Genomic DNA, 144,179 nt, shown 5'->3' with positions numbered 1-144,179 from the left:
GGACCCGGGCTTTGTAAGTGGTGACTTCCTTGTAAAAAAAACAAACCTTTACTAAAATGAACAAACATGATTCCATTTCTGTTTGATGAAAACCGTCTATTAGTTGGCCAGTTGTGTACAAATCCCAAGAGCGTTAGTAGCTTTATATCATGTCTGAAAGTGACACAATGTCCAATAAGCAGTATTGGAGATGCGCCACTGTACAACTAATACTCTTTACTGATCCAAGTTATGACAACAGGTCCATTGCCAGCACCCTCAAAATGCATTACTAGATTGCCACGAAAAACAGAGACATGCCCAGAGTGATGAAAGCAAAGTTTCCGGCCACGGTTATGGTCTTTGGTGTGGTTTCAAGTGAGGGCCACGTTATGTCACTTCAGATCTTTTGAAGTCGACTTGAAACTCAAAGTACCTGACTGTGCTGAAGAGTGTTATGATCCCTTGGTGCAATCAGGTGACCGCTGGCAGAGCCTGGGTGTGACAGCAGGACTCGGTGCCGGCTCACAAGTCCAAAGAGACTCAGGCTTGGCCTCAGAAGGAGTGCTACGACTTTGCATCTTCTCTCACTGCCCCCCTCCGCCCCCAACCATAACCTGCTGGACTACTTCATTTAGTCATACATCAAAAACATCACCAACATGACCTCCCACAACACCAAAACCAGCCTGATCACTGTCATTCACTGAGTACTCGTGGAAAAGACATGCTCCCAGTTCCAGACCCGTATCAGGGCAGTAATTGCGGCTGAATACGGCTACATTGAAGAGGTCAGTTATACTACATAATCAAATTACTTAAATTGATTTTTTTCAATAAAAGTTTTAAAATTAAGATGTAGTGTTTTCTTTAGGGCGACAATTTTATCGTTCCACCTCGCATACATATATATATATATATATATATATATATATATATATATATATATATATATATATATATATATATATGTATATATATATATATTAGTGGCCTGGCAAGGTCACAGGAGAGACAACAGAAGTAGCAAAACTAAAGCCTGCTAGGACACTATATATATGCAAATATAGGCAAATTTGGGCATATTTTATTGGTTTGAAAATATAGGTTCTGTATTACCAATTGCATAAAATTTTAACCATGTAAAGCCAAATATATGAGCATTTCAATATTCAATTTGGCTACCAGTATATATATATATATATATATATATATATATATAGGGTGAACAGAAAGTCCTTGGACCAATTCAAAAGTGGTTTATTAATAGAAAATTACAAAAATATAAATTAAACATGAATGAAAATTATAAGTTAGGAAACGAAGAATAAATTCAAATTATTTATTTTCAATGTGATGTCCCTTCCTTTCGATTAGACGTTCAATTCTCTGTCTGAAGTTACCAACCGAAGCACGCAGCGTTTCCTGAGGTATTTTAGCCCATTCACTCAGAAGAGATGTCTTCAAAGCATCAACACTTGGATGAGCAAGAGAACAGACCTTTGCCTCCAACAAAGACCACACTGAAAAATCCATGGGATTCAAATCAGACGATGCAGGAGGCCAAATCTCCTTACTCCAGAATATTGGAAAATGACGTTGGCACCAGTCCTGAGTTTTTCTGGAGGTGTGGGATGGTGCTCCATCTTGTTGGAAGGTGAAAGGCTGATCTTTGAAGTGTTTCTTCATCTCTTCAAATGCTGGAACCAAAATATCGTTAATGTAGCGATCTGTGTTGATCTTAACCCCCTGCTCCACGAAAATCAGAGGCGACTTCCAAGATTTGGAGACTGCAGCCCACACCATGAGGGAAGACGGCTTTTGTCGGCGGAAAACTATTCTCACGGAGTCATCAATGTCTGCTGAAGATTTTGCGTAAACTCTGTCGTTCTTATTGTTAACAGTCGCTTCAATTGTGAAGAGTTTTTCATCAGAAAAAACGATCTCTCGCTCTGCCGTGCCAGCCTTCAGTTCTCCAAGAAGAAGCTTTGCTCTTTCAAGTCTTTTGTGCTTTTGGGCAGGTGTGAGGTACTGTCTGTTTCTCATCTTGTAAGGGGACAACTGGAGATTGTTTTTTACGATGGTTCTCATCGAGGTCACGCTCACATTCATGTCTTTAGCCATTTGTCTTGCAGATCTCTTTGGGTTCCTCCTTACCCTCTCTCGGACAGCTTTAATCACCTTCTTTGTTCGAGCAGTGCGAGGTTTTCCACTCCTAGGACGGTCTTCAGATGTACCAAGTTCCTTAAATCTGTTCACAACATGGTACACGGTGGATTTAGCCACTTTCAAGAGCTTAATAATCTGAGTTTGTCCTTCCCACGCAATGAAGCTGAATTATGGCCTCTCGTTTGCTCATTTTTCTGAAAGTTTAAACAAAATTATTTTAATATTTTGTTGAAAATAATTAGATCAATAGTTAGACTAAATACTTACTTTATTCGAAAAGAGAAAAAGTGATTTTAACAATATTTAATTTTAAAACTAAAAATGGTCCAAGGACTTTCTGTTCACCCTGTATATATATATACAGTGATGATCATATTTATTGGCACGGTAAAATAAAAGTTAAATTTTGTCTAATAAATTCTAAAAAAGGGATTAAATTAAAGAAAATAACAAAGTATATTATGTATTTTTTAACTGGCCTTTCCGATGCAGCAATCGGATTTTAGAAAAAATAAATAACAAAGGAACAACAAACATAATTGCAAAAAACCCTTGTTCAAAATTATTGGCACGGCTTTGTTTTTCTTTTAGTATCAGTATAATATCAATCAATTTCCGGTTTACATGCTTTCTGAACTTTTTTATAGCCATATTATGCTTGTTTAACGCTAATTCAGTGAATAATTTTTTTCAGATAATTTTTAGATAGCGATTTATTTAAACTATTATAAGTGACTAAATTATAATTTTCAATCGCCATGGTTAAAACTAAGGAACACAGCGAAGACGTCAGGAAGCTTGTTGTAGCATGCCATACCAATGGGGAGGGCTATGATAAGATTTCAAAGAAGCTAAACCTTCCCAAATCCACTGTTAGAGCCATAATAAACAAGTTCAAATCGCAAGGCCACGTTATGAGTTTAGAGGGTAGAGGGAGAAAAAGGATTCTTTCCCCAAGAGATGAACGGAAAATTGTTCGACAAGTAAAACAAAACCCAAGGATCTCTGTTGGGAAGATTGTTGATGAACAGAGCACCTCTGGAGTGAATGTATCTCGACATACAGTTGGTAGAGTTTTGAAGAGAGCTGGTTTAAAAGCATGTCGTCCGAGAAAGACTCCCTTATTGAAGCCTATGCACCTGAAAGCAAGGCTAGCCTTTGCAAAACGTCATATTGATAAAGATGTTGCATTCTGGAAATGTGTTCTATGGACTGACGAAACGAAAATAGAGTTATTTGGCCATAATAAAGTGTCTTATATTTACAGAAAATCTGGCGAAGCTTTCCTGCCTAAGAACACCATACCCACAGTGAAGCACGGTGGAGGCAGTTTGATGTTTTGGGGATCCTTTGCTGCCTCTGGACCAGGGCGACTTGTTAAGGTCACAGGTAGCATAAAAAAGGAAGATTATGTTAAAATATTGGATGAAAACCTGAAAGACTCTGCTAAAGAGCTCTCACTTGGTCGTCGTTGGTGGTTCATGCAAGATAATGACCCAAAGCATTTGGCTAAACTGACTAAGAAATGGCTTGAGGACAATCATATTAATGTTTTGGAGTGGCCATCACAAAGCCCAGACCTTAATCCAATTGAAAATTTATGTAGAACATTAAAATTGAGGGTAATGCAAAGGAAGCCTAAGAATCTTATTCAATTGGAGGATTATTGTCAGGAAGAGTGGGCTAAAATTACTACTGAAGAGTGCAACAACTTGGTTGTAAACTATGAAAAGCGACTGAGGAAGGTAATCAAGGCCAAAGGCTATACAATTGATTATTAAATAAATCGTGCCAATAATTTTGAACAAGGGTTTTTTGCAATTATGTTTGTTGTTCCTTTGTTATTTATTTTTTCTAAAATCCGATTGCTGCATCGGACAGGCCAGTTAAAAATACATAATATACTTTGTTATTTTCTTTAATTTAATCCCTTTTTTAGAATTTATTAGACAAAATTTAACTTTTATTTTACCGTGCCAATAAATATGATCATCACTGTGTATATATATATATATATATATATATATATATATATATATATATATATATATATATATATATATATATATATACACACCACTTTTTGGGGCAATTTTAGAGCTAGAAAAGAGGCTCTGGACAAGGGACGGTATCCGGCTAGAGACGAAGAGCAGAGTCTACAAAACCATCGTCCTGCTAGCCCTGCTGTACTAAACAGAGACCTACACTCTGTATAGAGAACACATAAGGAGATTGGAAGCCGTCTAACAGAAACACCTGAGAAGGATCATGAAGATCAAATGGAATGACTTTATACCAAACTCAGAAGTTCTCAGAAGAGCAAACCTAGATAGCGTTGGAAGCTACCCTTGCTACTATGCAACTATGATGGACTGGGCACATTACTAGAATGGAAGACAACCGAATTCCTAAGATGATCTTCTACGGGGAACTGGAAAATGGAACCCGCAAGGTAGGAGGTCAGAAGCTTCGCTACAAAGATGTAACAAAGCGGCACCTGAAGGCAATGAACATCGATGTTGAGAGTTGGGCAGAACAAGCCAAAGAAAGGAGTGGTTGGCAGAACAGTCTGCACAAAGGAAAGAAAGAAATAGAGAGAAATATTGGAAAAGCCTTAGAGCTGAGACACTATAGACGACACAACTCTGGCACCCACATATGCAGTGCCTGTGACACAGAAAGAGGAGTATGCCAACACCGAAAGATAAAGCACTGAGGCCCCGACTAGTCATCGTCAAGACTGACGGACTGTATGATGATGACTTTTTTTGGCAATTTTATAAGTTCGAAATCTCGGCAACTATTGATCAGAATTTAACAAATGAAGGTTCGTGGGAAAGCTAATTACCTGAATTGTGTAGTGGGCTATGTGCTCTTTGCCCTTAAGATTGCATATTATTGTTTAAGCAAGTAGGGGATCCAGTTTCTATATTAATTTAACTTAAAATGAGCACCCACTTTATGGCCACCTTGGGTATAAAGTATATGTTGTCATATTCATCTGTTACAATAAATTATTATATTTATTCCTAGGAGCGTCACAATCCAAATTACGTCTAACATTACCGTGGTAGCAAAACTTTTCTCCTTAATTATTATCTCCTCCCACAAACCCCATTATAAATGGAGAGTTATCACCATTTGTCAGAAGTTTGGCCCGAAGATCGTTAGTCTTCTTGCATAGATACATTTCATCTTAGTTTTTTTTTTCATTTTCCGTTCTAAAAATACTAATCGCTCCCTAAAAGTTATTTTCTGCTGCCCTCATTGGTTGCCCGTTTGTGTTTCTGGGAATGCTGGATTATCAGTTTCTGCTATTTAGTGAATGGGTTAAACACGAAACAAGATGGCGTCACTCAGCATATGAACAAACTTATCCTATTCCCATAGTGCTGATTTGTGAGCCCTACAGTTATGCAACCTTCTACGTCAAACCAAGCACGTTATCGCATAGGTAAAGACCTTGTTGTTAATAATACTGTAGAAGATAAAGTCTCATTCCAACATTTAAAACAACTTTTTTATGTCATCCTTGTTAACAATAATAACTGTGGACTACCACTATTAAATCTATAAACAAATCTACTTTAAAACCATAACAGGCGTTAATTATTATGACCTTGCAGTCAGTAAGAATCAAGACAAACACAGTGATGATATAATGAACAAAAAACTGTATTAACAAAAGTATGTTACAGAAGTACACGTCATGATTCTGAGGCCATAGTTGCAATGACTTTTAAATTACATTCAATGTCTCTGGATAAGTCCATTTAGCCCATAAATGGATAATCTCCGACCTTCTTCAAGTGTGTATTCACAATGGCTGTTATTGGTGAAATGTTAAAAAGAATTTTGTAATATTTTTTATATAATAATTTTATATATAGTATGATTAAAGAAAATTGAAAGGTTCTACTGATAGACATTGGTGATAGGAACTGACCAATCAAATGGAGCCACATTTTGCTAGCAACCAATCAGAAACAGGAATCGCTCCATAAAAATATTGGATCTTTTAGAATTCCAACACATATTTTTTTATGTCTACACTTTGTCTGCAAATTTGTAAAGTTCAAAACTTATACAGATCAGCTACACACCGAAAACACCTTTTCATCTTTAGGTCTTGTACAGATTAGCTACCGACCAACAACACTTTTTAATCTCCAGAACTGATACAGATCAGCTACTCGCCAGAAAACTCATTTTCATCTCCAGGACTTACACTGATTAGCTGCCAATCAATAAATCCTTTCTGAAATTAAACCTGGCTTTCAATTCAAAAGAGAATGATTTTGTTCTTTTATTTTCACCAATAACAGCCAAATTGAAGATACACCTTAAGAAGATCGCAGGTTACATCAGCCAAAACATTGTGAGAATAACAACCAAGATGAGAATATTAGTTTGAACAACCCAAATAACACAATCTCGTTTAAAAATTCAAACACGTGACAGTTCATGGGAAACACTGTGGACACAAGTTAACATATGAAAAAATAATGACAATATTAGAAGGCATTTTCAATAATTTTCAGTTATATTACGTTTATCAACATAATGTGTCGTATAAGAGGGTAGGTGTTGATATCCCAAATTTTCGAGAGTAGCATCTCATCCTCAGAGGAGAAAAGAAAAAACAAGCATCTGCAACTGTTCAGCAAGGCTTTTCCTTCCATGTTTTATTTTTTATTTATTTCTTTATTTCCGGAAGTCAGTGTTGCAGTCTGGCTATCAAATCAATTTCCAAGATAGGAATTGTGATGAATTTTAAGTATTGTATGGAATTATTATAGCTTTTTATGCATATGTTTATTTTTTTTTAATTTAAAAGGATTTTGTTTTTAATTTTTATATTTTTGGAACAATTAACATTCATTTATTTCGATAAAGTGTCATGAGAGGCTATCTTTATTTTTATTTTCTGGAAAAAAAAAAGATAATAGCAAATAGTCTAAAAACATTGCCAATAAATAAATAATGTTACAAAACTATTTATTTAACTCTTAAACTACTGGTTACATAACACTGAAATTAAGAGCAATTTGTAATCGTAAACCGAAGGTGGTTTGTAAAATCTTTGTTTGGATGGATGAATAACGTGTACACAAGTATATCACAAGTTGAAATGCAAAAAATTCTTTCTGACATTCTATTTTTTGCAAATATTAATAGCGATCATAGTAATCATCAGCCAGCGCACTTTTGTAGCAATTACTTTCTGGTTCTAGTTATTATTTGCTCCTTATTCTTTTTCGCTTTTTTTTTTTTGTCTCATATATTGTTCCTATTTACTTGCCTCCCCATGAGGGCAGAGTTAGACACAAGGTCGGTTTTTAATGTGGGGAAAATTCAGCTCCCTAAAAATGGACATTCTGGATAGGAACAAAAATAAAAATTGTCTCAGTCATGAAGGAATTTTCCTCCACTGACCGAGGACAGAAAAAGTGAAGTGTAGCACCAGAACAGATACTACACTGTAATTTTGGCCCAAAGGTCAAGAAAAAAAAAAAAAGACAAATTTTTATAATGACACCAAAATCTTGTCACTCTTATTTTTCTACCCTTTTTTCCACTCAGATTTCATATCAGGCTCTTACAAAAATTATAATTTTATACAATACTAGCAGGCTGCCCGGCGTTGCCAGGTCATGAAATACGCATAAATATTATATTTTAATTCATGCAGAAACTGGGGTATGTTTTGTCTAAACAGTTCACTTCTTGTAAGTAAAAAAAAAAAATACTCGAGCTGAGACCGAAACCAAAACCTAAAGACAGTGAGTCAAGTACGATAGCCATTAGCCCAGCTTGATACGTTATTTAACAAGCGTTTTCAAACCTACTTATTCTTAACATAAGGGATTTGTCACATGAACGATTCACGCATGCGCATTCATGGAACAGTTGACAAACAGATAAAAATCCAATGATCCCTAATTACCATTTTTTCAATTTTGATCCCTTAGCAGAACTTATTTTCTGGACGAAAACAGATTAAAATGTATTCCACATATCTGATTACCCTATATACCAAATTTCAAGCCTGTAGATAAAAATTCGTTGAGTATATGGGTTGAGAAGTGTCCTCACAGACAAACATATTCTCACTTTTATACGTATAATAGAATAGATAAATTAAGTTTCTGCATTTTTGAGATGAGGATTGGTTTTCCGTATTGTTTGGATTCTTCGAACTACTGTTCTCATCTTGAGTGTGATTTTCACAACGTTTCGGTCGATGTAACCTCCGACCTTCTTATATAGATGTCCGTGATATGTATATACACATGTATATACACTCTCATACAATGTAACCACTATAATACACACGCATATATGTATATATATATATATATATATATATATATATATATATATATATATATATATATTATTATTATTATTATTATTAATATATATACATATATAATTTAGTAGAAATGGTAATTAATAAAAACTGAAGAAAGTGCTCAATACTGTTGTAGAGCAAATATGCGTTTTATTTTTTATTACCGTATCTTTCTGTTAAGTTACATTATTGTTTAAGCTACCCGGCCGTCTGTAGCTTCCTCAGACTTTTACAGAAATGTTCATTATGATGGGATGAAAGAGTGAATGATGTCAGGGGAGGGGTGTGAGAAGAGCGGAAAAAAGTGGAAGGGAATAAGGGGGAAAGGTAGGAGTGGGTGTTTGGTATGTCGGTAATGTTTTATTTGGAGTTTAAGGAACTTGTGGGGGAGGGTCTGGGAAGTTCATTTCTGGTGTGGCTGCTATCCACATACGTGTGTGAGAGCATGCAGGTGTGTATATATGTCGATGTATGTGTTCACAAGTATTGGTATCTGTATGTGCGCATGCGCCTACATGTATGCGTGGGGGTGCAGGTATGTCTGAATCAATATGCGTATATAGGCCCATGTATACGCCTCCTTGGGGGTATGGGTGTCGATGTGTGTATGTATCTGTGTATGAGTGCATCCATGCTTGCACACACGTACCCAATTTAGCATCTTAAGCAAAATTTGACGTAAGCGAGAGTGGCGTGGGTGTCTATGCATGCATGCACACATATTTGCATGCCAGGGCAGAGATATAGGTGTACATGTGAACGTTTCTTTAAGTATATATGTTTGTACGTGCGCATGTGTGTGCTCGCGCGCGCGGCCGCTAGCTAACCCTCTCCAAACAATTAACAATAATATAATAATAATAAAAACCAAATAAATAAACCGAATCATAGCCCCCCCCCGCCTCCGAACCTAAGTGAACACCCAACAGGTCAAGACATACTTATCAAGAAATCATCTCACCAACGAGACGCCAAAAACTTTAACATTAAGACTCAAATTTTAAAGTAACCTCTCTCCTCCTACCCCCACATATTCCCCTTCCCCCTCCATGTATCTCTATGGCTTTAGCCACACCAGAAATGAACTTCCCAGACCCTACCCCACAAGTTCCTTAAACTACAAAACTAAAACATTACCGACATATCAAGCACCCACTCCCACCTTTCCCCCTTATTCCCATCCTCTTTTTTCCGCTCTTCTCGCACCCCTCCCCTGACATCATTCACTCTTTCATCCCATCATAACAAACATTTCTGTAAAAGTCTGAGGAAGCTACAGACGGCCAAAAAACGGCCGGGTAGCTTAAAACAATAATGTAACTTAACAGAAAGATACGGTAATAAAAAATAAAACGTATATATATATATATATATATTATTATTAATCAATAATTACTATGTGCATGACTTTTATGCATGTAGTAATTATTAATTAATAATTAAAATTTAAATAAAAAAGTAAAAACGTCTTAAGATTTGGGCGAAGAAAAATGTAAACAAAAGGGCAAATAACTCCAATAAGAGAAAACGCTCAAGGAGCGAAATAAAGAAATTATTCGCTAATAAAAAAATAAATAAAAATTCAAGCAATCCTATATATATATATATATATATATATATATATATATATATATATATATATATATATATATATATATAAAATAAAAGTTACAATAAGTTTACCAAGGTAATCAAAATGGTAAACTTAAAATATATTATAAATATTAAAGTAAAATAAACTCAACCAGATGTAAAAAGCTCAATAAAACCGAAAAGGAAATAGAGCTTATAATATGAACAAATGATTAATAAAATATGTTAAAAGACATCTTGAAAAAGAGTTAAAAACATATTTAATTTTAAAAAAGGAAGCACAAGATAAGTGGATAGTCCTTAATCCTTAATATATATATATATATATATACACACTAGTGATGAGATGATTCCAATACTGTTCTCGATTCTGATACAATTACGGATTCCGTACAAAATTTCCGATTCTTTATAAATCTCTAAATATTTAACCATAAAATGGTTATTTCTCCCACCCCCCAATTACTGTAAAAACGCATGTTAAATATGCAGATATTTTCTCAAACGTAAAAACACACTTGTGGGAGTGATCTATAGATTTTAGTTTTACTGGATGTTTAAAATCAATAAATATTTATTATTTTATTTTTACTACCAACAGTGGAAGATTTTGTTTTTAAACAAATCCAATAAGAAAAAACTAATGATTAATGAATTGTATTTGGCATCAGAAATATGCACAATTTTTTTCTGATTGCGATAACGATTCCAATACCCTAAAAGTTCCGATTTTTCCGATTCCGATTAATCGGCCACACACTAATATACACCTACTGCTGTTACATAGTGTTATCATTGAAGTTATCACTAGGGTTATCATAGAGGGGCACCAAATTGACGTTTGGTGTATAACATAAAAGGGGATTTTGCGTGTCATAAAAGAATTCCGTGTGCGTATGATCGTCTAGTTTCATACGCAGTTGTGTGTGTTCATCTCTAATTGTTCATATGCTTTTGTGTGTGTGTGTGTTATATGCATTTTCTTCGACATACCTTACTTCATGTGTCGTCGATGTTGATCCATCTGGAATTCATCTTCTCTTGGAGGGAGACTGGTACCTGTTAGACGAAGATTTATCACTCCAAGACGATGAATTGGTTTTATAGTTTTTTATTCACATTCCAAATGTCAACACAGAATATGGAAGTGAATCTTGCTTGCTTTGAACACGTCAGCGTCCCCCACCCCCAGTGAAGGGGAGGGAACAGCTATTAAGCCGTCCGTCTTCTTCAAAGTCCAAATCCAGTCTCCAGATCTAGCCAACCTGACCACGTCACTCATACGTAATCTGGTCAGCTGACCCTCGGTTCTGGTAAACGTGTCTACACTCCACGTTTACTCACCTCTCTCTCTCTCTCTCTCTCTCTCTCTCTCAATCCATTCTGTAACACTGCTACACAACACAATTTTATTAAATATTAAAAAGTAAAGTAACACGGCTAACAAAGTTAACCAAAATAACACTTTAAAAACAAAGAAACACATAAAATTAATACATAAAAAAAGAGTCTCTATATAAGTGACTAGCCTGGGTGCCCGGCGTTTCCCAGGTGGTCGTAGGTGTGCGTTGAGCAAATTAAAAAAAAAAAAAGTAGTAGTAGGCAGGCAGGCTCGACCCCATAACGCGAAGGCAGAAAAGAAAGTGAAAGAAAATCTGGCGTCTTACCACTGCTCCATGGCATGACCGGAAGTCTAAAGCGTTCAAATTTAACGTAGTCAATCAAAAACAAAAGATAACTTGCAGAAATGACGATTTTAAACCTGCCATGAAAGCAAATTAAACACAAGGTCGGTTTTAATGTGGGGGAAAACTAGCTCCCCCCCCCCAAAAAAAATGGGCATTCTAGCAGTATTCAAATAAATAGTAATTGTCTTAGTATGAAGGCTTTCCCCTACATAGATCAAGGACGAATTACAGAACAGATACTACCCAGCCCAAAGGCCAGGCGTTTGTATTTAAATAGTTTCGCTTTATTTTTACAAAAAAGGTAAACAAACAGCCGAAACAACTTGATCAAAAGATAAAGACGATTTTCATTTGTGAGTCTGAGATATTACGACCTGGGAAGTATACAAAAACTTCTTGCGGAATCAAACCGACGCGATAAGCCCGATGCAAAAAGTCTTTCATAGCCATATACAAACGCTTGCGCCCATTTTGCCTTTTATATATTAGATAATTCGGTACTTCTACAGTTTAAATCCCGTTTTTCCATGAGTCTCACTCGACAACGCCCGGCAGACAACAAAAACCAGCTCAGAAAATGCAGAGTAAACTTATTCACTGAGAAACCAAGTGGCAAAAAATGACGGGAATGAATAAACAACAACAAATTGGAAAAAAAAAAGGAAAGGAGGGAGTTTTATTGCACTTCAAAAAAGGAAAAGGCAGAGTATCATTGCGCTTCAAACAACAAGTCTTTATTCTTGCGACAAGAAGGAAAATGAACAATTCGAGGCTGGATGCTATTATGCAGTTTTGTGTAGTCTTTGCGTTCTGCCAAGAAAACTGGCTGCTAGAAACTGAGATGAGATGTACAAAATGCAATCGAAAGTGTATCCTAATACAACGAAACGTAACTAACAGTTTCGGCTGGAGGTGCAGTAATGGCCAGTGTAGACACTGAACCTCCTTGTGCCATCGCACCTTTTTGCCAGCGATCTCGTCTTCAGATACCAATAATTTTTTAGATTAATATATTTGTGGGCCAACAAAATGGCAGCACAGAACCAACAGCAATATTTGGTCGGCTCACTAAAGTTTTACGAAAAATAGATATATTTTCCCTTTCTCCCTTGACCGACTGCTACAATGTCCACTGCATGCCAAACAGGAGATGATGATGATGATGATGATGATGATGATGATGATGATGATGATGATGATGATGATGATGATGACTCATAAGGGAATGGATATCGGGCAAGAAAGTCTGACTTAATAAAATTTCCAAAACGATCCAATCTCTGTCGATTTTGCGGAGGGAGTTAAGTTCTATGCAGTTCTAAGAGATCCACCCTCCTAAGCTTTGCCTTTTCTCTCTGAGAATAGGGTTAGTTAATTGCTAATCGCCCGAGGCGCCCTTACCGAGGAATGCCGATGAGGAGATAATTAAACAACTTCAGTTTTGTTTTCGTTAATTTGTAAAAAAAATTTTGAAAAACAAACACATTTCTTTGAAACATTCGTTAAAGGAATAATTTTTCTAAGATATCGATAGTTTTCTTGAAAAAAATAAAAATATTCCTTTCATATAATTAAACTTACGGGAAATACTATCTCCTTGCGTTAAAGTTTTGTTTTCAGCGTTTTGAATTTATTTTCTGGCAGTGGTTGCATCAGCTTTTTCTGAAGACATTTCTGGATGTTAGCATTAACTGCCAAAAGATGCCGATGCAGATTTGGGTATGGTTTGGGATCAGGCTGAAGGGGGCTACATTGAATAGATGTCAGCTCAACTCCATAATCAAGTTACCTGAATTGATTTTTTCAATAAAAGTTTTAAAATAAAGCCGTAGTGTTCTTTTCTTTAGTGCGACACTTTTATCATTCCACCTTGTTGTATTTAGAGTTTAACATCAATAAATATTTATTATTTCATCATTGGTCCCTGAACTAGAAAATTTAGTTAAAATATTTGTTGAATTGAAAAAATTAAAAATTGAAAGGATCGCTTTGTGGAATCGAAAATTTAACTCAAAAAGTGATTCTTTTAATTTTTAATTTTCTGTTTCTGGAACAAATGATGAATTTACAATTGTTTTGATTCTGATTAATACTCGCAACACTGATGTAGAATGTAGAAAGTGTAGTATCTGTTTGGTTTCAAGGTTATTCCTCTATGCTTTACCTCACTTTTTTGAGAGAGAAGAATTGGTTTATCAGTAGAGGTGCCCTCATTTGTGAGAAATTGCTGAGGAGACCTGATCAGATTATTTTTGCATGCTAGATCAACAGCAGGTGTGCTAACGGTTATATCTCATGGAATTAGTGAATCTCTTGACAGAGGCTTCCTTTCTATGGCAATTGCTCTTGACATATCAAAGGCCTTTGATAGGGTATGGCATAAAGATCTACTTCATAAAATATCGAGCTATGGTATAGCTGGAAATGTCTTCTCAATTATTAAATCATTTCTCTCTGACAGGTTCATAAGAATAGTGATTGATGAGCAGAAATCAGAAGCTCACACTATTAATGCTGGAGTTCCTCAGGGGTCCATCCTGGGCCCAACTATCTTCCTGATCTACATTAATGATCTTCCAAATAACATCTTAAGATTCATTCATTGACATTTATGCTGACGACCCTACCATCTATGGCAACACATAAAAGGCCATAAATGACCAAGTTCTCTCTGACTCTCTCCTCTGATCTTGAGCACGTGGTACAATAGGGAAAGCGGGGCTGGTTACTTTTAATGCATCTAAAACCAAGCTCCTATCTTTACATCATCAACGCTCTGATCCTCATTTGGCATCAATTGAAATGAATGGCTCTCGTCTTGGGGAGGCTTCATGTTTTGATAAGCTTCTGGGCTTGATCTTTACTCCTGATTTAAAATGGAACACATACATCAAATCTGTTGCCAACGCTGCTGGAAAAATGGTAGGATCTTTCTACTGCTCCAATAGATATCTCACTCCTAATGCAATTCTCTACCTATATAAAAGCCAGATACGGCCAATGATGGAGTACTGTTGCCACATCTGGGCAGGAGCTGCTAGAAACAGATTATCCTGCCTTCACAGACTTCAAAATAGACTTCGTAGCTTAGTGGAGGATGCTCTTTTCTCTTCCCTGCAACCTCTTTCTCACAGAAGAGACGTTGCGAGCCCGTCTCTGCTTTATCATTATTTTCATAGCAAATGCTCGTCTGAGCTTCAATCTATGGTCCCCCCCTCGCTAAACTTTCACGAAAAACACTCGTCTAGCCAAAACCACTATCAATAATTTCCCACACTCTTTATCTGTGCCTAAACCTAAATGTAGATTCCATGAAAAAACTTCTTTTTTAGAACTGCACGCCTGTCTTCCGTTTTCCTGCTTTCCAGCTGACTACAGTTTGATTGTCTTCAAGTCCAACATAAACAAATTCTTGATGAACTGTCCCTCTAAGTAATCCAATTTATAAAATCTCCACTACTTATGATTACTACGCTATAATCCCATTGACTAATGTATACCCATTAACCCTTATCCTCGAGTGGCCTCTGGCTTTGATAAGTGGTGACTCCTTTGTAAAAAAAAAAAAGTTAGATTAGCGTGTTCTCTTTTCTTTTTTTTTTTTTTGAGGGGGAGGGGGTGATAGCATTAAAAATTGAGCCTATGACTCACTTTCCTCTAGTGAGGCGGTTAGGGTTAGGGTTAGGGTTTCCCCTAATGAGGAGGCAAGTATCATGATCATTTTCCCCTCACCTGGTCAAAGGCAGGGTGGTGGGGTTCGGTTTGGCCGTCTGGAAAAATTTCTGTCTATCCATTGGCTGTTTGTTTCTATGTTTTATAGGAGCACCAACTTGACGTAAACCTGTTACTTTTGGAGTCCGAAATGATTTTCGTTGGTTGAAAAAAACTTTGAGTTCACACGCTCCTATGAAAACCAACTTTAGTAGCAAAGAAGAGAGCAAATCAAAATGCAGCGGAGAAAGAAAGAGGGTAGCAATTTAAAAAAAAAAATTTTTATTCAATTTTCACCCCAAACAAGGCACAGTGCCACTTTGAAGTAGAGGGCTACTATCGGGGACATAAGTTGTAGGGGTATTATGAAGGGAGATGAGTAGCAAGATGTCTGTTCACATTACACTTGAACTTCTGCATGTCAGTACAGTTGGGAAAGCAGATTTCCGGAAGGGAGTTCCAAAGCCTTGCAGTTCTGGGGAAGAAACTATTGGAGTAGAAGACTTTCTTACACCAGAGGATTTCTACTGTGAAGGGGTGGGATTTAGCCGCTTGTCAGGTTTGTCAGGGGTATTCACGTCGAGGGGGTACAAGTGCTTGTAGTTTGTCAGAGCATTCACTATTAAAGTACTTGTAGAACAGTCAGAGGGATGCAGCATTTCGTTGATGGGACAGAGGCGGAAACCTAGATGACAGTTCAGGACCTATCAGGTTGGCGACTTTCTTTTGAACCCTGTCAAGGAGTGAGAGACAAGTAGCAGATGCACCAACACAAATGTGACAAGAGTACTCCATACATGGGCGAATGGTGGCCTTATACAGGTACCCGATACTTTCAAGCATAAGTAGTTTTCTAGCACAGTAGAGAGAGCCAACCTTCTTCGCAGCAGCCTTGGCAATTTTTTTTTTTTTTTTTTACATGGAGTTCACCACTTATCAAGGCCCAATGGCCACTCAGGGATAAGGGTTATTGTATGTACAGTAATCAAAGGGATAGTGTAGCAATAGTATTGGAGAATTGGTAAGGTGTCATTACTCAGGGGGGGGCGGTTCATCAGGAATTTGTTTGTGTTGGACTTGAAGACATCCAGGTTGAAGTCGGGAGGGAAACAGGCAAGCGGAACAGAGTTCCACGGGCGTGCAGTTCTAAGAAAGAAGCTTTGTTCATGGTATCTACGTTTTGATTTAGGCACAGATAGTGAGTGGGGAAAATTATTGACGGTGGTTTTAGCTAGTCGGGTGTTTTTTGAGAAAGATTGGCTAGGGGGGGGACCAGAGAATGGAGCTCAGACGAGCACCTGCCATGGAAATAACGATAGAACAATGACAGGCTCGCTACGTCTCTTCTGTGGGAAAGAGGTTGCAGGGTAGAAAAAAAGGGCATTCCCCACCAAGCCACGGAGTCTATTTTGTACTCCGTCAAGGCAGGATAGGCTGTTTTTTGCAGCCCCCGCCCAGATGTGGCAGCAGTACTCCATCTTTGGACGTACTTGGCTCTTATATAGATAGAGAATTGCATCAGTAGTGAGATATCTTCTGGAGCAGTAGAAGGATCCCACCATTTTCCCAGCGACCTTGGCCACAGACTTGATGTATGTGTTCCATTTAAGATCAGGTGTAAAGGTCAAACCCAGGAGCTTATCAAATCCTGGGGCCTCCCTTAGACGAGATCCATCCATTTCAATAGATGCCAGATGGTGATCAGAGCGTTTATGATGTAGAGACAGGAGTTTGGTCTTAGATGCATTAAAGGTAACCAGCCACCTCTTTCCCCACTGTACTACGCGCTCAAGATCAGAGGAGAGAGAATCAGAGAGAACATCATCATTTACGGCCTTTGATGTGTTGCCATAGATGGTCGTATCATCAGCATAGATGTCAACGAAAGATTTTAGTATGTGTTTTGGGAGATCATTGATGTAGATCAGGAAGAGAGTTGGGCCAAGTATGGACCTCTGAGGGACTCCAGCATTAATACTGTGGGCCTCTGATTTCTGCCCATCAACAACTACTCTTATGAGCCTATCTGAGAGAAATGACTTAATGATAGAGAAAACATTTCCAGTTATACCGTAGCTGGAAATCTTGTGTAGTAGGCCTTTGCTCTCGATGTATCTATTCCAGTTCATGTTCCCTGTAAACGTTAGGCCGAGGAGTTTAAAGGAAGTACTTTTGGGTAATGTGTTCTTGGCCATTGATATTAGTTGGTAGAGAAGGTTTCTTGTAATCATTGAAGGAAACAAGTTTAGTCTTAGCAGCATTGAATGTAACCATCCATTTTTGTTCCCATTCCACTACAGATTGGAGGGCATCCTCTAGTGTTTCTACCATTTCCTTGGATATGTGTTCATTTGTTTTCCGCTCATGCCTCATGCATGCAGTGGTGTCATCAGCAAATATACCCATCTCAGAAACAATTTTATCCTAGCACTCGTTGGAATCCCATCTGGATCTCACTACAAATATATTTACCTGCCTATAATTGTAGCAACGTTGGACGCTACGTCAGTTTATAGTGGAGAATCCTCTAACTGGATGGATGCAAAATTTCCCTTGATTTGACCTGTTCATATTTATTAGGGAAGGGACTCTATCAACCAGGTGGGGGGGATAATGCTTGGGAGTGATAGACGTCAATATTTTATTCAGATCTCATCAAAAAAATGCACACGCTAATGCGTAGAACAATGCCCACTACTTAAAAACATAATGGCCACTACTTAAAAACATAAAGAAATTGCATTGCTTAATATCCAGAAAACTACTTGTTTGCAAAAAAATTAAATGCAATATTCGTTTTCAGCATACCTGAAAACCTATTCAAGTCGATAGATAATTGTTAAGGTAGAAAGTAAGTAAAAATTTACCAATTTGGGCTCTTGTTCAGAATTGCCCTTATATTGTCCATGTCCAGTGTAGCTGCAGCCGAGATTGAACTCAAGTTTGTAGTATAATTCAAATCTTGTCAGTAGCTGAATACTTGATGCTTTGCCAGGGCTATCAAGGAAATTTTTATTGTGACGCCATCACTAGATGGGATGCCTACCACGGCTTAAGAGAGTCCCATACACCCTCGAGAGAAGGATAGACTGCGCCAATTTCTCAACCTAGTATTTTTACCTTGCAGAACATACAGCACCTCGCCTTCCCAAATAGTCACCCATCTGGTACTAGCCAGGCTCAACGTTGCTTAACTTCGGTCATCTGACGAGAACCGGTGTGTCAATGTGTTTGTGCCCTATAACTATACGACACAATCACGTTGACACACCAATTCCTGCTGAATCACCGAAGTTAAGCAACGTTTGACCTGGTCAGTACTAAATGAGTGACCATTTGGAACTATCAGATGCTATATGTACTCTCTGCTTATCTCGGCATTGTTTCCAGTTGTCCTGGACTTCTCCTTGCCACCTGATTCAAACACTGCCGATTCAGGAGAGGTGTGGTTGGGATTGCGCAACCCTTGCTTCACAATTACATGCGCAGCTGCCCCTACAGGGGGTATCCTCTGTCTTTCGAGGCCCTTATATTAAAAAGCTAAATTAAACAAAAATCCGTATGCTGTATGTACACCCGTGACGAAATTAAAATATATTCCAAAACTTGATGAAGTAGTTTTATAAGAAACTCAGGTTATGGTTATCCTAAAGTTCCACATGTTTTTGTTTACTTTCGTTTCTTGCAGATCGTTCTGCTTCACGATAAATGTTCTGAGATATTATCCCACATCGGGTTTGTCTTTGGCAGATGAAAGAAAGCAATCAGAAATCACGACAGGCTCACCTTTAAACTCCAACGTAAATTTTATCAAAGTAAAAAGATCCAATTTTGCAATTAACTATACGACACAATCACGTTGACACACCAATTCCTGCTGAATCACCGAAGTTAAGCAACGTTTGACCTGGTCAGTACTAAATGAGTGACCATTTGGAACTATCAGATGCTATATGTACTCTCTGCTTATCTCGGCATTGCCATCTTTAGCTTTCTGCCGAAACAGAGCTGGTAACACCCATAAGGGTAGTAGTTTATCTTTATCTTCACATTTGCACTTTTATCTTTACATCATCAATGCTCTGATCCCCATCTTTTTTTTTTTTTTTTTTGCACATAGGCATAACCACTTATCAAGGCCCAGAGACCACTCGAGGATAAGGGTTAAAGACGTGTTTGCAAAAGATTTAAATGCGATATTCGTTTTCATCATACCTGAAAACCTATTCAAGTCGATAGATCAACAAAGTTAAGCAACGTTGAACCTGGTCAGTACTAAATGGGTGACTATTTGGAACTTTCAGATGCTGTATGTGCTCTCTGCTTATCTTGGCATTGTTTCCAGTCGTCCTAGACTTCTTTTTGCCACTGAAGCAATGCCGATTTAGGAGAGGTGTGGTTGAAGATTGCACAACCCTTGCTTCACAATTACATGCGCAGCTGTCCCTACAGGGGGTATCCTTTGTCTTTCGAGGCCCTTATATTTAAAAGCTAAATCAAACAAAAATCTGTATGATGTATGTACACTCGTGACAAAATGAAAATATATTCCGAAACTTGATGAAGTAGTTTTATTTTTAAATAAAAAAACTCAGGTTATCCTCCAGTTTCACGTGTTTTTGTTTACTTTCGTTTTTTGCAGATCGTTCTGCTTCACGATAAATGTTCTGAGATATTATCCCACACTGGGTTTGTCCTTGGCAGATGAAATAAAGCAATCAGAAATCATGACAGGCTCACCTTTAAACTTCAATGTAAATTTTATTAAAGTAAAAAGATCCAATTGCAAAAAATGTGCCAACTTTAGCTTTCTGTTGAACAGAACTGGTAACACCCATAAGGGTAGTAGTTTATCTTCGCATTTGCAATTTTAATGCATCTAAAACCAAGCAATGCTCTGATCCCCATCTTTTCTTTTTCTTTTTTTTTACATAGGCATAACCACTAATCAAGGTCCAGAGACCACTCAAGGATAAAGGTTAAGAGTGTACAGTAGTCAATTGGACAATATAGTAATCGTTAGTAATGGAAATTAGGTAAATTTGTTAACTTAAGTAGAACGGCTCATTAAGAATTTGTTTACGTTGGACTTGAAGACAACCATATTGTAGTCAGCTGGAAAGCAGGAAAACAGAAGACAATTCCACAGGCGTGCAGTTCTAAAAAAGGAGCTTTGTTCATGGAATCTACGTTTAGATTTAGGCACAAATAAAGAGTGAGGGGAATTATTGATAGTGATTTAAGCTAGACGGGTGCTTCTTGTAAAAGTTTGACAAGGGGTACCATAGATTGAAGCTGTCGAACACTTTCCCTGAAAATAACGATAAAGCAGAGACAAACTTGCAACATCTCTTCTGTCAGATAGAGGTTGCAGCGAAGAGAAAAGGACATCTCCTACGAGACTACAAAGTCTATTTTGAACTCTATCAAGGCAGGATAAGTCCTTTCTAGCAGCTCCTGCCCAGATGTGGCAACAGTATTCCATCCTTGGACGTACCTGGCTCTTATATAGATAAAGAATTGCATCATCAGTGAGATAAAAGGAGAGGGAATCGGAGAGAACTTGGTCGTTTACTGTCTTAGATATGCTACCATAGATGATAGTGTCATCAGCATAAATGTCTACGAATGATGTAAGGATGTGATTTGAAAGATCATTAATGTAGATCAAGAAAAAGAGTTGGGCCCAGGATGGACCCCTGAGGGACTCCAGCATTAATACTGTGAGCTCCTGATTTTTGCCCATCAATTAATACTCTTATGAACCTATCAGAGAGAAATGATTTAATAATTGAGAAGACATTTCCAGCTATACCATAGCTGGAGATCTTGTGAAGTAAACCTTTATGCCATACTCTATCAAAGGCCTTTGATATGTCAAGAGCAATTGACCTAGAAAGGTTGCTTCCATCGAGTGATTTGCTAATCCTATGAGATATAACTGTTAGCACATCTGCTGTAGATCTAGCAGAATGGAAACCATATTGTGTGTCACTAAGAAGGTTATTTTTGCTAAGATGGTTGATTACTTCTCTATTTAACACAGATTCCAGCAACTTACTCATGACACACAGGAGACTTATTGGCCTGTACTGAGAGAGGGATGAGCGATCACCTGAATTCTTAAATACAGGGCATACTGATGAGATTTTCCTTAAGACAACGTTTAAACAGTTTTGTAAGTGTGGGCGCTAGTTCTGGTTGAAGTTTTTTGATTACTATAATTGGGATACTGTCAGGGCCGGTTGCTTTACTGGAATCAAGGTTTTTGATTAGCTTGGCAACATCACATACAGATATTTGTATATCACATAGCGGTTTTTCCGATACAGGAGGAAATATTGGGGGTTGGCGGCCTTGATTGCAAAGGTTAGAATTAGCTGCAAAGTTCTTGGAAAAGAGTTTGGCTTTGTCTGATGTTGACAAGATGACCTCAGGTCCATTGATGATAGTTGAGATAGAACACATGCTTCTATTCAGGATTTCGTATGCTATTTGCCAAAACTGGTGGGAACCAAGCAGCTGCTCAGCTACTTTGGACTTGACGGACTGAGCATACAACTCTCTTGCGCTCTTTATTACTTTCTTACAATGGTTAGTGGCAGTCCTGAAAGCGGCTTTAGTTTCCATACATCTATTACGTTGGAAGCAGTGGAAAAAGTGATTTCTGTGCGCAATGTCAGCAGCATATTCTGGAGAGAATCATGGCTGGCTGTTAGGTTATTGCTGGAACTTTTTCAAGTGTATGAAACGGTCTATACCTATAATTAACCATTCCATCAAGTCTGATACTATAGAGGACACATCCTTTTTAAAAAATGAACGCAGAGGTAGATCTGATATAAATGTACGGAAGCTATCCCAGTCAGCCATAGTGTATCGATATACTGTATGATGGAGAGGTACGTCTCAGGACTCATTACATTTCATTCTTATCTTAATTGATACAACAGAGTGGTCGGAAGATCCAAGAGGAGACAGAACAGAAATTGAATATAGTTCAGGGCAAGTTGTGAGAAAAAGGTCTAGGAGACTCACATACTGGCTGTCATTGTTGAGCACATGGGTGGTTATTGAACAATCTGAGTGAGATCATAAGCAATGGAGAAATCATGATAGAACCTCCCCTCATCATCGGTCTTGTTTAAGTGGGTCAGCCATTCCACATTGTGACCATTGAAGTCTCCACATATGTGAATGTTAGCTGAAGGATGGTCAATTTTCTCAGATATGCTTTTAAAGATAATGACTCCGCTGTTGTGGGGGCGATAGAGAGTAAATATAAATGCAGTAGTGTGAGCTAGTGCAACCCGGAAGCACATATAGGGTAAGTTAGGATCTTCTCTGGAGATGTCCCTACCACACAGAAAGCCATCTTTAATATAGGCACATATTCGATGCCCATGGCGATCTTGGGGGTCAGTATCCTTTAATTACGAACTCATCGAGGGAAATAGTCTGTCCAATGCCAGTTTCACTTAAAAATAAAAGGTCTGGTTTAATCTCCTATAGTTGGAAGGTCAGAACGTAGATGTTGGAGAAGGAGACATGGTAGTGGGGGTCTATGTTGGAAGTTGGAGATCTGAGTTTAATTGTGTATTTTTTCTTGAAACTTGTCATGATGGAGTTTTGGAATTTGTGGACTAGGTCGTCATACTTGCTTAGAGCAAGACAGAGAAGGGAAACTAAGAGAGAAAAAGAAACGAAGAATTTTTTTGCAGAACATGATAAGGTAATGCCATAGCAATTACCCACTAATATGGCATCGAGAGGCCCCACCAGAAGTTACTGCATGGTCAAGAATCCATTCTCCAAATGGCAATACAGCAGCCCCAGTACTTTGCACCTGCTGATAGGACAGCCTCCTTAGTGGTTAATCCAAAGTTCGGGTCCCTATCAGGCTGATAACGTCAGCCCAGATAAAACGTTTACCTACAGCACTCTTACTAGTGACATAGCTACAAGGATAGACATAGAAACAGAAAATTTCTGCCATCTCTGCCGGCTGTTCGCGCAAAATACTGCCAACCTAGAATGCATCTGGCATTTATCTTCAAATATCTTAAATTTCAAATTAAAGCGACAGACTTATACTAAGTAAATATTAATAAGTCCTTACCCCCTGTTTTTTGTTTTGTTTTTTTTAAATGGAGAGTAGACAATGCATTGTGGATGCGTTATCGGCAGTTCACGTTACTCTCGTTTTCTCTTATTTGTCCCTCAGTCCTTATTTCCAATGAGTGATGTTTCTGACAAAGGGTGAAGAAAAAGCTGCTCTCCAGGACGGCAGTACTTCGTGAACAGTAGCCTGAGATGTTGGAAATTTTCTGTTCCTATGTCTATCCTTGTGGCCATATCACTAGTAAGAGTGATGGAGGTAAATGTTTCATCTGGGCTGACATTATCCGTCTGATAGTCAGGGACCCGAACCTTAGATTAACCACTAAGAAGGCCGTCCTATCATCAGGTGCAAAAAGCTGGGCCTGCTGTATTGCTATTTGGTGAATGGACTCTGGACCATGCAGTAGTTTCGAGTGGGGCCTCTCGATGCCATAGTAGTGGGTAATTGTTACGGCTTTACCTTATCATGGCTGCAAAAAAAAAAAAAAATCTTTCTCTCCTTTTCTCTCTTACCTTCCCTCTCTGTCTTACTCTAATCAAGTCTGTCGACCTGTTCCACAAATCCCAATCCTCAACATGAAATACCTCCAGAAAAATAACACGTGCAAACCTAGAACCCCATCCTCCAACATAGAGCCCTACTACCATGTCTCCTTCTCCAACATCAAGGGTCTCCATTCCAACCTTCCAGAGGTTGAAACCCAATTACAGGAGACAAAACCAGACATATTCTTCCTAAGTGAAACTGGCATTAGGCCGACCGCTTCCCTTGACGAATTCATAATTAAAGGATACTCTAACTTAACATCTAAATCTGACCCCCCAAGATCGCCATGGACATGGAATATGCGCCTACATTAAAGACGGCTTCCCGTGTGGTAGAGATATCTCCCGAGAAGACCCTAATTTACCTTATATGTTCTTCCGGGTTGCACTTGCTTACACCACCGCATTCATATTTGCTCTCTATCGCCCCCACAACAGCGGAGTTACTGTCCTTCAGAGCATATCTGAAAAAATTGACCACATCCTGTCTGTTCACCCTTCAGCTAATATCTACATTTGTGGTGACTTCAATGTCCACAATGCGGAATGGCTGACCCACTCTAACAAGACCGATGATGAGGGGAGGTTCTGTCATGATTTTGCCATTGCTTATGACCTCACCCAGATTGTCCACGAACCCACCCGAGTGCCCGATACTTCCGGTTAGTATGCTAGCCTTCTAGACCTTTTTCTCACAACTTCCCCTGAGCTATGTACAAGTTCTGTTCCATCTCCTCTGGGATCCTCCGACCACGCGGTTGTATCAGTTAAGATAAAAATGAAATGCAATAAGTCTGGAGATGTACCTCTCCATCGTACTGTATATTGATACTCTACCACTGACTGAAATAGCTTCCGTACACTTATATCTGATCTACCTCTGCATTCCATGTTTAAAAAGGATGTGTTCTCCATAGTATCAGACCTGACCGAATGGTTAATTGTAGGCATAGACCGATTCATACCATCCAAAAAATTCCAACAAAAACCTAACAGCCAGCCATGGTTCTCCCCAGAATGTGCTGCTGCCATCGCGCACAGAAATCACTTTTTCCATAGCTACCAACGTAATAGATGCACTGAGACTAAAGCTACCTTCAGGACTGCCAGCAACCACTGCAAAAGAGTAATAAAAAATGCAAGAGAGCTATATGCTCAGTCTGTTAAATCCAAAGTAGCTGATCAGCGGCTTGGTTCCCACCAGTTTTGGCAAATATTCCAACCATCATCAATGGACCTGAGGTCATCTCGTCAGCATCAAACAAGGCCAAACTATTTGCTAAGAACTTTGCAGCTAATTCTACTCTATACGACGAAAGCCATCAACTCCCCGTATTTCCTCCTATAACGGACAACATGCTCTGCAACATACAAATATCTGTGCGTGATGTCGCCAAGCTAATCAAGAACCTTGATTCCAGTAAAGCAATTGGCCCTGACAGCATTCCAATCATTGTGCTGAAAAAGCTTCAACTAGAACTTGCCCCCATACTTACAAAACTGTTTAAGCGTTGCCTTAAAGAGAAGTGCTTCCCAACACCTTGGAAAACCTTATCAGTATGCCCTGTATTTAAGAACTCAGGTGATAAGTCCTCTCCCTCTCAGTACAGACCAATAAGTCTCCTGTGTGTCATGGGTCTATATTATATAGAGAAGTAGTCAACCACCTCAGCAGAAATAACCTTCCTAGTGACATGCAATATGGTTTCCGTTCTGCCAGATCTACAGCAGATGTGCTGTTATATCTGATAGGATTAGCGAATCTCTTGACAAAGGCTTCCTCTCTAGGGCAATTGCTCTTGACATATCAAAGGCCTTCGATAAGGTTTGGTATAAGGGCCTACTTCACAAGATTTCCAGCTACGGATAACTGGAAATGTTTTCTCGATTATTAAATCATTTCTCTCCGATAGGCTCATAAGATAGTAGTTGATGGGCAGAAATCAGAGGCCATCAATATTAATGCTGGAGTCCCTCAGGGGTCCATCCTAGGCCCAACTCTCTTCCTGATATACATAAATGATCTCCCAAAACACATACTTAAATCATTCGTTGACATCTATGCTGATGACACGACCATCTATGGCAACACATCAAAGGCCGTAAATGACAAAGTTCTCTCAGATTCTCTCTCCTCTGATCTTGAGCGTGTGGTACAGTGGGGGAGGAGGTGGCTGGTTACTTTTAATGCATTTAAAACCAAGCTCCAATCTTTACATCATCAACGCTCTGATCCCTATCTGGCATCAATTGATATGGGTGGCTCTTGTGTAGGGGAAGCTCCATGTTTTGATAAGCTTCTGGGCTTGACTTTTACCCCTGATCTGAAATGGAATATGTACATCAAGTCAATTGCCAAAATCGCTGGAAATGAAAAAAAGGATCCTTCTACCGCTCCAGAAGATATCTCACCCCTGATGCAATTCTCGATCTATATAAAAGCCAATTACGTCCAAGGATGGAGTACTGCTGCCACATCTGGGCAGGAGCTGCTAAGAACAGCCTATCCTGCCTTGACAGAGTACAAAATAGGCTTCGTGGCCTAGTGGGTGATGTCCTTTTCTCTTCCCTGCAACCTCTCTCCCACAGGAGAGGCGTTGCGAGCCTGTCTTTGTTTTATCATTACTGCCATGGCAGGTGCTCGTCTGAACTCCAATCTCTGGTGCCCCCTCGCCAATCTTTCACGATAAACACCCGCCTAGCTAAAACCACTGTCAAAAATTTTCCCTTTCCTTATCTGTGCCAAAATCAAAACGTAGATTCCATGAACAAAGCTTCTTTCTTAGAAGTTCAAGCCTGTGGAACTCTGTTCCGGTTGCCTGTTTCCCACCTGACTACAACCTGGATGTCTTCAAGTCCAATGTGAACAAATTCTTGATGAACTGCCTCATTAAGTAAGACACTTTATCAAATCTCTAACACTAACGTACTGTACACACAATAACCCTTATCCTGAGTGGCTCCGGGCCTTGATAATTGGTAACTACCTTGTAAAACAAAAACAAAAAATCAATTGAAATGAATGGCTCTCGTCTTGGAGAGGCCTCATGTTTTGACAAGATCCTGGGCTTGACTTTTACTCCTGATCTGAAATGGAACACATGCATCAAATCCATTGCCAAGGCCACTGGAAAAATGGCAGGATCCTTCTATCAATCCAGTAGATATCTCACTGCTGATGCAATTCTCTATCTATATAAGAGCCAGGTATATCCAAGGATGGAGTACTGCTACCACATCTGGGCAGGAGCTGCTAGAAAGGACTTATCCTGCCTTGATAGAGTTCAAAATAGACTTTGTAGCCTCGTAGATGTCCTTTTCTCATCCTTGCAACCTCTATCTCACAGAAGAGATGTTGCGAGTTTGTCTTTGCTTTATCATGAGCTTCAATCTATGCCCCTCCCTCGCCTAACTTTCACAAGAAACACTCGTCTAGCTGAAAACACTATCAATAATTTCCCCGACTCTTTATCTGTGCCTAAACCTAAACGTAGATTCCATGAACAAAGCTTCTTTCTTAGAACTACACGCCTACTGTCTTCTGTTTTCCTGCTTCCCAGCTGACTACAATATGGTTGTCTTCAAGCCCAATGTAAACAAGTTTTTGATGAGCCATTCCACTTGTTAACAAATTTACCGAATTTCCATTACTAACGATTACTATAGTGTCTAATTGAGTACTGTACACTCTTTAATCCTTATCCTCAAGTGGCCTCTGGGCTTGATAAGTGGTGATTCCTATGTAAAAAAAAAAAAAAAGAAGGATTCAAGACTCCATGTGAAGAATAGTTGCAACAAGTCGATGAGTTAAGTGATGCCTTCCAAGGATGAATGCTGCTTGTCCGGTAGTCATCATGGAGTCCACTGTAAATAACCGTCCGAATGGCGGGCAAAGGGTAGGTCAAAATGTAGACCCTAAAATCGTCTCATAAGTAATGATGAAAGTCAATAAATTCGCAGAGCACAATGGTGGGCACAGAATATAACATTTTGCCCTACGTTAGCGCATTAATACCTCTCGATGAGACAAAAGGGTTTGGGGCTCCATGCCTCGGATAAGGATCTTGTTATCACGTCCATTCGACTTGCTGTCTTTTTGAAAACTGGTATGACCTGAAACATAAAAAATAGCACCAAAAATACGACTTGGCAGTTTATAACAACAATCAATCTGATAAGTCCAAACAAAATCGTGGGCGGTCAAGCCGACCAATGAAGAACCTGCTTATTTCTGCAGAATTTCTCAGAATGTCCTAGAATACCAGTTTAAAAATATTCTGCTGTTTTAAAAAACAGTCAAGTTTGTTCGCTTATTTTAAAACTTGTAAACATTAATAAGAAGGGGCATTTCCAGGGCAGTCACTGTGACGCAGAATGATAAGCAGAAAACAAAATTAAACAAAGACACGCGGAACTGAAGGATAACCGAAACTCAAATGTTATGAGTATCCAAGAAATTAGTCTTGCTCGCAATTTTGAAATAATCCCAAAGAAAGCAAGGGAGATAACTCGACAATAATTCATATTTACGAGATTTATGGTGTGATGCTTACGAATTCCCATTAATCCTTTAAACCCCATTTTCTTATCAAAAATAAACTTGATCAATTTACTTGAATTTTGGAATATGATATTGTTTCGTCACAGATACGTACATCATACATATATACATATATATACTTTTTTAATAGAGGGGAATTCTGGACAAATCCTAAATTTCATTTAAAGATTAACAGTGCGCGTACGCGTGCAATAAACATTAAGCGACTCGATGACGTATCAAAAGTCAGCCAATACGAAGTCGCTATTTGGTGACACACCTTTTTTAAATTTTTTTTTAATCTTCGCGGCGCTCGCTGCTGAAAACACGCCATTTAACTCATTTCTCATTCATTCAAGCTTTTCTATTCAGACGACCAAACATCCAAGGAGAAAGTACAATATAGTTGATAATTTTATTATTATCTCTCTCTCTCTCTCTCTCTCTCTCTCTCTCTCTCTCTCTCTCTCTCTCTCTCTCTCTCTCTCTAATGCATAATTAAAAACATAAAGCAAAAAATAAATATATAAAGCAAAACAAAACAAATCTTTCTCGAAAGATCTGAAGATTGCGGAAGCTGACCGGCCAGTGATTTCTCCGCAAAAGCTGAACTCTGCATCTTTTCGAGCGTGTAGAGAGAAAGAGGTAAAAACAATTACAATTTCATTTTTTTATATTTTCATCCTTTTCTTCCCCCCCCCTGCCCCCGATATTTTTCAAAACAAATGAGGTAGGCTTTATTTTGTTAATTAAAATCAAGTTCTGTCCGTCTTTGTTTCGTCAGCTATGTTTACTCGTTTTAAAATATAGCATGTTTTAAAACGAGTAAACAATGTTTACTAAACATAGCTTCAGAATAGTTTAAGAATAACAGAATATTTTAAAACTGGGCGGACGTTGTCGAAAGTGCCCCCTCCCCTCTAAATTCTACAATTTTCACTTTTTTTTTTTTTTTTTTTTTTTTTTTAACTTTTCTTCTGTTAATATCATCAATTACAGACGTAAGTTTCCTATTATATATATAAAAAAAAAAAAAGAAAAATTGGAAAAAAAAAATTTTCAAAACTTTTTACGTAGGGGTTCAGTTTTCAATTATAACGTTGTACTAAATTGAACACGAAATTTGTGACCACGATGAATAGATAGATAGATAGATAGATAGGTACATACATACATAGATGAGAGAGAGGGGGGTAGATACATAGATGAGGGAGGGAGGGAGGAGGGAAGAGCGGGGGGGGGGGGGGGTAAAGAAATCTTCCTTTTTTTTAACCCCTCCGTAATAACCCCTACCTTCCGGTCACATCAGAGAGAGTTGCCATTTTTTTTTCATCGTGGTCATAAATTTCGTGTTCAATTTAGTACGTTATAATTGAAAACTGAACTCCCATGTGAAAAGTTAATGAAAAAAAAATTTTTTTCAATTTTTTTTATAATCTGAAACTTAAGTCTGTAATCAATGATATTAACAGAAAAAAAGTAAATAAAAAAAAGTGAAAATTGTGGAATTTAGAGGGGGGTACTTTCGACAACGCCCGCCTAAAACTGGTAAACATTAATCAGAAATGACTTTTCCAGAGCATTCATCCTGAAGCACAACGATCAGCTCACACAAGAATGTAAACAAAGACGGAGGGAACTTTTTTTTATTTTTTATTTTTTTAAGTAAAAACTTTAGAAAAATGTTGCGTAAATATGATAGTTTTTTTTTTTGTTTTTTTTTTTTTGGTCAATGTGCACTGCAGCCACTGCACTGGTTGTCTAACCTGCTTATTCCGGAAACCAATCTTAACATGGGGAGGTTGAAAATGAAAAAATGCCTTTCTGAATAAACTCCCCCCCCCAACCTCCCTATTAACATAAAGATTAACAGAACGGCTTTCGGAATAATCCCCCCCCCAACCTCCCCATGTTAGGAAAAGCTTTCGGAATAAACAGGTCGAACAACCACAACCAGTGCTCATTGACCTACAGTTTTGTTTTTTGTTTGTTTGTTTGTTTGTTTGTTTGTTTTTTGTTTAAGTACTCATGCAGAATAACGGGTCGAGCTGAAACAATAACGTTATTATTATTTAGAAATCCATTCTTAACATGGAAGTTTTTTTTTTGTTTTTTTTTTTTTGCTTTTTTAGCTCTGTACTTTCACCTAACAATTTAATAATAATAAAAAACTAAAAATTAAATTTAACTTGAAAATCCAATCTAAAAGAATACCATGCTTCGTATTTTGCATGAGTACATTTATTTAATAGCAGGGAAACTCGATGTTGCCCAGACTCGATGTTGCAATGATGATCAACGAATGTTTCACCCTTCCATATTTTTATTCTCATCGAAATCGGTGAAATCACCTATTTTTTCAATCAAATCGATCGATTGCCTGCTCTAGTTGGGGACCCACCACCATCACCGGGAGAAAGCTTCACATGCCTCCGCAATGCCTCTCTGCAGTGTCTACAATACATTGTAGTCTACATTGCACTGTAGAGAACCTACTGTTGATTTTATAAAATTATTTTTATATATAATTGAATTAAAGTTTAAAATGCTAAGAACCCGCTGTTGATTTTATACGCCGGGTCTTTCTGCTTGTGCGGTGATAATGGTTTGAATTCAAGTTTAAATGCAAATGGTGCAATTGTGCTCTAAACAGAAACATCCATTTCAAACGCGCCCCTGTCATGTCATAGAACCTGCTGTTTTTTTTGTTTTTTTTATGCCGGGCCTTTCTTTTATAGAATAGTACAGATATAAGGAGGCCGTATTGTTACAAAAAAAAAAAAAAAAAAAAAGAAGCTGAATATTAAATCGGTAATTTGGTAAATGTGTAGATTAGCGGCGTAAATTTTTTGACAAACAAAAATTCAGAAAAACTATTTATTTTTATATAAAACACATTGTTGGACCCAAAGGCTGAAATAAACCCCGAAAATATTTCATTTTTATTATTTTTTCAACATTTTTTTATTAGACTAAATACACGACAATTGAAGCCGCTGGATTGCTTTTAAAATTTGGCCTTTCTAAGGTTTGACAAATTGGTCTTTTTAAGGCCAAATTTGGCCTTTTTCTACGCTCTTTCATCACAAAAAATATGGCGGCCAAAAACATAGTTCATATATTTTTTACTAGAATATCTTGTTCTTTTTCTTTTTCAGTTTTAACAACTAGTCCTTTACTTTTCCATGTTTAAGCTCAACCATATTACTTTTCATGCTCACATTTTTCTATTCTAATATATGTATGTATGTGTATATATGCATATGTGTATGTATGTATATGTATGTATGCATGTGTACATGTATGTTTATATGTATGTATGTATGTATGTATGTATGTATATATATACACTCCATGTCAAATTATTAACGAGATAACATTTTTTTACCAGTTTTAGAAACTTACCCGTAGTTTCGTATCAAAAGCTTCGAAAAGGTTGGCAATGCATACTGTGAAATTTTTGTACTGTTCCGCACAATTGCCATCGTAATTGCTGAATCCATGGTATTTGAGGTGTGTTAAATTATTAACAAGGCGGTTTGTTTCATCAATAAAATTGGCCATAAAGGGGGTTTTATTAGTTCTGAAAAGCATGCTATTACAGAACAGCTAGCAAAAGGTAAACCTACCATCGAAATATCGAAAATGGTAGGAAGGTAACATCAAACTGTGAAGAAGTTTGTCAAGAACCCTACAAAGGTACATAAGATAGCTGATAAAGATAAATCTAGAGTTGTTTCACGCCGTTCTCTACTCCAAATTAAACGTGAACTTGTTAAGAACCCTGGGCAGACAAGTCGAGAGGTCTTTGACCGAGCCGGATTGAAGAATGTCTCCAAAAGTACTCGATGTCGCCTTCTGAAAGAATGTTAATCCTGTGACAAAGCCTCAATTAAAGCAACATCACATACAAAACTGATTGAAATGGACAGAGGACAACATGAAAACGGATTTTTCCAAAGTTTTGTTCACGGATGAAGTGCGTGTCACTCTTGATGGCCCACTGGCTGGAGCAAAGGATGGGTGCTAGATGGACGACATCGTCATCAGCGTTTAAGGTGCAAACAAGGTGGTGGTGGGTCTGGTGGGATAATGATTTGGGCTGGGATTATCGGAGGTACTTTAGTTGGCCCATGAAGAGTCCCAGAAGGCGTAAAAGTGACATCAAATGCTTACATAGCTTTTCTGAAGGAGCACTTTGAACCATAGCTGAAGAAGCAAAAGTTGATGTTCAGAAGAACCATTATTTTTTATGCAGGATAATGCTCCCTCGCATGCAACAAACAAAAGCATAGTGAATGCCCAGAAAAATATAAACGTGCTATTATAAAAAATGTGATCCGTTGCTGAGCAACGGCGTTGCTCATACAACAAATATTTTACAAACAACTAACAAACATAAAACAAAACGTAATAAACAATAACTTTCCCTATAAAATCGTTGGATAAACGCATAAAACTATTTAAACTCACTCCACAATAAAAACATAAACCCTAACCCTAACAAAAACGACACCATCAAAGTATATAGCTTATAGCTGGAGGGGGTATTGTATTGTGGTTGTATACTTGATTGATGATTATTTTGTGTCATTTATAAGGATGTTAGTCAAGAGGTTTTCGGCATTGAGGGATGCGGCGCATCCCGGATGCGCCGGATGCGGTTAATGCATTTGTGGGGGGGGGGAGTTTATGAGGAAATGCATATGCTCATCCTGCTGGCAAAGAAGGCTGTCATACCATAATCCAATAATTAAAATAAAATAAACCACAATATTGCCATATGGCGCCAATCCTTGCACCCTCTAAGGTCAACACATTCCCTATGACCCCGCCTCTTAATAATTCAAATCAGAATTCCAGCGAATGCACTGACCAGCGCTCCCTCCGCTCCGGCGCTCCGCTCGGCGCTCAGCTGACTAAAGTCAGCGCATTAACGGGTTTCGTTTGTATTCTCTTAAAAATAAAACCTGTTTTTTTCTGATTTCAAAACGAAAGCAGAAAAATAAATTTCATTTTTTATTCTGAGTTTGTCAATTTAAAAAAATTATTTTGAAGTTTTTCAAATTTGATTTCCAAACAATACTATTTTGTTGTTTTTAACGCTTTTAGTACACATGTACTAAAAGCGTTAAAAAACAACAAAATGTACGAAGTACATGCGTTTCTGTTTTCATTGTATTTATAACTTCTTGTACCAACGTAGAATTGTGTTTTTTAGTGGTCAACCCCCCCCCAAAAAAAAGAAAAACAAATATACAACAAATAAAAGTTACTTGTGCAGTGTGCACTTATGCTACCATGCTGAATTAATAACGTTATTATTTAGAAACCCATTCTTAACATGGGGAAGGAAGGGTGTTTTGTTAACTATTCTGTACTTTCACCTAACAATTAAATTAAAAAAAAGATGGTGTAAACTTTAATTTATTTTTAACTCATTGTCAAGACCATTTTTTTCGAATCTGTAAAACAACCCTGTTTTTTTTAACTGAGAATATCTAAGTGATAATAATAATAATAATAATAATAATAATAATAATAATAATAATAATAACAACAACTAACGGGACCTGTGGAAATTCCACAGTGGACGCTTTCATATGTAATATATTGATGTTGGCATTTTTGTGGATGCTCAGCGTAAATGGAGACACCCTGATATTATTGTAGTTCTTTTGTTAAAACTGCAAAAGTATATATCTAAGCTGGCAGTGACGCCCGGCATTGCCTGGTCGTAAAATATGCTTAAATATAATATTTTAATTTATACAGATTTCGTATATATTACCATAAGAGTCGATTTTCGATCCATTCTTATATATTATAAACTTGTGATTTCAAAAATAAAAATATATCTATATGGCTTGTGTGCATCAGCTTGAATCGAAACCGAAACCAAAACTTATGAAGAATTCTTGGTAATTCTTGGTTTACACAGTGATCACCACTTATCAAGGCCCGGAAGCCACTCAGGGATAAGGGTTATTGCAAGTACATTACGTTTTAGTTAAAACAATGTTGTAATAAAACTAATTTATTTAGAAAAAGGAACTGTCATTTAATATATATATATATATATATATATATATATATATATATATATATATATATAGGTTTTATGCTTTTATAAAAATATTTTATGTACAAAAACAGTTTCGTTTCGCTAATAACATGTCGCTTTTTTGGTTAGTAACGTTATGAAGTTCATGGTTTCATAACAGAGATGCATCTTAGCTTTTGTTTACATGTAAATGTTGTAGTAGTAGCAATAATATTTAATTAACGAAAACATCAGCGTCTCTCTCTCTCTCCTTCTCTCTCTCTCAATAAACAATGTAAAAATAAATAAACAATGAAAAAAACTGCTCAATTTTTGTCCCCGCCGGCCGAGAGATTTGTGTTATCGTTTTTTATTACTGAATAACTTAAAATCAATTATTTCTTAACAACTTTTGAAAGATAAAACCCTAAATTTTATAGAATTAAAAACAAATATAGCAGTGAGAATATGCTAATCAAATGCAACCTGGAGCATTCGTAAATGTGTATTCCGAAATTCGATGTCTATTCCAGAATTAAATTTCTACCAATGAAATTTGCCAGAAAGTGTGACACACAAAAGAATACACATTATCGTATTAATATATAGATAATAATTAGGCAGTCCGATAAAGAATTTCATTGTGATGCATTTTGTAAATTTTTACCTTGTTTCCACCTTAACATTTTTCTTTAAAATGACTATCTCCTAAGGTTTTCAGATATGCTGAAAACGAATATCGCATTTAAATTTTCCGCAAATAAGTAGCTTTGCGGATATTAAGCAATGTCATTTCTTACTTTATTGCTGGTGGCCATCTTGGTATGCACATTTGCGCATAGTTTCTTAAGGTTGTGTTCGCGTTTACCAAGATGGCCACCAGTGATAACATAAGAAATGACATTGCTTAATATCTGGAAAACTACTTATTTGCAGAAAATTTAAATGCTATATTCGTTTTCAGCATACCCTAAAACCTATAAAAGTAAGCATTTAAATTTTCCGCAAATAAGTAGCTTTCTGGATATTAAGCAATGTCATTTCTTACTTTATTGCTGGTGGGCATCTTGGTATGCACATTTGCGCATAATTTCTCAAGGTTGTGCTTGCGTTTACCAAGATGGCCACCAGTGATAACATAAGAAATGACATTGCTTAATATCCAGAAAACTACTTATTTGCAGAAAATTTAAATGCGATATTCGTTTTCAGCATACCCTAAAACCTATAGAAGTCAGCATTTAAAATGTTAATATGGAAACAAGGTAAAAAATTACTGTTTTATTTCTTTGTTTACATAGTTGAATTTTCAGTAAAACAACAGAATAGAAATAACAAAAATTACCATCAACTGGTGAATATATAGTTGTTGCTTATCAGGATTCTTGGTACTGTGAAAGTTACATCGAGGATTCATGTAGAGTACGATTTCTGGTTGTATCTCAGAAAATAGGGGTATATCTTGGGCCATTTTTACAAAATTGAAAATTGAACTGGTCCCAAAATGTATAAGTTCTGGTCAACTATGGGAATTTCCATCTTTTACAGAAATCCAAAATCTATATGAAAAATTTTCTTTGATTTATTTCTGAAATTAATTCATATCTTATCAATTTTTTTTTCTTTGAGGGGAGTAGTAAGTACCGGTCATAAATACTCTTTAGGCATTCAATGGCTACACCCAAGATTAAGCTCTCCTTTGGTGAGGAAACAGGAAAATGCCTATTCTCAATAAAGCTATATTTAAATACCACTATAATACTTAGTTTTGTTCATAAATAGACACCCACTATGATAGCATGAATCAGTTTAAAAAAAATTGAAATTTGTACATCTGATTTTATAATTCATGGCTTATGGTAAAGATATACATCAGATTTGACTGCATAATCAGAAAGAGCACACAATTTTACATAAGAGTGCCAAGTTTCATGAGAATAGCTTGAAAAATAAATAAATGGTGGCGAAATTACCGAATTTCTTGAAATGTTCAGGTCCGTAATTTAGCCCACTTTTTCTAAAGAAAAATGTCCAAGGAAAAGCCTAAATTTTGGCGCTTAAAATTCTCATAACTTTTGAACTACTGATAGTATTTGCATAATTCAAACGGTTTTAAGCATCTTTTACATAGCTCTTTTCATAACAATTATCTAAAAAGAATAAAATCAACTTGTAATGCTAATGTATGACCAAACAAAGTAGTCCAGCGGGTTCATGTTGGGGAGAGGTTGGGGGGGGGGCAGTGAGAAAAGAGTACAAAGTCTGAGCACTCCTTCTGAAGTCAAGCCTGTGGAATTGTGCGCCGGTGCCGAGTCCTGTGCCACACCCAGGATCTGGCAGCAGCTACCTGATTACACCAGGGGATAACCATACTTTTCAGCATATCCGGGTACATTTGGGTGTTAACTTTCCCTGATCTCGCTCATTAAACATTGTGTGACTTTATAACATGATAGAAGGCTCCTGTCGCTCTTGGAATTTGTATACAACTAGCCAACTAGTAGATGGTCTGCAACAAACAAAGAAAACCGGTTTTTATCAAACGGAAATGGGATCATGTCGTCTTTTCTAGGGTGACAATTTTATCATTCCATCCTGTATATAAAAGGAACTTTGTGTGTGTGTCTGTGACTTCATTCCCTATGGACGCCAGTACTTTTTTAAATATAACACAAATGTACTTTATGTACTTGGCAGTGTTCTTAGATAGGTTTTGTATCGGAATGTCTTCGATAAGTATCAATAATCAAACAAATCTAATGAAATAAGTGATTTTTGACCAAAGTTAACACCTTATACAGCCTAACATCACAAGTGAATTTGAGAATTTTTATTATACGCACCAGCAGAAAGGCCTGACATATACAATCAATAGTAGGTTCTTTGATATGACAGGGATGCGTTCAAAATGAATATTTCTGTTTAGAGCTGAACCATGATACTTTACTTTTGTACCCTAAACTTTAATTCAAGCCATCATATATAAAAAAATAATAATTTTATAAAATCAGCAGTAGGTTCTCTACAGGGCAATTTAAACTACAATGTATTGTGGACTAAGTCATTGCAGGGAGGAATGTGAAGCTTCCTCTCAGTGCACCAGAGTGGGTCCCCAACTAAAGCAAGCAATTAATCAATTTGATTGAAAAATGGGCGATTTCACCGATTTCGATGACAATAAAATATGGGAGGATGAAACATTCGTTGATCATTATTTAATCTCGGGGAACGTCGTGTCTCCCTGCTAGTAAACTTTAAACTTATTGCTGCTCTATGGGGTGCATTAAAAAATATATATTGCATTTTCTATGTTATTATTAACTCAGTATTAGCATTTACCTCCGTTAAACGTGGTCAAGTATAAAAAAAAAAAAAAAAAAAAAAAAGATCAAAATATTGAAAGAAAACAAAAAAGATAATTGCTTGATATATGGGTCATGGGTCGGACTACATTTAACAGAAGAGACGGAAAATCTATTAAAGGATTATCTCTACTAAGTCGCATCTAAGCACATACAACGTTTTATAGCTTTTGCTTTTACATAGAAAAGGCTTAAGAAACGTCTTTGACATCAGGTCAAACATTACTGTTAACCAAGAGATGTGTCTATCAATCTATCGTCCAGTTGCTCTTCCTCTATAGCCGTAAAACATTGGTAATGTAGGCAGTCGATCATCGGATGTCAAAAGTCCTTCACAATGATTGCCTCCGGCGCATCATGCATTGCAGGCAAACTGACCATGTTTGAAGAGCTGTTCTCTGCCGACGCTGTAATTAATGTAATTAAATACGAAGTCGCCGCTCATTAACAAATAAAAATTCGTACAAACCTCTGATGTTGTGCAGCATGTATAGTCCAGTAGGCAAAAAAAAATTTTTTTTAATTGAACAAACTAAATTTTATGAGTAACAGGAGAGCAGCTGTTTTGTCTGCCATTTTGAAAACAGTGTTAAAACACAAATGAAGATAACTTAATTAAAAGTTGTGAGATTTATGTTGTAATGCCTACGGATTCCCATTAATCATTTTCTTTCTTTTTTTTTTACTAGGGGGTCACTGCTTATCAAGGCCCAAGGGCTACTCGAGGATAATGGTTAATGAATGTTGGGTTGACTGTGAAATAACACCATGGTGATTGGTAATAATGGAACTTGGGTAGGGTTTGATTATTTTAGAGGTCAGTTCAACAAGAACTTGTTTACATTAAATTTGAAAACGACTTTGTTATATTTAATGAAGCCTTTTATGTTTTGCAACATACGCTCGTGAGCAAAAAAAAAAAAAAATGGGCCAAACGAATTTTATATATTTTATTGCACTAAAAGCTATATTGAACAAAGAACAATTGAACAAGGAAACTTAAACGAGACTAATAACACAGAGCAAGACATTTACTTTAATAAATGCTTAGTATGGAATCGCATTCCCTTTTGATTTCTTTAAAAGATCAATCCTTTTAGACATGCTCTCAACCAAAGTGGAACACTGTGAAGAGGAGATGCTATTCCATTCACTTTGCACAGCTTCCTACAGTTTGTCATTGTTTGAAAAAGTTCTTCCAACCTATGCACGAGATATTATAGACCAAATATTCTCGATGAAGTGTAAATCAGGGCTTTGACTTGGCCAAAACATCATATCAATTGAATTATCAGAAAACCATTTTTTTGTGACTTTAGCAGCGTGTGCAGGTGCATTATCATGTTGAAAAATAATGTTCTGGGATATTCCCAGCTTCTGGATACTTGGTAACAGTCCTGTTTCTAATATTTGAATGTATTCCTTTGCATTGATTGACTTCTCACATCTAATAAGTTCCCCAACTCCTGCTGCAGTAAAAGTTCCACATACCATTATCCCTCCATTCCCGTGTTTAACTATAATTTTTATGTAACTTGGCAAAAATCTTTCTCAAGTTCTTTGAATGCACCGTTCGGGAGCATTACTAACAAGACAAAATCTTGATTCATCTGAGCAGAAAACATTCCTGAACCAGTCTGTATCTTTCTTGCCATAACACGAGAAAAATCTCTTTCTGTCATTGATGTTCTTCTTAGATAAAAATGACTTCTTTGCACACCTTTTAGAAGAAAATCCCATTTCTTTCATTCATTTAGATATTGTATATTTAGAAAGAGAATTTTCAGCACCTGTTTTGAATTCTGTGCTATGCTCCAAATAAATTTTCTTTCAATCCTTCAAAACAGTTAATTTAAGCCTGTGGTCATCCTTCAAAGTGGATGCTCTAGGGCGACCAGATCCCGATTTGCTTTTTACCGAATGTTTGACTTTGAACCTTTGACGAATTCAGTTCACTCCAAAAAGAGATGTTTTCACATTTTCTTTTCTTAAAATATCAAAAATCTGCTTGTAAGTCATTTTGGACTGCCTTAATCCTTCAATTAGGAGTTTATATCCTCACCAAGATGCGGTCTTACCATTTTTAGGATTAATTTTTCCATTTATTATTATATGCTATAATAATAATGATGTGCAAAATAGAAATTTTCAGTTAAAATTAACAAAAATTCATGGAAAAATATTGAAAAATCAATGAGCTTCAATGTATTCCTTCCCTCCGCCCCTCCTGCAAAACATTTGCAATAAATACCCGTTTAGCTACAACAGCTTTTGATAATTTCCCTTACTCTCTATCAGTGCCTAAAACTAAATGAAAATTCGATGAGCAAAGTTTTTTTCCCAGAATTGTCCGTTTATGAAGCACAATAATGCAGAGTTGCTTCCTAGCTGACTATAACATGATCGTTTTCAAGTTTAATGTAAACAAGTTCTTGTTGAGCTGTCCTCTTAAATAATCAAACCCTACCCCTTCCATCATTACCAATCACCATGGTGTTGTTTCACAGTTAACCCGACATTCATTGACCATTATCCTCGGATAGCTCTTGGGCCATGATAAGCGGTGACTCCCTAGTAAAAAAATCGATTCATAGGAATTCGTAGGCATTACAACATAAATCTCACAAGTTTGAACTTAGATATCTACATTTGTTTTTTTAGACTGTTTTCAAAAAAGGCAAACAAAACAGCTGCTCTTTTATATTAATTTATTTATTGCGGACTATTATTCTCATCTTTCCTAGATATTATTTCACGACGTTTCAGCCAACTATTCCTCTCGCCTTCGTCAGGTGGTAACCACGACGGATAGGGATAGTTGGCCGAAACGTCGTGAAACTACATCTAAGAAAGATGAGAATAATAGTCCTTAATAAATAAATATAAATAATACTCATCTCAATAATGAATTCCAATTCAAATAAAGCTGCTCTTTTGTTACTCATAAAATTTTTTTTGTTTAATTTAAAAAAAAATTATTTTGGTCTACTGCACAACATCAGAGGTTTGTATCAATTTTTATTTGTTTATGAGTGGCGACTAGTTACTTAATTACAGCGTTGATGGAGAACAGCTGTTCAAACATGGTCAGCCTGGCAAAAATGCAAGATGCATCGGTGGCAGTCATTGTAAAGTACTTTTGACATCCGATGATCGGCTGCTTACATTACCGATGTTTCACGGTTACAGAGGAGGAGCGACTGAGCTTCAATTTATCGTCACCCATCGCCAAACTTTCACAAGAAACACTCGTCTAACTGAAAACACTATCAATAATTCCCCCCACTCTTTATCTGTACCTAAACCTAAACGTAGATTCCATGAACAAAGCTTCTTTCTTAGAACTGCACACCTGTAGAACTCTGTTCCGTTTTCCTGCTTTCCAGCTGACTACAATCTGATTGTCTTCAAGTTCAACGTAAACAAGTTCTTGATGAGCCATTCCACTTAAGTTAACAAATTTACCGAATTTCCATTACTAACGATTACTATATTGTCCAATTGACTACTGTACACTCTTAACCCTTATCCTCGAGTGATCTCTGGGCCTTGTAAGTGGTGATGCCTATGTAAAAAAAAAAAAAAAGAAAGATTGATAGACACGCCTCTTGGTTTTCAGTAATGTTTGACCTGATGTCACAGACGTTTCTTAAGCCTTTTCTATATAAAAGCAAAAGCTATTAAACCTTGTATGTGCTTAGATTGTTTTCAAGATGGCAGACCAAAAGCTGCTCTTGTTATTCATAAGATTTAATTTACTGATTTAAAAATGAAACTACTTGATACGTTTATGTGATTTTTGGAATATGATACTTTTGTTTCGTCACAGATACATACATCATACAGACGTTTATTTATTTTTGTTTTTTAATACAGAGAAAATTCTCTACAAGAATCAAATATTTTCCTAGTTTTTGTGTGCGTTTGACTCAAGTTTTAAAGTTATATAAAAAAGAAAGATCTTTCTCGTTAACTACACAGGTATGTGGGACTATAACATGGTCGTTTTCAAATCTAATGTAAATAAGTTCTTGTTGAGCCATCCTCTTATATATGCTCTCACATATATATATATGCTCTCATATATATATATATATATATATATATATATATATATATATGCTCTCATATATATATATATGCTCTCATATATATATATATATATACTAGCAGGGCTACCCGGTGTTGCTCGGGACCGTATGAACAATGAAAAAACAAAAGCAGATATTGAACATATGTTTTATTCTTAGGGGAGAGGAATCTTTCATCTCTATGTATTATTTGTTTTATCTACCCTAGGACTGGTATTGTTCATGTTTTATACCTAGTATAGGTAATTTACAGCATGTATATGAAATTGTTTTACCTTAGGGAGAAGAGAACAGGTAATATACAACATAATGTGTCTATATTACATCCCTGGCAACGCCTAGAAACCAGCTAGAACATGTATTTCAGTCAGTCTATATTACATCCTGGGCTGTGCCGGGAAACCAGCTAATCTCTATTTAGTGACTTGACCACCAAAATACCTCCCTTTCTTTTGAACTTATTAGATATAGGTATCTAGAAATGTGTGTGAAATTTTGTTGAACCAGGCTTTTTATTCTAGCTGGCAGTGTTTCATTTGCATATGAGGTAATGAGAAACCTTGTTACGCCACGAGACCCATCAACATATAATAAGACCGAGTAGCCATTATTTTTGTTTAATTTTCTTTAATCTATTTTTTTTTTTTTTTTTTTTTGACTACTGGACTATAAATGCTGCAAAAACCTAATATAGATAAGTTCTTGTTGAGCCGTCCTCTTAAATAAACGGTGACACCTTTGTAAACAAAAAGTCTATATTCAATGATGGGATCGTCACTGGTACACCATTTTGTGCAACAGTGTTCAGGATCGCCATGTATTAACATTGGTTATGATCACAGACTCTTATTAACCGTTATCCTTGAGTGGCCCTTGGACTTGATAAACGGGGATCTCTTTGTAAACAAAAGGTAGTATTCAATGATGAGATCGTGACTGGTATGCCATTTTGTGTGATATTGCACAGGATCACCATGTATAGGCTGCTATAGATGTGATGCAGAATTTCCACCACGCATACAATAAAATTTTATAAACTCTGGCATCAACTGTGACAAAAGTTCTGAATATTCGCTTCTGTGTTCTAAAGAAATAAAAAGTCGGTATTCAATGATGAGATTGTAACTGGTACACCATTTTGTGCAATGCGCTCAGAATCACCGACTCTCATTAACTGTTATCCTCGAGTGGCCCTTGAGCTTGATAAGCAGTGACCCCCCCCCCATACTAAATAAACTGACACCGACACCGTAATTTGACCCACCTGTTACTTTCACTATATTTTATCAGCTCAAAATAATACATCACGCCACAACGTAGGACGTGTGCACAGATCCTTTTCCTCAAAACAAACTTTCTCGTTCTTCAAGCAGCTTGCTTTTAAGCAGCCTAAGACCAGTGAGAAAGTGCATTGGTTTTACCACCACTAAGGATAAAATCAACTGGGTGTCGCCATTTTCTTTCTCATTCTTCAACAGCTGAAATTTTCCCCACTCTTTATCTGTGCCTAAACCGAAACGTAGATTCCATGAACAAAGCTTCTTTCTCAGAACTGCACGCCTTTGGCTCTCTCTTTTGTTAGTCTGTTTTCCACTCCAGCTGACTACAATTTGGTTGTCTTCAAGTCCAATGTAAACAAATTCTTGATGAACCGTCCCATTAAATAATCCAATTTACCAAATTTCTACTAACGATTACTATGAAATTATCCCATTGATTACCGTACACTCAATAAACTTTATCCTCGAGTGGCATACGGGCCTTGATCAGTGGTGACCCCCTTTGTAAAAAAATAAAAAAATCCTACAAGAGACACAGACATGTGGATGTTTTTGAGGCAAGTAATTTTTTTACTGATTATGATTTTCTCTACAGCTTCTTGTCCAGAATTCCCCCCTATATTAAAAAAACGAAGATAAAAGAAAAAGCTGTATGATGCACATACCCATGGTGAAACGAGAACATTATATTCCAAAAATCATATAAATTGATGAAGTAGTTTGTTTTTTTTTTTAATTAAGAAAATCATTTTTAAATAATTACTGGGAATTCATAGGCACTACAACATAAATCTCGCAAGTTTAAATTATTGAGTTATCTCCCTTTGTTTTTTTTTTTGTTTTTTTAGATTGTTTCCAAAATAGAGGACAAAACGGACGTTCTTCTCTTAATCATAAAATGTTGTTTTATCGACGCAATGTTGCATCCCTGTGCCTGTTTTACAAGTATTTTGATGGAATTTGCTCTGAGGAACTGACTGCACTTGTACCCCCTTGACGTACATACCCTCGACAAACCTGTTTAGCAAAAAATTCAACTTCATTCACCATAGATGCTCCTAAACAACGGGAAGTCTTCTACTCTAATAGCTTCTTCCCTCAAACTGCTAAACTTTGGAATTCCCTCCCTGTTACTTACTTCCCTAACTGTACTGACATGAAAAAGTTTAAATGTAATGTTAACCGACATTTCACTCGTTTCCCCTAAAGATGGACCCACATAGTAGCCCTTTACATCCAGGTGGCAATATGCCTTGTTTGTGGTGAACATGATGAAAAAAAATCATCATAATCATCATCGTCATCATGATCATAATAATCATGATCATCATGATTATTATGATCCATGCTTCTGTTCAGTCTTAAGAGACAATGGATACTCCATGTCAGGGTAGCTGCACATGTAATTATGAGGCAAGGGTTGCGCAATCAACAACCACACTTCGCCTGAATCGTCAATGCTTGAGTCCAGTGGCAAGTAGAAGTGCTAGACAACTGAAAACAATGCTAAGATAAGCGGAGAGCACATACACCTCCTGGAATTCACAAATGGTCACCCATTTTAATACTGACCAGGCTTGATGTTGCTTAACTCCGGTGATCTAACAGGAACTTGTGTGTCAACTAATAATACTAAAATCATTAAATAAGTATCGTGATCGAAATGAAAATTGTCGATCTAGCGGGAACGAGTGTGTCAGCATGAATTGAGGCCTTTTAAAGATAATGATAATGATCATGATCGTCATAATTATCATGATCGTCATCACCATCATCATAATAATAATCATAATAATAATCAAAATAATCATCATAATAATCATCATAATAATTATCATAATAATCATAGTAACAATAATAATAATCACAATAATAATCATAATAATAATCATAATAATAATTATCATAATAATAATAATCATAATAATAATAATAATCATAATAATCATCAGAGTAATAATCATAATAATAATAATCATAATAATAATCATAATAATGATAATAATAATAATCATAATAATAATCATCATAATAATAATAATAATCATAATAATAATAATCATAATAATAATAATCATAATAATAATCATCATAATAATAATAATCATAATAATAATAATAATCATAATAATAATTATCATAATAATAATCATCATAATAATCATGATAATAATAATAATAATAATAATAATAATAATTATCATAATAATTATCATAATAATCATAATAATAATCATAATAATTATTATCATAATATTAATAATCATAATAATAATAATCATAATAATAATAATCATCATAATATTAATAATCATCATAATAATAATCATAATAATAATAATATTCATAATAATAATCATAATAATAATCATAATAATAGTCATAATAATAATCATAATAATAATCATAATAATAGTCATAATAATAATCATAATAATAATCATAATCATCAAAATGATAAAATTCATCATCATAATAATCATCATAATAATAATCATAATAATAATCATGATCATCAAAATAAAATTCATCATCATAATAATCATCATCATAATAATCATCATCATAATAATCATCATCATCATAGTTATCATAATAATAATCATAATTATTATCATCATCATCGGTTTAACATCTGTTTTACATGCTTTTAGAAATAGATTTTTCAAACTAACCTATCTCTATACACTTTATTTTGATTTCTATCAAATCCAGGCTTTTCATTTCCTCCCATGTTTTCTTTGGCATCCACATGCAAACTGACTTGGTATCTCACTTGTTGTACGCTTCTCATCCATTCTTTCAACATAAGCAACAAACCTCCTTTTCTGTACACATCTCCCTATACTGTCCCAATTTAATCTTTCTCTAATGCCATCAGTAGTGTTGGGACGATTAATCGGAAGCAGAAATCAGGAGTTTTGGTAGTATCGGAATCAGAAAAATTATTCCCTATTTTCCGATGCCAAAACGATTCCTTTAATCATGTTTTTATCTGATTTTGTTTTAAACAAAGCTTGTAGCAGTAATGAAATAACAAATATTTATTGATTTTTTAACTAAAATTTGTAGATCAACCCTCCCCCATCACCAACACCATATGTGTATTTTTACGTTTAGGAAAATATCTGCACATTTAACATGTGTTTTTACAGTAATCAGGGGGGGGGGAAATAGCAACTCTATAGTTAAATATTTTGAGATTTATAAAGAATTAGAATCGGAATCAGTTATCTCCACTTAAATAGACCATTTCGCAGTTTACAATCCCATCTCACTTAAATAATAAGTCAATGCTATAGTAAAGACAAACTCGGTAAAAAAAAAAGAAATTATGCTAATTTATTTAGAGGATATGAAAACTTTATTTCAAAATCATTTCCACCGTGTTATAAATCCAGACTTATTGCATGTCCAATTATTGCATATATTTAAAAAAAAAAAAACATATAAATAATTAGATTTATTGAGTTAAACCTGAAACTCTACCACTCGTTAATTTATTGATGGTTTTCCTTCACGGCGGTTAAACTTATTTCAACAAATCCTTACGGTGAATATGACTTAAATTCTTTCCCAAAGCTGTACTCACAACTGCACATTTCCTTTTCAGTTTTTCCGCTTTTCACCTTGTACGTTATATATGCTATTATTTTACGTTATATATGCTATTATTTTATTTCCATCATATTTGTTAATTGTTAACATTAATATCTCTGAAAACGATACACATGCAAAGAAATATTGTCGCGCCGCCAAATGGAAAACTTTTCACTAAGTGACCCCCCTCCCCCTAAATCAGCCTACCCACTCCCTACTGAATAGATAGCATCTTGGTACCACAAATGCCATTCGACCGTGCGGGGCCAAGGGAAACGACCACTGTGATTTTAGCCTCAAGTGTCCAAGAAAAAAACCCAAAGCTAAGTAAAATCCTTAACTGTTTCGCATGAAATTAAAGCAAATATTCTTTACATTTCCAGGCGTATTGTAACCGATAATTTTTCTCCACTTGAATAGACCATTTCGCAGTTTACAATCCCATCTCACTTAAATAATAAGTCAATGCTATAGTAAAGACAAACTCGGTAAAAAAAAAAAGAAATTATGCTAATTTATTTAGAGGATATGAAAACTTTATTTGAGTACGATACTTAATATAATCAGCCATCGAAAGGCAATTTTTTTTTTTTTTTAAGAAAAAAAATAAAATAACGTTAATAAGATATCAGTGACTCCCCCCCCCCTTCCTTGTACACTGCCATTTCCTTTCCGGACACCTGTTCCGAACCCATGCTCTTGATCCATCATTTCATCAAAATACGAAGATGGGGCCTCCTATGTCTTACACAACAATTTATCAGTCTGTACAATTGTCTATAAACAGATATCATCAAAAATTAGATAAGCTGTTTTAAATTTCCTCTCTTGACAAAATTGCCAATCGAAATACAAACGGATTTACCTTTACGATAGAGGATAGAACTGAAGCAGTATACTTAATATGTACAATACCTGCGTACTAAACTAAACCACCTTTGCTACCTATATATAATCGCCTATACTGAATCCTCATCAGTTCACAACTCTCTGTGTCCCCAGACTCTTAATTTCTCAAATCTTATATCACCAAGACATCCTTCTGAATAGATACAAGAATTCTCCTGAGCAGCTCAACATCCAGTGATCATATATCTAATCCTCATGAAATTGCTTATATCACTCTGAATATTACCTTAAATTTTCATTCTATCCCTAAGCTAAGTAGAACACCTTATAATACTCTATTCAACTACTTTTAAAATACGATACACCCAGTTGCAATATTAGAAGTGCTTCGTCCCTGACCTAGACTACGGACTTGTACAGCAAACAATGAAACTATTGTATCTAAAATTCCTCTCAAAACTGCAAAATACTGCTGGTTGTATACAAAGTACCTCCTGTAGATACTTTACCTCCAAGATGACTGCCTTGTCTGTTTTGCATGACAAACCTTTTTATTTTTTACTTAAATTCTCTTTCCCCTGATCACTTACAAATCAAACTGCTCTATTTCTCAAGTTGCCACTAAACCTAATCCGTTTCATGTAACTTAGAGGGGTCCTTGCTCTCCGCCCTTGACCCTAACAGACTCGTAAATCGATACCCACGAACACCCAAAATTTCCTAGGCATGCTCCTGATTATAACTCCTAACCCATAACCAAGCTTCTAAGTAAATACTTACTAGCCATAGTCACTGGCGTAGCTAGTGGGGGAGGGGCGGGGGGCGCCCCGGGCGGCACACCTGAGGGGGCGGCATTTTGAGAGGGTAAAAATAGAAAGTAGAAAAAATAAATAAAAATAAACAAAAGTTAACAAAAAATATGAAATTTTATACCAAAAAGGTTGTAAAAAATCGGAATTTTGGGGGGTATCGGAATCAGAAAAAATGTGTCCCTATTTTCTGAGCGTCAGTGGGGGGCGGCATTTTGAGATGGTAAAAGGGGAAAATCGAAAAAAATGCTAACAAAAAATCTGAAATTTTATATCGAAAAGGTTGTAAAAAATGGGAACTTTTGTAGTTATTGGAATCGCAAAAAGGTGTCCCTATTTTGCGAGCGGCATATGTCAGGGGGCGGCATTTTGAGAGAGTAAAAATAGAAAGTAAAAAAAATAAATAAAAATAAACAAAATCTAACAAAAAATCTGACATTTTATACTGAAAAAGTTGTAAAAAATCGGAAATTTTTGAGGTATCAGAATCAGAAAAATGTGTCTCTTATTTACGAGCAGCACATGTCGGGCGGCATTTTGAGAGGATAAAAATAGAAAATAGAAAAAATATATAAAAGCTAACAAAAAATCTGAAATTTTATACCGAAAGTTTGTAAAAATCTGAAGTATTGGAGGTATCGGAATCGGAAAAATGTGTCCCTATTTTACGATTCCAAAACCGATTCTTTTAAATTTTTAATTTAATTTTTCATGATTGGTACTAATTATAGATATTTATTATTTTTAAATTATCACTAAAACTAAAATGAGAATAACCTCAAAATACGATGTAAATTTATTTTATTTGTAAAACAATTTTTTTAAATTGCATAAATTCTCTATGTAACCTTTCAAAGAAAGCAGTTGCTTTACATGTTCAGAAAAATGTTGAAAAATTAAACAGCAACAGTCTTTGCAGCCCGTAAGATTTGCCCCCCCCCGCATTTGATAATCTATTAACCTTCAAAATTCCAAAAGCCCTCAAAATATTTATTTTCATGGAACTAATGTTAGACTGCAGCTATTAGTCCTAGATTTTCATCGTATTGCAGTACTCGTCAAAGAAGACCAAAGATTTTTCAAAACAATTATATAATTTTCTTCGGATTAATGTTCACACAATTCCTTTCAGATTAATGTTTACATACTTATTATTATTGAAAAGAAATTGTTAAATTAAATTAACTGACTATGTAATTGTATACGTAGCCAGTTAATTTAACAATTTCTTTTCAATAATAATTGAATATTATTATAATAATAATTGAAATTTCTTTTCAATAATAATATATGATTTGGGTGCCATGAGCTAGAATCAAAATCGAAACACAACTCTCCACCCTCATTCCCTAGCCTCTGAACCACTAATAAAATAAAGACTGCATATGCAAATAAAAGAAACCAAATATTTTTTCAAAACAAAAACTTATAATTCAAATTATAAAAAAATGTTAAATTAAATGAATTAGCTACACAAGCAAATATAATAATAAATTTAAATGAGAACATTTGAAAACCTGAAAATGTTATGAAATGATAAAATCATTTTTATTTACTTTTTTGTCGTTGTTGTTAAAGTCCGAATTTTCGCCAAATAACATGGATGTATCAAGGAGAGAATAGTCAGATATAGTTTTCTTTTCTTTGTCTTCATAATGTTATTATTAAGAGGTCGAGCCCTCCGAAGAGAAAAAGCGTCTTATATTGGTGCTTTTTTAAATCCGTGTATGTAATCGCTCGGTCTTCAGAAATTTGTTGTTGTTGTTAATAACGTTTCAACTCTTTTAAAAATAGTTTTAATATATTTTAAATAAATGTATTTATGAATGGCAAATAAGGCTATAAATTTATTTTTTGTGAGAGAACTGTCGCAAGGCATCAAGTCGGTTGAAAATTTACAAACAGATTTTTCGCGCCTTTTTTTTGGCAAAGTTATCAATGGCTATCAAAATTCACTTCCCCGACAAGTTCCCTCTCTATTGAGAGGATTGCCAAGTCTGCAAGTCTTGTCTGGCTCATTGCTGATCTAAGGTAGTTTTTTATGAGCTTCAGTTTTGAGAAAGAGCGCTCACAGCTAGCAACGCTAATAGCTCTGGTGAGGAAAATTCTCAGCAAGATCACAATATTAGGGACGGAATCCCCAAGTTGGTATCTTTGTATAAAGTTCAAAAGTTCAAGAGGTCCATCGATTTTGTCTTTTTCTGAAGCTTTTACAACATACTGTAACCTCTTCCTTTCAGTAAAGAATAAGGTTAAGATTTTTTTGTTATTGGCGTTTGTTCCGTGATAAGCGTTTGTTTACATTTTTTATATATTTTTATACATTCGCTACCTTAGCTATAAGCTCTTTATTATTCATATTATTATATGAATGAATCGCCCTAACTTTTTGGACGCATTTAATTTAATTTAATTATTTTTTTACGTGCATAAAATAAAATAAACTAAAATAACTTTTATGCACGTAAAAACATAATTAAATTAAATTACATACATATATATATATATATATATGTGTGTGTGTGTGTATAATAGTCATTCACACACAGGACTGTTTCGCTGTTTACAGCTCATCGGTGCGGCTAGACTTTAGTAACTACTTCCAGCTAGGAACGAAATCCGACCATCTGAGAGAGCGAGGGAGAAATATTTTAACAACAATTAGCAGCCTTTGGGCTGATATCATAGTGTAGTATCTGTTCTAATGATACATTTCTCCTTTTCTGTCGTCGGTCAGTATGGGGAAATCGTTCATGACTGAGAATTTTTTTTTTGTTCCTATCCAGAGTGCCCGTTTCTGTGGAGGTGGATTTTCCCCACATTAAAAACCGGCCTTGTGTCTAACTCTGCCCTCGTGGAGAGGCAAGTAAATGGGAACAATCGGCAGTCGTTGCCAAACCGACCTCAGCTCTAATTGTACACAAGATTTAATTTTAAAGAAGACCATTGCTATATTCGCTTACGCCCATTTGCCATTTTCGGCTCTCATTATGCTCAACATTATGGGAGCATTATAATAAATACGTATTTATTTTATAACTATATATGTGCATATACACATATTTATACATACATATACATATATACATACATATATACATATATACACACATACACATATATAAATACGCATATATACATACATATATATATATATATATATATATATACATATATGTATATATATATACACATATATAATATAAATATATACATACATATATACATACATGTAGATACATACATATGCATATATATATATAAACAAATATATATATAATATATCCTTCAAGATTGAGGCAATTTTTTTGTTTTAATCTAGGTTGAACTTTCTCTACATTAAAAACCGATCTTGAAATGAATTAAAGCAATTTATTCTCAATTAATGGAAATTTTGAAAACTCCAAACGCAATTGTAAATTATTACTTGATAAATAGTTTAACAGTTTGGAGTTTTCAAAATTTCCATTAATTGAGAATAAATTGCTTTAATTCATTTTAATCACTAAGTTTAAAAAATGCAAGCATTAATTATTTCTGGAGATATACTCAGTGACCGGCTGACCTAACAGGATAGGGCCAAGCCCAGGCTTCGGCCAAGTACCAAAAAAACAAAATGACCTCAGAAAGATTTCATACTTAAAGGGGAACTTTCATATAAATTTTTATCGAATAGGTGCGAAAAGAAAGTGGATATTTGGGTGTATATACACCGACATCAAAGAGGAAATAGCATTAGATGCAAAAGTTTGAATTCATTAATTTTATTACTGTCCAATTCATGAGGCTAAGACTTTGAAAGTATCAAACGTTTGTTTTTGTAGCATACTTTTTATAACTCCTTGTAAACTTTACAATTGCTAGCTGAGGGATGGACAAAATCACCTCGGGCAACCCCCACCATCTACTTAAAACAAAAGGAAAACAAATAAAATCTCAAATGAATAAAAAATATTAAAAATCAGTTTTCATATTTTAATTTTAATTTAATTGAATTTAGGAAAATTAGATACCGTAGAACTAATTTTCGCAAGGTATGAAAATTAAGCAACTACAGAATAAATGTTAAATAATAAAAGACCAGTTTTCCTACCTAGCAAAAATGGACGAATTTTCCACGCGACTTTTCCATGGACGAATTTTCCGGACACCCAAATGCCCGGGGGGGGGGCAATTTTACTACCGCCCCGGGCGGCAAAAGGTCTAGCTACGCCACTGGCCATAGTCCTATACACAGACTTAAAGTAATCTATAATGAACAGCAACCATTAATATCTCTTTGTTAAGAGATAGTATTGCAATAATCATTACACAAACTAAACCGGTACTCATTGAAATAAAAACTTCCGGATATTAAGAAAAAGGCGAAGTCATTCTCCTTCGTTGTAGTCTAAAGGCAACTTATTCAAATTGTCTAAAATTCCATGCATTCGTATACAATACTACTTATCCATCCATCTATATTTAACTATACTTACAGAATATGCAATAACCTATATCTATCAGGTGTAACTGTACTCCATATCAAATGTTCTCTTGTATCTATACTGAGCCTATCTTATCTTTCAGTCTTACTAAATATTCGGTTTGGGCACCAAATCTGAATTTCTAATAGCAAGTAAATCATACCCTAACACTTTATCCTAATCCTAAACCTACTAAACCATATCTAACCATATATTCCTAAACTTACAAAACTATATCTAACCATACATTAACTCGTCTCTCTCAATCCAATACTGTAGCAAATTTAGCTGCTTCCACTGCATGAATTTTTACCTATACCCTCTCCCAGTAAAAATGAAAATGGAAGCATAGTAATGCCCTTTTTTAACCACGTTTGAGGAGTGAAAATTTTCTGTAGAAGTTAACCTAAATGCCCGTTTTTTTCAGGAGATATTAACCTAAATAACCAATAAATATTAACTACCCATGCGGGGTCGCAGAAATACCTGGATTAGGACCCAGGCGCGGGGCGAACCCCCTCGGAGCTGATGGACCCGTAGGTCTTCCCAGGTCATCCGTCTAGGAGAAGGAAAACTCTGAAACTAAACCTAGGGGAGGGAGGCCTCTTCAGTCCTGGATGACAACCTTCCTAGAGCTGGTGACTCAAACAAATCACCGGTTGGCAAACCTAAACTGCTTAAGGAGGAGATAGGCTCTGTCTATCGCCCGGCTTTCATACTCCTTCTTTGCCTATTGGCCAGACGTAGAGGTACTATCACAGGGACTCGTCTGAATCACCCAGTGGTTGACCTTGTTTCCTGACTAGGGCAATGAACGCCGCTTTTCCCCGCTCCCGCCACATCCCATCCCCCTAAACTGGACACAGTGGGGTGCTTCAGTGCCATATATGTCGGTGCAGTTGGACTGGGCTGGCTTTGCCTAATGGATTGAGGGTACCGGATTGACAGTTCCTGGCTGCTGTTTCCGACTGATAGTACAGGAGCCCTAACTCTTCGGTAGCGCTTAGAGCGGCTGCTCCATCAACAGTTGTAAAATATCGGGATGTTTGTAGTGCCATGTCGTGCATGGAAAGGGACCCTGCACTCATTCCCGGTGGGCTTTCCTGAGGCCACAATCCTGTGGGTGAGGACAGCTGATGGTCTACTTGTATTGCATGTCTGGTATTCTGCACAACTACTTGTCCAGCACCCCCTCACTCACTCACCCTAACTGAAACTTTTAAATAAAATAACATGAAATGACAGCTCAAGCAAAAGTTACGTTTAAACCAGGACCAAACTCAAAGAAAACCAACCTGCCTCCTCCCTTGAGGCTTGCATTTACTAATATCCGCGGGCTTAGAACTAACTTAGAAGATGTTGAGTCATTTCTCCTTGTAAACACCCCGGATATCCTAGCATTAAGTGAAACTAACCTTCACTCCTCTATTCCCTCTAACCACTTTAACATGCCTGGTTATCTCCCACTCTACCGTAAGACATATGCATGGACTTGGAGTCTATATTTGTAACACCCTCCCCCTGACTAGAGAAATAAAACTAGAATCAGAGGACCAGGCCTTTATGTGCTTCAGACTAAATATGCAACACAATATTAGCTACTTGTATTTTCTCTACCGCTCTCCCTCAAACCAAGACTGTACCCTAATAAACAAAGTCTCAGACAGCATAGATATAGCACTCTCCCTCGATACTAGCACACAAATACATGTATTTGGTGACTTCAATGTCCACCACAGTAACTGGCTAGGATTCTCTAATCACACAGACGTAGCTGGTAGCGCAACACATAACTTCTCTATATCCCATTCCCTATCTCAGTTGGTTACATTTCCGACACGTTTTCCCAGACCAGCAAGATCAATATGCCTCACTTCTAGATCTCTTTCTGACAACGGTTCCCAATGACTGTACAACAAATGCCCACTGCCCACTCGGGAATGCTGATCACGCTGTGATAATGGTAGAAATCAGCCTAAATTCTCGCCCTAAAACTGAAGACCCACTACTCAAAACAACGAGGTATTACAAAAAGGCTGATTGGGAAGCCATCAGGGAGATCATCAGAGATGCCCCATGGCAAAATATCTTTACTCTTCCAGCGGAACAGGGTGCAAATGAGACCACTGAATGGTTTAAAACTGCAATTGAAGCACATGTTCCCGCACGGAAATTCTATAGCAAGCCCCACTCTCCCCAATGGTTTACTTCTGCTTGTGCAGCTGCCATTTGTCAAAGGCAGCATGCGTTCCGCAGATTCAACCGACATAAGTCCAGCTCAAATAAACAGAAGTTTATAGAAGCTAGAAATAATTGTAAGAGAGTGATAGAGACAGCTAAGACAGATTACTCTGAAACCACCAGAAAACGCATCGAAGCACAGAAATTAGGAACCCGGGATTTTTGGAAAATCTACAACAGCATAGTAAATAATGGACAGTCAACTATTCCCCCACTATCAAACAATCATGAGGTTGCTTGCACGGCAACTGACAAGGCTAATCTGCTTGCCAGTCAGTTTGCCTCAAACTCCACACTGAACTCGGTACACCACTCACTTCCTGATTTTCCTCTGCGAACAGACGCCACACTAGACGATTTGAAAATCACCCCTTCTCAGGTACATGCTATTATAAAAAACCTAGACACCTCAAAAGCATGTGGACCAGATCTCATCCCGGCTGTGCTATTAAAAAAATGCTCTGCCGAGGTTGCTCCAGTTCTGTCCAAACTTTACAATAAATGCCTTAACGAATCTTGTTTTCCCGACTGCTGGAAAACCGCCTCTGTGGTACCAGTCTTCAAGAATTCTGGTGAAAGAACTGACCCACTAAATTATCGCCCCATTAGCCTCCTCCCGCTTTTCGCCAAAATATTTGATTCCTTAGTTAATCCAGCCCTAGTCCAGCACCTAACAGCTGCTAAACTCCTGACTGAAAAACAATATGGATTCAGGCAAGCCCGTTCAACAGCAGATATCTTAACTGTAGTTTCTGAACGTATATACCGTTCATTGGATAAAACAGGGGAGGGTAGAACGGTGGCCCTCGATATATCTAAGGCTTTTGACAGGTCTTCTAAGGAAAATTAGATCATATGGAATCACTGGAAGAATTCATAATGTAATTAAATCCTTCTCAAGTAATAGAAAAATCAAAGTTGTACTCGACGGGCGTACATCCAAACAATATGACATAAATGCGGGAGTACCTCAGGGGTCTATCCTTGGACCTCTATTATTCCTGATATTCATAAACGACCTCCCTGATAAAATTGTTTCGGAGATGGGTATATTTGCCGATGACACCACTCTCTATAACAGATATGAGGGGAAAACAAATGAACACATATCCAAGGAAATGGCAGAAACACTAGAGGATGACCTCCAATCCGTAGTGCAATGGGGACAAAAATGGTTGGTCACATTCAATGCTGCTAAGACTAAGCTTGTTACCTTCAATAATTACAAGAAACCTTCTCTACCACCAATAGCAATGGCCAAGAACACATTACCTGAAAGTACTTCTTTTAAACTCCTCGGCCTAACGTTTACAGGGAATATGAACTGGAATAGATACATTGAGAGCATTGCCAAGGCTGCTGCAAGGAAGGTTGGCTCCCTCTACCGTGCTAGAAAACTACTTACGCCTGACAGTATCCTATACCTCTATAAGGCAACCATTCGCCCATGTATGGAGTACTGTTGTCACATCTGGGCTGGAGCATTTGCTGCTTGTCTCTCGCTCCTGGACAGGGTTCAAAAGAGAGTCGCCAACCTGATAGGTCCTGAACTGTCATCTAGGCTTCAGCCTCTGTCCCATCGACGAGATGTTGCATCCCTCTGCCTGTTCTACAAATACTTTAATGATGAATGCTCTGACGAACTGAAAACACTTGTACCTCCCCGACGTAACTACCCCCGACAAACCCGACAAGCCACTAAGTCTCATCCCTTTACAGTAGAGATCCCTAGGGGCAAGAAAGCCTTTTACTCCAATAGTTTCTTCCCCAGAACTGCGGGTCTTTGGAACTCCCTTCTGGGATTCTGCTTTCCCAACTGCAATGATATGCAGAAGTTCAAGTGTAATGTTAACAAACATCTTTCTACTCATCTCCCTTCATAATGACCCCGCTAATTAAGTCCCTGATAGTAGCCCCCTGCTTCAAAGTGGCACTGTGCCTTGTTTGGGGTGAAAATTGAATAAAAAAAAAAAATTTTTTTAAAAAAAAGGTAATTTATCAGAATCAGTAAAAGTATTGAATCGTCCCATCACTAGTCATCTAGTGATCTAAGCTTGTCTTGAAAACTCTCACTACATTCCGTGAGCAAATCTTCTTTCTTAGAACTGCACGCCTATGGAATTGTCTTCTGTTTTCCTGTTTTCCAGCTGACTACAATATGGTTGTCTCCAAGTCTAACGTAAACAATTTTTTGATGAGCCGTTCCATATAAGTTAACAAATTTACCGAATTTCCATTACTAACGATTACTATATTGTCCAATTTCTACTATACACTCTTTAACCCTTATACTCGAGTGGCCTCTTGGCCTTGGTATGTGGTGATGCTTATGTAAAAAAAAAAAATATATATCCATCATATCATGACTATATCATTTCTCTGGATTCGCACAGGCTCGGAAAGGGCCTTGAAATTTTGAGCTTTTTCTTGAAAAGGCCTTATTTCTATTATTACCTTACAAATTTAGAAAATATCTTGGAAAAAGGCTTGAAAATTCTCTCCTCAATGTCCAGTAAAAATTTTTGTGTCGGAATATTAAAAATAAAATCGAAATGAATACTATTAAAATGTTTTTTTAAAATATTAATATACTATTAAGATATTTTTTACGGCTCTATCAACTACGCCATGGGCCCATTGAATCTCTACAGTTCCAGGTGAGAATTGTCTGAAGACAGTGGTTTCAATCCTACCCAAAAGCCGGCCAGACACTTACTTGGCCCAAAACGTGGTGAAACAACAACTACGGAAGGCAGTAATTACAGTGGATGTAATTAGAAGATTCGGAGTTCCTATCCCATCACGGTTACCACCTGACGAAGGCCAGAGGAATAGTTGGCCGAAACGTTGTGAAAAAAACTAATAAATGATGAGGATAATAGTCCGCAATAAATAAAAAATTGATTTTTTCTGTTGATATCTGAATGAATAAATGAAACTATATTAGGGGTCAAAACGGGAGGAGCGATGGGGCAATAAAACCAAAGAAAAAAATATGATTTTACAGGTATATAGCATTGATCGTCATTTAAAACACGCGATGCGACATACAAATATCTGTGCATGATGTTGCCAAGCTAATCAAACACCTCGATTCCATGTAAAGCAACTTGCCCTAACAGCATTCCAATTATTGTGCTCAAAAAGCTTCAACCAGAACTAGCTCCATACTTACAAAGCTGTTTAAGCGTTGTCTTAAGGAGAATTGCTTCCCAACACCGTGAAATCTTCCTCAGTATGTCCCGTAGTTAAAAATTCAGATGATCGGTCATCTCCCTCTCCATGAAACAACTAAAATAAGATGAGGATAATAATCCACAATAAAAATAAAAATTAAGAAATAATCAACTTCAAATTGAGAATTAATATAATACAAATAAATTAAAAATATATTTTTACTTCAAAGGAAGATAAAATAATATAGACGTTTCTCAGAAATTTATTTAAGATATTATATTATCTAAGTTAATTATAGAGGGAAGTAGTCCTTGTATTTCAGATACAAAGTTAGTGCAAGTCTCCGGGGAAATACTATTAATTGCCTTTGAGATAATCACTTATAATTTTCTGAGGCGGAATTCTTTAGTAGTTAAAGATGCCTGGCCATCACCTCTTCAAATCCAAACAATTGAGTCTGCCATACATTTTTTTAGGTCAGCTTAAATGACTGGCCAAACCGTTTCAATGGAATTTAACATCGGACTATAGGGGACAAGTCTCATAATTTGGTGTTGCCTAAGTTTATCCTTCTCCACCTCTTCAATTGAAGTGTAGCAACGAGTGTTATCTATATATATATATATATATAAAAGCGAAAATGTATGTATATATGTATGTATGTATGTATGTGTGTCCGCTACAAACTTTCGACAGAGAGAACAAAAATTCCTTCGCCCGAAAAATATCGAAAAATTGGCCAAAAACGTTAATTTTTTCACCCTGAAATCGACAATTTTCTATAGGGGGCGGGGGTCAACAAAAACCGTCCTCTTGTGACGACGATTGTTTCTAAACATGCGTCAGATGACATCATGACCTGATTTAGTTTAAATAGTTGAAGAACTAACTAAATTTCATGTACGTTGTGTTAGCTCAGTTGGTTAACGCGTTGATTCATTATCTAAATGTTTTGGGTTCGAATCGTGGTGTGAGATTTTTTTTTTTTCTTTTTTTTTAAATTTAAATATTGAAGCAGGGTTATTTAAGCTATTTTTCATGAAACGTTCGTTTTTCTGTTTGTTTTTTACTTCGCTTATTCTTAGGTTTTCATTAACACCCCCGACCGACCACACACACCCAAAAACACCCGGGTACCCACCGATTTTTTTAAATTTTAATATCGAAACAGGCTTATTTAAGCCGTTTTTCACGTGTTTTTTTTTGTTTTAACGTTTGCTTTTCTGTTTTCTTTTTTGTTTTTTCGATTTTTACATTTAACATCGTTCGTTTGCCTTACGTTAGTTTTCTTTGTGTTTTTTTTTCGATGTTTTGATTACACCCCCCTCCCACGGGTATCCCCCCGCTTAAGTTTTAACGTTCGTTTTCCTGTTTTCTTTTTTGTTTTTGTTTTTCAGATTTTTACATTTTTAACATCGTTCCTTTGCCTTACGTTAGTCTTTTTTGTGTTTTTTGTTTTGATTCCCCCCCCCCCCGCTTTATTTTTCAGATAAGTTTTAACGTTCGTTTTTCTGTTTTCTTTCTTTACTTCGTTTATTTTTAGGTTTTCATTAACAACCACACACACCTACAAACACTCGGGCAATGCCGGGTACCCCCCCCCCCCCGCTAAGCAGTGTTTTTTAACGTTTTAGGTAGACATACATACATACATGGAGGTATGTATGTATGTCTACCTAAAACTTTCGATAGAGGCAACAGATTTTCACGAGATTAGTTTCATTTTGAAGATCGACCCTTAGGACAACAAATATCGAAAAATTGGCTAAAAACATTAATTCCTTCACTCTCAACTGGGCACTTTTGTAGAGGGAGAGGTCGCTTTTTTCGAAAGTCATCCCCTCTTTTTGATTGACTAACCCTAATCACTCTGGTTTGGTAATGGGCGCAACAGCAAAGACGTCACATTTTTTTTCACGTCCTTTTCCTCCTTCGCGGTATGGGTTCGAGCCTGTCTGCTTACTACCACTTTTTTTTTCTTTTTTTTTTTTTCTTTTTTTTTTGCTCAACACATACCTCCAAACACCCGTGCAATGCCAGACACCCAGACTAATCAAAAATAAGACAATTCCTCTTTCATAAAGTTCATTCGCCTTTCTAAGGCACTCTCTGGTGCATTCTTTTGTATCCTCTTTTCTGAAAGAACCTCTTCTAATTTCATGATGATCCATTATTACTAATATGTCCAATAACTTCCCCTGGATCCGTCTGCAACTGTAGTGTACCTTTTGCCTTTTTTGTTTATTTGGTCAATCAAAATGGACTCTTTCAAGTGTTGCAAAAAATCGGCTGTCCCCCGCACCTGCTTGTATTGGTCTCATCCTTCTACAAGAGCACGCAAAACACAAGTCTACTTCAACGCCCATTACCTCTGAGGCTTTCCCAATCGGCAGTGGAGTTAGGCAAGACTGTCTCCTCACACTTACAATTTTCAGTATCTTCTTCTCCATGCTGCCTTCAAGAACTGCAGTGATGATGTCTACATCCACACCAGGTCGGATGGCAGGCTTTTTAATATGACCCATTTCTGTGCTAAGACTAAAGTAATATATCCAAAAATTACAAAAATTCATCAAGTAGAAAGTTATTCATACTTAGAAGTAATTTTTATGGAAAATTGGGTAAAATTGTATTTTTCTTGTATGTTATAAAGTAGATGGTGAAGACTTTATACACAGGGGACATAACTCGAAACGTAAATTTTAAATTACATTTCAATAGCAACCAACATTTTAACCTCATAGCGATATATTTTATTTCACTACAAACGCAATAATAGTTGTCCTACCAGATGAATTTTCGTAATTGTTGGATATATTGCTATTTTCGACATGACAATTAAGTACGTAATATTGTTTTTGCTTAAAACAGCATATTAAAAAAAAAAAAAATTATCTGTCGACTCTATCCTAACAAGCACCGTAAAACAGACCTCTAACGATAAAGTTGAACCAAATCTTATATCGATTTTTTTTTTTTTTTAACCATGCAAGTAACTTTTCTTGCGTTTGGTAACAGTTATTTGTTCCATATTTTTCATATTTTTTCGCTGTTAACTATAATGCATCTTTGCCAAAATTTCAATTTAAAAAATCAGTTGTCATTTTTACTTTTTTGATAAAATGATTTCCAAAACTTTTATTCGGCGTAGGACTTAAATAATTTTCGTAAAATGTACCCGTAAAAGAAATTCGTCGATTTTTTTTTTTTTTTTTTTTTTTAAGGATTTGTTAGTTATCTCCCTTGAATTAGATTTATTTAATTTTGAGCTGCTCCGCGTGCTCTGCGCCGCTGCTGCGGCTATATTCCCGTGAAATAATTATGGAAATTTGATAATACACATTTTATTGAAATTTTATATAAAACCAATTTTACGTTATATAATAATTAATAATCATACTTCGGCCCTTTTTTTTTATATATGTTTTTTTTTTTTTTTAATTTTTAAATAAGGTAAAATCTATGGAAGCATGACTGGATTATTATTTTTGATTGATTAATTTTTTTATTTTTATTAAACATTTTACATAGGAATGCTAACACCTATACATTGGATATACTACATATAAATCCAGTGTTCTAATTGACTTCTATCAAGCAACGCCAGCCAGAAATTTCTAAAAATATCGATATAATAAACAGCCTCTACATCTAAAAGTAGTCGACGTTGGTGTCCCATATTTCTGTCTATATTTATCTTTGAAGGACACATTTTCATTGGTTGAGATGTTAAGTTAGCCCATCCGGTGTACGATTAAAACGGCCTTTCAAATAATCGGCCGGGGAGAATAGATTTAATATAAGTTTGATTTAAGCTGTTAAAATTATGATTTAATCTGTACTAATTATATTTAAATTACATTTTATTTCACTTTTTCTTAAAATATATAATTAAAGAATCACTGAGTGATAATTTTTTTACTGGAACGAATAAACACGTGTACATAGTACGTGTGATCATATATGCGTATCCCCACCCACCGGCCACCCACCTACGAAATAAATACTTAACTTCATTGATTTTTGGAGTGTACACGGGCTTATATATTCACGTTCCGCCTGTTTAGAAAAACACAACTCTTAAAACTTTTCCTTTGGGACTTTCATAAAATAAGCGGGGTTACTAAGTGAAATTTAAACTGACTAAGCAGAAAATAAGGTAAGATAATGTATTTTTTTTTTTTTTAACTTGAGAATTTTAAGTTTAAAAAGATTGAGTTATGAATGTTGCGTCGATATCACGCCATGAAAACATGGTCTTTACTTTATTTTTACCGGCACAAATGATCTCTGTCGTGATATTCGTTTTTATATACAGGTTCTAGCATTGAGTTTGGAGACCATCAAAACGTTTCGTTCTTTTGCGGGAGGCCATCTTCCCAGGCGTAACCTCCACCTTTTGGAGAGGTGGGATAGATTTTACTTGTCGCACCCTCACAGGTGCCGACGTGAGAATTTGATGAACGGGCAACGAAGCAAAAGGCGTCAGATAAAAAAGTAATTCTAAATAAAATAAATCGGTAAATATTTCATAAAGTAATATATTTTTTCTAATACTAAAGGTCCAACACCGTAAAACATTTTATGGTGCTTATGTATTTTTGATACCGCGCTATTTTTAAATAGTTTTTTCAGGTTAAATTCAAGTTTTATTATCTTTTTTTTATTATTATTAAATTGTTAGTTGGAAGCACAGAGAATAGTTACAAAACACCCTCCCCTCTCCATGTTAAGAATGATGTTTGAAATAATATTATTTCAGCGCGGTACCAAAAATATAAGTACCCATTTTATTTATCATTTTATGCAAAACAATAATCAAGTATAAGAATTTTTTTTTTTTTTTATCGAACGCTGTTTGCTGCTGACTTCGAGTCGCCTGTTCTTCTGATTCATCAAACATGGCTAATTTTATACTTGTTCAGAATAAGCTCCCTCTTTTTGGGGGGTGCAATGTATTCCCCATTTTGAATGACATAAGGTCGTGTTTCATCTCGATATGAAGACTGCTCGGTGAAGGTACAGAAGTTAACAAAGGCCTTTCGCCTTAAGAATGGGTTTCTAAAGTTATTTCGAACCCCATTCTGAAAGTGAGAAGGTATACCTTCACCGGCAGTATGTTTTCTTTTATGCGTGTCATTTCTTTAAATTGCGAAGCAAAAACGAACGTGTTTCGACAGCGAAAAAACAGTTGTATATACTTCTAGTGTCACAAATTCTCTTTTCAAACTATGTTCCTGATGTATTTATCTCCTCACGAGGGCAGTTAAACAGTTGTTGTTGTTGTTCAATGTGGAGGAAAATACAGCTTCCCAAACGAGACATTCCGGATTGAGACAAACATCAAAATTCCCTCAGGCTTTCATTCAATGACGATTATTCGATTTGTAAATAAAAAATTTTTTTTTTAAATTCAGTTTAAGATGCCATAACAACAAAGTAAAAATATTCAGAAAGATTTAATTTAAATATCGACTTGGTGCTGATGATGATGGCAATTAAAAGTAAAGAAAATACAGAAAATTCTGTATTATGTACGTATTCGTTACAGAATGAAGATGTCATGTTCCAAAAATTACGTGAATCGATAAAGTAGTTTTATTTAAAACTTAAGAAAATTAAAATTTACGATTTTTAGCGATTTTACTACTAAACTAACTGCATTGAACGTAAAAGGCTTATTTTTGACTTTTCAACTTCGATTTAAGTTGTCTCCCACTTTTTTTTTATTTTATCGAATTTAATCATGGCCAACGAAAACACTACGACTCGCTTAGTCAGAAAATTTGATGGACCTGAACGAGAATCACCCCCCCCCCATATTAGTGTCCAAATCCACTGAAAAAATTGCAAAAAAAACGAAAGCCGTTCTTAAAATGGGTAGGTTGAGGGTGTTTATTCCGAAAGCCGTTCTTAACATGGGGAGGTAGGGAGTGTTTATTCCGAAAGCCGTTCTTAACATGGGGAGGTAGGGAGTGTTTATTCCGAAAGCCGTTCTTAACATGGGGAGGTTGGGGAGCCGTTCTGTGGGGGGGGGGTCTCATTCAGGTCCGCCATTTGATTTGCTTGAATAAATAAATAATAATGTGAGATTTCTCTCACAAGAATTTTACCCCTGGCAGAATGGAAGAAAACCAAACAGAAATTACAACAAGATTCCCTTAAGACTTCAACGTAAATTTTATTAAAGCAAAAAGGTCCATATTGCAAAAGATGCGTCATCTTCAGCTATCTGCCACTTTGGAATAATAGTTCGTCTTCGATAAAGGCTGGGTAGAATTCCCGCTGAAGTAGTGCGCAGGTTGGATATGTTGAGCCGGACTTTTAAGTCCGGCTGCTAGCTGGGCATACACGAGGAGTCCTTGTAGAATCTGTCTAATGGCAGATAAATGACTGGTCAAACAGTAGACCTTAATTTCGTCTTTATAGACATCAAATTGTAGCACATGCATGCATGCAAATATAATTTGCGCTACTTAAGGGCATTGATATTGCAATGATAAAGTTCCGCTCCATATTTGGGCATTAAAACGTCTCGAACCAGCAAAGTATTTTTTGCTGCCTCGATTCGAGTGAGAAATCCACGTGTCCAACTCTACGTCTTTCTGAATTCTGATCTGAAAAGGGAATTTAGCGCCGAGAACATTCTCGGCAGTTATAACATGCAATTTGATTGGTTAAAATAAATCCGTGGGCGGAGAAACCGTCCAATAAAAAGCTTTCTTATTTCTGCAGAATTTCTTACAATAATTAATAATAATCAAATTACGTGATTTTTTAAAAATATTTCATCTTCGTTCCGTGATTGGCACGTACAAGCTTTTCTGTATTTTCTTTACTTTTAATTGCCGCCATAAGTGCCACTCTGAATAAGCACCATCGATTCTTTTTTTTTTTTTTTTTTTAAATACGAATTTAGTCATTATTTTGATAACTTTTTTAGGAAAAAGTTTTTCAATGGAAGAAAAAAAGAACTCTAATCACTGATTGAGAGATCCAATTTTAAAACGTGGTATATTTTTTTTATTTGTTTCTTTTTTTTATTTTTTCTGAAAAAAAACTTTCTTTGGTAATTTTTGTTTTACAAAGGAGTCCTCACTTATTAAGGCCCGGGGGCCACTCGAGGATAAGGATTAATGAGTGTACAGTAGTCGATGAGAAAATATAGTAATTGTTAGTAGTAGAAATTTAGTAAATTGGATAACTTAAGGGGAAAAGCTCATCAAGAATTTATGTTGGACTTGAAGATGACCATATTGTAGTCAGTTGGAAAGTAGGACAACGGAACAGAGTTCCACAGACATACAGTTTTAAGAAAGCTTTATTTATGGAATCTACGTTTAGGTTTAGGCACAGATAAAGAGTGGCGGGAAATTATTGATAATGGTTTCAGCTAGATGAGTGTTTTTCATGAAAGTCAGGTCCGGAGGGAACCATAAATTGAAGCTCAGACAAGCACTTGCTGTGCAAATATTGAAGTAGAGACAGGCTCACAACGTCTATTCTGTGTGAAAGAAGTTGCACGGAAGAGAAAAGGCCATCCCATACTAGGCTACGAAATCTATTTTGAATTCTGTCAAGGAGGATAAGTTGCTTCTAGCAACTCCTGGCCAGAAGTGGCAACAGTACTACATCCTTGGATGTACTTGGCTCTTATACAAGTAAAGAATTGCATCAGCAGTGAGATATCTACTTGAGCAGATTAGGAGTAAAGGTTAAACCCAGAAGCTTGTCAAAATATGAAGCCTCCTCCTGACGAGAGCCATTCATTTCAATTCATGCCAGACGGGAATCAGAGCATTGATGACAGAAACTTGGTTTTAGATGCATTTAAATTAACCAGATACCTCTTTCCCCATTGTACTAGGTGCTCAAGATCAGAGCAGAGAAAATCAGAGAAAACTTGGTCATTTATGGCCTTTGAAGTGTTTTCTTAGATAGTAGTGTCGTCAGTAAAAATGTCTACAAATGATCTTAGGATATGATTTGGGAGATCATTGATGTAGATCAGGAAGAGAATTGGGTCCAGGATGGACTCCTTAACATAAATATTTTTTTTTTTTTTTTTTTTTTTTTCAAACGCATTAAAATTAAATCAACGCTTCTATAACAGGACTCACACCCCTAACATTAAGACATTTCTTTATATTTGATAAAACATGGTCATGCATTATTGAAATGTGTGTAAATTTTGAGAAAAACTATTTTTTGTCTGCCTTGCTATGCACTCTCCCCATGTCCCAACCGAAAATCATAAAAGTAATTCTGTCCTAGTAATGCCCGATTTTGACGTCTTAAAAACAATTTTAACTGGCTAAAGACCAATGAAAGAACAGCCTGTAAAAAATCCAATCATTTGAGGCTCCTAGCGCCGCTCTGTGACTTTTAGTTTCAGAGGAAATAGTGTGAAAATATGAAGACAGATTGACACGCAGACAGACACACATATAGCCATTTGTATATTAGATATATGTATATAATGTGTGTATCGGTTAGTTTCCTAGATGTAAATCCAATGAAGCTTGCGTGATAATTAAAAAGTGCTCAATGCAAGACAGAACTGGTATATAGTCTGTTTATTATACAAATATTATTGGCTACATATGTGCATACATGTTTCAGTGGAATTTCTTTTTTGGTCTGATGAAGTGTTAGCCTTGAATTGTGATTCTACTGAAACATGTCATCATCATCATCACACAGTCCGTCAGTCTTGACAATGACTAGTCGGGGCCTCAGTGCTTTATCCTTTGGTGTTGACATAGTCCTCTTTCTGTGTGAAACATCCGGTCACAAGCACTGCATAGGTGGGTGCCAGGGTTGTGTCGTCTATAGTGTCTCAGCTCTAAGACTTCTCCAATCTTTCTCTCTATTTCTTTCTTTCCTTTGTGGGGACTGTTCCGCCGACCACTCCTTTCTTTGGCTTGTTCCTCCCAACTCTCGACATTGAGGTTCATTGCCGCTTTGTTATATCTTTGTAGCGAAGCTTCTGACCTCCTACCTTGCGGGTTCCATTTTCCAGTTCCCCGTAGAAGATCATCTTAGGAATTCGGTTGTCTTCCATTCTAGTAATGTGCCTGGTCCATCGTAGTTGCATAGTAGCAAGGGTAGCTTCCACGCTATCTAGGTTTGCTCTCCTGAGAACTTCCGTGTTTGGTATAAAGTCACTCCATTTGATCTTCATGATCCTTCTCAGGTGTCTCTGTTGAACGGCTTCCAATCTCCTTACGTGTTCTCTATACAGAGTGTAGGTCTCTGCTGAGTACAGCAGGGCTGGCAGGACGATGGTTTTGTAGACTCTGCACTTCGTTTCTAGCCGGATACCAGCTCTTGTCCAGAGCCTCTTTTCTAGCTTGCCAAAGGAGGCACATGCGCTTTAAATTCGGCAGCTTATTTCTTTGTCAGCATGGTTATCAGTGCTCAGAGTGCTTCCAAGGTATTTGAAGTTTTCAACAACTTTTAGCACTTTGCCGTTGGTTGTTATTATAGGCTTTTGCAGGTCGTTGTTACCTGGTGAGGGCTGATACATCACTTCAGTCTTCCCTATGTTGATTTGTAGGCCTATCTTCTTGGCTGTTTGAGAGAAAGCATCAACTATCCTTTGCATCTGAGCTTGATTGTGAGCTATCAGAGCAGTGTCATCTGCGAACAATAGTTCTGTTATCAGCTCCTTCCTTGTCTTAGTCTTGGCCTTCAGTCTTGCAAGGTTGAACAGTTTCCCATCAGAGCGTATGTGGATGAAGACACCTTCTTCGATGCTTTTATAAAGCAGAAATAGGGTGAACAGTGTTGGGGCCAGTACGCACCCTTGTTTGGTGCCGTGGTTTACTTCCAAGATTTCGCTTTCTAGATTCTCTACTACAACTCTCCCTTTTGTTCCTTCGTGAAATTGTTTGATAATTTCCACAAAGTGATCGTGGCATCCAAACACTTTAAGGACCTTCCACAACATTTTTCGATCAACTGTATCAAATGCTTTACGGAAGTCTACAAAGACTATGTATAGCTCCCGATACTGTTCAATGGCTTTCTTCCATAAGCTGAAGATCATATCTATTTTAGATCTTTCATGTCTGAATCCACACTGTGATTCGGTTAGGACCCTTTCCGCCAGTCTGGCTAGCCGTGCTTGCACCACTTTAGCCATTATTTTTTTACTGAAACATGTATGCATATGTGTACCAATAATGTTTGTATATTAAACAGACATATATCATTATATAAAAGGAACTTTGTGTGAGGTCATTCCTTAAATTTCCATTTAGCATTTGTGCATTACTGTTATTTTAGACAATCATGTTTTCATTTTTTAAGATCCCCTTTTTTTAAAGTTTTTTTAGCTAAAAAAAGTTAAAAAAAAAACAACTACACTAAAGTAATATAATAATACAAAATAAAACAGTAATTATCTGAACATTTCTTGAATTAATAAAATTAAGAAAGGTTCGTTTTCTAAAAAAAGTTATATGCGTTCCAATACTGACTGTTCAAAACTATAAGTTTTAAGTCATACATTTTCATATAATAACAACTGTTATTCATTTCAGAATTCTCTAAATGAGAGAGAATATTGAACAAAATTTTGAAAGTTAAAATAAACTTGAAAGCAGTTTCAGAACGTTTAAAGTATATAGGTGGTAGTAAATTAAAATTTAATGGTAATAGTTATTTGTTGTAAATTTTTATTTTTTTTATTTCTTGGCTGTAAATTATTGCAAGATTACGAAATCATTCTAAAATGTGCAAGCGACAAGTGGGCAAATATTTTTTTTTAAATGTGAATAAAAAAACTGATCTCTACATCAAAAATTTTTTTAAAAAGTTAACCTCATGAAACGTTTCATTTTCAAACTCTTTAAATGGAACAAATCGGTTAATATAAGAGCTTTCCTGATTACTACAACATAGTCGTCTTCAAGTCCAATGTTTTTACAATCATTTTTTTTTTTTTTTCATTACAGATAATCAAATCAAACTTGTGTATTGGAGTTTTTATGGGATTACGTGTGGTTTCACAATTTTGCTACTCTGACTTAGGATTAAAGATAAAAGAAATTTGGTTAACTCTTAGCGAAATACAAGAGATTTCTTGGCATTCCAGCTAAAATCAAAGTGTAGTATCTGTTCTTCAGATGCTACACTTCAATTTCTTGTTCTGTCGGTGGAGAAATCCTTCACGACTGAGACAATTTTTATTCTTGTTCCTTTCTCCATGTTAAATAAACGACCCTAGGGTCTAACTCTGCCCTTGTAGGGAGACAAAGTAAATAGGAACCCTTAGCAAAATATTTGCAAACTAATGAAATTAAAACTATATTAAATTATGAGGGACTGTTTTTGGTTCAGTACTGTTTGTCGTTTTTGATTTTAAAAAAGTAAATAAATAACATAATGGAAGCAATCATTAAGTAGACTTTAATAATCAAGTTTTTTTTTCCTTTCATTCCTAACTATCTCTGATATCCCAGTACAAAGATTTTTGTCTGGATTTTGTTGTATACTACCAATTTGCTGATAAATTTCTCCTTGGGATGTCAAAAAAATGTGACCAAACAGCAAAGTCTCCTTTTACAAACAGGCTCCGTGATCCTGATGATGTTGCATCTTGCACAGATGGTGCAGTTTACAATTTGGTCAGTGAAACGGGTGTGTAGGAGGTAGTAGTTCTTGTTCAGAATTCCTCCTACATTAAACAAAATAAAGAAAAATTTGTATGATGAAACAAAAATTTCATATTCCAAAAATCACGTAAATTTCATAACACTGCACCAGCGATTTCAACTGTCGGAACTCAAATTGGTTAGCAACTGATCCAGATGATCATACTGTTTCTTATCTGACTGATTTTTGTATTGGCTTTGGTTTAACTCAAATTGTAAAGATTGCGACGAGATTCCCTGACGGTTCAACTGGACGTCCATCTTTATTAGATATTATTTTAACATCTATGCCTGACATATTGGACCCTCCTGTGGGTATGTCAGACCATGCAATTGTTTTCTTTTGATTTAAATGACGCTATGAGTTCAACTGAAATTCCTGGTATACTAGAACAGATTGCCTTTACCTCTATTGCCAATTGGTCTCTGATTCAGGGCTCTCCCTTGTGAGTGAAACGGTTGCATTTGCGAGTGATTTTTTTTCAAAGTTGCGACTAGAAATAATGAAACCCTTATCTTTTGGCGATTGTATTTCTTTCACCAACAATCTTCCAAAGCTCACTACTGAATGAAAAATATCTTTTCAACTTTGTTTGTTTTATATAAAAAAGTTTAATTATTTAAACAATAAAACAATATACTCCCTTTTTTTTTTTTTTTTTTTTTTTTTTAATGAAGGCTGTTTAAAAAAAATATCTGAAGTGATCAGAATGTTTATACCTTCAAATATCAACATAAAATTTGTTGTATATTTAGAATTACACTTATTAAAAAAAATCTTTGATGTACATACTCATCACAGAACAAAGATGTCATATTCTAAAAATCATGTGGGTTTGACTAGTAACTTTTCTATTTGGCTAGTAAATGAAAATATTTAGTTCTCAAAGGTCAACTAAAGAGAAGTTTGTCTGTAGAGCCCTGTGATTGATTCAGCAATCAGTACTCTGCCTTGGGTTATATTTTACGAATATAACGATCCTGATATTGTTTGCATCATAATTCAGAAGACGAACGATTACCAGTTAGTAAGGCTTTATTCATTTTGAAATGCTGAAATAGAAGAATGAAAAATTGCTAAGATTTTACACAAAGTAACAATGCTAATATGGTTCACCCGAGTGGAAAGAGTTCAGGGAGGGATTATGAAATGATATACAAAGGTTCAAGTTCAAGCATCTTTGTTTCTTAAATTATTGGGTAAGATATATTGTTGTCTAAGGATGAGTTATGATAGATTCTTATCGAGCGTTGTATCAGCCTGTGAGGTTTCGCAAGGTTTTTCGGATACACCAAATTCAAATGAGGTATCCATTTGTCAAGATGTTGTCTCCAATGATACAGCAGTTATTAATATTAGGTGCTACATTTTGTGGTTTTGGGACAAGTTGATGCAGTGACACTGTTTTCTCCCTTCCAGTTGGCAGTCATATGGGTTTATTGAGGGTTGCATTCTAGCAATTCACCGTTGTCGACAAAGGGTTCATACTTAGACGATCGTATGTTATGTTTCATCAGGATCGAACCTGAATTCAAAAGCCAATTGGGAAGAGAAGTACCAGATGTTGATCTTCGATTATACTGGAATATTCGCTTGTGAGGTGTAGTGTTAGTGGCAGTACACAATAATGAACGAATGGAATACAAGGCATCGCACGAAACTGATTCCCAATGAGAAATCAGCAGTCTTCGTAACTTCAATGCTAGCGATATTATTTTCCACAATGGGGCATTTTGTTGTTCTATCCGGCCATTTCTCTGTGAGGTATAGGTGGTTGTGCGGCTCATTGCTATTCCCTTTCTATGCAAAAAATCTGTTAGTTCTGTTGAAAGAAATGATGAACCTTTGCCAGAATGAATAAAGGAAGGCGTGCCAAACAGCGAAAATATGACAGAAACAAGTTATGATTGTGAGGAAATATCTTGACAAGGAAAGGCAAAGAGGAAGCGTGAATATTCGTCAATAATTGTTAAGAGATATTTGTTTTGACTATTAGATGGCAAGATATCTTAAAGTTAAAACTTAAGCATTCAAATGGTTGTGTCACTTTGACAAGCTTACTGTTAACTCTACCTAGTTGTGTCCCTTGAACACTCTTCACAACAGAGAGTTAACTTCCCTACCGGCGATGGTGTAAACGGGACTTTTGGAAAAATATGGCGCGACCTGTACGCACGTGTTGTTGCACGTTATCTGTGTTTATTTGCTTCTACATTGGTAGCAGAGCGTATCAAAACTAACAAACAAAAAAACATGGCCTCCAAATACATTCCCCTACCAACGTTAAACACGGAAAAATATAATTCCTGGAAGAAAGAAATGCGCATATGGGAACTAGCCACTACTTTAGATGAAAGAAAACGGGCCCTCGTCGTGCTTTTGTCCTTGGAAGGAAAAGCGAGAGAGGCGCTGCTTGAATTGGATATCACTTTACTCAATGCCGAAAACGGAATGGAGATAGTATATCAAAAGTTGGACACTCTCTTTTTAGAAGACGCAAACCAGGCAGCATTTAGGGCGTACGAGGCATTCGAAAGTCACCAAAGGAAGAGCGGCATGGCAATAGATACATTTCTAATTGAATTTGAACGCCACATTGCCAAATTGAAAGAATTTAACATAATTCTTCCCGAGCCGGTCCTAGCGTTCAGAGCTCTCAAAAGCGCCAACCTCACCCCCGAAAACGAACGCTTAATAAAAGCCACCGTTCAAGAACTAACACTCGGAGAAATGTCTAAACAATTAAAAAAAATTCTTAATGACTTTGAAACTCATTCACCGCCGAAAACTCCTCCGGTTGCTATGAAAACCGAATCTGACATTATTTTCACCACTGACGAAACTGAAAGCACCTACTACACCAGTAGTCGTGGTTGAGGCCGCCGCCACGGTGATAAAACAGCCAGTCTCACCAGTCGTGGGGCTGGCAGATGGGGTAGGGGTCGCAACCAAAATTCAACCCACTACAACAACAACAACAACAACATCAAAAGAAATTCAAACCACAAGGTTGAAAGCGACAGCAGCAGCAGCGGTGTTTGTTTCAAGTGTGGGTGTAAATACCACTGGATTCGCGACTGTCCGTATGATGAAATTGACAAGACCGACAAAGGAGGCCACTTGCTCGTTTCCAACATTGTCCTCATGAACGAGCGTGAAGAATATGGCAGCACCAGCACGTTTTTGGGAGAAACGCTCGGATCCGCTGTCTTGGATAGTGGTGCGTCTGGGACAGTTTGTGGAAGAAAATGGTTCGAGTGTTTTCTAGAAACCCTGCCAGAAGAACAAAAAATAAAAGTTCGAGATGGAAGGAAAAGCTACAAATTTGGTGATGGGAACACCATTAAATCTACTCACACAGCAACTTTACCATGTGTCATTGCTGGCATTGAAGTCAGTATTATCACTGACGTGGTGGACGCTGAAATACCGCTTTTACTGAGCAAAAAGTCAATGAAAAGAGTCTGCACAAGCCTCAATTTCGAGAACGACAGTGTCACCATGTTTGGAAAAAAAATCCCACTGCAATGTACTTCTTCAGGGCACTACCACATTCCCATAACAAGACCTACACCAGACCGAGGTAAGTTCAAACATATTTTGTTTACCAAAGAAATTTCCAACAAAAATAGGCAAGAAAAAATAAAACTTCATAGACAATTTAGTCACCCTAGCGGTAAAAAGCTGTGACTTAGTCAGGAGCACCGGAATGAAAGACAAGCAATTCATTAAGATACTTCAGGAAATTCCCAATTCTTGTGAAATTTGCATGAGATACAAAAGGGTTGAACCCAGACCTGTCGTGGGGTTTTCACTGGGAACATATTTTAATGAGAGCATTGCCATGGACATAAAAGAAATTAATGGTAACAAAGTATTACACCTTATTGATCATGGTACTAGGTATAGTGTTGCAGCTAAAATTCCAGGTAAAGAGAGCTCCGATATTATTAATACTATTTTAAAAAATTGGATTACTTATTTTGGTACCCCTGGATTTATTCTCACTGACAATGGCAGAGAATTCAACAACCAGGCGTTTAGGGACATGGCACAAAATATGAATATCGTCGTTCGTACCACTGCTGCTGAAAGCCCATGGAGTAATGGGCTAAATGAAAGGCACAATGGGATTTTAGGGGAAATGGTGAAGAAAACCCTAGAAGAAACAAATTGCAGTTTCGAGGTGGCTCTCGCGTGAGCAGTAAGTGCCAAAAATACACTTCAAAGTGTCCCTGGATATAGTCCCAACCAACTCGTTTTTGGCAGAAATCCCAACCTACCTGGTTTTCTTAATGACAAACTCCCTGCACTAGAAGGTGTCTCTACCAGTGAAATTGTGGCAAATAATCTTAACGCTATGCATGCTGCCAGGAAACACTTCATAGCGAGTGAATCTTCAGAAAAGCTTAGACAAGCTCTCCGCCACCAAGTTAGAACAGGTATCACCCAATCCTATAAAAATGGAGATGCTGTTCTTTACAAAAGGAACTTGTGTGATAGGTGGCTTGGCCCTGGGACAGTCATAGGGTGTGAAAACAAACAGGTGCTTGTCAAGCATGGCAGCACCTATGTTAGAGTACATCCGTCTCGTTTAACTTTCTACCCCGAAACATACCAGACTCACAATGAGGGCAACAACGAGGAATTGAGCACCCAACAAGAGTCTGAAGGATCTCCAAGAGTGTCAAACTTCGAAGAGAACATTTTAGAAGAAAATTTAGAAATGGCAGACAACACTGAACAACGCCCTACTATGGAGACTCAAGACATAACCAATAAATGCGACACCACCACCAGGAAAGTCAAACTTCCCAAACCTGGACAAATCATAAAATGCAAGCTTGCCAACGACACAGAATCGGACTGGAAGAAGCTAAATGTCATAAGTAGAGCAGGCAAAGCCACTGGCAGAGATAAACATTTGATGAATGTAGTTATGGAACAGGGTGAAGCATTTTGGTTGGACTTTGAACATGGAGTTTCCAATTGGCAAGCTGATGAGACTGAAGAAAATGAAGAGCACCATGATTCCTGCACTGAGGAAGAAGTAATGATCACCTCTGCTGACGATAGCCTGGAACTAGAGGAAGCTAAACAAAAGGAACTTCAGAGCTGGGATAAAAATAAAGTCTATGTTCAAGTACCGGATCAGGGCCAACCAAAAATCTCCACCAGATGGATTTACACAAGCAAAAATTCCAAAACATTCAAGGCCAGACTTGTCGCCCGAGGTTTTCAGGATAAAGATGCTGAGAATCTAAGAAATGATTCTCCCACATGCTCCAAAGAAGGTTTACGTGTAGCATTAGCTATAATGGCATCCAACCATTGGGTATGTAAATCCATGGATATCAAAACAGCATTTCTGCAAAGCAAGAAGTTGGAAAGACAGGTTTATCTGAATCCTCCCAAAGAAGCTAATGTACCCCAAGGCTATATTTGGAAACTCTCCAAATGTGTATATGGCCTGACCGATGCCTCTAGGTCCTGGTATCTCACACTCAGGGAGGAATTGATGAAGTCAGGAGCTATAGCTTCAAAATATGATCAGGCTATATTTACATGGCATTTCGAAAACAAATTGCAAGGGATAATTGCTATCCATGTGGATGATTTTTGCTTTGCAGGGTCAGAGATTTTTCATAGAAAAGTTATTGACAAAATCCATCAAATATTTGCAGTTAAATCTGAAGAAACTGCAGAGTTTCAGTACATAGGATTAGACATTAAACAGAATAGGGAAAATATTAAACTTGGACAGAATGAGTACGTAAAGAAATTGAAATATATCCCAGTGGAAAATGGCAGGAATATTAATGACAAAATATCCACAGCGGAAATTTCTGAAATCAGGCAAGTTATCGGCCAACTTAACTGGCTGGCTACCCAGACCAGACCTGATCTCAGCTACGATGTCAGTGCATTAAGCTCCATCCTCAAACAAAGTAATGTGGAATGTATAAAACATGCCAATAGAGTAGTAAAGAAAGCCAAGAAAGAAAAATCCCAGGTAAATATTCCTGACTTAGGAGATCTCAGTCATCTCAAGATTGTTGCCTACAGTGATGCCTCATTCGCCAACCTGACAGACGGAGGATCTCAAGGTGGTTACATAATCTTTTTAGTTGGCAATAACCACAAATATACACCAATAACCTGGCAGTCCAAGCGCATTAGAAGAGTGGTCAAAAGCACACTGGCTGCTGAAACCCTAGCCATGGTTGACATGTCGGAGGCCTGTCTGTTTTATAGGAAACTACTATTAGAAATACTGCAATTGAAGGATGAACCCGAAAATATAAAAATAATCTGCAAAACTGACAATTCCTGTCTTTTTGACTCTGTGCATTCATCCACCCAAATACTAGATAAAAGGCTTCGTATTGAGATGGCTATTTTGAGAGAAATGCTGGAAAGAAAAGAAATAGCAGAGTTCTCTTGGATACCCACCAATGGACAGGTAGCTGATTGCTTAACCAAGAAGGGAGTCCCTTCATCTAAGATACTTGAGCTCGTATCTGAACCCAAAGAAACGGATATTTAAAAATAATTTTTTTTTTCTTTTCTTTTTTTTTCAGTGGTCATCTAGAAGACAAGAAAAAGGGGGAAGTATTGTTAACTCTACCCAGTTGTGTTCCTTGAACACTCTTCACAACAGAGAGTTAACTTCCCTACCGGCGACGGTGTAAACGGGACTTTTGGAAAAATATGGCGCGACCTGTACGCACGTGTTGAATAAACCCTCCTCAACCCTACTCCCGTTATCTGTGTTTATTTGCTTCTACACTTACAATTACTGAGATGAAAAAGAAATTGCAGTTTTAATTCTACACAGACGGAACAGTTCCCAATAGTTCAAACATCCTTGATGGAGTAAGGGAGATTAAATGATGCCTGGATAACACAATAAAACATGGAGGTCTCATAGACTGGTTGAATTATTCAAGGAGCAAACCGCTCTAGAAAGTGGGTTTGTGGCTGCATTATCTTTTCCTGGACGGTATATTACGTCAAATCTGAGGCTGATAATTTGGTTCTCCAGCATTCTACCTTCTCGTTCATTATTTTGCTTGAGTGTTTCAGGTCATACATGAAAGCTACGGAGCGTTGGTCTGTAATGAGTTTAAAGGCGGAACCGATGAGGTAGGGATGCCAGTTACGTTTACGCACTGCTTCGATGATGACATGTGCTTCCTTTTTGACTGAAGAGTAATGTTGTTCGCTGACTGAAAGATCTGGGAAAGGAAAGCAATTAGGTGGCCATTCTGATTGAGAGTGGCAGCCAGAGCAATGTCCGAAGCATAGGTATGTTGAGATCAATTGCCTTAAGTAAAGCATGTTCGAGTTCTTCTTTGGGGGTGGTGAAATCCACTAAGCAGGATTCAGGTAGAGAGAAGACTTGGTTTTGTGTTAGCCATCAAAATTTATCCGAACAACGAGGAATCCATTTAGCATAATATGAAAACATTCCGACAACCTGCTGTTGTGATTTAGTATCTTGTGGTGGAGGTAGATATCTCAAAGCATGGGAGCGTTCAGGATCTGGTTTTACAACGCCAAACGACACTTCATATCTGAAGAGGGCAACTCTCTGTTTGCATAATGCTCTTGTTTTCATTGAAACTTATGCCGTAGTTCCTGGCAACATCTAAGAAATGATTGTTTTCATCATGTTCCATCATATTACTGCTGCATATAGTGACGTTATCAACATACGCGAAAATATTGGCATCCTATAAGCGTGAAGCAACTGTCTCGCTTGCCATTTTAAAAAATATCTCGAAGCTGGGAAGATAATAATTTAAACCTGCATGATTTGTGCATATAATCATGTTTATCATCTGCTCTCATTTGTGGAGTATTTCATTTCAGTCTACAAATAATGTCTTTCTTTTTTTTTACAAAAGAGTTACCACATATCAAGGCGCAAAGCCCACTCAAGGATAAGGGTTAATGTAAAGCGTGGTAATTGTTAATGGTGTAAGTTGGGAACAACTAGATTATTAAAGGGGACAGTTCAACAAGAACTTGTTTACATTAGACTTGAAGGCTACCATACTGTAGTCAGCCAGGGAGCAGGCCAATGAAACAACGGTTCTGAAAAAGAAGCTGTGTTAATGGAATCTGCATTTAGATTTAGGCACAGGCAGAGAGTGTGAGGGGGGGATTGTTAATAGTGGTTGTAGTTAGTCGAGTATTTTTTTTTGCAAAAGTTTGGCAGAGTGGGACGATAGATTGGAGTTCAGACGAGCACTTGTCATGAAAATAATGATAGAACAGAGCCAGGCTCGCAACATCTGGTCATCAAGAGGGAATACACACTATTTTGAGGGCTTCCTCTGAATGCGTTTTGCACATGCTGTTCTATCCATCACTGATGTGAGTTTCCATTATCTGAATTGCATTTAATTCAAATTAGCTGTTCAGTATAATTAAAACCGGAATGTTTAATGACTTAGCATCTCCATGTTGTTTAATGACTATCATCTGACATCTTTGTTGCGTAAAAACGTTTTTTTTTTTTTTTCTTTCCTTCAGATACAATGAATTATATCTAAATATCTTTTTATATACTAGCAAGGCTACCTGGTGTTGCCCGGGGAAATTCTCTCTTTTTCTCTCTCTCTCTCTCCCCCCCCTCTCTCCCCCCTCTCTCTCCCCCTCCCCCTCTCTCTCCCCCTCCCTCTCTCTCTCCCCCTCCCTCTCTCCCCCCTCCCTCCTGGTTTCCCTCTTTCCTATTTCTTCTCTACCCAGCCCATTCCACTCTCTGGACATGTACATACATACACACAATTTTATAGATTAATTGAGAAATAAGTTGGTGTAAAAAAAAAAATGAATAAATAAAATAAGATTTAAAAAACAAAATTCCCTGAAAACATATCGGTTATTTCCCTTTAGTTATTACAAACAACACTCCTCCTCTGGCACAATCTGTACTAGTTTAAGGTGAAATAATATTTTGTTCTAAATTTTAGATATTATTCATCCTGGGCAACACTGATCAAGAAAATATCAATTTTGTGGATGTTTGTTTTGTAGTTTTAGAGCTTTAACTTAATATACAAACATTTACACACAGAAAAAAGTGACATACAGGCGGGTAGATACATAGACAAGGCCATCAAGCCAGATATTGTAATATGGAACAAGCCCGAAAGAAATGCGCTCATTATCGATGTCACAGTCCCAAATGATTTGGGCCTTAATAGAGCTGAATGGGAAAAGATAACAAAATATCAGGACCTAAAAAATGATCTAAAAACGACGTGTTCTCTGAAAGAAATAAACATTATACCGATTGACATAGGAGCAACTGGCTTAATAAAAAAGAATCTTCAGGAATACTTAGAAGCAATCCCTTGAAGACCAAGCTATAATGAAATACAAATAGCAGCCATAAAGGGAACAGCATCTATTCTTAAAAGAGCCCTTGGATATAAATTTAAATCGTAACAGAATCAAGTGTTAGCTCCAGGGACGAGCCTCTTGATCTCTTAAAACTTAAGTAAAATAAAAAAAAATAAAATGATGTTCCTCTTTTCTATGATAGCATAAGCAAAATATTTTAATTTAAAAAAAGAATTTTTTTTTTTTTTCTCTAATTGAGAAGTCAATGAGAAATACTAGTGATGGGACGATCCCAAATCCCAATAGGTTTCCTGTTTCTGATACAATTACTGATTCCGATTCTTTTTAAATTTCTAAATATTTCATAGTTTTCTTTTTTTCTTTTTTTTCTTTTTTGTGTATGTATATATATAATTTACTATAAGAATTAAATACCTACAGACACTAGTGTTTCATCCTTTCGGGAATCTTCAATGTAGATTCGAATCTGGCAATACAAGTCATCTCTGGCTTGATTAGCAAGGACCGTATCCATTCGGCTACTGTTAACTGCGTGAAATAACATTGAAATTAAACATTTTATTTTTAAATGTTTTTTACGTCAGTCAGAGTGATCTAATCATTATATGACGATCTATGCATATATATAGACACACACACTCTCCTACATCCTATACCATTGAACCGATCATGATCAAGCCTGACATGATGATGGTCTTTGACCTAGGGAGAGTGCACACTATTTTTCAAAGTCAAATATAAGGTTGGGACTTTACTGTACACTTGAACCTTAGTAGAGTGCTTAATTATAACGAAAATATAAAAAAATAAGAGCATCATATTTATGTAACACAAATGTGTTACAGAAGATCAGAAAAACATTGATACCATCGGTTTCAAATCCAAAACAAAGAGGACCAATATCTGGTTTCCTATGTCACTCTCTCTTTAAAGTTCAATATGTGTGAGAGACTGTTTCTGGGGAGACAGATATAAAAAGAAGCTGGGGAATCAGATATAGACGACCAGTTTTATTGGTCTCCTTTGTTTTGGATTTGAAACCAATGATACTGGTGTTTTTCTGATCTTCTGTAACACGCACGCACGCACATATATATCTATAATATAAAAGGCAATATATGTCTGCGTTTGTATGTCTGCCAAAAACTTTTGACACACGCAACGGATCCTGACAAGATCATTATAGTTTTGAAGCTCGACGTCTCTGACGACAAATATCGAAAAATTGGCTTAAAGCATTAATTCCTTCACCCTCAACTGGGCAGTTTTCTATAAGTAGAGGTTGCTTTTTTCATCGACATTTTCACAAGTCATCGTCTCCTTTCGATTGACTACCCTTAATTTCGATGCTCACAACTTCCAGTTTCGCGATAGACGCATCAGCTAAGACATTATGTTTTGCCACTTTCTTTTCCTCCTGCAGGGTTTAAGCCTGCCTTTTTTTTTTTTCTTTTCTTCTCTCCACCCAGGCACCTACTGTTGTTTTGATTCCCCCCAATCCCCGGCTACTGCCACTTTTTTTTTTCTTCATACCTCTGTTGTTTCGGGGTCTCTTACTACACCACCTCGACACACCTGGGCAACGCCATGTACCCCCGCTAGTATCTATATATATATATATATATTTATATATATATATATATATATATATATATATGAAGGCAAAATGTGTGTGACCATTTCGTGTATGTCTGGCAAAGGCTTTTCTCGCACACGGTCCCAAGTTCGTTACTATCGCTTAAAACTGTTTATATACCCCCTAACGCGGGTCGTCTCTAGATTTATTTACGTCAACTTTTATGAGATTCGCGCTATTTCGCTCTGTTCCCTGTTTGTCCTGCATTTTAGTATAAATACAATGAAAAACGTTGTGTTCTCGGCTTTCGCGCTGCTTTCCCCCCTTTCCCACCATCATCTGGGGTGAAGTGAAAACTAAAAATAACGATTCCGCGATGACCTCATTTAGCATCTTCCTATCAATTAAACCTCTTTTACTAGCTTTATAAGCCTTAACTTAACACGCTAAACAATTACTCTCACTCGTGGTCGAGACCGTTAAGTAGTTGGCATTGGTTTCCACCTCCGCGTCAAGGCTTCCGAGTTCAATCCCTCTTCCCGACCAAAACTATTTTTTTTTTTTCTTTTACACCTTTAAACACTCGGGCAGCATTTTTTTTTATTACTTCGCTTACTCTTTAGTTTACCCCTCCCCCATACTTTATTTATGCCATTTTTTTTCCGTTTTGGTTTTGGGTTTTTTTTTTTTTTTTTACATCGTCTTTTTTATAATATTTAAGAAGGGTTATTAATTACCCCCCCCCCATACACACACCTACAAACACCCGGGCAATGCCGGGTACCCCCCTCCCCGCTAGTATAAATATAAAAGCGAAAATGTGTGTATGTATGCATGTTTGTATGTGTGTTTGTGTGTCTGCTAAAAACTTTCGACAGACACGACAAAAATTCACAAACTCGGTATCATATTGAAGCCCCATCCTTCGCATGAAAAATATCGAAAAATTGGCCAAAAACGTTCAGTTTTTTCACCCCGAAATCAACAATTTTCGACAGGGGGAGGGGGTCAACAAAAACGATCCTCTCGTGACAACGACCGGTTCTACACATGCGTCAGATGACGTCATGACCTGATTTACTTTAAATAGTTGAAGAACTGACTAAATTTCATGTAAGCTCAGTTAGTTAGCTCGTTGGTTCGTTATCTAAACGTTTTGGGTTCGAATGCGAGATGTCTTTTTTTTTTTTTTTTTCGAATTTTTAAATTTAAATATTGAACCAGTGTTATTAAAGCCATTTTTCACGTAACGTTCGTTTTTCAGTGTTTTTTTTTTTTTTTTTTTTTTTTTTTTTACTTCGCTTATTCTTAGGTTTTCATTAACCCCCTCAACCGACGACACACACCCAAAAACACCCGGGTACCCACCGATTTTTTTTTCAAAATTTTAATATCGAAACAGACTTATTTAAGCCATTTTTCACATGTTTTTTTTTGTTTTTTTTAACGTTCATTTTTCTGTTTTCTTTTTTGTTTTTTCGATTCTTACATTTAACATCGTTCGTTTGCCTTACGTTAGTGCTTTTTTTTTTTTTTTTTTTTCGATGTTTTGATTCACCCCCACCGCCCAGGTACGTTTTTCTGTTTTCTTTTTTTTTACTTCGCTTATTCTTAGGTTTTCATTAACAACCACACACACCTACAAACACTCGGCCAACGCCAGGTACCCCCCCCCCCCGCTAAGCAGGTTTTTTTTTTTTTTTTCTTATTCTTAGGTTTTCGTTAACACCCCCACCCCCCGATCGACCACACACATCCAAAAACACCCAGGCAAGCCGGGTACCCCTTGCTAGTATATATATATATTCCTGCCCTCTGACGAAAAGGAGAGTATTTCTTCGAAACTCCGCGGATTAAGGACTATCCACTTATCTTGTTCTTCCTTTTTTAAAATTAAATATGTTTTTAACTCTTTTTCAAGATGTCTTTTAACATGTTTTATTAATCATTTGTTCATATATATAAAAGCGAAAATGTGTGTGTGTGTGTACACTTTTTGTGTATGTCCAGAAAAGGCTTTTTTGGGGGCATGCTCGTTCTGGTCACTCTTTAAAACTTTTTAAATCATAATATCTATGAGTCATGAATGGGGGTCGCGTCTATCTTTAATTTTCCCGACTTTTCCACGCTATTTTTGAGATTTTTTTCGATCGCCGCACCTTTTTCATTTTTCAGTATAAAAAAGTGAAACTGTGAAAACGAATTTGTGTTCTCGGCCTTAGACGTTCAGAAAGCAAATAAGGTTTGATCAATGCTGGGGAAACCCCCCCCCCCGTCATATCAGACAATTGCTATTCATTTGGCAGGGCAAACAAACAAATACGCAGAAATTGGCTTGCAGCGCCAAACTTAAGTCGCGTGATGTTTGACCTTATTATATTCTTGCACCTGTCAATTTCACTTTATAAACGTTAAATTAAAACATTTTTCACTTCCTCTCCCCTCGTGGTCGAGCAGGTTAGATGTCAGGTTTTTTCCCTTTCTTTTCCACCTTTGCGTCAAGGCTGCGGGTTAGAGCCTACCTTCCTACCAAAACTTTTTTTTCTTTTACACTTCCAAACACCCGACCAACGTTTTTTAAACAGGGTTGTTTTGATCTAACTCCCCCCCCCCAACACACACACACACCTCCAAACACACGGGCAACGCCGTGCATCCCTGCTAGTCTAATATATAAACAGCAAAATGTGTGTGCTTGTATGTCTTGCAAAAACTTTTAACACGCGACGGATCCTCACGAGATCAGTCTCGTTTTGATGCTTGATCTTTCAGACAACAAATATTAAAAACTTGGCCAAAATCATTCATTCCTTCACCTTCAACTGGGCAGTTTTCTACAAGGAAGGGTCGGTTTTTTTCATCAGCATTTTCGCAAGTCATCTTCCGATTAACTACGCTTGATTTCAACGTTCTCAACTTCCACTTGTGCCATGGACGCATCGACCAAGACATTACGTGTTTTTTTTTTCCTCCTTCGTGTTATGGGTTCCTGCGTTTTCCTCCTTCGTGTTATGGGTTCCTGCGTTACAAGTACGGCTGCCTGCCTACTACCACTTTTTTTTTAAACAACACCTCTCTCCACCCAAACTGCCTACTGCTTTTTTTTTTTTTATTTCCTCCTACCATTACTACCACTTTTTTATCCCCCCCCCCCTCAGGTTTCCTTAGTACACTTCCACCCACCTGGGCAATGCCGGGTACCCCCATTATTCTAACATATAAAAAGGAAAATGTGTGTTAGTTTGTGCATGTGTGTTTGTGTATGTTTGTATGTGACAAATTTGGTATCGTTAGAAAGATCGATCTCTCAGATGAAAAATATCTAAAAATAGGCCAAAAAGATTAATTCTGTGCTCGTCAACTGAGCCGCTTTTTGCAAGGAGGGGTCAGTTTTTGCATCAACATTTTTGCAAGTTATACGTCTACCATTCTCAACGTACGTTTATAAAATATAAGTTCAAAGGCCCGTCACATCATAAGTTGCTGTGGCTGAAACAGCTAACACATTTGTTTTTTTTTTTCACCTCCTTTTCTTTTGTGTTACAAGTTTGATCCTGCTTACTGTGGTTATTTATTTATTTATTTTTATTTTTTATTTTTTTGCTTTCACTTGCATGAGTACTTGTTATTTTGATTGAAGAAAAGTTGGGGGGGGGTAGTTGTTCAATAGCCTTAGTATACCACCTCTCTCCACCTGTGTGTGTGTGTGTTCGTATGTCTGCTAAAAACTTTTGTCAGCCACATCTAATCGGGTCAAAACCGGTACCATGTGAAAGAGAAATGCCTCGGATGCATAATATTCTGTGGTGATCAACTGGACCATTTCTTGCAGGGAGAGTCAGTGCTGATCGTGGCCATGACAGCTAGGACGTTAGCTTTTTTCCCTGCTTTTTCTTTTTTGTGTTTCAGGTTCAAACCCAGCTGCTGTGGCTCATTTTTATTTTTCTTGGTCACACGGGCACTCGCTGTTGTTTTTATTCATCTATTTGTGGGGACGGGACGTATCCCTTTTGGCAAAACATCTGTGGAGGTTTTTATTTATTTTTATGAGGGTATCAATGAAAGTGCTCAATATCCTTAGTATAGCAAATTTCATGTTGAGCCGGGCAACACTGGGTATCCATGCTAGTCTATCAAATAAATCTCAAGCGTGTGTGTGTTGGTATGGCTGCTACAAACTTTTGTCATTCATATTGCACTGGCATGAACGTGGCATCGTTAGAAAGAGCGATCTCTCAGACAAAAAATATCGAAAAACACTGAGTGACCCCCCCACTAGTGTTCTATTATATAAATCTTAGCTGTGTGTGTGTGTGTGTGTGTGTGTGTCCGCTAAAAGTTTTTGTCATCCGTATCGGACAGGCATGAACCAGGTACCATCAGAAAGAACGATCTAACAAACACATAATACTGAAAAATTAGAAAATGTCGTTTTGTTTTTTTTTGGGGGGGGGGGAGTTTCGATGTTGTCTGTTAATCACACGTGTGCTAACAGTCGATTCGTTGTTTCATTTTAAAAAGCTAAATTTGCGACGTCATGACATTTGTGTCATTGTGATCTGATCGATAACATGTTCACTTACGAACTTAACTATTGCAAGTTCCATTCACCATACGGCATTTTTTCCCCCCTTCCCTCTTTGAAAATTCTCAACTTTCTTACGCACACTCATCATGCAGCATTTTTTTCTCTTGTAAGGATAAGATGACACCCAAGTCCAGGCACCCCTCTGCTAGTGCTAAATAAATCTGAAAACTTAACATTGGAAAATTAATGTTAAAATTCGATTCGATTACATGATAGCTAAAAGAAAAACAATCAGTGGAAGAACGAAGCTGGCTTCTAAAAATAGTGTGGGAACCCCAGTCAGCATTTCCCTGTAGGGACGCCTCAAACAATTGGTAATAAACCAACCCATTTCCGAAGGAAGAAAAACCCTAGGAGAGTGGATCTTCTAGGACTATCCATGATCTAATATCTTCGTCTGACAGATAATGGCCACCAAAATATGTCCTAAAATGGAGTGCTGTTGCCACATCTAAGCAGGAGCTGCTCGAAGCACCCTATCCTGACTTGACAAAGTTTAAAACCTAATAGGGGATGCACTTTTCTCCTTCTTGCAACCTTTTTTCTCTACAGAAAAAAACATGGCAAGCATGTCTCTGCTCTGTTGTTGTTTTCATGGCAAGTGCTTGTCTGAGCTTCAGTTTACGCCCCCCACCCCCATTAAAAAACAAAACAAAAAGAAAACGCTTGTCTAGCTACGACCATTATCAACAATTTCCCTTACTCTCTATCTGTGCCTAAATGTAAGTTCCATAAAGAAAGCTTTCTTTCCACTGGTCTGCCTTCCAGCTGATTACAAAGTGATTGTCTTCAAGTCTAATGTAAACAAGTTTTTGTTGAGCTGTCCTCTTAAATGATCAAATTCTACCCAATTTCCACTATTAACAATCGCTGCGCTGTAGTCTTGGCGATCATCATACACTCATTAATCATTAACCCTTGTCCTCGAGTGGCATTCGGGCCTTGATAAATGGTGACTCCTTTGCAAAAATGAAGAAAAATGGTTCATTCTCCTGCCAAACGTATGGGACAAGAATACAGTTTTGGTGATTAAATTTACCATGAAACTAAAGTGCGAAGATCAACTTTTTAAAGTTTCGGAATTATTGAGATGCTCATTAAAACAAAGGAAAATTAATTGAGATGCTCATTAAAACAAAGGAAAATTAATTGAGATGCTCATTAAAACAAAGGAAAATTAATTGAGATGCTCATTAAAACGAAGGAAAATTAATTGAGACTCGAGACAAAACAAGAAAGTGAACAAAATAATCATAATTGTTTCCACATCAAAACATTTCTCATTTTTCGTTTAATCATTTCTTGAATCTAAAACTGCTTCATTGTATCACGTTTCTGATTTTTTTATATTAGGATTGATTGCTTGGATTCTTCCGATGACTGTTCTGATCTTGAATGTTATTTTCACAATGTTTCGGTTGATGTAACCTCCAACCTTCTTCAGTCATGGCTGACGGAATAAGAGCATGCTAACCCTTGTGGATTAAATAAAAGGTTTTGTTGAAAATTCGGTGCAGATTCCGGAGTTCAACAAGATACACTTAAAGAAAGTTACATCAGCTGAAACGTTGGGAAAATAAAACTCAAGATGAGAACAGTAGTTTGAAGAATCTAAATAATACGAATAATCAGTCCTCATCTCAAAAATTCAGAAACTTAAAGGGGCTTATTTTAACACATAGTAGAATCGATCACCAAATAATACAAAGCCCTCACAATTATTTATTTTTATAAAGCTTGATCTGAAAGTATATAGAGCCTTTTTATATGTGCATGTATGGCAGACTCACGTTGACGCATCAGATCACTGAAGTTAAGCAATGTTGAGCCTGGTCAGTGGTAGAATCGGTGATCATTTGAGAATTCCAGCTGCTGTACATATTCTCTGCTTATCTTGGCATTGTTTCTAGTCGTCTACCATACCTCCTTGCCACTGGACTCGAGCAGTGCGAATTTAGAAGTGTGGTTGGAGGCTTGCACAACCCTTGACCCACAATTACATGCGCAGCTAACTTTACAGGGGGTATCCATTGTCTCTTGACACTGAACAGAGGCATCGATCCTTGAGTCCAGTGGCAAGGAGATGTACTTTGTTTTTTTTTTTTGTTTTTGTTTTTTTTTTTTGTGAGAGTATCAATGAAAGTGCTCAATATCCTTAGTATAGAAGCTGTGTCCAAACTGAACTTCATGTTGACCCGGGCAACGCTGGGTATCCATGCTAGTCTATCAAATAAATCTCAAACGTCTATATGTGTATGTTGGTATGGCTGCTACAAACTTTTGTCATTCATATTGTACTGACATGAACGTGGCATTGTTAGAAAGAGCAATCTCTCGGACAAAAACTATCGAAAAACACTGGAAACAATGCAGAGATAAGCGGAGAGCGTATACAGCACATGGAATTCCCAAATGGTCACCAATTTTAATACTGACTAGGCTCAATGTTTAATTTCGGTGATCAAACGGGAACCGGTGTGTCAACGTGATTATGCCGTAAATCCCCAAATCATTAGTGTATTAATACAGATTTTAATGTTTAGTTCTTTTCACATATGCATGATGTCTTGTGAGGTATTTTTTCTTTTATCTGTATTTTTTTTTTTTCTTAATTTAAAAAATAAAAAAACTTTTTTTCTTTTTTTCTTTTTTTTTTTATTTTTTACATACATGAAATCAGTTAAATTTTTTCAAATCTACAACCAAGAAAAATACATAAATTTCATATTTTTTTCAGTTTGAATATCTCTATTCTTTTGTAGAACTTCAAAATGGAAGGTTCCGATGTGAAAGTCGAGTCTCCCAATGTAAAATACCATGACGATTACATTGAGGCCGTGTATAACTACACAACCACAAGAGTGAGAAAAGATGGAAATGCACTGATAGCTCAACCTGTAAGTAAAAATGACAATAGAGTGAGGGGGGGGTAAATTACTTGGACTGAATGAACTGAATGTAGATTTTTCTTTTTATGCATTCAATTTTAGCATAGTAATATTAAGAATAATGCTAATAATATCAGTTTGCTCAAGCTTTTTTTTATGCAAAAAATTATGGTGAGAATGTTAAAAAAAAAAAATTCTTTCTCTTTTCTTTGTCTCTTTTCTTTGTCTCTTTTCTTTGTCTCTTTTCTTTGTCTCTTTTCTTTGTCTCTTTTCTTTGTCTCTTTTCTTTGTCTCTTTTCTTTGTCTCTTTTCTTTTTTTCTTTGTCTTTTTCTTTTCTGTTCTTTTTTCTTTCTCTTTTCCGTTCTTTTTTCTTTCTCTTTTCCGTTCTTTTTTCTTTCTCTTTTCCGTTCTTTTTTCTTTCTCTTTTCCGTTCTTTTTTCTTTCTCTTTTCCCTTTCTTTTTTCTTTCTCTTTTCCCTTTTTTCTTTCTCTTTTCCCTTTTTTCTTTCTCTTTTCCCTTTTTTCTTTCTCTTTTCCCTTTTTTCTTTCTCTTTTCCCTTTTTTCTGTCTCTTTTCCCTTTTTTCTTTCTCTTTTCCCTTTTTTCTTTCTCTTTTCCCTTTTTTCTTTCTCTTTTCCCTTTTTTCTTTCTTTCTCTTTTCCCTTTCTTTTTTCTTTCTCTTTTCCCTTTCTTTTTTCTTTCTCTTTTCCCTTTCTTTTTTCTTTCTCTTTTCCCTTTCTTTTTTCTTTCTCTTTTCCCTTTCTTTTTTCTTTCTCTTTTTTCTTTCCCTTTCTTTTTTCTTTCTCTTTTTTCTTTCCCTTTCTTTTCCTTTCTCTTTTTTCTTTCCCTTTCTTTTCCTTTCTCTTTTTTCTTTCCCTTTCTTTTCCTTTCTCTTTTTCTTTCCCTTTCTTTTCCTTTCTCTTTTTTCTTTCCCTTTCTTTTCCTTTCTCTTTTTTCTTTCCCTTTCTTTTTCTTTCTCTTTTTTCTTTCCCTTTTCCTTTCTCTTTTTTTTCTTTCCCTTTTCCTTTCTCTTTTTTTTCTTTCCCTTTTCCTTTCTCTTTTTTCTTTCCCTTTTCCTTGCTCTTTTTTCTTTTTCTTTTCCTTTCTCTTTTTTCTTTTCCTTGCTCTTTTTTCTTTTCCTTTCTCTTTTTTCTTTTCCTTTCTCTTTTTTCTTTTCCTTTCTCTTTTTTCTTTTCCTTCCCTTTTTCTTCCCTTTTTCCCTTCTCTCTTTTCTCTTTTTCCTTTCTCTCTTTTCTCTTTTTCCTTTCTCTCTTTTCTATTTTTCCTTTCTCTCTTTTCTCTTTTTCCTTTCTCTTCTCTTTTTCCTTTCTCTCTTTTCTCTTTTTCCTTTCTCTCTTTTCTCTTTTTCCTTTCTCTCATTTCTCTTTTTCCTTTCCCTTATCACTTTTCACTTTACTCTTTTTAACTTTTTTCTCTTTTTGTCTCTTTTTTCTCCTTTTTCTCTTTTTCTCTCTTTTTTCTCCTTTTTCTCTTTTTCTCTCTCTTCTCCTTTTTTCTCTTTTTTTTCTTTTTTCTCTTCTCTTTTTTCTCTTTTTTTTCTCCTCTTTTCTCCTTTTTTTTCTCTTTTTTCTCCTTTTTTCTCCTTTTTCCTCTTCTCTTTTTTCTCCTTTTTTCTCTTTTTTTTCTCCTTTTTTCTCTTCTCTTTTTTCTCCTTTTTTCTCTTTTTTTTCTCCTTTTTTTTTCTTATTTCTCCTTTTTTTCTCTTTTTTTTCTCTTCTCTTTTTTCTCTTCTCTTTTTTCTTTTTTTTCTCTTCTCTTTTTTCTCTTCTCTTTTCTTTTTTCTCTTCTCTTTTTTCTCTTTTTTCTCTTCTCTTTTTTCTCTTTTTTCTCTTCTCTTATTTCTCCTTTTTTCTCTTCTCTTATTTCTCCTTTCTCTTCTCTTTTTTTCTCTTTTTTTCTCTTCTCTTTTTTCTCTATTTTTTATTTTTTTTCTCTTCTCTTTTTTTCTCTTCTCTTTTTTTCTCTTTTTTTCTCTCTTTTTTTCTCTTTTCTTTTTCTCTTTTCTTTTTTCTCTTTTTTTCTTTTTCTCTTTTCTTTTTTCTCTTCTATTTTTTTCTTTTTCTCTTTTTTTTTCTCTTTTTTTTTCTCTTTTTTTTTCTCTTTTTTTCTCTTTCTTTTTATTTTTTTCTCCTTTTTTCTTTCCCTTTATTTTATTTTTTTATTTTATATTCATATTTTTTCTGACATTGAATTATAACATAATAACAATAAGAATAATGCTAGTAATACAGGTTTGCTCAAGCTTTTTTTTATTTAATTTTTTGTGCAAAAGAATTATGGTGAAAATGTAAAAAAAAAAAAAAAATCCTTTTTTTCCTTTTATTTTCTTAGTTCTTTTTTTTTTTTTTTTTTTTTTTTTTTTTTAAGCCTTTAACTAAAAATCTAAAATATACAAAAAGTTGCCCATTAATATAAGGAATAGCTTCATATATATTTTTTTTTCTGGCCTTGAATTATAGCATAATAATGATAGTAAGACTAATGCTAATAATACAGGTTTGCTCAAAAAAGAGAAAACTTTATCATTCTGAATGAATCTCCAACGCCTACTACCAAATGTTCTGGCATTATTGAACTCTGTAAACAGCCAGTAAATAAATTTGCATACATTTTGAACATTTTATTTTGTTCATGGCATTTTCATTCATTGAAGAAATTAGTGCTTACTAGCAGTTCAGCCCAGCTTTGCTGAGGCCCTATGTACTGTTCGTAACTTTATGTGCATATATATATATATATTAAAAAGTTTGTCCAGGTAGCCTACATCTAAAATTTCAAGTATTTAGATACAAAATTGGTGGAGGAGTTTAGTAGAGTCTGCAAAGGTCAACTCTTTCAACTTGTTGGCAAATAAATTTTTGCCCAAAAATAGATTAAAAGCTTGCTGCATATCTGAATACCCTTTATGTAAAATTTCAAATGTTTAGACCCAAAATTGGCTGAATAGTTTGCTAGAGACCGCAGAGGTCAAATCTTTTTAACTTTGACCCCTTGACAGCCAAATTTTCAACCAAAAACTGATTAAAAAGCTTGCCCCATGTCTGAATACACTTTATGTAAAATATTAAATGTTTAGACCAAAAATTGGCCTAGTAATTTGGTAGAGACTGCAGAGGTCATTTTTTTTTTTTTTTTTTTACTTTAACCCCAATTTTGACCCCTTAACATTTATTGATGTGGGCTCAAATTAAATTTAAAAAGTTTGATCCATGTCCAAGTAACCTACATGTAAAATTTCAAGTGTTTAGACCTAAAATTGGCGGAGGAGTTTGGTAGAGTTTTCAAATGTCAAATCATTGAACTTTGATCCCTTGACAGCCAAATTTCTGTCTGAAAACAGATTAAAAAAATTTTTTTCACAAATCTCTAGTCTGTAAGATTGAAAATTGACAGAGTAGTTTGGTAGGGAAATGTACAGACACAAACAGACAATTTCACTTTTATTGATATACTAGCATTTCAGCCCGGCGTTGCCCGGGTGTTTGGATGTGTCTGTTAAATAAAAGAAAAAAAAAAAAAAATGTGAAAGTAGGAAGGCAGGCTCGAACCTGTAACGCGAAGGAGGAAAAGAACGGGGTAAAAACCTAACATCTATGCTGTTACGACCACCACCAAACCGGAAGTGACATTTTTTAAAATTAAGGCTAGACAATCTAAAGGAGAGGATAACGTTCATAAATATCGGCAAAAAAAGTGACCCCCCCCTGTAGAAAAGTGCCTAGTTGAAGGGGAAGATATTAATGTTTTTAGCCAATTTTTCGATATTTGTCGTATGAAAGGTCGAACTTCAAAACGATACTGATCTTGGTAAAATCTGTCGCCTCTATTGAAAGTTTTAGGCAGACATACAGATATACATACATACATTTATATATTGGTAACCAAAAATTTTCGACCCAAACCGATGAAAAAGCTTGCCCTATCTTTGAATACCCTTTATGTAAAATTTCAAATATTTAGACCAGAAATTGTCGGAGTAATTTGGAAGAAACTGCAGAGGTCAATTTTTTTTTTTAACTTTGACTCCTTTTTTGACCTTAACATTTATTCTTTTGGGCTCAAATAAAGTTAAGTTAGATCCATGTCCGAGGAACCTATATCTAAAATTTCACGTGTTTAGACCCAAAATTGTAGGAGGAGTTTGGTAGAGTTCTCAAGGGTCAAATCGTTGAACTTTGACCCCTTAATCGCCAAATTTCTGTCCGAAAACCAATCCCATCGATTTTTCCCAAATTCCAGTATGCTGTATATCAAATTTCGAATCTGTAGGCGTAAAATTGACAGTTATTACATAGGGAAATGCACACAGACACTTTCACTTATATATATATATATATAGATAGATAGATTTTAAGTGTTGGTTTGTCTACAAATTAATCAAGAATGAACAGTATAATTTGGATTATATTTTTTTTGGTTGTGCTTCCCAAATGCAGAATGTACGAGAGAAGACACAGTGTTTGGTCTTGATAGTAGACCTTCTATTGTTTCAAAAGCAAATATTAAATCATTAATTAGTGTACAGCATCTATTCCAGACCATGTATGCGAAACTCCCAGCACAACGCTTCTAAGTCACAAATAAAAAGGAACTGACGCCTGATTTACTCTCTCTTTTTTTTAACATTAAAGTTGTCACTAAATGTGCTGTTAATTTGAACATTTTATTTATTCATGCAGGGCTCTACATTGCGAGTGAAACAATCGCATTTGCGAGTGATTTTTCAAAGTGGCGACTAGAAATAATGAAAGGCTTATCTTTTGGAGATTGTATTTCTTTCACTGGCAGTTTTCCAAAGCTCACTACTGAGTGAAAAATATATTTTCATTTTTTTTTTTTTTTTTTTTTTTTTTTTTTAATGAATAAAGTTAAATTATTTGAACAATAACAGTTTAATAGAACAATGTACTTTTCTTTTTTTTTTTTTTTTAACGAAGCCTGTTTAAAAAAACATCTGAAGAAATCAGAATGTTTATACCTTTTAAGTATCAACATAAAATTTTTTGTATATTTAGAATTACACTTATTTGAAGATATACAGAAAAATCTTATGATGTACACACTCGTCACAGAACGATGATGTCATATTCCAAAACTCATGTGGGTTTGGCTAGTAAACGAAAATATTTAGTTGTCAAAGGTTAACTAAAGATAAATTTGTCCGTAGAGCCCTGTGATGTCACTTTTGTTCATCGAAGAAATTAGTGCTTATCTTAAGTGTTGATGTGTCTCAAATAAATCAAGAATAAACAGTATAATTTGGATTATATTTTTTCGGTCACACTTCATCAATGCAGAATGTTGGAAAGCAAACTCAGTGTTTGATCTGGATAGCACATTGTAGGAGTATTTTGAGGCACACGATAGTGAAAATACATCCAATACTATTGGATCCCTTATCAAGTATGCATTTATTTTGCTCTTGTTTAAGCACCCAAAGCAAATTCGCTGTGCCAACCATGTTGATATTATATCTACAGGAAAATTGTCTTCCATTAAGAGGATTGCTGTTAATGACCAGTCAGCAATTCCTCTTCCAGGAATACAATCAATGCACAGCATGAAAAACCTCAATTGTTTTTTTTTTGTTTTTTTTTGTCGTTTTTATTTTTAAATAAAATAAATATGTATTAGTTTGAAGCCAAAACAATGCATTATTACAAAATAAACAGATATTTATTTTCTTTGAAATCTATATTGAAATTTATAAATATATTTCAAAGATACGCTTCATCATCAGTATGTCTTTTTCTTTCCTTTCTCCTTTCTTTTTTTCTTTTTTCTTTCTTTTTTTCTTTTATCTTTCTTTCTTTTTTCTTTTTTTTTCTTTTTTCTTTCTTTCTTTTTTCTTTTTTTTTCTTTTTTCTTTCTTTTTTTCTTTCTTTTTTTCTTTTTTCTTTCTTTTTTCTTTCTTTTTTCTTTCTTTTTTCTTTTTTCTTTCCCTTTTCTTTCCCTTTTTTCTTTCCCTTTTCTTTCCCTTTTTTCTTTCCCTTTTTTCCCTTTTTTTCTTTCTTTTTTTTCTTTCCTTTTTTTCTTTCCTTTTTTTCTTTCCTTTTTTTCTTTGCCTTTTTTTCTTTGCCTTTTTTTCTTTGCCTTTTTTCTTTGCCTTTTTTTCTTTGCCTTTTTTTCTTTGCCTTTTTTTCTTTGCCTTTTTTTCTTTGCCTTTTTTTCTTTGCCTTTTTTTCTTTGCCTTTTTTTCTTTGCCTTTTTTTCTTTGCCTTTTTTTCTTTGCCTTTTTTTCTTTGCCTTTTTTTTTCTTTTCCTTTTTTTTCTTTGCCTTTTTTTTTCTTTGCCTTTTTTTTCTTTGCCTTTTTTTTTCTTTGCCTTTTTTTTTCTTTGCCTTTTTTTTCTTTGCCTTTTTTTTTCTTTTCCTTTTTTTTTTCTTTGCCTTTTTTTTCTTTTCCTTTTTTTTCTTTTCCTTTTTTTTTTCTTTTCCTTTTTTTTTTCTTTTCCTTTTTTTTTTCTTTTCCTTTTTTTTTTCTTTTCCTTTTTTTTTTCTTTTCCTTTTTTTTTTCTTTTCCTTTTTTTTTCTTTTCCTTTTTTTTTCTTTTCCTTTTTTTTTCTTTTCCTTTTTTTTTCTTTTCCTTTTTTTTTCTTTTCCTTTTTTTTTCTTTTCCTTTTTTTTTCTTTTCCTTTTTTTTTCTTTTCCTTTTTTTTCTTTTCCTTTTTTTTCTTTTCCTTTTTTTTCTTTTCCTTTTCTTTTCTTTTCCTTTTCTTTTCTTTTCCTTTTCTTTTCTTTTCCTTTTTTTTTTTCTTTTCCTTTTCTTTTCTTTTCCTTTTTTTTTCTTTTCCTTTTTTTTTCTTTTCCTTTTTTTTTCTTTTCCTTTTTTTTTCTTTTCCTTTTTTTTTTCTTTTCCTTTTTTTTTTCTTTTCCTTTTTTTTTTCTTTTCCTTTTTTTTTTCTTTTCCTTTTTTTTTCTTTTTCCTTTTTTTAATGTTGCTGGAGCATAGAATCAGAAGTCCGTTTGTTGTTGCAAAAAAAAAAAAAAGAAAGACATATTGATGATGAAGTGTATCTTCAAAATATATTTATAAATTTCAATATAAATTTCAAACAAAATAAATATGTTTATTTTGTAATAATGCGTTTTGGCTTCAAACATATCTAATATGTATTTATTTTATTCAAACTTAACCAGCGTTTCTATCAAGGAACACAAACCCTAACTCAGATATTGATTTTTGTTTGAAATTTCTAAATATATTTTGAAGATACACTTCATCATCAGTATGTCTTTCTTTTTTCTTTTCTTTTTTTGCCATGTTGTTATTGGTGCATAGAATCAGTAGAAGTCCGTTTGTTGTTGAAAAAAAAAAAAGAAAGATAGACATACTGATGATGAAATGTATCTTCGAAATATATTTATAAATTTCAAACAAAATGTTTATTTTGTAATGCATTGTTTTGGCTTCAAACGTATATAATACATATTTATTTTAGTCAAACTCAATCAACGCTTCTATCAAGGAACACAGCCCTAACGTTTTATTTTTTTATTTTTTGCAAGCATCAAAATTGACATGCATTTGATGTACTCTGTCTGTGGTTTGATTAGATTGCTTCAAATGATCTATCCAAGATTGAAGTGGAAAGGAGAGATCGATTTGATGACCCTGGGGTTGAGGACTTCACTGATGAAGAAACTGACTCTGATTCTGAAATGTATGAATCAGACAAGGGATTTCATTCTGGTGATGTAATTTGGGCCAAATATGAGAAGATATGGTATCCAGCAAAGGTCGCTTCACCCAGTGACATTCCTATTGAACTTAAGAACAAATTATTCAAGGCATGTGTTCTGGCACGTCGAGAATAAACACAGCCTTGTCCAAGGGCATTTCATTGACCATCTCCCACGGAACCATGTTGATGAAAAAAAGGTTATTTGTTATTGTTGACATGTATGTCAGATACAATAAAGCAGTTTTGGATTGAAGAAATGAGAAATGTTCTGATGTTGAAACCAATTATTTTGTTTGTTTTCTTGTTTTGTCTTGTGTGCTAAATGATTTTCTTCAAAATAGCTAAAATATTCAACTTCAGGACATTATTTTGCATGTATTTGAATTTTGAATTCGCCATTCAATTTTGGTTCATGACCTTTCAAAATTGTCACCATTTACAAAGTACCTTCGAAATACCTAAAATATTCAACTTTTAGGACTTTATTTTATACCGGGATGTCAACATTTTAATTCTCCATTAAATTTGGGTCCAGAAACATTTCTAATATACATCTCACCTGTCTTTAAATGTATGTATGTTTGCATGTCTGCCTAAAACTTTTGACAAAGGCGACTGATATCTGCATCATTTTGAAGCTCGACCCTTTCAACGACAAATATCGAAAAAATTGGCTAAAAACATCAATTCCTTCACCCTCAACTAAGCACTTTTCTACAAAGAGGGGTCACTTTTTTCACTGATATTTTCGAAAGTCATCTGCTCCTTTTGATTGACTAGCTTTAATTTAAACCTTCGCCACTTCCAGTTTGATGGATGCAACGGCAAAGACATCTTTTTTTTTTTTTTTTTTTTTTTTTCCCACATTCTTTTCCTCCTTCACGGTACAATTTCAAGTCTGCCTGCCTACCACCACATTTTTTTTTTTTTCTTTTTCTCAACACACACCTCCAAACACCCAGGCAACGCCAGGCACCCAGGCTAGTGTATAATAAAGGATATATCATGACCGTTCAAAATTACCAAATTTTGTCACAAAATATGACCAGGACCTTAGCCCGCATCATACATCATAGGTATACAGCATTATCGCGTTGACATAGCGGCTCCCGTTAGATCACTGAAATTAAACAATGCTATGCTTGGTCAGTACTAAACGGGTGACTATTTGGGAATACAAGGTGCTATATGTGATCTCCGCTTATCTCTGCACTATTTTCAGTCATCCTAGACTTCTCTCTGCCACTGGAATCAAGCCATACTAAATCAGGAGAGGTGTCGTTAGAATTGCACAACACTTGCTTCACAATTACCTGTGCAGCTACCCTTATAAAAAGTATCATTATCTCTCAAGACTTAACGCAGGCCGTGATATATGACAGGTGCACTAATACTAATGTTTTAGATTCTTTTTTTTTTTTTTTTTTTTTGTACATGTTTTGAGGTCAACAAGGAAACCTTAATTCCATGAAGAGGGTCAATGTTGGCAAGACACCTTTTTAATCGAAGGTTATTTTCTCTTTGCAGTTATCTACTGAATATACATTTCAAACTCAGACGAAGCTACCTCGGCTTGGTTTGATGCTTGTCGGCATGGGCGGAAACAATGGGTCCACCTTGATAGCCTCGATCCTTGCGAATAAACATGCCATGCAGTGGCACACAAAGACTGGCAAAATGCAGGCCAATTACTATGGTTCTATCACGCAATCTAGTACCGTGTACCTTGGTAGTACTGACAGTGGAGAAGAGGTTTTCATCCCCATGCAGCAACTCTTACCCATGGTGCACCCAAACGACTTGATCATTGATGGTAAGTGAATTTAAAAATTATTTTAAAAAATGAAAAAAAAAAAATATTTCCATCCTTTTGACTGTACTAGGGGGGGGGGCGATAGTCTGTTGTGCATGATGTTGCTTTCCATGGTTATGTGTTAGGATGCCATTATCTTCATTGAAAATGCCTCTTGGCGTAAAACTAAAAATCAGCACTTGTTTGTGCATTTGTCTCGCATTTCTAGAATTTTTGGAAAATTTTATCACATTATTGCTGACTGAAAGGGCTACCCATTGTTGCCCAGGGCAAAAATGATATATTTCTATTAAAACTTCTATCTCTCTACCTCTCTTTATACATATTTCAATCTTTCTTGCTTTCTCCCTCCGTAATCTCCTGTTCATCCTTTTGATTGTACTGGGGGGGGGGGGCGATAGTATGTTGTGCATGGTGTTCCTTTCCATGGTTATGTGTTAGGATGTCATTATCTTCATTGAAAATACCACTTTACATAAAACTAAAAATCAACACTTGTTTGTGAAGTTGTCTCGTATTTCTAGAATTATTTTTCAAAAGTTAGATCACAAATAACGACTCAAAGCAGAAAGGATTTTACGTTGTTTACTTTTATTGCTGACTTATTTCTATTAAAACTTCTCTCTCTCTACCTCTCTTTATCCATTTCTCTCCCAACCTCTTCATCCTTTGCCTGGCCCATTCCTCTCTATTTGGATACACACACGCACATAACTCTCCTTTATGTAGATTTCTTAAGGAATTAGTCGGCATAAGAGAATTAACTCCTGGATAAAAAAGTTTAGTTAACTTCTCTTTAGTAAATGAAATTACTGAAAAACTAAGTCCTAATAAAATCTGAGTCAGTTGAACGAATAGTCTCATTTATAAAATTTAGTATATTTGTCTGTCTCCAGTTTTTGGTTCTCCGCCTCAACAAAGAAGCTAGTAATTCACTCCCCTTTGTCTGTTTGTTTGCTTGCACTTTTCTCAATAATCACGCCTTGGATTTTTAAAAATATTTTGCACAAACATTAGTCAGGGTGAAAGTAAATTTTTGCCAGAACTGATTTTCCGGGATAACTCTGGTTACCCCCTTAGAGGCCATTATAGGGGTAAACTTACCCCCAAATCATTTGTCCGTTCGTTTGTTCACACTTTTCTCAATAACAACTCCTTTAATTTTTTTTTATTATTATTATTTTAATTTTGCATAAGCATTAGTCATGGTGCAACTAAATTTTTCACTCATGAAGGAGAACCCTGCATGCTCGGCTTGTTCAAACTGTATCTCCTCCGATACAGAAGGTTGCAGAGCAGAGTGAGGCGTATCAAATGATTGCATTTTTTGTGGATCTTTTTTTATGAGTCTTTAACCAGTTAAAATAGTTGCTATGAGGTCAAATTTAAAAGAAATTAAAACTTTTACGCATGCACAAACATATTTGTATGTTAATGTTAGTTTATTTTCTACCTATTTCTCATCCAACTGATGATGGCTCATATGGTAACATCTCAAGCTGTAACACAATAAACTTTGCGGTTTTGGCTTCGATTCTAGCCGATGGCATCCAATTCATTTTTTTTTTTTTTTTTTTTAAATTACGACTATATATTGGGTACAATATAATAGGAAATAATCGATAGGAATTGGCTCTATAATAATATATACAAAATCTGGATAAATTAAAATGTTATATTCAAGCATATTTTACGACCGGACAATGCCCACCCCCCTCCAGGCAGGTTTTTTTTTTTTTTTTTTTTAAATAAATTTTAGATATTATTCATTTTCTGCAACACTGATCAAGAATATACTTTGTAGGCTTTTGTTTAATAGTTTTTTACTTTTAGTTATACATATACACACAGACAACTTTCCTTTATATAATAGACTAGGAGAGTTACTCAGCATTGCTGAGTAACTCTCCTAGTCTATTATATAACATATTTCATACATATTACATAACATATTTCTATTAAACATTCTATCTTCTTTTATCCGTCTCTCTATCTTTTTCTCTTTCAGACTCCATCTCCTCACTCCACCCCTTTTCTCTTCCACCCAGCCTTATCAAAATGTTTCCATTTTCGACATTTCAACCAACCAAACCCAATGTTTGTGTCATACCTTCACTACAGAGTTTCAAATATCACTGTCAAAAGAAGCTCAGCCTTGAATTCCAACAGTGACCAACAACTTGCATTCCAATCCTATATTTGAATACTTCCATAGAAAATGCAGTTCGTAGTGTGGCAGTGATTAGGTGATTAATTGCCTTAAAAATTGGTACAAACCTGATTTTGTGCAGCTTGTAGTGTCCGGTGGCATGCAACAAGAAAAAAGGAAAAAAAAATAATAGCTTCTGTTTTTATTCATATGCTGGCAATCTCATGACATAACAAGTGAACCATGCATGGTCCCCCATGAGTGTACAGTGAACGAGGCATAAAAAACAATGACTAAGTTCAGCATTTGCCTCACCCCTCCTCCCATTTAACCCCCAAAGTCCTCAGAGGACATCAAATCTTGGTGAAAATGAACAGTGCAGTTTTAGGCTTTAACATATGTAAATTTGAGTTAAGTACCCAGATCAAATTCGCTGTGCCAACCATGTTGATATTATATCTACAGGAAAATTTTCTTTATTTAAGAGGATTGCTGTTAATGACCAGTCAGCAATTCCTCTTCCAGGAATACAATCAATGCATAGTATGAAAAACCTCAATTGCTTTTTTTTTTTTTTTTTTTTTTTTTTTTTTTTAATAAAATAAATATGTATTAGTTTGAAACCAAAACAACGCATTATTACAAAATAAATATATTTATTATGTTTGAAATTTGTATTGAAATTTCTAAATATATTTCGAAGATACACTTCATCATCAGTATGTCTTTCTTTTCTTTTTCTATGTTATTGGTGCATAGAATCAGAAGTCCGTTTGTTGTTGAAAAAAAAGAAAAGACATACTGATGAAGTGTATCTTTGAAATATATTTATAATTTTTTTTTACATGGGGGTCACCACTTATCAAGGCCTGGAGGCCACTCCGGGATAAGGGTTATTGCATGTACAGTAATCAATGAGATAGTATTGTAATAATCATTAGTATTGGAGATTTGATAGTGTGTCTTACTTAAGAGGGCAGTTTGTCAGGAATTTGTTTATGTTGGACTTGAAGACATCCAAGTTGTAGTCAGGTGGGAAACAGGCAAATGGAAGAGAGTTCCACAGTCGTGAACTTCTGAGAAAGAAGCTCTGCTCATGGAATCTACGTTTGGATTTAGGCACAGATAAAGAGTGGGGAAAATTATTGACAATAGTTTCAGCCAGACTGGTGTTTCTTGTGAAAGATTGGTGAGGGGGAGGGGGGGCGAGAGATTGGAGCTCAGACGAGCACTTGCCATGGGAATAATGATAAAACAAAGACAGGCTCGCAACGTCTCTTCTGTGGGAGAGAGGCTGCAGGGAAGAGAAAAGGGCATCCCCCACTAAACCACAAAGTCTATTTTGTACTCTGTCAAGGCAAGATAGGCTGTTTTTAGCAGCTCCTGCCCAGATGTGGCAGCAGTACTCCATCCTTGGGTGTACCTGGCTTTTATATAGGTAGAGAATTGCATCAGTAGTGAGATATCTTCTGGAGCAGTAGAAGGATCCCACCATTTTCCCAGTGTCCTTGGCAACAGACCTGATGTATGTGTTCCATTTCAGATCAGGAGTAAAGGTCAAACCCAGAATCTTGTCAAAACATGGAGCCTCCCCAAGAAGAGAGCCATCCATTTCAATTGATGCCAGATGGGGATCAGTGTTGATGATGTAAAGATAGAAGCTTGGTTTTGGATGCATTGAAAGTGACCAGCCACCTCTTCCCCCACTGTACCACATGCTCAAGATCAGAGGAGAGAGAATTAGAGAGAACTTTGTCATTTACGGCCTTTGATGTGTTGCCATAGATGGTCATGTCATCAGCATAGATGTCAACGAATGAATTATGTGTTTTGGGAGATCATTGATGTAGATCAGGAAGAGAGTTGGGCCCAGGATGGACCCGTGGGGGACTCCAGCATTAATACTGTGGGCCTCTGATTTCTGCCCATCAACCACTACTCTTATGAACCTATCAGAGAGAAATGATTTAATGATTGAGAAAACATTTCCAGTGATACCGTAGCTGGAAATCTTGTGAAGTAGGCCATTATGCCATATTTCAAACAAAATGTTTATTTTGTAATAATGCGTTGTTTTGGCTTCAAACGTATATAATAAATATTTATTTTAATCAAACTCAACCAGCGCTTCTACCAAGGAACACAAACCCTAACGTAGTCTTTTTTGTTTGTTTTTATTTATTTTTTTTTTTTTTTTTTTTTTTTTTTTTTTTTGCAAGCATCAAAATTAACATGCACTTGATGTACTCTGTCTTAGATTGCTTTGGCAGTGTGCCAACACTTGATTCTATGGATGATTTCTCCAACATTGAAGTGGGAAGGAGAGAACGAGTTGATGATCCTGGGGTTGAGGACTTCACTGATGAAGAAACTGACTCCGATTCTAAAATGTATGAATCAGACAAAGGATTTCATTCTGGTGATGTAATTTGGGCCAAATATGTGACAATTACGATATATTTTTGACTGTTGTCAATTAACCCTTATCCTCAAGTTGCCTCCAGTCCTTGATAAGTGGTTATTCCTTTGTAAAAAAAAATTTAAAGAAAACCAAACGTTTAATTTAATTGTTCAAGGATCTTTGTAAGAGAATCTTGGTTGAAAGAGCATTTTGTTTTAGTCTATCATTCCCATATTTAAAAGAGCATTGTCTTTGGTCTGTCGCACCCATGTTTGAAAGAGCATTGTCTTTGGTCTGTCGCACCCATGTTTGAAAGAGCATTGTCTTTGCCCTGTCACGCCCATGTGTTTGAAAGGGCATTGTCTTTGGCCTGTCGCACCCATGTTTGAAAGGGCATTTTCTTTGGCCTATTACGCCCATGTTTGAAATGGTATGGGGGGGGGGTCATGCTTGCATTTGAATAGTATTCTTAGGTGCATACTCAAATTTATAATTGTTTCCAACTGTACTGCACCTTTAGCTGACAGCCTTTGTCCAAACACATATGCTGTGATTCTTCATCATTTTTGTTTAATTAGTTATGTACTTGTGGTCGCCAAGCATTAAGCCATGGTTCTCAGTTTACATAATAAAGACAATGCAGACATTGGATGTGTGTGTGTTGTTAGGGTCTTGTTGCTTATGTCTCTAAATAAATCCCTAAATAAATCTCGACTCTCAATTTAAGCTAAGACTGCTGTCTCTTGTCCTTCACCCTAAGCATATTCCACTATTGGCTGTCCCTGTGGTAGTTATCATTTTGCTAACAGCCAATATCTAGATTTTTTTTTTTTGCCAGAAACTAGGAATTTTTGTTTTTGTAAAAATCCCCCCCTCCCGGGTTCTCTATTTTCACCTCCCACTCTCTACCACAGCTATTAACAGCTAATTGTTATGGCCTTACTGATCTGTGGAATGTAATGGCCATTTTTTAATGTCTATTTTAATGTCTTATTTTAATGTCAAAATTTTCTTAATGTCATTTTTATTTAATGTTTTTTTTCCCCTTTTAATATTCTTTTAATGTCTTTTTTATTTTTAATGGTTTTTTAATCTCATTTCTTTATAGCTGATCTCTCTTGGTGGTCCTAGGGGGGGGGGTGACATTCCATACTGTGACATTTTATATAGGTCCTCTCCATCTGTTGTCTATCAGTCTGTCAATCTTTAAGTTCAAAGTAGCATTTTCCTCGGTCTGTCATGCTTAAGTTTAAAACAACATTTTTAATAGCCTAGATTGAATGAAAGTATGTTAAGAATATCACAGGAATGTCAGTTCGATTTTTTAACAGTATTTCGTTTTTTTTTTTTGTTTTGTTTTTTTATCTAAACATGGATTTATATTTAAATTATTATAGCCTTCCATTAATGAAAGTTCTCTGATTTTTTGGTTGAAATATACTTTTGGATAATTCCAAAGGCTTACTTTATTTTTTCATTATTTGGCTGTACTTTCTTTTCTTTTTTGATACTTGTGCAAATTTTGAACTGGATGTATCAGTCTGCTCAGCTTTAACCAGCACATGACGTCGACCACTTGGATTTGTTTGTAATCTGACGTAAGACTGCAAGCAATGAGCAGACATTTGGATAAATATTGGAAAAAAAAAAAAAAAAAAACAGTCACATGGAAAGCATGGAGATTAACAACATTGAATTTATTAATGTTAAAAAGAATGCATTTTGCTATTTAGATGCAATTCCAGGAATGCAGTGGAATTATCCATTGTAGTTAGAAATAACTATAAAAAATATTAGATCAGAGGAATAATGAACAATTAAGGAAGGTTCTTTGTGTTACCAGAAAAACGTGTTGGAGTCATATGTAATGTCCACATGAATTCTGTTCACATTCTGACATCACAAAGAAATATACATTCGATATATACTATATACAGTTAAGTTAGGGTTCGAAATCAGTTGGAGTCGAGAGTTAGAAGAGTTGGCAGTTGAGGAGAGAGAGAGTTAGCCTAAGCCCCTTTCGGAAGGAGGCAGAAAGGAGAAGACAGAATGTAGAAATCTAACAGACATCGAATTCCCACCATTCGCATCACCAGCTGGAATAGATGTCTTCATGTTATTTGTAAGCCTTTGTCTTTGTCGTTATTTCAACTTTTTTTTTTTTTTTTTTTTTTTTACATAGGCATTACCACATTATCAAGGCCCAGAGGCCACTCAAGGATAAGGGTTAAAGAGTGTACTGTAGAAATTGGTCAATATAGTAATAATTAGTAATGAAAATTTGGTAAATTTGATAACTTATATGGAACGGCTCATCAAGAACTTATTAACTTTAGACTTGAACACAACCATATTGTAGTCAGCCGGAAAGCAGGAAAACGGAAGACAATTCCACAGGCGTGCAGTTCTAAGAAAGAAGCTTTGTTCATGGAATCAACGTTTAGGTTTAGGTACAGATAAAGAGTGGGGGAAATTATTGATAGTGTTTACAGCTAGACGAGTGTTTCTTGTGAAAGTTTGGCGAGGGGGGGGCCATAGATTGAAGCTCAGTTGAACACTTTCCATGAAAATAACGATACATCAGAGACAAACTCGCAACATCTCTTCTGTGAGATAGAGGTTGCAGGGAGGAGAAAAGGACATCTCCTACGAGGCTACGAAGTCTATTTTGAACTCTATCAAACTCTATCAAACTGCAAGGTAATGTGTTTTTGCCTTCGTCTTGTAAAAGAACTTTACCATAAATCCCTTCCAAAGTGTTAACTGTATTCCCTCACCAATAATGAATTCCCATCCATGTTCAAAGAACAATCCCATGTGCATCTCTTCACATTTTTCAGTCTCCTATTATTAAATATTGTTGTTGTCAATGTGTACTCCATTATAAACGACGTCTCATCTTCCCATTATGAACTTCCCCAAGTAATTATCTCCTCATCGTCGCTGTGTAACTCTTTATATAAACGTCACGTCCCCGTTATACTACATAGAGAGAGGCTCTATAAATGAAAGGTGTGGCTGGAGGTGCACAAACCTAAGACCAAATAAGACGCATAATTTGTTTTGAAAAAAAACTTGTTTACTAAACATGAGCAAAAATTAAAGCAAAAAAATACAAAAAGATGATTATAGTAAACCCTCCTCCCATCCACCGGCAAAAAAAATGTTTACCACAAAACATTAAATGAATAATAAAACAGAATTACATAAGGTCGTTTTGTTTTTTTACAAGTTTCATTTTTCTGTTTCGTACCGGCCCTGTCGGTGGGGCATTAGAATACACCGACTGCCCCCCTGCAGAGGGTAAAAGTCCCTCAATGGGGGTCCTGGATATGACCTTAAACTATATCCAGTGGTGAGGCTCCAGCTTGTGGGCTTTGGGGAGTTTGGAGCCACCCTTTAATTACCATTGCTCCCAGGTCCACTCTGACCCGGAGTGGTAGTACCTGTTAGGGTTCCAACTATGGGTTAAATAGAAACCGACTTGAAAACCACAAATATATTCTATTAAAAATTTTTTCTTCGAAATCTTTGGATTCGGCATTAAATAACCCGAAAAGGGTTGATATGCCGTAAAACAACCAACCAACCAATCTGTTTCGTACCGTTAAGATTTGATCAATAGCAACGCTATGCATAATCAAATGATTGATATCATGTTCTGGGCAAAGCCGAATGGACCCTTAGATACATCCGGTTACATAATCTGCACAAGTACTTTTTCTTTTTTCTACCTCTCGTGCTTTATCTTTCTCTTTTCTGTTTTTCTCTTTTCCTCTTCTCCTCTCCATTTTGTTAGATGATTTTTATCTACACATCATCATCATCATGAATCGCATTTACAAATTGGTGCAGATTGCCAACCCACGCGAGTTATTTTTCACCATTCCTTCCGATCCAGAGCAAGTTGGTTGATGGGCACCTAACTGTTGAGATGTCCGATCAAAAACATTTTCTCTTCACCTTCTCCTTGGCTTTCAACTGCCTCTTTTGCCTTCTAACATACCCTCAAAGCATAACTTTGACAAGTCTGTGGTTGATCGTTTGACATAGCCAAAAAGTTTAAGGGGTTTACTTTTGATTTTATCAAATAGAGGGGGTACGGAAGTAGTTTGACAAAGGGTGGATATTTTTTTTTTTTGATCAAGCGATGTCCTATAATGAAACGCATTACACGATTTTGAAACACCTCAATACGATTGGCTAGTTGTTTAGTCTGTGATACAATCAAGGCCATATAAAACTACTGGGAGGACATGAATTTAATAAACTTTTAGCTTAACCTTTATCGGCTCTCTTTGTGATTTTAAGAATGAGGACTGTGTTTTTGGAAAGCCACCAAACCCAGCCCGATTCTGTGTTTCAGTTTCGTCTTGTGATCACTGAAGAAAGTCAGTTTATGCCCTAAATAAATGTATTAGTTGACCTTTTTTAATGGGTTTACTGCGAACAGTCATGTTTAGATTAAACTGTGATTTAACTGTAGACATACATTGTTTTCTCTGGGTTTATTTCTAATCCTAACTCTTTTGCATTCTTTACTAATACGTTTACAAAAACTTGGAGTTTGTGTGCATTCATTAACAAGAGTGATGTCCTCAGCATATGAGAGGTTGAAGAGGATTTGTCCACCTATAGAAAAACTGCTTTGGCAAGTCTCTTCTGTCTTTAGTGTAACAGCAGCTCGTGCAACAACGAACACGATTGCTAAAAGCCTATATCCTTACTTGACAGCCACTTAAAATTTTGAAATTCTGAGTTGAAATTAATTGGAGTGGTTTACAAAAATGTCAAAAATAAATAATCCAACTGTAACTTGTATAAAAAAAAATGTTTTGTTTGGTTCCTTTGTTCTATGGCATATCAAGCCTTTTTGCATTATTTAATGTTCAATCCAGTAATTTGGCCAAAAGTTTTTGTGTTTCAAGCTTACATCTTCAAATATTTATTCATGCAGTTTGATTGTTTGGGAGAAAAAAATTTTTGTTTTTGATCTTGTTTTTGCAGGACATGATTGAGTTTTGCAAAGCAAGTAGAAAAAACATTAACATCAGTTATTTTTATTATTGGCATGAATTATTGAGATGAGTAATTTGTATATTTATTTATTTGAGGACTTTTATTCTCGTCTTCATAGTTGTTGTTTCAAAATATTTCGGCCAACTATTCCTCTAGCCTTCAGGGCCCGTGGTGCAATGGATAGAGAGAGGCTTTGAATCTCTACGGCTCCAGGTGAGCATTTGTCTGAAGATAGCAGTTTCAATCCTGGCCAGAGGACTAGTTGGCCAAAATGTGAGACAACTATTGAAAGATAGTAATTATTGAGGATACAGTTAAGAGACTGCATTCCTATTCCATTGCAGTTAACCACCTAAAGAAGGCCATAGGATGAGTTGGCCGAAACGTGAAAATGAGGATAAGTCTGCAGATAAATAAATATATAACATTAATATTTTTTTTCTTTTTTTGTTAGGAAGTCAGTATCTTCAGACAGCCTGATCTGCTAGTACCAGATATATTAAACGAGATGCCATGTTTGCTTAGTGTTTGGCAATAGTAATCAAATACTCCGCAAATAGGAATGTAATCAGCCAATCAAAGCACTATAAGAAATAAGTTCCTAAACTGAAGGAGCTATCTGTATTTACTGAAGGGCAGTCACAGAATATGGAAACGGAACAATGCCATACTGAGCTGAAAACTGTATACAATGGAGAAGCCCCAGTGATTAATGTGAAAGTGGTAGTAGATTTTTTTGAGTGAGTAAAAGTTATGCCAACTTTCTCTAAGTATAACTTTTGTGAGAGTCAGGTTGGCTGGAATTAATATAGGAAAATCTGAAATCGAATGTTAGTGACTGCTGATTTCTGGAAAACCTGCATCAGTTATTAGAAGATATGATTGAAATTATATGCACTGCTTGTGTCTATAGTGACTGAAATTAGAGATGAAAAATCAACTTAATTTTATTATCTATAGTAGATATGGTTTTATTAGTTATATCATTAACACCTCGTCTAAGTTGTCTTTAGTTGTGTTTTGCACTGTCTTTCCACACACACACATTGATTTTAGTTTTTATTGATTACTAGGAGGCTGCCCGGCATGGTTTGGTCATAAAATATGCTTCAATATATTTTAATTTATGTAGATTTCTTATTATTGAGCCAATTCTCTATATTGTACCCAACATATAGTAGTGGTTTCAATGGTTTAAATAAATTAATGACTTGCATGCCGTCAGTTAGAATCAAAACCAAAACATTTAGCTCTCCAATACTGTTCATTACCATATGACCTAATAGATATACAAAAACTCTAAAAATTAAGTTTGACGTAAAAATGTATATTTTATGCATGCATAGAGAAGCACTTTAAGTCAACTTACGCCTGCCAAGTCCCAATTTTTCAATTTTGATCCATTACTATTTTTACTGGCTAAAACCCAAATCGAATTTGTTCCACAGGTACAAATCTCTATATATCAAATTTTAGGTCTGTAGACCAAAAATTGACAGTAGTTTGGTAAAGACCATTCCACACTGGTACAGACAACTTATATATATCTTTATTAGAATAGCAAAATTATAAAATGATGAGAAAGAAGTGAACCATAATTGGATGTTATAAAACAAATAAGTCGTTTTCTTTTTTTTTCTTAAATCACGAAATGTAATAAAACCCAAAGCGCTTCGGGTTTTATTACATTTCGTGATTTATTTTTTTTTAATCGACTTATTTATTTTATAACATCCAAATATTGTTCATTTTTATTGGGGGGGGGGGGTATTATATTTCATGATTTTTTTTTTTTTTTTTTTTTTTTTTTTTTTTTTTATCGACTTATTTATCTTTATTGTGAGAGTTCTTTAACTTCCTCGGGTGTTTCAAGCCATTAGTGACTGGTCACCAGCTTGTCCCCTCTCGACTGCCTCTCCCAAACTCTGACTCTTGAATAACTAAAACCCAAGTGTACCAAAGCATCTCCTTTCTCATGACATAACACGTATCACTCATGACCATCACATGATGTCTGTCACATATTCTTGTTTATCTATCAACGTATCAATACTAAAATTCTTGACTTGCTTCTAAATTCCACTCTATCAAATTAACATTCCAACGTTAACAATCTATTTTACAAACATACGTTCAGGTCACTCAGCGTTGTCCTGGAACCAACAATGCAACATATATAGATTTTATTTATTTTGTCAGGTTGGGACATATCCTCTGCAAACATGGCTGAAGCAATGGAGCGGGCACAGGTACTTGACTATAACCTACAAGAACAGCTTCGTCCTTACCTCACAGGTATCCGACCCCGGCCCTCCATCTACATACCAGATTTTATAGCGGCAAACCAAGAGGATCGCGCAAATAATGTCCTCACTGGCACAAAACAGATGATGCTAGAACAAGTGAGACGAGATATTCGAGATTTTAAAGAGTCCAGCGGAGTCGACAAAATCATAGTCCTGTGGACGGCAAATACGGAAAGGTTTTCAGATGTCCAAGCTGGACTCAACGACACTTCCGAAACTTTGCTGAACAGTATCCGGAATAACGAATCTGAAGTCTCTCCATCTACATTGTTTGCTGTTGCCAGTATTCTCGAGGGGGTAAGTATATAAAGCTTTGGACAGATATCTTCAATTTCATTAACCAGCTGGTGTTAAGGAGTGTGTTAGTGATGAGACACAAATATGAAGAAATAAATGGATGAAAACGATTTCTTAGAAATCCATAATAATAAATGATTGATTAACAATTTATTATGAAATGAGGAGGGTTTTTTGTCCTCTGTTTGTCATATTCGCATTTCCATCGATGTAACCTCCGACCTTCTTCAAGTGTATCTTGTCAAACTCAGGAATGTTTCTGTCAAATTTGGGAATCTGGACAGAATTTCAAACAGAATCCTTTTGTTTACTTTACGGGAGGCAGGGGGGGGGTAGCATGCTTTCGTTCCATCAACCATGACTGGATAGAAGTCCTAAGTAATTCATATTTGTATTTTTTAGTCACCCACATTGAGAATTGAACCTTCAACCTTCAGGAGAATATTAGTTTTATAATTAATTTTTTTTAAATATCCTGGCTACTGCACCACAGTTCCGTTCGAAATTTCACCCAGATTCCCGAGTTTGACAGAAACCTTCCCAAGTTCGATAGAAATAGTTTGATGAGATACACCTGAAGGTCGAAGGTTACATCAACCGAAATCTTGTGAAAATGGCACTCAAGATGAGAACAGTAATCCGAATAATTCAATTAATACAGATAATCAATCCTCGTCTAAAAAATTCAGAAACCTCTGTTGTGATGTTTATTTTGAACGTTCTTCCATTATAATCAGAGGCAGACAAATCCTACACCAATCTCTCACCAAGGGCAGATAAATCTTCCTTCAAAATGTCTTTTGGTAAGAGATATTTTGGTGCACAACAGTTTTCTTGCTTTAAACCTAGAAATATTAAAATATTATGGGTGGCTTATTTATCCATTTAACACAATCAATCGAAATGTCTTCATGGAAATTGTTGTGAAGTGGGATGTATATGCGAGACACAAATATTAAATAAATGGATGAAAGCGATTCTACAGAGATCAACAGTATAAAATGACTTTCCAATCAAAGGAATTACTATGATGATGGATTAATCATCTGGAGCTTAGCAAAGCTTAGCAAAGCTCCAGATGATTAATCCATCATTTGCTATGATTGGTCAATTTATTTGTGCACTGTCATAGAAACATTTTTTTTCTGCTGTAAATAAAAAAAAAAATACTCAATAAAATTAAGTGATTTTTTTTTTTTTTTTTTTTTTTTTTTTTTTTTTTTGAGATCTTCAGTCCAAAACGGATACGTACAATTTAACTTTTTTCGATATTTTCATTTTTTAATGTTTTGATTAAACTGTACAAATACCAATTTTAGGATACAAGAGTTATCTCCCTTCAAACAAAGACTTATTAAAGACTAGTGTACACTTGTGGTGTGGTCCTTGGCCTAGGTAGAAACATTTTGGGACGACTATAATGTCAAGAACCACTTCAACATTTAATATGAATTGGGTATAAAAATTATTTTATAGTGAAGGAAGAAAAAACAAGGCCGATAGCCATTAGTCGCGTGCTCTAATATAATGAATGAATGCGTGAATGTAGGATTGACATGAAATTCTTAAAGATAAACTAAAATGACCGAAAAATGGGCTGAATGACTTAAATAAATAAAAAGTAAATGACTTTAATGAACTTAAGGATGAATTGAATGATCTTAAGAATGACTTGAATGCTTAAAAAATAACTGGAATCCTTCAAAAACAACTTGAATGATCTGGAGAATGACTTGAATGGCTTTGAGACTGACTGGTTGTAAAGTGGGTGATCATTTTACATTAAATTAATACAGAAAAGTGATCCCCCACTTTATATCACTAAGTTACAAACATAAGTACAGCATGTAGTAAGAACAGATACTACACTTTTGGCCAAGAAAAGCTTAAAAAGCTAAGAACAGCATCTATTAACAACAGACCTTTGATCTTAACCAAAAAGGCCAAGCACAAAAGTGTTACGGACAGACCGACCGACAGTGACTTATAGAGTCGCTTGCACGCGACTAAAAATGTATGGAGAGAGAGAGAGAGAGGCATGCATATAAAATGGAAATAAATGAAACATTTTAAAGAATAGAAGAGTCACCAGTTAGCACTTGTTAATAAAACAAAGTTCATTAATGAAAAAGGTGAAAAAACAAAATTTTATAACAGAACATTTTTATGCAAGAGATAAGAATGTTTTTTGGTTTCTTTGCTTTTTTAATTAGTAAATGTTCTTAGTGCGAATGCATATTTGGTGAAGAAGGTTGGTCACAAGACTTAAAAGTGTATAGTCCAATATGTTAATGTGTGTGTGTGAGTAGTTTTTGGCAGCGTGACATTGTGTGTTTGTGTATGTTGGGTTACCTTGTTCTTGTTAGTGTGTGCACAGGTGTAACAGTTTGTTTCTGTTCGTCTGATTGTCACTGATATGCAAGAATGTGTGGGTGATATGAAACGAGCTGGTATGCAAGTCATTGAATCCTTTCTAATGCATAATGCAACTAGCATCCTGCCTCCACTGGCCAAAGGCACGGGATGGGGAGTGGGGTCTGTTCTAGGTCTTTTTGTGCGGTCAGCTGTTGAAGTCTTTGCTGATTTATTGACCTGTCTTTCTAGGAGTTTCTGAGTTTGCACACACTTATTTTCACAAAAATTTGTTACTTTTTGGGGTTTGAGACAATTTCATTTGTTAAAAATACTTAACACATTCCTGTAAAACTTGCTTTTGGAAGTGATGAAGAAAGCCAATTCCAGTGAAATGGAGTAAGATAGAGAGTAGCAATTAGAACCATTTGTTCTTTAGCATTTATTTAAATCGCTTCACGATTGATTCGTTATAAACCTTCTGCCAAAACTGACAAGGGGAAAAAAATTATGCTTCTAAATATTTTTGTTTACTAGCCAAATAGAAAAGTTACTAGCCAAACACATGATTTTTTAAATATGACCTCTTCGTTCTATGACGAGTATATGCATCATAAAAATTTTGCTGTATTTTTTTTTTTTTTTTTTTTTTTTTTTTTAAGTGTAATTCTAAATATGCACCAAATTTTATGTTGAAACTTGAAAATATAAACATTCAAGTTTCTTCAGATTTTTTTTTTTTTTTTTTTTTTAACAGTTAAGTGGCGATATACCTTGTTAGGGATGAATGTGAATTAAAAAAAAGTTCTATTAAGCCTTTTTTTTTTTTTTTTTTTTTTTTTTTTTACAAGGGAGTCACCACTTATCAATGTCCGGAAGCCACTCGGGGATAAGGGTGAATGTGTGTACAGTAATCAATGGGATAGTATCGTAGTAATCATCAGTATGGGAGATTTGATACAGTGTCTTACTTAAGGGGGCGGTTCATCAGGAATTTGTTTATGTTGAACTTGAAGACATCCAGGTTGTAGTCAGGTGGGAAACAGGCAAATGGAACAGAGTTCCACAGGCATGCACTTCTAAGAAAGAAGCTTTGTTCATCGAATCTACGTTTGGATTTAGGCACAGATAAAGAGTGGGGAAAATATTTGACAGTGGTTTCAGCTAGACGGGTGTTTATCATGAAGTCATTTGACTTTTATCGTTTTATTTAAAAAAAAAAAAAAAAATCAAGACATTTTTTTGTTCAGTAATGAGCTTTGGAAGATTATTGTTTAAAAAAAGTCACCAAACGATAAGAATTTTATTATTTCTAGTCGCCACATGAAAAAAAAATCACTCTAAAATGCGACCGTTTCACTTACAATATAAAGTCCTGAAAAAAAAAAAAAAACATTTCAAACTGAAAAGAAAAAATTTATAATTGAAGGAATTACTGTAAAGGAAAATGAAATTGTCTGTTGCTAAGCCAATTTCAGTAGCATCCCCTATTCTGAATTTCCCTGTTAATTATGTTATTTGGTCTGTGCAGAGACAGATAACCTTGCCTTGATCTTTCTCACCAAAAGCAAATAAATCTAATTTTAAAATGTCTCTTGGCAAGGAAGACAATTTGGTACTTTAATAGGGTACTTGTATAGTTTAATCAAGATATTAAAAAATGAAAATATCGAAAAAAAAAAGTTGAAATTGTACGTATTCGTTATGGAATGTAGTTCTCTGAAAAAAAAATTTTCACTTAATTTCATCAAATAGTTTTTGTTTTTTGTTTTTTTGCTTTTTACAACAAAAAAATAATTTATGATACCGAGCAAAGGTTTGATTTTTAGGAAGAAAACCTAGTATTAAAAGTGGGGAGGGAGTGTCGGCGCTTTAAACTGAATTATCTCCCTGTGGCGTGTTTTAAAAAAATCAAAATGTCTACCTTCAACGCACTATCATAAAAACGTGTTTTTTCCGCTGTAAAAAAAAAACAAAAAAACTACTCAATAAAATTAAGTGAAATTTTTTTTTTTTTTTTTTTTTTGGAGATCTTCAGTTCAAAATGTATACGTACAAAATAACCTTTTTTTCGATATCTTCATTTTTTAATGTCTTGATTAAACTGTACAAGTGCCTTCAATAGGGGGATCAAATATGGTTGTTAAGAAATGAAAAAACAAAATGCAACAGACTTTTGAGGAAAAAATAAATATCAGTCACAGAAAATTATAGAAATTCATCTGGAAATTTTTGTTTTTAGAAGAAAAAAATTCAACTTTTAGCCATACACTGAATATTACAAATATGATCATGAAGTGATTTGCCAAAGCGGTTTTTCTGTAGGTGGACAAATTCTCTCCAATCTCTCCTACACTGATGACATTGCACTTGTTAATGAATCCACACATAAACTTAAAGGTTTTGTTAATATATTAGCAAAGATTGCAAAGGAGATGAGACTAGAAATAAACCTAGACAAAACAGAATGTATGTCTACAGCTAAATCACAGTTTAATCTAAACATTACTATTCACAGTAAACCCATCAAACAGGTCAACCATTTCATTTATTTAGGGCATAAACCGACTTTCTCCAGTAATCACGAGACAACATTGAAACACAGAATCAGGCTGAGTTGAGCGGCTTTTCAAAAACGCAGCACCATTCTAAAATCAAAAAATGTACCAATAACAGTTAAAGTAAATGTTATGTCTTCCCAGTAGTTTTATATAACCTTGATTGTATCGCATGGACTAAACAGCTAGCGGTCCTGGATATGACCTTAAACTATATCTGATGGTGAGGCCCCAGCTTGTGAACTTTGGGGAGTGTGGAGCCACCCTTTAATTGCCATTGCTCCCAGGTCCACTCTGACCCAGAGTGGTAGTACCTGTTAGGGTCACAATTATGGGTTAAATAGAAACTGACTTGAAAAAAAAAAATCCATTAAAAGATTTTTTTCTTCAAAATCACTGGATTCGGCATTAAATAACCTGAAAAGGGTTGATATGCTGTAAAATAAAAACAACCAACCAAATAAACAACTAGCCAATTGCATTGAGGTGTTTCAGAATCACATAATGCTTTTCATTATGGGATATCGCCTGATCGAAAAATCGTCAAACTACTTTACCCATTCTTTTTGATGAAATCAAAAGTAAAATCCTTCAACTTTTTGGCCATGTCAAATGATTAACCTGTCAAAGTTATGCTTTGAGGGTATGTTAGACGGTAAGAAGTAGAGGAAAGCCAAAGAGAAGGTGGAGAGAGAATGTTTTTAATTGGACATCTCTCAACAGTTGGTCATCCATCAACCAACTTGCCTTGGGTCGGAAGGAACGGGGAAAAATTAGTCATGTGAGTTTGTAATTCACACCAAGCGGAAGATGTGACTCATGATGATCATGATATACAAGGGAGATAATTCCTTTTTTTATTTGACCCCTTCTCAAAGGAAATGATTCATTTTTTTTTTTTTTTTTTTTAATTTTATGACAATTTCCCTTGACTTTTATAATAATGCATCAAACTTGGAGCAGTTTGTCTTTGTGGTTTATTCTATTAATTTCATTCAATTTCAGTTTGGAACTGGCCTCAGGCCTTCAATATTGACTATCTCTCAATTTTAGGCTTCAAAAGACTCATTTTGTAATTCAAGGTAATGAAAAAGCTGACATGGCTGCCAAGAACTCACTAAAACTTAATATAAGTAATATGAAAATTCCACTCTCAGACTACAAACAACTAAGTAATAATTTCATTATGAAGAAATGGCAACAATGGAATAACTGTCAAAATAACAAACATTTCAAAATCAAACGTAAACTAAAAGAATGACTGCCAGAAAATCATGCAAGGAGGAAGTGGTTTTGTCCCGCATTCACATAGGACACACATGCACATGACCCACTCCTGCTAAAAAAAAAACCTGCAGAATGTTTGGCATGCCAAGAACCCCTTTACGGTAAAACACTGACTACCTTTCCTTATCTCCAAGAATATTTTTTACCTCTTAGTGATTTTGGCCTTTTGTTAGTGGTTGCTATTTGACCGCCCAGAAATTAATTTTTCTATATTTATATATGTATATATGTGTATGTATATATGTGTGTGTGAGTGTATATATATATATATATATATATATATATATATATATATATATATATATATATAATGTATGTGTTTTATTATTCCAAATTCCAGGATGTTCATTTCTTTCAGCATGTTAAAATGTTCAATTTTTGACAGCAACTGTTTCATAGCACAGAAACAATTATAATTGTCAACTTTTTAATATATATATATATATATATATATATATATATATATATATATATATATATATATATATATATATATATACGCACACTAGAATCAGATTTAATAACCACAAATTTAACATCAAACATCCTACTTTAAAATCGCTAAACATTTCAACCAAGTATATGAACATGCACTCACTGCCACTGGCCATGATTGCCATAGTTGTTGCTTGATCCACTAAGACCAGCAACAAAAGGAGTTATCTCTCCCAAACAAAACCCACAATTTCAATTTATAAACAACTAATGCTTGTTATTGATAGTACAATGGGTACTTGCCTCTCTAAGGTTGAATGGCAGACTTGCAAAATGAGTTTCGTTTGACCAGACCAAAACACAAGTCTCATTAACACGGTCATTCAGCTAAAAGCCTCAAGAACTCAACCTGTCCAAAGAAGCAAAACCAACTCAACTGTTTGGCAACTCTCAGAAAAATCAACTGCCGCTCTCAAACATTCAGCTCCAACTCCCACTCTTGCACCTTCTCTTCCTCTGGAGGAATGGCTATGATTGTCTCCTCTTTCCATCTCCTAGAATCTTTTCACCCCTGATTAATTCTGAACTTTTGTCAGCAGTCACAATTCAATCACTCGGAGGTTAACCAGAAGATAACGTCCACATGATCTCTATTCATACAGATTAATCTGGATTCCATCTTGGAAAATTACTTTTTCTCACAAAGGCCAATCCCAGCATGACTCTCCTAATTTATTTATTCAAACAAAAGAAATATATCTTGGATGATCAGACTCTGTGTCTCTCTCTTCTCTTGGCCAAACATTTGTCTATTGTTATTTATCACAGTAGCCCTTTACACTTGAGTGACAATTTGCAATTTTTTAGTTTGGAGGTAAAAAAAAAATTTTTATTTTTTTTTATTTTATTTTCTTTTTTTTAATAAAATACTTACTGAGAAAACAGAATTAACTTACCTGCTCATTTAGAATGCTTGCTGGCAAAGCTCATCAAAAAGAAATCGTCGAGCAGATTTAGATAACTGAAAATGGAATTATCAAAGACAAAAAGATGCGTGTTGATATTGGTGATCTAAACAAATGCATTTTAGGTGAAAAGATTATTACGTACTTACCTATCATGGCAAAATTAGTATAAATTCCTAAAATTACAAAAACTGACGCAGTAGAAAAATAATTTTGTAATTTATTTATCGAATTTTAATGGATGTTTATGTTTACGAGATCAAGGGGGAGGTAACTGCAGTTGATAAGTTCTGGACAAGAATCGTTTTTTTTTTTCTTGTTTGTAAAGTAGACTTGTTTTCAAGTCAGTGTGAAATTGGTACGAAAACATAGCATAGAAAGAAAGAATCAAATTCTTTTAAAAAAAACAAAAAAACAAAGGGTTTTTATTATTTCATTATTTCTAGTCGCCACGTGAAAAAAAATCATTCTACAATGTGACTGCTTCACTCACAACATAAGGCCCTGAAAATAATAACAGAAAGCATAAAGTTTGACAGCATAGAAAAAAGAAGAGTTGAAAGTTCTTTAGGTGTCGTAGGTCTGTCAGCAAGTATATTCAGGTGAAAATCGTCTATGTTGGAACGTCCTGTAGACAAGAACAGGGAGAGACAGAAAAGATGTCTTTTTTCAATGCTTGCCAGATTCTTTCTGCTGACCAAAGGAGCTAAAAGAAAATTCCTTAGGGGACAGATGGAATCAATGCAGCCTGCAAGCTGATTGGTCAGTGTGTGGTTAAATTGTTTAGCATGGACATTAAGAAAATGGTTATAGTTAGCGAATGTATTTCATAATTTTTGGCATGTCTGTTGTCGGAAAATCAGTTCCTTAACTTTTATTGTTCTTCGGTATTTCTGTTGTGAAACAATTTATTGAAATAAAATATAAGAAAAGGCCATTATTGAAAAATATACAATAAAAATTAACAAAATTTGTCTTTATTTGCACTTTTAATAACAAAATTAAAAATGTTTCTATTTTATTTGAACTTTTATAAATATGTTTATGAAATTATAAAATACATTTGGGGGGGGGTATAAAATTTAAAAACAAGTTTGTTTTTTTTATTTGAATTTGTAATAAATATAGGTTCATGAAAGTATAAAAATGAAATTATTAAAAGCAAAATTTCAAACAAAAAAACTGATTTGCCTTGTAACCTAACCGCTTCTGGTAGCCATGGAAGTAACAGAGTATTTTATTTTATTTAGGATTGCTACACCACCCCCTGCTTAGAAAAAATTATTTCTATTTTTAAGTCAAGGTGTATCACGTGACCTATATTCTTACGGTAATACCAATGCTAGATTTAAACAAATACATGATGGATGGTAAGTAATTGTTTGAATAACCAAAATATTCCATTGGCTTCTTTCCAGTGTACATACATCAACGGCTCCCCACAAAACACGTTTGTTCCTGGAGTCATTGAATTGGCAGAAAAAAAGAAAGTTTTCATTGGTGGAGATGATTTCAAATCTGGCCAAACGAAAGTGAAATCGGTTTTGGTTGATTTTCTCGTCAGTGCCGGAATCAAGCCAGTATCTGTGGTTAGTTATAACCATTTGGGTAACAATGATGGCAAAAATCTCTCAGCACCCAAGACATTCCGTTCCAAAGAGGTAAGATTTGTAAAGTATTGCTACTATGTAAGTAAATGACTAGACAAAATCAAACCATAAATCTCTCTCTTTTTTTTTCTTTTTTCCTTTTCTATTTCCCTATTCTATTTTCGTTTTTCCCTATTCTATTTCCCTTTTTTCCTATTCTATTTCCCTTTTTTCCTATTCTATTTCCCTTTTTTCCTATTCTGTTTTCCTTTATTCCTATTCTGTTTTCCTTTATTCCTATTCTGTTTTCCTTTATTCCTATTCCGTTTTCCTTTATTCCTATTCCGTTTTCCTTTATTCCTATTCCGTTTTCCTTTATTCCTATTCCGTTTTCCTTTATTCCTATTCCGTTTTCCTTTATTCCTATTCCGTTTTCCTTTATTCCTATTCCGTTTTCCTTTATTCCTATTCCCTTTCCCATTTTCCTTTTTCCATTTTCCTTTTTCCATTTTCCTTTTTCCCTTTTCCTTTTTCCCTTTTCTATTTTCCTTTTTCCCTTTTCTATTTTCCTTTTTCCCTTTTCTATTTTCCTTTTTCCCTTTTCTATTTTCCTTTTTCCCTTTTCTATTTTCCTTTTTCCCTTTTCTATTTTCCTTTTTCCCTTTTCTATTTTCCTTTTTCCCTTTTCTATTTTCCTTTTTCCCTTTTCCTTTTTCCCTTTTCCTTTTTCCCTTTTCTATTTTCCCTTTTCTATTTTCCCTTTTCTATTTTCCCTTTTCTATTTTCCCTTTTCTATTTTCCTTTTTCCCTTTTTCTTTTTCCCTTTTTCCATTTTCCAGTTTCCCTTTTTCCATTTTCCCTTTTCCTTTTTCCCTTTTCTATTTTCCTTTTTCCCTTTTCCTTTTTCTATTTTCCCCTTTTCTATTTTTCCCTTTTCTATTTTTCCCTTTTTCCATTTTCCCCTTTTCCCTTTTCTATTTTTCCCTTTTCCATTTTCCCCTTTTCCCTTTTCTATTTTTCCCTTTTCTATTTTCCCCTTTTCCCTTTTCTATTTTCCCCTTTTCTATTTTCCCCTTTTCCCTTTTCCATTTCCTCTGTTCCTTTTCCTCTTTGTTCCTTTTCCTCTTTGTTCCTTTTTGATCTCATTAAAAACTGTCCCACAGAAAATGTTAACTGCTGAATAGCTATTGCTTACAATCCCCGCATGTGCATTAAGCTTTTTCGTATAAAAAAAAGAAGCCAACAGACTCGCAGTAAATAAAACACTGTCCCGCACTCAAAGTTCATGTCATTAACTCGTCAAAAACGGGCACCTGCCAGGTCGCACGTTTTTTTTTGTTTTTTTTTTTCACAATTTACTATTTTCCAACTGCGCATCAAGGCTTCGTTGTTGTTGTTTTTTTTTGTTTGTTTTTTTTTTGTTTTTTTTTTAAACAACCAACTATTTTTCTTTTCATTTACCAAAAAACACACACACCTAGAAACACCCGGGCAACACTGGGTACTCCCCGCTAGTCTTAAATAATTCAATTATAAAGGAAGGTAACTACCATTTTTGGAAAATGATACTCAAATAGAAAAATAAAGAAAACTTTTATTGTTCAAACCCCTGCCCACTCTTTTTGCTGATGAGGAAACTTTGTTTTATAAAGTCAAATGATAAAATTATTATTCAAGACTGTCTCAATAAAAATATTGTTTCCGAAACGATCGTAAAATTTATTGATTTTGTTTGTTCTTCCTTGTGAAACCGATTTTTAATTTCTAATTTTAATCATAAATTATCAACCATTTTACTATATATATATATATATATATATATATATATATATATATATATATAGTGGTAATAAGTTATGAAAATATATATGGCAATTAAGCTTAATTGCCATATATATTTTCAGAAGTTACTACCTAGCTCTACCTATGTATTAAACACTGTTGAACTAAATACTGAAAAATTTACGCATAAAATTATATGTTCATATATTAATTTATGTAATTAAATAAAGTAATCATTCATTCATTCATATATATATATATATATATATATATATATATATATATATATATATATACACACACACACTCACACATGTATATATATATATATATATATAGACACACACACACACTCACATATATATATATATATATATATATATATATATATATATATATATATACTGTCAAGAATTGTATAAGTCAACTGAATTAAAGGAATAAGTTATAAGATGGTCAACATCATGAATTTTGGAATATAACTTTTTGTCATTTGTGTGTGTGTGTGTTTATTTTACAACCTCAAAATATAAACTTAGCCCATCACAATTGTTTCTGCAGACAGGAATTCTGTCTCTTTCTTCAGATGGTAAAAATCAAAATGAGAAAGGAAGAGGATATGATTTTTTGGAGGACACAAGTGGATATTAGGAAAACAAGAGAAATACAGAAAGTGAGAGAGAGAGAAAAAAAAATATAATTATCAAAAAAAAAAAAAAATTATATAAAGAAGAGATAGATATGTGCCATGGCAAAATCAGTTGAATTAAAAACCAAAATGAGATGGGTGTGGGTTAACATATATAAAATTAGTTTAAATGTGTCAACAAGGCAGATGTTGTTTGAGATGGGAGTGGTTTATATAAAGTGAACATTTTTTCAGAAATATTTATCACTGCCGCAAAAAATCATATCCTCTTTCCTTCTCATTTTGACTTTTACCATCTGAAGAAACAGACAGCATTTCTCTGCCTGCGGAGACAATTGTAGTGGAATAAGTTTATATTTTGAGGTTGTAAAATAAAAAAAATAAATAAAAAATTTTCTGCTCTACTAACATATTGAGCACTTTTTCTGTTTTTTACCACTTATACCTCTAAGTAATATAAATATATATATATATATATATATATATATATATTTGTTGATTTATTTATTTATAAGCGATTCTGTGGTATTTTTTCTTTTCACTTCTTGAATGCTTTAAACGGAGAAGTTATCTGCCCTTTGTTTATATTCTAGTCGCCGCCACATTTTTGGGACGTATTATTTGTAATTAATTTATTATTTAAAAATTTATTTAAATGTTTTTACATGCATAAAATGAAGTTATCTATAGACATGCACATTTGAAATTTTGAAACCTGCATGTCTATAGATAACTTACTTTTATGCACAAAAATATTTAAATAAATTTTTAAATAATAAAATATATGCATATATATGTATATGTGAGGGTAGCTCCAAAAGTAAATTTTTTTTTTTTTTTTTTTTTACTAAAAAATATGAAGAACTACAAAGATGAGCGATACCATTAAAACGAGTGACCTTTTGTGCGCCAGAATTTATTTTTCTACATCGTCACCACCATTCTAAATGCACTTTTTCCAGAAATTTAGTGACGCCTCTCTGCTTCTGATGCACGTTCATGACGATGGTTACTTTCTTAAGAGTGTCACACTGAATATCTACAACAGAAAGATGAAACTTTCAGGTCATGAAAGCACACGTTCAATCATCATAACAATGCAAATTTCCCCTCTGATCCATTCAGGTGGAACAAAAAAAATAGGAAGTATTACTTTTGGAACATCCTTTGTATAAGTAAATTTATGATTTATGTATTAAATAAGTTAATGAAAATTAATCTGACTGGATTGAAACTCTTGAGTCAATCTCACAGTCTGTGCCAGTATTCATTGTGCTACCCAAGCCCCCAATTTAAAGAATGTATTGATTGATGCTTATATGTGCTTTTCCTTTTTTTATTTTTTTTATTTTATTTATTTTTTTTTTTTTTTTACAGATCTCAAAGAGTAACGTGATTGACGACATGGTGAAAGCCAATCGGCTTCTCTACAAGGAAAATGAGCACCCTGATCACATGGTCGTCATTAAGTATGTGCCTTACGTTGGGGACAGCAAGAGAGCTATGGATGAGTACACATCGGAGATCATGATGGGCGGACACAACACTATGGTCATCCATAACACCTGCGAAGACTCACTGTTAGCAACACCACTCATGATTGACCTTGTCGTCCTGGCTGAGCTGTGTCAAAGAATCAAATTTAAGGTTGGCGCCGACCAGAGTTATCAAGGCTTCAATTCTGTATTGTCGATTCTCAGCTATCTCTGTAAAGCCCCCCTCGTTCCTAATAACACGCCGTTGGTCAACTCTCTTTTCCGACAGAGGGCATGTATTGAAAACATCTTCCGGGCGTGTATCGGCCTTTCTCCACTCAACCACATGATGTTGGAATATAAACACCAGAACATTAATCTTTCACAGAATAATGGTCTAATATCTGTGTTTTCCAAGAAAGAGGCAATCGACTCCAAGAATGTGATAAAAACTAGCAATGGAGTTCAGGGTAGTAGTGATAGTGAAGGGGAAAAATAAGAATATAGAAGAGGTGGGGGGAGGAGGGGCGCAGGGGGATGGTTGGAGGGGGTTTGTATTTTACATTTATCAGAGTAGTACTGATAGTGAAGAGGAGAAATAAGAATATAGAAAAGATGAGGGGGGGGGGGTAAGCGTAAGGAGGTGGTTGGAAGGGGGTATTTTACATTTACAAGATTCATTAGAAATTTATTTTATTTAAGATTCGATATGTAAGCAAGATGAATAACAAAGCAAGTGTAGATTGAAAGCAGGTGAAAAGAATGGAATTAGCCTGACACTGTATCTGACCTCGCCGAAATCCTGTGCCTTTCCGAATGCAAGGAAAATACATTCTCATATTGATCAAGAAAAAAATTTTCTATTTAGAAAAATATATGATAGAAATAAAATATGATATGATAGAAATAAAATACAATATTAAAATAAATAAAATAATAGAAAAAAATTTAAGATAATAATAAAATGAAAACATTTTAAATAAATAGAATAAAAAATATGGTAAAACAATTTTTTAATAAAATAATTAAATAAAGATGAAGAAAATAAAGCAATTTTAATGAAACAATTAACTGAAATAATTGAATAAAAAATAAATTAATAAAAAAAGATGGAGATTCCTAGAACAATAGAAAAGTCAACAACCTTTTTGCCGAATGCAAGAAACCACATTTTCACATTGATCAAAACAAATTTTCAATATAGAAAAATATAATATTTAAAAAAAAAAATGGAATAATAGGATAAAAAAAATTAACAAGTTTATAAATTGAAAATATTTTAAATAAATTGAGAATATGTTAAATAAAATGAAAATGTTAAATAAAATGAAAATATTTTAAATAAGATAGAATAAACATAAATAAAACAATTTTAATAAAATAAAAATAATTAAATAAAATCATTGATTAAAAAAAATTAATTAAAAATAACATGGAGATTCCTAGAAATCTCCTTTTTAATTAATTTTTTTTTTCAATTAAGTACGCAAGTCTTTTATATTACAACATCTTTGAATTTTCCTTTTTAGAAAAGAAAATTTAATTAAATAAAATAATAATAAAATTTAAAATAATGGGATAAAATAAATTAAAATGGAGATTCCTCTGACCATATATAAGTCAATAACCTTTTTTTTATACTGCATCGTTTTTGATTATTACGGTCTTTTCCTTTTAGATTACATAGAAACCAAAGATTTGCATTTTGCCTTTTTTTTTTTTTTATCTAAAACTCACCAGAAAGATTCATATAAAACTTGTTTCAAAAGCATAAATTCAACGGAAACTTTTACATTTCATGCAGTGATGAATTTATCGTCCATAACTGTTTACTGATTATATCAGCGATGGGGTATTTCTCCACTTTTTAGTGGAATTTTTTGTTAGATCCAGAAAAAAAGCTGACAGCTGCCAAATCAATATTTTTCTTTGCTGTTTAGCTGGATTTTATTTTGTTCTCTTTCTTCCTCTTGATTTATCTTTCTTTCCCTTTTCTTTTTTTTTCTTTCTTTTTTTCTTGCCTTGCTCTGCCTTTTTTTCTCCTCTTAGGACAATTCTCTCTGAAAACTGAAAATGTTAATTTTACCATGAAGGCTAAAGCTTCCAAGAAATTCATAAAAAGGGTAGGGAAGTTAGACGACTCTTGTTTCATGAACAAAAGATTTCCTGCACGCATGTACACTCAGTGTTTTTCTCTTAATTTTTATTTTCGAAGTTGAAACTAATTGAAGTTGTTCAGGAGAAATCTTGTTTTTTTTTTTTGTTTTTGTTTTTTTTTTGCACTGCTCTCTCCATATGCGTGCATACACAGGGGAACAGGCTGTGGCTCCCAATGTAGGGCAATTCATCTCAATTTCAGCCTTTTTGTCGCATCCCTGTTATATTATTAACTTACCAACAATTTTTCTCTTTTTTAAATGAATCCATGATATTTAGTACAAGTATATACTCTACAATGTTTACTTTCTTGAGGGTAAGTAATAGTCAGATGAAAAAAAAGGGAAAAAAAATTTTTTTTCTCTTTCCTTCCTTATTTCTGGCCCCAAAAATACTTATCAGATTATATTGTTTTTTGGGGATTTTTTTTTTATAGATATCTTTGAAAAAATACCTGTACCTGCACCCAGGAGGTTTTGTTTTTGGTTGAGTGTTAATTTATAAAAATATTCTTTAAATCAAATTTCAGTGAAAATTACCATGAGTCACTACAATAAATCTATTGTTTTAGTCTAAAAATAAAAAAGGCCTCATCAGGCGACAATAAACCTTTGGCCTTGCTCAAGGCCAGTCATTTAATGGAAATGAAAACTGAATATCTGAAACGGAAAAAAAGTTTTGCAGGCCGTTTTTTGAAAATTATGCGTCTAGACATGCGTGATTTTTTTAAGGAGGGGGAAACTGGTTTAATCAGTTATAACAAAGGTACCTTTCGTTACTTAAATTATATCAGAATGCCTACATACATTAGGTGTCATGAAATGAAGAAATATTAAGTATTTTAATATATTCATAAATAAAATGCAGTTTAAATTTCTAGGGATATTAAGTTCAATATATCGTAGACTTGCAACACTGGAAAATTCATAATTACAAAAGGCCGTTAACTATATAACGGTGAAAAATAAGCAAGAAACAGTAACTTAAATTATTAAATAGAAAACGGGGATTGTCATCTGTTTACCATGGTGCTGTTTCGGAAGTTTAAAAATGAGAGAGCTGGCTCTCCAGTGGCAAATAATTTCCCAATAGCAAAATGTAGACATAATTCAGTTACTATTTTACTAATATAAAGTGATATATGTGTATGTATGTATGTATATATATATATATATATATAACTACTTCATTTACTCACATAAAATTAATATACGAAAGTATAGATTTATGCGTAAAATTTAAGTATTTACTTCAAAAGTGCTCAATACGTAGGTAGAACTAGTTAGTAATTTATAAAATATATATGGCGATTAAGCTACACTGAATATTCGGCGTTTCATCCACTCTAGGACTCCTCAGGCTTATACATAGGTATTTTTTGTTTCACTTGAAATTCAATATTTTTTTGTTTGTATAATATAGAAACACCATTATTATTATTATCTCTGAAGAGTCCTAGAGTGGATGAAACGCCAAATATTCAGTGTAGCTTAATCGCCATATATATTTTATAATATATATATATATATATATATATATATATATATATAATAAATGAACTAGAAAAAATTTTTATTAATAAAGTAAAACTATCGAGAGAAAACGCTCTGAGGAGCAATTCATAAATTAAAGATACAAAATAAAGTTACATATAATTATTATATTATCAGATCAATAAGGATGAGTCAGAAAAAAAAATGGAAAAAAAATGGAAAATAACTCCTTTAGGCCATCACATTTTAAAGCTAAATGCTTCCCATAAGGAGAAAAGCTGACATTACACAAGGATAAGTGTAAAAAAAGATAAAACCGACTTAAGAACAATTAGATTAGATATGAAAAAAAGTAGGGGATAAAATAATGGGGATTAATAAAGAAATACTGAAAAGTAGGAATAGGCGAGGAATATAAGGAAATGGAGAAAAACATAAGAAGGAAACAAAAAATATAAAGAGTTTAAGTCGAGGCAAGAAAGAAAAAAAATCCTAAGCTTTATCAACAGAACTTATTTCCCCTGTCAATTTTTTTTTTCCTTTTTTAGCATAATATAGTGATTTTTCTTCCTTTTAACAAATTTCTTTTATCATTAAGTTATTTTTCTACCTTACTGTTTTTCATAATTTTTTGATATGTCTCTATTTGAGACCTGACAATTACATAGGTACCTTTTGTTTCACTTGAAATTCAATATTTTTTTATTTGTATAATATAGAAACACCATTATTATTATTATCTCTGGCCAGAATGGTCGTTATTTTCTTTTAGTCAAATTTGTTACTTTGTTTGTATACAGCCTATCATCCATATCACTTGATCAATAGTCACCAAAGTTGGTCAAAATATCAGTCATGATTTAACTCCACATTAATTTAAGTGTGTATTACCTAGGTCAAAGATCACAGAAAAGGTTAAAGTCACTCTTTTGGCAATGACTCCTCTTATGTTATTTGAAAAGTTTGATCAAGGACAAAATTTTGACAGAATTTCAACTTCAGATTTTTTTAGACATGACTGGTTAAAAGTCTAAAGTAATTTGTAATCGTATTCTTAGTATCGCCCATGTTCAAGATTGAACCTTTAGCCTCAACAGAACTTTCACTTAGAACTGATTATTACTTAGCACTTTTCTCTCTTGAGCCACGAGTCCTTGAGAAAAATGAAGATTGAAAGGAAGTTCCATTGTCTGGAGCATTCTGAGAATAATATCTAAGATGAGAACTTTAATCTGAATAATCCAAATACAAATTATCAATCCTTATCTAAAAAATTCCAGAACTCAAAAATAGTTATTTATTTTTTTATTATTTATTGGAATCCTTTGGGATAAGTAATTTGTATATTTATTTTTTTATTTTGCACACTTGTTATCCTCGTCTTCGTAGTTATTGTTGTTTCAGCATGTTTCGACCAAGTTAATCACTTGAAGAAGGCCAGAGTACAGGAATACTTTGCTGAAACGTGTTGAAACAACAACTATGAAGATGAGGATAACAGTCCACAGAATAAATAAATAAATGAATATTAAAAATAGTTATTTGAATTTTCATTAACTAACTTTATGAAACTTTCAAATCAAAGTTATTTTTAAAGAAAATAAATATATACATAACTTTTTTCTACAGATCTAAAGTTAATTTGAAAAATAAATGCGTTTACGTTTTTAATGATGTCAGATACTGTGTTGTGCTAAATTTGTTCTTTTTATCTGCTAGCATACACTTGATTGTGTAGGATCTAACAGAAATGGTGAGGAAAGGCGATTTGGGAAAAATCAATACTCATAATAAAAACTATTAAATATTTCAGTAATGGCTGATTGTAGCTAAAATTTTGATACGTAATTGTTTCAACGTATTCTTGTTAATCCAAGAGGTTAGCAAACTGTTATATATAAAGGAAAATTGTTTGTCTGTGTGTCCAATAAGTCAAAGCTTGCATAAAACATATCCACAATGCTGATATATTAATTTCCAGCATTTCCTTTGGCCAAATTTTTTTTTTTTTTTTTTTTTTTTTTTTTTTTTGCAATATTCATTCTTTTAATGGAAAATATTTTTGTGTATGTCTATAGATTAATTCTTATAATCTCAGAATAATAGGAATAAGGAAATGAGCCTATTAAAAGTGAAAGAAATTCATTCCTTTCAGTTTATTAAGATTAAGCCCCATTTCTTTGTACTAAGTAAGTTCAATATATCGTAGATTTACAAACGGGGATCACCATCTGTTTACCATGGTGCTGTTTCGGAAGTTTAAAATATAAATAATTTAAATAACATAAATTTGTATACATTATGAAAGTGACACATAGCTTTGATCCCCTGGAGGGGCATAGGCCATCCACAACTTTGTAGCGAGGAGTTCTTTTTTCGGGGTGAGGGTGCTGGTCCCACGCCAAACCTTCCCAGAAGGTACATACAGCACCTAGACTTCCCAAATAGTCACCCATATGGTACTGGCCAGGCTCAACATTGCTTAACTTTGGTGATTCGGCGAGAACCGGGTGTGTCAACGTGATTGTGCCGTACATTATGAAAGTGAGCCAGACACATGACTACTTTGATTATTGGGAATAGAGGTCATATCAATTTTTAATTTTGTTATGGAGGTTTTGTAACTATGGAAGTAACATTATTATCAACTAAATTTTTTTTTTTTTTTTTTTTTTTTTTCTCATGATTATAAAAAAAAATTGGAAGAATTTTTTAGAAGAGCTTGTGAAATGAACATTGACTCCATAACCTGTCTAATCATTTTGAACTTCTTTATTAAACACTGACCACGTAAAATCTATAACATAACCTGTGATAAAGCCACAAAGAATTTTGCTACATTTTAAGAGCATAATATAGCATTTTATTTCTTTCTCTCTATATACATTTCTAAACATTACACACACATATAAAGTTTTATATATAATTATTTACTATAATCATTAAATACCTAGGGACACTAGTGTTTCATCTTTTCGGGAATCATCAGTGCAGGGTGTCACGATTAACACCAGTCGACCGATTCAAACCCGGCAATGAAGCCATTTCTGACTCCATCAGCAAGGACCAAAACCATCTTTAACCGCAAGAAATAGTGTTGAAATTTAGGTTGAGCATATTGGGAAGTGATATACAAATTACCATTAGTATATGAAACGATGCTTTTTGTAAACAAATTCAGCTTAGGTATTTGGACAATGTCAAAACATTGTTAATTCACTGCCCGCATAGCAGCAGCAGTATAGCACAACGGTTAGGAGCTCCGACTGTCGTTTGGGCAATCGGGTTTCGATCCTGGCTTGAGGTAGTTGCTCGTCTAGCCGCACTGATGAGCTGTGAAACAGCGAAACAGTACTGTATGTGGATAATTATATAAAACTATTTGTTTCATTTTACTTCAGTTGAAGTTCTCAGAAATCAATGGGCTCCACTTCCTGAGTTTAACACTTGATCTCTATACAAGATACGTAGATATTCAAATAATCATTAAAGCTTTACTTTATCTCTCACAGAAGAGTTAGTAAAGAAGTTGAGAACATAATTCCCCCCCCCCCCCCAATTAGCCATTTAAATATGTTATAGTATATATTTCTTGTGGTCTCTTGGTCTTACCGGATTCCAGGACACAAATTCATCTGGTCTGGTGGAGTATGCAGTTTTGTGCTGTTACTTGCGGTAACATCACTTGGTGAAGGCACCTATTCTTTGTAAAAGCCAGTGTGGATCAGCCATACCAAGGAAATCTTATTTGAGCCGCGAATATTCTGTGATTTTGAATATTTAGTCGGGGTTTACTTGTAGAGGAAAAGTATCCTCATGACAGCGTGTCTTGACAAACCCCTGTTCAGAGAGACTTTAGACGCTCAAGGATAGTGTCTAGTAGGCATTCAAGTTCTTTTCTCTAGTTATTCAAGATAATCTATATGTGTGATATTCGTGTGTTTCTGTTGGGATCATAAGGTGAAATCGCCGTATGGCAGGACCTAAGCAAAATTTTATATATTACATATTAAAAATTAGTAACAAAATACAGAACAGTATATAATACACATGTATATAATTAAATAACATTATAAATAACACCGTAAGGCAGGGCAAATGCCTTAACTAGAGTCCAAGAAAACATTGTATTTCACATCGTAACCTGAAAAAAACGTATCCCAGAGCCACCATATCCTGGGCTTTTACTCTGTGTGTGTGTGTGTGTGTGTGTGTGTGTGTGTGTGTGTGTGATGTTTGTTTGTGTGTTTCTTATAGAAATAAAAGTTAGAGAATCTACAAAAAAAAATTTTAAGTTCGTGTAAAAAATATATATATATATATATATATATATATACATACATGCCAAATATATGTGCTCCCGCCATTAAGTGACTATTGGGAACAGAAACCTCTTCAAACTTCGAATACGTAATTCTGATTTTAATAAAATTTACTCCATATATATTAAACAATCATGTTCACAGTTTTCCAACATTTCAGCTTATTCTGATAACATGAAAAAGCTTTACAGAGTGAGGGCGGTAAAAATAAAGTTAAAGTAATTATAATTATTATTATTAATAATAATTATAATAATATAAAAAAAGGCATAATAAAAAAAAATATATATATAGTGATCTCCATTTGATCCTGAGTAACATCAGGTCTTCCTGCTAGTATTCAATAGCTTGGTGGAATTGGAATATTATATAACTTTGATTATATATAATTTGCCAGTTTTTAAAATTACTCCATTAATATTAATGTCATTACATAATGGACATAGTTTTTACTGCCTGTCCGGATAATTCTAAAAAGCAAATGTAAGTGAATTCAATTTATTTTCTCATTGGAGCAAAGTTTCTGGATATATATCACCTTAAAATAAGCAATTTATGCTTAAAAAGAATTAACTCTTTTTTTCTTTATTATCTCCCATGAGATAAGCTATAGTTTGGTAAACAGAGTTATGTCCCTTGGATTTCACCAACTGATATTTTGTGATAACATTCAATGCACATGTCACAGTAACTTTAATTAATTGCATTCTTATCATAATGTAATTAAGTTTTGAATATATTATTGAACAGTTGAATGCATTCGCAAATAGATACGCTAAAGATAACTGTTACACAAATGGTCCCAATTTTTTGCTTAGTGCTTTTTGTTCTTTTCATTTTGATCGCGAACCTGTCTGCGGAGATCGAGGTTCAAAACCTGCATCCTCCTGTATAACATTGTAACGTGAACCTCAGGATAATGTTTTACCTTTTTGAAGAAGAAAAAAAAATGATGACGTTTACTTTTTTGTCTTCTTTTTTTTTTACATGGAGGTCACCACTTATCAAGGCCTGGAAGCCACTCGGGGCTAAGGGTTATTGCCTGTACAGTGGTCAGTTGGATAGTATCGTAGTAATCGTTAGTATTGGAGATTTGATAAAGTGTCTTAAGGGGGCGGTTCATCAGGAATTTGTTTATGTTGAACTTGAAGACATTCAAGTTTTAGGTGGGAAACAGGCAAACGGAAGAGAGTTCCACTGGCGTGCACTTCTAAGAATGAAGCTTTGTTCATGGAATCTACGTTTGGATTTAGGCATAGATAAAGAGTGGGGAAAATTACTGACGGTGGTTTCAGTTAGATGGGTGTTTATCATGAAAGATTAGCGAGGAAGGGGGACCAGAGATTGGAGCTCAGACGAGCACTTGCCATGGAAATAACGATAAAACAAAGACAGGCTCGCAAATTATGATTGTTCAATATATTTTTAAGATTAGTGAGAAAAAAATGTTACTGTTCTTGATAATAGCAAGAAGAAAGTTAACGTCACTGGCTGGTGTGGGAATCACATTAAATTGTAATCCTTATCCATTTTCTAGCATTCTGCTTTACATGCCATCATTTTTTTATTTTTATAAAGACTTTCTTAAAAGGATTTGGAATATTCCCTCCTGATGTGTTATTCATCTTAGGGTCAGTTGTTTAGTCTGTGACTCAAGACTCACTGATTTTTTTTTTTTCGAGGTGTCAATTTGATATTATGTGAAAAATGAATATTGTAACAGTTTTCATAATTTTAACTCCCTTAGATGTGACATAACCAAAAATTTTATTTCCCTTAGATCTGACACGATAAAATGTTTTACCTCCCTTAGATCTGACATAAAAATTTTACCTCCCTTAGATCTGACATGGTAAAATTTTTTACCTCCCTTAGATCTGACATGATAAAAATTTTAACCTTTCTTAGATCTGATATAAAAAATTTTTTTACCTCCCTTAGATCTGACATGATAAAAAATTTTACCTTTCTTAGATCTGACATGATAAAAAAATTTTTACCTCCCTTAGATCTGACATGATAAAAAAAATTTTACCTCCCTTAGATCTGACATGATAAAAATTTTTACCTCCATTAGATCTGACATGATAAAAAAAATTTTACCTCCCTTAGATCTGACATGATAAAAAATTTTACCTCCATTAGATCTGACATGATAAAAAATTTTACCTTTCTTAGATCTGACATGATAAAAAAATTTTTACCTCCCTTAGATCTGACATGATAAAAAAAATTTTACCTCCCTTAGATCTGACATGATAAAAATTTTTACCTCCCTTAGATCTGACATGATAAAAAAAAATTTACCTCCCTTAGATCTGACATGATAAAAAATTTTACCTCCATTAGATCTGACATGATAAAAATTTGTACCTTTCTTAGATCTGATATAAAAAAATTTTACCTGACATGATTAAACTTTCCATAGTTGAAGCAAAATAAATCGTTTTCGATTTTTTTTCATTATCGCTCATGTTTTCGTTCATGTTTCTGAAAAATGATGTAAATCGTAAACCTATGATGTCATATAAACCTATAATTATTTTGTGATGCTAATGTTATATGCTATTTATAAGAAATCCGAATAGCTCAGTTGGTAGAACCTTGAACTGAAGATCTCAAAGTTTTGGTTGTGATTTCCAGTCATGTCATCTGCTATTTGTGGGTAATTTATTATAATACAATATTTTCTATTTCTAAAAGTGAAGATCTCTGATATTTTCAAATGAGACAAATTCTGCAATGTTAATGTTTGCAATTTTATATTTGTAATTTTATTGTCCTATTTTTCTATGCATATGCAATATAGTTTTGTTAGTATTAACAGTAATTCAAATGATTTCAAATTTAAAAAATTACAAAAAATATTGATTATTGTTTATTAGGTTATCAGTGAGGTAATTTAAATGGAAGCTATTAATTTTAAATTACAATAGATTTATATTAAACATATATTATACATTTTAAATGTATATTAATAATTAACAGATGACGAGTAAATATTTTCTTGTAAAAGGTACATTCAATGGAGTTTGAAAATAAAGGCTGCATCAATGTTTTGGGGCAGGTTTTGTTTTATGTTTTGAAAGAAAAGTTGGCATTGAAAAAAGTAAATGAAAAAGTGATATAAAATAATGAAAAATATTTTTTCATTTAAAATGCCTAATTGATGATGATGATGATAATAATAAACGTTCAAAACTCTATTTAAACTAAATTGTACATGTTTTGTCACTATGTTGTCTTCATCAGAGATTTATTTTTTTAAAAGTAATTTATTTAAATACAAAAATGATCAAATGAATTTAAGGTACCCCAGAATGAGCAACCCACAAAAAAGTTAATTTCAGTTTTTGTTTTCCTGTTTGGCAGTTAAAAAACATATTGCCGGATCGAGGTTTTAGTCACATTCTATTTAAGATACACCAAATATCCTAAGTTGTTACAATTTTCCTGAAAGTTAACCATATTTTGTTACATTTGGTGAAAGCGTAACACCTAACCATCTTCAACTATGAAATACAAACAGGGAAATAAATTCTCACACCTTTTAAAAGGAAATAACTCGTAGTTAAATGAAAACTTCCGTTTTTAAACGCCGCTGATGTTGGTTATGATAATAATTAAAAATAAATTAAAATTGAATTAAACAAATCAACTTACAATATTTTTTTAAATAGAATACTTAAAACAATTCTGGTACTAATTTTCATTAAAAATTTAGAGCTAATCATTAAAACAGATTTTCTTTAATATAATATACAAAGGAGACATCCTCTTGAATGCTGATTCCTTTTGAATAAATCGTATATGTAGAACTCATGCAGGAATAAAATTATATAAAAATCTATCTGTAAAACTTTGTACCTTTTTGTATATGTTAATCAAATTACAAACATACAGGAATAGGACTCTATTATAATAGATATACTACTACCAGTTGAATTATTAACAAAACGATGCAGCATTTTCTTTTTATGGTTTTATTTATAATATATTATATTTCTCATAGTCTGTCCATTCCCTGTTTTATCAGAAATTACTAGGCAGATCTGGCTGAAATTTTGTATGGACTTTTATTTTGATAAAATGCAGTGAACTAAATATAATGATGTCTGTTCGATGCACAGTTCAGGATTAATAGAGGTTAGTCTCCACAATACCACATTTACTCGAGAAATTTTCTCAAACTACTGGGCAGATCTAGCTGAAATTTTGTGTGGTCCTTTGCTATGGTAAGGTGCATCAAACTCGGTCTTATGGCATCCATTTAATACATATTAGTATTTAATGCAAAAATGGGCATAAATGTAACCATATCTAATCATCAATTTGGCATAAAGCACTCATTCTTAGTCAATGGCCTATAACTTTTGCCCGTTTTGAACGAGTTAGAAAGTCAAATATTTTATCAATATAGTTATATTTACACGTATGTTTTATTATTTTCACTGACTAGCTATCCAGTTGTAGTCAGTTTGCCATGAATTGTACAGGCCTGCCTTTTGGCAGCTCCTTAAACCTAGAACAGCCATAATTTGAAGCAAAAATTTTACAGCTGGATACCCTTTCTAACGGCGACCCCTCCAAAGGGATGAGTATTTAGGCAAGACATCATTTTGCCATAGTTATCATCATTGCGCTTGTCTATTGTAAACTTTGGAGATTTGGAATAAGAAACTTTTCTTTTCTTTTTTCTTTTTTTTTTTTACGTAGTTTTATTTACAAAACTTATTTAAGCAAAATGTATAAACAAATAAATATTTAAAACAAACAAAAAAAAATTGAATAAACAGATGTTGTGCATAACTTAAAGGTAAAGTGTACAGGTTTCGTCAAAGAAACAAAATGGCTGCCTGATTTTTTGAGTTTAATGTATTTATTTGCTTCCGCACCAAAGCAAATTAGGCACAAGGCCGTTTTTAATGTGGGGTAAAAACCAGCTCCCCTAAAAGTAGGCAAAAAGCGGGCACTCTTGTTACCAAAAATAATAATTGTCCCAGTATAGAGGGTTTCCCCTCCATTGACTGGGACAAATTATCTTAAGTGCAGCATCAGCAGAACGGATACTACACTTTGATCCCGGCCCAAAGGCCAAGAACAAGGCTGCCTGATTTTGAGTTTAATGTAAAAATAGAAACTGAGTGGAACTGAAAGGAAATACAAAATCAGCACATGGTGCTAATATATTAGTGGTGCCACTTTTCAAAGTATTTTTAAACTTTGATTTAACGATTAAATTTTTAATATTTACATGAGACTTCTTTATTTAATAAAATAGTTTTGTAAATAATTACACAGCACTTTTACTTCATTTCATTATTAACAATTCAGTTTTTATTTTGTTTCAGTTTCACTTAGTTTCTGTTTTTACATAAAACTTTAAATCTGGCGGCCATTTTGTTTCTCTGTCACAATCTCTAAATGTTGTTCACTTTGAAGTATTTTCACTATAAAAGTTTTTAAGGCAATCTGGCATGTTAACTGATCATTCTAAGGGAGGTAACTGTATTTTACTAAGATTCGTTCATTTTTTTTTTTTTTTTTTTTCCCCCCCATACGAGAATTTGTCATGCTAAAACTTTAATGTTAATGAGGAAAAGGGAACAATAATTGCAGAGGAATTGTAATTTTTATTAAAGAAAACATTCAAAGAATTGTAAGAAAAAGATGCGGCGATTTCTTTTTTTTCTCCTACAAAAACGATTTTTTTTTTTTTTAAATTTTTTTTTTAATTACTTTATTTGATGTAACAAAGTTTTATAACATTAACTAGCGGGGATACCCAGCGTTGCCCATATGTCTGTAGGGGGGAGAGTTAAAGTAAAGAATAAGCAAAGTAATAACCCTGTTTAAATATAAAAATAAAAACAATGTTAAACTTCTTTAAAAAAATCGGCAAAAACAAAACAAAAAACAGCGAACAAACGTAAAACTTATTTAAAAAAAAGAAATCTGAAAAACAAAAAGCATAAATCAGGGAAAAAATGGACGTGTTCGGAAAAACAAAAATAAAAAAACAGCGAAAATAAAAAAGGCATAAATAACCCTTCGATTCAGTTAACTCCATGGTAGAATTAAAATTCCAGTAGAATTAAAATTCCATTCCAGTTTTTTAAGCAACTACGAAGTAAAGAAAACCCAAACCGATGTTCCTTCGTAACTGTCACTTGTGGACGATCCTGCAACAGTGTTAAGTGGTGGCGGACGAAGGAGTAATTTTTTGGAGAAAAGATTTTACCACTTCCATTGATCTTAATCAATTTTGATCGATTTTGGCAGTGAACTCTCAGCAGATAGAATATAGGAATCTACGATTATCGAGGAAGTGGGTAGGTAATAGGCCTATATAACACGCCTCAGATATTGTGCTGCAGTTTGTGTGTATTACATTTGCATGTAATGTCTTGATTTTTAATCCTATTATGGTCAAAATCAGAGGGCGAAAATGAGTTCATTTTATATATATATATATATATATATATATGGATAACAAAAAATATAAGCTTTAATGTTACAAAAAAGAACATTACTTTTATAATTTCTCTGCAATTATCGTCACATTTCTTTTTTTGTTAAAACTGATATTTTTATTATTAATGTGATAATACTTTGTTACATTAAAGTAGTTGAATAAAAAAAAATTGCCAAAACAGCGGCAAAAAATTTTTTTTGTTAAAGAAAAAAAATACTTGCACTTTTCTTACAATTCCTTGAATGTTTTGTTCAATAAAAATTACAATTCCTCTGCAATTATCGTCACATTTTTTTTTTTTTTTTTTTTTTTTGTTACATTAAAATTTTAGCGTCCCAAATTGTCGTATGAAAAAATGAACAAATCTCTTGGTAAAATACTTACTTCTCCTAGAACAATCAGATAATATGCCAAATTGCTGTTTTTAATTTACTTTCTGCAACTAATAAAACCCAAAGTTAAAAAAAAAATTTTTAGGACAAAATATTTTCTTTGTTTGTTGCTCATTCATGGCTGCCTCAAATTCATTTAATAAAAATCAAAATAAAAATATCAGTTGAAGCTGAAATAATAGCAAAACATGTCAAATTGGATTAATTTTCCCAAATTATCTTTTCTCACTCGTTTAATTACGTTTTGCTATGGTAACATTTCTGGCAATCTTTGCTGTAACCCATGATTTTAGAAACGAATGTAAAATGTCATGTTTCCTTTTTATTTATATAAATAAAGGACAAGAAGACAGGAAATAATTAATAATGAATTATCTCCCTTATTAACTTTCATGTTTTCTTTTTCCTTTTTTCTTTTCTATTTTTTTCTTTTCTTACAGCTTGTTTCCTTTTTTTTTTTTTTTTTTGTGTGTGTGTGTGTGTGTTTCTTGTAATAACAATCCTTGGAGCTTGGTGAAAATTTGAGATGCTGAAACCAACACAACTTAGAAGACTTGTATATGTTTTATTAAAAGTAAGGTGTTATATATAAATGCGACATGCGCGTTTTTGTATGTTCAGCAAAGGCTTTTAATGTTCCGTAGAATAAGACGTCAGATTTCTTTCACTTTCTTTTCCACCTTCACGTCACGGGTTCGAGCCTACCTGCCTATTACTACTTTTTTTGCTCAACACACGCCTCTAAACACCTGGGCAACGCATGGCACCCAGACTAGTTTTAATATAAAAAAGAAAAATACCGCACAACTTTTTTTACAGTACTGAATTTTTTAGTAGACGAATGATTATTCGTATCATTTAGATTGTTCTGACTACTCTTGTTATCTTGAGTTTGTTCATTTGGGATTTTTTTTTTTTTTTTTTTTTTTAAAGGAGGTCACATTATCAAGGCCCGAAGACCTCTCGAGGATAAGGGTCATTTGCATAACGTTTCTGTTGATGTAACCTCTAACCTTTCTCAAGTGTATCTTATCTAACTTGAGAATGTCTGCAGAACTTAAAATTTAATCCATGGGATAGCATGCTCCCATTCTGTCAGTCATGACTGGATAGAAGTCTTAAGTATTTCACAATTGTATTTTTCGGTTGCACAACTGAATTTTACCAAGTGTTCTATCTTTTCTTTTTTATTTCATTTTTTTTTTGTTGTTGTAATTGTAACAATATAACTATAATTATGAAATTGTCCATCTGGTTTTTGACTTCCGGGTTTCAAAAAATGTGTCTGCTTATCTATTTCATTACTGCCCTATCTTAAGTCCGATATTAAAAGCCACTGCTGCTATTCAAAGCATACACAAAGTCAACAATATTTTTTGTTTTAACTTATTTTAATGTGTTTTCCTTAATGGGGTTAAATTACATTTATTTTGAGTTAAAAAAAAAAAAAAACTGGTATAAATATGCAATATATAACTATAATCATATTTATATCCATCATCAAAGTATTCAGACCCGGTCAACTTGATAAAAATTGGTCGGAGGTACGGTCAAAGGTGGAGGCTGTGGTCAACTCGTGGCTTCCTAGGAAACTTTCCTTAAAGAGTAGAGCTGTGGCGTGCGCCACGTACATCTTTCCTCTCATTCTTTACCAACTGGCCGTACTTCCCCTGCCTGCATAACACCCAAAAGCTCTCGTCAAACTCTTGTCATCGCTACTTTAGGACAAAGGAAGACACTGGGTGAGTAGACAGGTCTGTATTCAACATCCGTGTGAGAGAGGCTTAGGAATGCTAGACTTGAAGTGTCATCAAGACACTATATTCAAGAAGATCAACCGTGGCACCCCGTGGTTACTGCTGCCTTCCCCGACCTAGTTTTTGACCCCTCTATCGAGAGCCGTCGCAGGTTGCGGGGAGAATCTACCTTCCTAAAAGAGTGCTGAGCCGTGCTAAAATGACTACCAAGGTCCAGCGACCTTGTGACTGCTACCCATAGCAAACTCTACAGGGATCTAGTGAGGGGGGCTGCCGATGACCCCGCTTTGCGCACGTTTGGGTTGGCAACAGTGAGAGATTCACTCTGCGCGGAGTTGGGCACCAGCTTAGTCATCTGAACGATTCGGAGTTCTTTCTGACCTGGCGATTGGCTCGAAATGCACTTCCACTCAACAACATACAAGCAGTTCCGGGTTATTGGAGTCGCCTGCTTGTCCCCGTTGTAGAACAACGGCCATAGAAACGACTGATCACACTTTCTTCGATTGCCGCAAACTCCGCCAGTACTTGTATGTCAGCAAGGTGACAGCTCACATCGATCCCGAGTATCCTCGCCCGATTAACGTATCCAATGTCGTTGATAACGTGAGGTCGCCATGGAACCGGGAAAGACAAATGGTCTACATTACGATCCTGCGAATGGTAGTTTGGACATCGCGTCTGCAAGAGGTGGCCGGGGGGGGTGTCTTTTTCTGATCAGGATCTGATCACTTTCTTTAAACACCAACTACGGGTGAAGATCAGATGTGATAGAAAGAGGCTGCATCGCGCGGCATTTGATAAGATGGATACATGTAGCAAATCTATGTGTACGAAAAGGAGCCAAATTTGAATATGTGTTCCCCACCTAGGTGTGGAACACACAGTTCCATCAAGTGTAATTTTATCTTCAGCCTCTTAGCTAGCCAACCGATTGATCCATCCCTCCCCGATTAGGAAGCCTCCAAGATCCCCACCCCCTCCTAACTGCAATGTTTTCTTTTCACGTCTCCCTCTAAATTTTACTCATCTTGGAGAGAAAGAAATCAATCACTAACCTCCCCCATCCCCCACCCCAAAAATTTTATTTTCTCCATTTCATCCCATCTAGAGAGCATCCCCACTTAGAGACTAGCCCGCAGTAGCTCAGGTTCCTTTACAAACCGAAGTGGAACAGGCGGTTTATAAACTAGACGGGGTTGGAAAGGCCCTACTAACCACTGCTTGTATTTTTTCTTCCCCCGCCCTCGACACAAATGAATTATTGTATTACCTTTATTGTTATCTTTTTTGTTTTTACATGCTAATAAAAAATGTTTTAAAAATTGGGTGCTAAGTAGGACGGCCCCAAGTACGAAAGGGCGAATGCGGTATTATGGTGAAAGAAGATCCTAGCTAAGAGAAACTTTTGTTTAGTTCTAGAGTGACAAGGATGACCAACGACCCCCATTTTCCCCCCATCGAGTTGGCCTTGTGCCTAAGTTTTTTGTTCATGTTAATTTTTGTCTGAATAAAAGATTTAATATCTCAAAGTGTAGTATCTGTTCTGATACTACACTTTCATTTTTGTTCTCGGTTAGTTGATGATAAATCCTTCACAACTGTGAGCATTTTTATTTTTGTTCCTTCCCCCACATTAAAAACTGACCTCGGTGTCTAATTCTGTCCTCGTGGGGAGGTAGTTAAATAGGAACCATATTTATTGCTTTTAGTAGTGCTCCTGTGGATTCTGACAATTTTTTTTTTCAGATCTAACTTAAAAAATATTTTCCCTTCAAGGGGTGGGCTGGGGGGGTGCAAAACTTAGTTTTAGTAGTGCTTTTAGTAGGGCCTCCTTAATTTTAATTAGTGCTTGCAGTAGTGCTCTGGAGGCTTCCTGAGTTTTATTTTTTTCACTCATCACTTGAAAAAAAAAATGTTTTCTCAAGATAATAAAAGAAATATAATTTCAAAACCACTTTTTATTTTGAACATTTTTCATCTTACTCTTTAAGGGCCAACGGGTAGACGAGTATCGTTATAAACTTTGTTACAAAAAAAAAATCATCATAGTTTTATTTAATAAAAATTTCAATTTCTTTGTAACTATTGTCACATTTTCATTTTTTAATCTTAAAAACACAATTTGGTGTTTCTATATTGTACAAACAAAAAATAATATTGAACTTAAAGTGAAACAAAAAGGTACCTATGTAATTGTCAGTTCTCAAATAGTAACATATCTAAAAGTTATGAAAAGTGACAAGATAGAAAAATAATTAATGGAAAACTGTTTTCGATAAAGTTCGTATGGGGAATAAATTTTATCCGACATTTTGAATTACGTTTGTCACGTGACGTAAGCAACAGAACTTAATTATCTCCCCTGTCAGCTTATCTCTTTTTAGTAAGTGTAATCTAGTGATTTTGTTTCCTTTCACAAATTTCTTTTTTCATTAATAATTAATTTTCTATCTTATCGTTTTTCCTAATTTAGCCTTGTTTGTTATGAAGAAAACGGGTTCTAAAGTTTGGGCTAAAAACAAAAAAAGACACATTTCTCTACAATTTAATTTTTTTCAAGCAGTTTCATCAACACATGGTCCGTAAACAGTTATGAAAACTAGAATATATACTTCCTGTGGGGGTACCCGTCATTGCCCAGTTTATTTGGAAGTGTGTTTCTAAGGAGGGGGGGGGTAAAGTAAGGAATAACGCTGTTTAAATATAAAAATAAAAGCGATGTTAAAATTCTTTAAAAATAAGTCACCAATACCAAAAAAAAAAACAGCGAAAAGCAAAAAAAAAAAATAGCATAAATAACCCTTCGATTCGGTTAACTCCATGGTGCATTTCAACCAGTAGAATCAAAATTCCATTCCAGTTTTTTAAGCAACTACGAAGTAAAGAAAACCCAAACCGGTGTTCCTTCGTAATGTCTCTTGTGGACGATCCCGCAACGGTGTTAAGTGGTGGCGGGCGAAGGAGGAATTTATTAGAGAGAAAAGATTTTACCACTTCCATTGATCTTGATCGATTTTGGTAGTTAACTCTCAGCAGATAGAATATAGGAATATACGATTATCGAGGAAGTGGATAGATAATAGGCCTATAACACACCTCAGATATTGTGCTACAGTTTGTGCATATTACATTTGCATGCGTTATCTTGATTTTTAATCCTATTAAGGTCAAAATCAGAGGGGGAAAAATGAGTTCATTTTATATACATAGGGATGAAAATAGAATTAAATTCAGGTCTTTTTGTGATACTATGGTCGATCTGCGGCCATTAAAGAAGAAAATAGGAAAACAAATAAACTCAAAAATAAATTTATCCATAGACAATGAACAAAAATTTGTTCTTAACATAGACAGAGAGATGTAAAGGTAGATTTAAATTCAGGGTGTGACAAATGACTGATAGAAAACAATAGACGAAGGATCAAACTCTGCGCCTGAAGGTTTTTTTTTCTACATAGGCATCACCACTTATCAAAGCCAAGAGGCCACTCAAGGATAAGGGTTAAAGAGTGTACAGTATAAATTGGACAATATAGCAATCGTTAGTAATGGAAATTCGGTAAATTTGTTAACTTGTATGGAACGGCTCATCAAAAACTTGTTTCCGTTAGACTTGAAGACAACCATATTGTAGTCAGCAGGAAAACGGAAGACAATTCCATAGGCGTGCAGTTCTAAGAAAGAAGCTTTGCTCATGGAATCTACGTTTAGGTTTAGGCACAGATAAAGAGTGGGGGAAATTAGTGATAGTGTTTTCTGCTAGACAGGTGTTTCTTGTGAAAGTTTGGGGAGGGGGGTTATAGATTGGAGCTCAGCCGAGCACTTTCCATGAAAATAACAATAAAGCAGATATTCTGGAGAAAGGGTTACTGTGAGTCAGGAACAATAGAGACAACAAAGATGGACTTAACGAAAGTCATGAGTTGGGATATTATAACACTCAGAGTTGAGAGTGTAGTTGAACTTTGATTACAGTTGAAAGCAGATCATGACTGCCATTGCTCAAAGGCAGCATGCATTCCGCAGGTTTAATCGACATAAGTCCAGTTCAAACAGACAGAAGTACATAGAAGCTAGAAGTAACGTTAAGAA

General features: G+C 35.0%; 1 protein-coding gene across 2 annotated transcripts; it reads left to right on the top strand.

The window, feature by feature from the left end:
• Positions 1-29,209: 29,209 nt before the first annotated feature.
• On the top strand, positions 29,210-124,078 carry LOC145266384 (inositol-3-phosphate synthase-like). Of its 2 annotated transcripts, none has more exons than XM_080122017.1 (6): positions 29,210-29,347; positions 88,583-88,717; positions 97,939-98,224; positions 109,993-110,396; positions 119,412-119,654; positions 123,391-124,078. In XM_080122017.1, the coding sequence occupies exons 2-6, from the start codon at positions 88,592-88,594 to the stop codon at positions 123,985-123,987; spliced, it is 1,656 nt and encodes a 551-aa protein (XP_079978143.1). In that variant the 5' UTR covers positions 29,210-29,347; positions 88,583-88,591; the 3' UTR covers positions 123,988-124,078. The 2 variants fall into 2 exon arrangements, with proteins under 2 accessions (XP_079978143.1, XP_079978142.1); XM_080122016.1 differs by lacking the exon at positions 29,210-29,347 and adding an exon at positions 62,586-62,779.
• The last annotated feature ends 20,101 nt before the right edge of the window (positions 124,079-144,179 follow it).

Source organism: Euprymna scolopes, chromosome 41, assembly GCF_053919585.1.
Source record: "Euprymna scolopes isolate OS-2025 chromosome 41, ASM5391958v1, whole genome shotgun sequence".
In the NCBI taxonomy this organism is placed as follows: domain Eukaryota; kingdom Metazoa; phylum Mollusca; class Cephalopoda; order Sepiida; family Sepiolidae; genus Euprymna; species Euprymna scolopes.
Note: the sequence above shows the minus strand (reverse complement) of the source record. Positions and strands in the feature narration are given on the sequence as shown.

Coding starts and splice junctions, on each gene's coding strand:
- LOC145266384 (XM_080122017.1), top strand. CDS start 88,592: ATGGAAGGTTCCGATGTGAAAGTCGAGTCTCCCAATGTAAAATACCAT. Junction 88,718..97,938: donor ATGCACTGATAGCTCAACCT/GTAAGTAAAAAT, acceptor TTCTCTTTGCAG/TTATCTACTGAATATACATT. Junction 110,397..119,411: donor TTGCCAGTATTCTCGAGGGG/GTAAGTATATAA, acceptor GCTTCTTTCCAG/TGTACATACATCAACGGCTC.